This window comes from Prosopis cineraria, unplaced genomic scaffold, assembly GCF_029017545.1.
Source record: "Prosopis cineraria cultivar Desert tree isolate PC_DT_omini unplaced genomic scaffold, ASM2901754v1 PC14, whole genome shotgun sequence".
Taxonomy (NCBI): Eukaryota; Viridiplantae; Streptophyta; class Magnoliopsida; order Fabales; family Fabaceae; genus Prosopis; species Prosopis cineraria.
This window is the reverse complement of record NW_026555345.1, coordinates 2575806-2694314: the sequence shown is the minus strand read 5'-3', so window position 1 is coordinate 2694314 and position 118509 is coordinate 2575806. Positions and strand designations below refer to the sequence as shown.

At 33.0% G+C, this 118509-nt stretch overlaps 10 protein-coding genes, 2 long non-coding RNA genes and 1 pseudogene across 13 annotated transcripts; 8 read left to right on the top strand and 5 right to left on the bottom strand.

Annotated features, from left to right (window-relative positions):
* Positions 1 to 7331: 7331 nt before the first annotated feature.
* LOC129292687 (extra-large guanine nucleotide-binding protein 1-like) lies at positions 7332 to 16393 on the top strand. The gene is made up of 8 exons (XM_054930288.1): positions 7332 to 9060; positions 9202 to 9339; positions 9423 to 9527; positions 9618 to 9797; positions 10245 to 10419; positions 10907 to 11148; positions 14883 to 15046; positions 15409 to 16393. Exons 1-8 carry the CDS (start codon positions 7900 to 7902, stop codon positions 15998 to 16000), a joined length of 2757 nt encoding a protein of 918 aa, XP_054786263.1. The 5' UTR covers positions 7332 to 7899; the 3' UTR covers positions 16001 to 16393.
* LOC129292688 (uncharacterized) lies at positions 12278 to 15416 on the bottom strand. Its single transcript, XR_008588946.1, has 2 exons — positions 12839 to 15416; positions 12278 to 12530 (listed from the first exon to the last, which is right to left on the bottom strand). It is a non-coding gene; the product is annotated as an uncharacterized LOC129292688 (long non-coding RNA).
* Positions 16394 to 24043: 7650 nt separating the features above from the next.
* On the bottom strand, positions 24044 to 24662 carry LOC129293604 (uncharacterized). The gene has a single exon (XM_054931657.1). The coding sequence runs from the start codon at positions 24497 to 24499 to the stop codon at positions 24263 to 24265; it is 237 nt and encodes a 78-aa protein (XP_054787632.1). The 5' UTR covers positions 24500 to 24662; the 3' UTR covers positions 24044 to 24262.
* A 661-nt stretch (positions 24663 to 25323) lies between these two features.
* On the bottom strand, positions 25324 to 44154 carry LOC129293175 (uncharacterized). The gene is given in 18 exon segments (XM_054930982.1): positions 25324 to 26350; positions 26429 to 26504; positions 27015 to 27663; positions 27814 to 28083; positions 28197 to 28289; positions 29088 to 29218; positions 29779 to 29892; positions 29992 to 32821; positions 32931 to 32984; positions 33370 to 33817; positions 34766 to 35813; positions 36360 to 36474; positions 38036 to 38224; positions 38319 to 38473; positions 38524 to 41976; positions 41979 to 42755; positions 42758 to 43281; positions 43805 to 44154. Coding segments are annotated over 18 exon segments (11256 nt in total). The 5' UTR covers positions 44035 to 44154; the 3' UTR covers positions 25324 to 26250.
* A 13306-nt stretch (positions 44155 to 57460) lies between these two features.
* On the top strand, positions 57461 to 59793 carry LOC129292748 (uncharacterized). Its single transcript, XR_008588958.1, has 2 exons — positions 57461 to 58266; positions 59267 to 59793. It is a non-coding gene; the product is annotated as an uncharacterized LOC129292748 (long non-coding RNA).
* Positions 59794 to 62611: 2818 nt separating this feature from the next.
* LOC129292746 (uncharacterized) lies at positions 62612 to 63967 on the top strand. The gene has a single exon (XM_054930378.1). The coding sequence runs from the start codon at positions 62757 to 62759 to the stop codon at positions 63687 to 63689; it is 933 nt and encodes a 310-aa protein (XP_054786353.1). The 5' UTR covers positions 62612 to 62756; the 3' UTR covers positions 63690 to 63967.
* A 4572-nt stretch (positions 63968 to 68539) lies between these two features.
* On the top strand, positions 68540 to 71279 carry LOC129292744 (B3 domain-containing transcription factor VRN1-like). 2 transcript variants are annotated; one of them, XM_054930373.1, is made up of 3 exons: positions 68540 to 68663; positions 69203 to 70138; positions 70841 to 71279. In XM_054930373.1, the coding sequence occupies exons 1-3, from the start codon at positions 68559 to 68561 to the stop codon at positions 71111 to 71113; spliced, it is 1314 nt and encodes a 437-aa protein (XP_054786348.1). In that variant the 5' UTR covers positions 68540 to 68558; the 3' UTR covers positions 71114 to 71279. The 2 variants fall into 2 exon arrangements, with proteins under 2 accessions (XP_054786348.1, XP_054786349.1); XM_054930374.1 differs by having other exon boundaries at positions 70768 to 70983.
* Positions 71280 to 72834: 1555 nt separating this feature from the next.
* On the bottom strand, positions 72835 to 76845 carry LOC129292745 (B3 domain-containing transcription factor VRN1-like). The gene is made up of 4 exons (XM_054930377.1): positions 76620 to 76845; positions 74203 to 74875; positions 73917 to 74116; positions 72835 to 73553 (listed from the first exon to the last, which is right to left on the bottom strand). Exons 1-4 carry the CDS (start codon positions 76677 to 76679, stop codon positions 73191 to 73193), a joined length of 1296 nt encoding a protein of 431 aa, XP_054786352.1. The 5' UTR covers positions 76680 to 76845; the 3' UTR covers positions 72835 to 73190.
* Positions 76846 to 78170: 1325 nt separating this feature from the next.
* LOC129292747 (uncharacterized) lies at positions 78171 to 80115 on the top strand. The gene is made up of 3 exons (XM_054930379.1): positions 78171 to 78552; positions 79111 to 79218; positions 79734 to 80115. Exons 1-3 carry the CDS (start codon positions 78226 to 78228, stop codon positions 80019 to 80021), a joined length of 723 nt encoding a protein of 240 aa, XP_054786354.1. The 5' UTR covers positions 78171 to 78225; the 3' UTR covers positions 80022 to 80115.
* Positions 80116 to 83835: 3720 nt separating this feature from the next.
* Positions 83836 to 84329, top strand: LOC129293076 (uncharacterized mitochondrial protein AtMg00810-like). The gene is made up of 2 exons (XM_054930879.1): positions 83836 to 84133; positions 84256 to 84329. Exons 1-2 carry the CDS (start codon positions 83836 to 83838, stop codon positions 84327 to 84329), a joined length of 372 nt encoding a protein of 123 aa, XP_054786854.1.
* Positions 84330 to 85365: 1036 nt separating this feature from the next.
* Positions 85366 to 93450, bottom strand: LOC129293075 (uncharacterized; annotated as a pseudogene).
* Positions 93451 to 97768: 4318 nt separating this feature from the next.
* LOC129292147 (pollen-specific leucine-rich repeat extensin-like protein 3) lies at positions 97769 to 99656 on the top strand. The gene has a single exon (XM_054929680.1). The coding sequence runs from the start codon at positions 97790 to 97792 to the stop codon at positions 99593 to 99595; it is 1806 nt and encodes a 601-aa protein (XP_054785655.1). The 5' UTR covers positions 97769 to 97789; the 3' UTR covers positions 99596 to 99656.
* A 2100-nt stretch (positions 99657 to 101756) lies between these two features.
* LOC129292148 (protein DMR6-LIKE OXYGENASE 1-like) lies at positions 101757 to 103458 on the top strand. Its single transcript, XM_054929681.1, has 3 exons — positions 101757 to 102389; positions 102510 to 102840; positions 102958 to 103458. The coding sequence occupies exons 1-3, from the start codon at positions 101905 to 101907 to the stop codon at positions 103219 to 103221; spliced, it is 1080 nt and encodes a 359-aa protein (XP_054785656.1). The 5' UTR covers positions 101757 to 101904; the 3' UTR covers positions 103222 to 103458.
* The last annotated feature ends 15051 nt before the right edge of the window (positions 103459 to 118509 follow it).

The following is a 118509-nucleotide window of genomic DNA, read 5'->3' as shown; positions in this document are numbered from 1 at the left end:
TGGTGTTGGACAATTTGAATTATTAATTTTCTGTTCTTTATTTTTTTAAATATCTTGAGCTGTTCTTGAATTGTTGGATTCTTGAGTTGTGTTTTTTTATTTTCTTCCTTTTTGTTTCCCCATCTTTGATTGTTCTTTTTTATGTTAAAATTTGAGTTTGATTGTTTTTTAATATTTTTATGTTAAAAATCTAAGCTTGATTTTTTATCTTAGTGTTCTGAGTTATCTTGCATTTTTAGTGTTGTGGATGAAGAAAAAGAAGCTGACAAGGGATGAAGCATTGTTTTATTTTTTTTAGTTTTTAAAAAATGCCGCATGGCAAGTAAAATTAAACAAAATGGTCAATTCTAATAGTAGGGTAACATTGCTCCAAAAATAAATTTCAAAATACTAAGCGCCCTTTGAGGAAAAAGTTTTAAAATAATTTACACCTTTATCATTTTTTAATTTTAAAAAATTCCATATGGCAAGTCTAATCAAATAAAATGATCAACTCTAATGGCAGGGTAATATTGCACCATTTTTGAGAATTCCAAGGCAATATTACTCCCAACAAAAGTTTAAGATACCGGGGGCTTCTGGAGGAAAAGTTCAAGGATAAATTGCATCTTACCTTTTTTTAATTAGATTTTGAGTTCAAATTTTAAATAAATAGTAATAATTAAATTGAGATATGTCCTTTTAAAAAATAGGAGAAATTTCATTGAGTTTTGGTAGTTTTTTTTCTCAATATTTTCAGTTCTTAAAGAGACTAAAAACACTGAAAATTGAAAACTATAAGAACTTAAAAAAAATAAAAATCACCCAATTTTTAAAAACTATAGAGATTAAAAACATTGAAAAAAAAAGAAACTAAAACAAAACTCGATAAAATTATAGGGATCAATAATTGTATTTTTTCAAAAAAAAAAATCATATTAGTTTAGATTAAAGACATAAGTTGAGATATGTCCTTTTAAAAAATAGGAGAAATTTCATTAAGTTTTGGTAGTTTTTTTTAATATTTTCAGTTCTTAAAGAAACTAAAAACACTAAAAATTGAAAACTATAAGGACTTAAAAAAATAAAAATCACACATTTTTTTAAAACTATAGAGATTAAAAATACTGAAAAAAAATACAAAAATTAAAATAAAAATTTAATAAAATTATAAGGATCAATAATTGTGGTTTTTTTTTTTTTAATCATACTAGTTTAGATTAAAGACATAAAATCTTGACAGGAGGGAATCTTCTTGTATTTTCAACAATGTAAAAGTCAAACTTAGAACAACATGGAAGTGGGACTTGGCTTCTCTCCTTTGAGAAAAGCCTTCTCTGTCTTTTTGAGGCAGAGGAAAATTGTATCGTTCAGATTTAATAGTTTTATTTTTATTATATTTTTTAAATTAAAAAATATATAAAATTATAAATTTTCTTAAGAAATATATTATCAATCTGACGGTTCATATTTAATATAGAAGGTCTAAAATTAATATTAAATTTTTTTAATAAATTTACTATTATGTTCAGAATATATTTACATAATTCAGAATATATTTAAAAAATTAATTTAAATTTTTATATTAAATTTGAAATATTTATATTAAATATGGACTGTCAGATTAATTAATATTTTATTAAATATTTTTTATATTTTTATATATTTTTTAATTTAAAATAAAATAAAAATAGAACTATTAAATCTGAACGGTCTAAATTTTACTCTGCCTCAAAGGAGAGGTAGAGGAGGCTTTTCTCAAAGGAGAGAAGCTGACTCCAATGGAAGTGGGGTTGCCACTAATCAAACTAATTATTAAATTGATCAAAACATCAATATATGATTCATTGATTAGATCATGGTTGAGTTGTTGTTGAACCGAAACTAATTAAATTAAATATTTTAATAATATATTTAAAATAAGAATAAAAATAATAATAGCAAGAATAAAATTTCAGATAAGAAGACTTATTATATAAATTACATATAAGCCTTTTAAAAAAATTGTGGTTTGAAGAGCCAACGTTTGTGATTGGTATTCACCCAATAAAAAAATAGATTTTATTTTCTATTAAATCCTAACTAAGGTTTACTAAAAATAAAAAATCGATCTTAACTGATGAAATTACAATTCCCATGATTCTAGCATTAATGATTTTCAGTTTTACATATAGTATCCAAGGCGAACCTTTCCCTCTTTCCGGGCATTTTTCCAAATATCCCTCCAAAACGTCAGTTTCGTCGCTGTCTGCTCTTCAAAAATTTAAAATTCTAGAGATATTTTCCAGGCTCATGAACTCCCTTTCGTTTCCACTCTCCTCTCTCCATCATGTCATCTTCTTCATTCCATCTCTCACTATTGGTCCTTCTCCACGCCTTTTTTCCATCATTACCATTTGCTTGGATTGGATCTTGCCACTATCATAGTCAGGTCCATTGCCACCATCCTCATTATTGAAATATCATTCTCCATCCTGTAACTCATTTAAATTTTTAAAATTTTAAAAATATTTAACTCATTTGAATCCATTCTTTTAACATAGTTATGAAGAGCAAAGCATATTTATATGATAAAAGTTTGAGTAACAAGCTTGAAATTGATCATGTTTTACAATATTCTCCATCTTGCCTTGCAAATACCAAAAATTCTTTCAAAAACACTTCCTAAACTAGAATGATGAAATTAAATTTCATCACTTGATCTAAAGTTAGGAGTCATCCTAAAATGTGCAAGATGATACCTTGTATTCTTGTGTGATCTAGGAGACCTTTGAATGATGAGTATCTTGAGTCAATGAGATAAATTTACCTATGCATAAATAAAAAATATTAAACAATATTGCATAAATATTTATAAATCACTTAAATATTTCAAGTTATATAATACTAACCTTTAAGATGATAGGGAAATCGTAAATGTGGTTTATGAAGCGTGTCTATAAAAATCTGTGCATAATGTAAAATCCTAAATTTTCTAATCTAAAACCTATTTGCTAATTAAGGATAAAATTAGTAAATTAATTAAGTTAATCATGTTCTTGAGTTGTTAATTAACCTTGTGAATCATTTGGCAACTTCAAAGTTTGGCTAGGGAGGAACTTGGATTGGATCATGACTGAATGGCATGAGACAAGTGAGAGATTTCTCACCATGCCACATGTCGCGGCTTGTACATCATATGTTGTGGTGCAATGCACATTTTTAGCATTAAGAGGTCATGAATTAGTTGAAGAAATCAAAAGAAAGGTTGGGGGTTTTTGGGGAGCTCAAGGGAGAAGAAGTTAGGCTATGCTAGGGCATCAAAATTCAAGAACTCAATAGTTATTTTGGATGAACAATCTTCTGGGTAAACTTCCTAACCTTTTCTTTTACCTCCCTATCTTGTTTTCATGTGGAAGGGGTGTAGAGTTATTCTAAGTTGGAGAATCTAGGGATCCATGTCTAAGAGCTTGTATGTGGCCTTAAGAGTTTGATTTAGGTTCCTCAGTTTTAGAGTAAGTGATTTTATGAAGCTAAGTTATGGGGTTTGTTATTTGAATTGACCCTAATTGATTTTGTGGTTTTGAAGTTGTACAAGAAAATTAATGGTGATTAATTAAGTGGGGGGGTTAAAGAAGAGGGTGAGTTGGCTGTAGCTTTGAATTGCTCAACAATAAAAGATATGAGTTATGATTAGTTAAATTTAGTTAAAAACTACTTATGTTATGTTAGAAAACTGATATATAATGCTTGATGTTGTAGAGTTTGATAGTTGGAAGCTTTTTGAGGTTAAAAAGCCATATGAACTAATGTTGGCCATAAGTAATGTTTTTATGTCAAAAGGGTTGAGGTAAATAAATAATTGATATATTTATTACCTTGTGAAGTCATTTGCAAGTTATTTATGGAACCATATAAATAATATATCTATATATGAGTTTTTGAACTAATAAGGCAGGCAAGAAAATGAGTTTTGAAAAGATAGGAAATGCATGCCTAAATCATCTTTTAATTATAAGATAAGAGTGTTTTTAATTGCATGATCATTGCATTAGTACCAAAATATATTTGCCTAGGTAAGATGTAATTAAATGACTTGCATATGCATGATTATGAGATGATTAATGGCATGTTTAGTAACGATGGGAGTTTACTTTAGGTAGAATAATAATAAAATTCATATGGTATCGTTGACATCGCGAGACACTTAATGTAGCTAACACTTTCTTCTTAAGACATGACAGGGCACTGTGTTGGAGAAAAATACTCCTTAGCATCCATAGGGTGTAGTTTTTGAGTAACGATACCTCAATTACTTATAATAGGGAGAATTCATAGTTTAAAAATGAACTATAACACCTTTGGCTAGAAAATTTTTTCATGGAAGGAGAGCTTAGATCAAACTATAAGGTTTGGTCCAATAGTGTAGCCTATAGGTTTGGTCGAGAATATTAGAGGTTCGAATGGATATATAGTCATTCATGGTATTTATATTATGTAGTTATTTGTAGCATAAACATGTTTTAAATATCTTGCTCTATTACTTATTTATGATTTTTCTTGTTCATAAATATTATAAATTCTTTTAGTTACTGAGACTATCTCACTCATGATTACTATTTTACAGGTTCAAAGATGGATAAGGGACAACGGAAAGAGAAGGGTAAGGAGTAGCTATTCCACTAGTTGTAATGCCTTGTATACATTTTGAGTTTATATATATGAATGTAACTAAATAGCATTTTGTTGCCAACTAATAATGTACATGGTTTTTGGTTTGGACTTATATGATTTAATGATGACTTGTATTTTGGCCTAGGATTGTGAAATATTGTGATGCATGTGATAATGGGGCTGAAATGTTAGTACAAGTACAACTATAGTGTAAAAGTGATGTAATATTCAAAACTACACTTGTATGATGTGATTTTGTAGTATTTTAGCCTAAGGTGAATGTTTAATTAAACATTGTGTATCCAGGCTAAAATATGGTTATAAACGTATATTAATGTGAAATATATGTGGATGTATGATGGTTTGGCCAAGTAGTGATGATATATGAATATTATGTGAATGACCTTGTTTTATGAGAAACTAGGGTTAGGTGGCCAAATCTTAAGCTTGATGTATGATTGTGTAATTAATTGATCAATCAGGCACACAATGGCCTGTTGGACTTGATTTAAACTCGAAAAAGAATTGATGATATAAGTTTTGGATTTTGAACACTTGGATACATGAAATTTGCTCTTAAAATGGTTATTTGAGATTTGTATGTCACATTTTCAAATTTGATATTGGATTAGAATGAAACTTATGACATTAGCTAAATTATCAAATGAGCTTCATGTGAGTGCTATATTATTAGATGTTAGTTGCGAAAATGGCATACGTCTAAAGTTCGCCATAATAGACAATTTTTTATTATTATGAAATGGCATGTGCACTATGACATAATTACATAAGCTGTGGTGCATAACACAATGGCAAGATTGAACTCTTCATGCCATATATTGTGGCATATGTGCCAAAAAGTGCTGATTTGACTTTCTTGCCCTTGTTTTCATGTGTTTTGTTTCCTTATGTCCTTCCATGCTTCTTATACTTTTAAATCTTAATTAGTTGAAGCTCAAACTATTACTTTAAAGGGTTTATGAGATTTTAAAGGTTTTCAATTTTTTCTCAAAGTTTTTATAAGTTTATAACATTCATTCATTAAGGTACTTTGGGAGGGGCTCAATGACTCCTATTTACCATCGTGTCATTATGTGTTATGTTTGAGGTGATTATTGGTAATGTCAAAATGAACGTTATATATCATCTTTTATATGTTAAAAAGTAGCAATGTCCATTGAATTGATAGGTCTAATTACACAATTGCCTAACTTGTGTACAGCTGTTAAAACTCTTTTGAAATGGTTGTGAATGATTTGACTAGAGTGCTGAAATTGTTCTTGAACTTGTCTATATGTGAATAAAAAAAAGTCAAAATATAAACTAATTTTTAGATCTTCAAGCATTTGAGTTTTGGTTTCACATTAAATTCACTACACTAAGTTCAGCAAGCTGGGAACAGGGGATAAATCAATTAGAAATCTTATAGTTCAAGCTCAAGTGTAGTCAAAAGGAATTGTGGAAGTAATGGGTAAGTGGTGAAAGCAGGTGATTGAATGCTGATAGCATTACATTTAGAGTTGCATCAAATCAAAGGTTTAACAAGACATGAATTAGATGTTGACAATATATGAGACCTGCCAATGTCATACAGTGAAATTTAAATAATGGAAGGATCTAATTTGAAAAAAGTCTGATAGAAAGAGCTTATTACTTGAATTAAACACTCGATAAAATATAATTAAAGAAAAGAAAATCTCAACCTATATCCTCAAAAAGGCTAAACCTGTAGCTCCTAATTTGATTCTTATTTCAACTTTACTTGATAAAATAAGATGGAAGAAGAGAGCAAAAATACTACCCAGTAAACTTCAAAACACTCATAAACCCAATCAATTGCAAGGTTGAACATGAAAACATAAATGTTAAAAAAATCATATAACTCTAAAGTACTAAAATCTATCACCATACGAAACATAGTAGGCAGCCGAATAACAAATCAAACCTCTAAATAGATTTGGGAGATCGGGCTGATCCGATGTAAACAAACTAGAGTGAGGGAGAAGGTGAATAATGGCTACTTGAGTGGGAAAAGATGTTGAGAAAGAAGACACAAGGAAAATGCTTACTTTTGTCCTATGCAGTTTTGGCATAAAATCGCCGTGCCTTTTCTAATTTTCCCTCTCATCTATCGTAGGACTTATTCTAAGAAGCAATTTAGATTAATTTATCCAAATAATCAAATATTTGATTTTTTTTTTAGATTTTGATTATTTTTAAAATCTTAAACAAATATCTTAAATATTACTTAAAGTGATTTTTTTAAAAAAATGCTTTTTCTAAAAAAAAACCAAAACAAACGCCTATTTTCTCCTTTTTTTAATATGTTTTTAACTTGATTTATTTATTTATTTATTTTTTTGGGTTGATCATCGTCTTTCTCATTTTTTCTTTCTCCTCCTTCCATTTTCGAGTTCTGATTCTCAATAATAAAAAAAAAAATCTGACTCATACCATTTGTGTGAACCAACTCTGATTTCTGGCTCAACATCCGATTTCGGATGGCTCAATCCCAACAAATTATTCAAACAATCTAAATGTACAAGCCAAGCTGTTATACTAAATGGGTGCCGGCCGGACCGGACCAACTCCAGTTCGGTTTTGAAAATATCGTGTTTCACTACTATTATAGCCTCTGCAAATTTTGTTTTATTGGTGTACGATGACATTAACAGTAAGTCATTGATTGATTGATATAAAAGGTTAATTAAAAAATTATGTAAACCCTTCGTTGCGGACTTGCGGTACCGAGTCGGTCAAAAGCAAGCATTTGTCACGATCGCTGCAGGCGAGTGCGCTAGTGTGATCTGCTCGTATTTAAGTACACCACTGATTACTGATTACAGCTAATTTCTCCGAGTGTACGGAGGCCACCTATTTGGAAGAATTTATAATAGACGAGGTCGTTTGAATAATTCCGCGCCGTTGTTCTGTCATTTCCCAGCAATTTCCGTTGGACGTGTTCGTTTCAATTTCATAAACCCGTAGTCCAAGCCTTCCCCTACTGTTCCATTCCCTTCTCCTTTGTTTACTACTCATTCCTCACTCCTGCTGACTTCATTAGCTTCTTTTCCCATCCTCATCACTTCATTCCACAACTGATTGGAGCGCCAATTCTTCACCTGGGTTTCTGGTTGTTGAACTTGTGTGTATGTTTTTCGCGGATCTTCCCAAAAATCTGTACTTTTTTTCATGGGGTTTAGATGATAGTGACGATGAAGCGGTTTGGGTCTGTCATGTTTTAGTGTGATCTTAACTTGATCCTCCATGGCTTCGCTTCTAAGAAAATTGCGGCCTGCTGCGTCATCGTCGATTCACGATGATGGCAACGAGTTTAGCTATGAGTACTCGTTTGCAACAGAGTACAAGGGCCCTCCTCTCAATTTCTCCATCCCTCAAGTAACCCCTTTTAAAATTGAGCAAATCCCAGTTGCTTCCTTAGCTTCTTCTTCAGTTGATCAACTTTCCGTGCCAGTTATTCAACCTATTGTGAAATCTAACAAAAAGCTGAAACTTAATGGAGATGTTCTTGTTTCTTCAGATTCAAATTCTCCTGCTATTGAATTTGCTATCTCTGGCTCTGCTGAGTCAACGAAGACTGGCTCTTTGCGAGTTAGGGTGGATACAGTAGATAGGATAGATAAGTCAAGCTCGTTAAACAGAATTTATGATGCTTGTAAGTGTAGCACAGAAAATATATCACAGAAACTTCAGACTTCTGGGTCTTTTGGAGTTTCTGGCAGGGGTGAAATTGTTAGCGAGTCTCTTGAAAGTGAATTGAACCCCACAAATTCAGATACTGCAGAGTCAGGCTCAAGCTCGCGCTCAGCTTCTTCCGGCATTTTTTCATGCAGAGAAGATGACCGTAACAATAACGCACCGGTACATGTCAATCGGCCTTCAGTTGTGACTTTTCTTAGTTCAGAAGAGTCACTTGAGATGGCAGTTAACGAGAACTTTAGGGGTTCTGAGGTTGCGAGCATCCCTGTGAGGCCACATGCTGAGAGAACAGGGAAGAAAGGCACGTGCTATAGATGCAAAAGAGGAAATCGGTTCACTGAAAAGGAGATTTGCATTGTGTGTCGTGCCAAATATTGCCGATCCTGTGTTATAAGAGTCATGGGGTCTATGCCTGAAGGAAGGAAATGTATCACTTGTATTGGTTTCAGAATTGATGAAAATATGAGGATTACCCAGGGAAAGTGTTCTCGTATGCTCAAACGCATGTTGTCTGAGGTGCAAGTAAAACAGATAATGCAAGCTGAATTGAATTGTGAAACTAATCAAATGCCCCCAGAACTTTTTTTTGTGAATGAGGATCCTCTTGACCGAAGCCAGCTAAAGCTGTTACTGAGCTGTCACAAACCCCCAAAAAAGTTTAAACCAGGCTACTATTGGTATGATAAAGCATCTGGATTTTGGGGAAAGGTGAATATTATCCTTCTTAAGTTCTTATATTAATCTTGTTAATCTTCCTGGTGCTCAACCTTTATGAGGTTGAGTTCCTCAGATTTTACTGTTAATGCTTTAACAATTGAAACCCATATTTGTCGTACTGCAATCTAACAGGATGGTCATAGGCCTTGGCAAATTATTAGCCCGCAACTAGATGTTGGAGGTCACCTGCAAAAACATGCAAGCAAAGGAGACACAAAAGTGTCAATAAATGGCCGAGAAATTACGAAACGCGAGCTCACGATGCTGAAGGTTGTCGTACTGGGAATAACTATAATTTATTGAGGTTTACTGAGCATGTTGAATGAATCGAAGTATGTTCTGTTTGTTTGCAGCTAGCAGGAATCCCATGTGAAGGAACACCTAACTTTTGGGTTGGTGAAGATGGCTCCTACCTGGAAGAGGGGCAGAGGAATGTCAAAGGGCGTATATGGGATAAGGTGACTAGTGTGTTGATTGAACTTGCCTTTTCTTCCCATATTTTTCTTGCTATATCATTCGTCAATGATCGTGAGTATACTCTTTTACAGACAATAGTGAGGATAGCTTGTGTCTTTCTGCGTCTGCCAGTTCCTTCCAACCCCATAGCTCCCAGTGGTGAAAGCGAAGGAGGAGATAATAGAATCAAAGATAACCTTGTACAGAAAAACCTTTACAAATTTCTTCTCGTTGGTTCTATCAAATCTGGAACAAGTACTATAGTTAAACAGGTAGTAACAAGAACGCTGCTGGAGGGAACTCTTTTTCGTTGCACTGAGCACTGTTAATGGACCAAAGGAAAAATTTGATGTTGATAAGTTGAATAATTTAGCCTAATTCTTTTACTGCTTTCCGTTTCTCCTGCGATCATTTCTATATGATGTTGATCCCAAACAAAATGAAGTTAAAGGTATTGTACATTTATAACTGTTACAGACCTGAGCTCTTCAACATACTTGATTTTTATCGGTCACAGCTTACATTGCTAGTTGTCCTGGTCAGGTGATAGCTTTGTGCTTGACCCATATTTTCAGAATTTCTTCTGATATACATTCTATTTGGTTAAATTTTGGTATTTCTTGCCTTTTCCTTTGTATATTTGACGAATGGATAACACTTATGTTTGTTAAATAATCCTTGATTTGGAGTGATCCTAAAGACTGAATATTTGATCTCAGGCCAAGCGTCTGTACAACATTCCTTTCTCTGAAGAAGAGCGCCAAAATATCAAGTTGGTGATCCAAAGTAACTTGTATACATACCTTGGTATATTGCTGGAGGGGCGTGAGACTTTTGAAGAGAGCTTGTTGGAGAAGAGGAACGGACAGATTGCTGACGAATCCACTTCAGCTGGTAATTCTTTTTCCCTAAATGAAAATTAACCAGAAGGCTTGTTTGGATCAAATGATTGGCAGCATTCCCTTGACCCCTTCCCCTTTGCAAATCAGTGTGTGTGTGTATCATAAAGTAGGCTGGTTTTATAGATTCGACCACTCAGCATTATTGATAACTTGAGCGGGAGTTTTTTCAAATGTTCTATGATTTTCTTGCAGCCAGAGAAATTAATTAATGTTGTGTAGTCAATTGCAAACGGCAAAGCATATATGGCATTTCTTCTTTTTTAAGCTGAATGCTTTAGAATACTTCAATGCCATTATGATATCTTAATGCTTCAATACGTGCACACTCTGACTTACCTTTCAAAACAGTCCCGTGAAACTATTTACACGATGCTTCTGCGTAGTGATGGCTCTTTGTTAATTAGCCTAAAGAAAAAGTTCGTCTGCCATTAACTGATAGTTTATTATGGAAAGAATTTATTAACATCAGTTAGCAACAGGGAACACAGGCGAAACTACTTATACAACAATCTATTCCATTAGCCAAAGACTGAAAGCTTTCTCAGATTGGCTTATCAAATATATGGTTTCGGGCAACTTGGATGTGATATTTCCTGCCGCTACTCGTGAATATGCGCCTCTTATAGAAGAGCTATGGAGGGATGCAGCCATTCAAGCAACATACAACCGGAGAAATGAACTAGCTATGCTACCTAGAGGTGCAAGTTATTTTCTGGACCGGGTAAGATATTGTTTGGTTTTCAATCTGTTATTCATATTGTTTATGCCTGCTGAACATGAGTGATTCCTGCAACATCCTATTTTAGGAACCTTTATTCGGCAATGGAAGATATATTAGGTTCCATTAGGAGCAGTTAGAGACAAGAAGAACTTGAAAATTCAAACTCAATCTTGAATTGCTTTATCTAGATATTTCTAGAAATTTAGGCTGACTTTAAAAATTCATAACTTATTCTAGAAATCTTGGATAGAGCTGAGAGCTCATTCTTGTCTCTCTTTAAAGCTAAATGAGTCCTCTATATAAGACAAATACAAAACTTGACTTTGACTAAGCCGATCAATACAGTTTATTCGTTTAAATAGATTGCTCTGTTTTGCCCTTTCCAACATTCCAGAGTTTTTTCTTTGACTTTAAAAATTCATTTATTAAGTTATAGGACTCCAATTCATGTGTTCTTGAGCTTGTTAAAAAGCATAGAACCTTATCTATAAGGGAAAAATATACCACATGACTTTTGTGCATCCATTTAATACAGTTTAATAACTCTTTAAAACTGTTTAATTCTCAATCATACTAGAGTCAGATTTCTGCGTCCTACCTTGCAAAATTCATATCTAAAATTATAGAGCTCCAATCAAAGTGATCTTGGGCTTGTTTGAAAGATTGAGATGCCTTCTCCAAAAATAAAAACATGAAACAGAACTTAGATAAGCCCAGATTATATAGTTTACTCATAAATGTTGAACACTTAGTCTGTCCACAGAACTAACTCTAGAATTCATAGGTCTACTTTCAAAATTCATTGTAAATTCTACATCTTTCATATATATGTGATCCCTAGCTCATTTAAAAGCTTGTGAAGTCTGCCATATGATAAAAATAGTAAACAGAATTTTCTCTGGCGAATAAATACAGTGTTCTAAAAACATAATGTTTCGATTTACTTGCTTCACTACTTCCAATATCCGTTTCTCAACCTTGTAATCCCATGATACATACGTTTGATTACCCTCATATGAGATTTGTTATAAAGCTTAGAATGTCCTTTATCTAGGTTAACAATTTCAAGAATTATAAGTCATTAGATCCAGTTTTTGATCCAAACATGAAACTATAATGAAAACTCCCATTTCCAACATAGCACTTACTAGTTATTTTCCTTAAACTCCCATTCTAACTAGTTTATATACATAACTCATATAAACATCTTTTCAGGACATACAATTCAAAGAAACAGGACAGACTACAAATCTTCTAAAGTCACTTGATTTTACATATATTTTGTAAATCATGATACCAAACACGATATATGATTTAAACTTGACTTCTTGCTTTTTCTTCTCTTCAAAACTTTCTTGCTCTCTTTGATACAAAACTGGAACCTGTTTTAGTATATTATTTGGAGTGTGAGATTATAAAATGTCAGTAGCAACATATACTCTCATATCAAGTTATGACAATATTCAAGCAAAACCAGTTTATCAACAAGCTTGTAGATACGGCATGTTTCAAAATGCAATTCTCAACTTTGCTCATGTAAAGTCAATCATGTACTCCAAGGAATAGCCATGGAAATAAAAAGAATACATAAGAAGCATCAATAAACTTACTTGCAATAATTCACAGAACTAGTAACAGGCCTAACTACTAGAATTAAAGCCATAACTAAAAAGAGAGTATATATTGCTACCTTGTTTCCTAGCATGAGATAATCTTTTCCTTCATCCTAGCTTATTGTCACCCTTACTCCTGCATCTTTACACTCTCAAGAGCAGCCTCTTGTTTTCCTTTTGTTTCTATACCTCTTCTTCACTTTCTTTAAGTTTCTGATTGGCAGAGGAAAAATGAACGAGCAAAGACATGTAAAGCTGATGCGCCCACACACACACACACACACACATTGAAAAAGGGAGTGGTTCGGTATTTTAATTTATAGATTAAACTGATTATAATTTTTAGTTTAAAAAAATTCTCAAATGCTGCCACCTATTTTATCTTTCTTCATAGTAATTCTAGATTCTCGCCACCTAATATAATTTCTTCTTTAGCAGTCTCATCTATTGCCACATAAATCTCTGCTAATCTAAAGTGATGCCACATAAACCTTTTCTAATCTAAAGTGATGCCCCACACACACATATACTCAATTGATTATAAAACCGCTGTGTGTGTATTTAGAAGATAAAATTTGATCAGTGAAGAAATATCAATTTGCCACCCAATCCATTAGGGTAAATCTTAAATGTTGACGCACAATAAATTCCAAGCCTTGAAAATTTGTTTTAGAGCCACGTAATAGATTGAACATTCACTTCAATTCCCATATCATGACATAATCCATTTTGGCTAAATCAAGTCGCATAGCCAAGATGATAAGTTAGTGGGAGAGAGAATTGAGGTGCTTACCACTTACTCTTTCCATACATTTTGGTTCACACACACACACGCATTCTTCTCCTTTCATTTGTATCTTCTCCCTCCTTTTTCCTTGATTACATGCCGCATAACATTCCTTGAGCCATTGTAAACCTTGTTGGCTACCAATAATACATTGCTTTACTAATTCACATGTGTGATTGCAAGATACACACGCACACGCACACGCACACATTCTCACCACTAGTTTAATTCATAATTTGATTCCCAATTTCTCACTAATTCTTATCTTAATATCTTTAATTTCTCCCTTGAATCATAAGTAAACATGGTCTCTTTAATCTTATCTCATCTTGTGTTAATTCTTTTTTTCTCATATAAATGCATGGCAAATTCCAATTACCATGAAATAACCTAATTACATTTAAATAAAGATTAACACCTTTAATTTTTCACTTTCCTTCTTAAAATATTATTTTGATGCCATAAGAATATAATTTGGACTAATTTATTATGATTAAGGTTCTCCCTAATTCACTCGATAATTTAGGATGTCATTTAGTTTAAACCAAGAATCTTTATAATTTAATCCTTGCTTGCTTTGACTTTCTTTTCCTAAATTTTTCTGTATATTCTAGGCATCTTTAAACTTTTATGGATCATAACTTGTGTCCACACTCACTGTAATTTATAATCCAATAAATTATATATAATAAGTGGACATGGGGTAAATTTCCTAAAAATTCCTTAACTATAAGGATTTCTTTATTTTCTCTCTCTTACCTTGAGTACATCGCCTTTGAGTTCCTATCCAATTTGGAAAATAGCATACTAATCAAAACTTCTTGCCTACACCTACAAGCACTCAAGTCTAAATTTCAGGATGTTACAATTCCAAGAGTTGATATTAATGCAGATAGTTTGAATTTTGAACATGTTAAAATTTCTATATTGCTGCCTCTTTTTTCTTTTCAGTGAGAGTTTGGGTGATTGATTTGACACAAATGAGAAGATCAAATGAAAAAGAGAGATCAACAGAGCTAGTGTTGAAATAAGAGTTCATCACTGCATCAGTGTAGTTTATATTTTGGACTTCTGGATTATCAGTAAGACATGAGGCTATTTGAATCAATTAAGTATAAGTTGGTATTGAGACGATGTGAAACCAGATAGAGGGAAGACTATAAGTTTAATTTATAGTTCTTAAATGAATGATCTTAATTTTGCAACAAGTTGTGATAGTTTTTTTTTTTTTTGGTGGTTTAAATTATTTGGATATGAATGTATGAGGTTCATAACATCACTTTAGAAAAGAAGGCTAGCTTATCATCAATGTCTAAATAAATCTCTGGATGCAGGCTGTTGAGATTTCCAAGGTAGACTATGAACCCACCGACATGGATATCATGTATGCTGAAGGGATAGCATTATCTAACAGTCTCACTATGGTGGAATTTTCATTTCCCAAGACAAGTTCTGAGGAATCCTTGGACCCTGAGTATCAGCATGACCCTTCTCTCAGGTAGCTTCTCTTCTTTTATGCAATTTTAGTTGTGATCTATAAATGCTTCAACTTTATTTTGAGATCAAACCTTGTGATCATCTTAGCTTTTGGGTGATGTAGTGAGTCTTATTTTAGTTCAAACCAGGAGCTTTCAGACATCACCCAGGCATGATGATGGATGAAAATAACTTGTCTATAGACAAAAACCCCATTTTAATACTTGAAAGATTGCTGCCACTAATTTAATACTTCATTATACATAAGTAAAACTTCACTATATATGCCATGTTTTTGAGTGCAAAGTATCTGATCGAGATATGCTGTTAGTTAATTTTTTTTTTTTTGGGTGCCCCCTTGCCCTAATACAACTTCACCTGTAGGTACCAACTCATCAGAGTACATCCAAGAGGCCTTGGAGAAAATTGCAAGTGGCTGGAGATGTTTGAAGACATGGATGTTGTCTTGTTCTGTGTCGCCTTAACTGATTATGATGAGTATACTGTAGACAGGAATGGAGTTTCTACCAACAAAATGATGGCAGCCAAGCAACTATTTGAAAACATAATCACTTATCCTTCCTTCACTAACAAGAAATTCCTTTTGATTCTGAACAAATTTGATCTGCTTGAGGAAAAGATTGAACAAATACCTCTAACTCGATGCGAATGGTTTTATGACTTCAATCCAGTGATCAGCAAGAATCAGAACCGAGACAATAATTATACTAATAACCCTCCATTACCTCAGCGAGCCTTTCAATTCATTGCCACCAAGTTTAAGAGGCTTTTCCATTCTCATACAAACAGAAAGCTGTTTGTTTCATTGGTCACCGGGTTGGAACCCGATACTGTTGATGATGCTCTCAGGTATGCAAGAGAAGTTTTGTTATCGGAAAAATGGGATCCTTATATCACAGGTGAGAAGTTTGAGAACACTTCAACATCTTTTGATGAGATTGAGACAACCTCTTGAGGGTTCCTCCAATTCGTCAAGTCTGTATAGGGATGAGTAAAAGAAGAATCAAGAAAAAGATTCAGAAAGTTCTGACCTGCTGTCATGGTGCTACAAAATTCTTTGTACATATCAAGCCATAAAAGATGCAGAACATAAATAAGATCGTCTCTGAATTTGATATGAGGGGACAAAAGATTTTTTTTATAATTTTATTCTCTCTATTCTCACAAGATAAACTGCAACAAATATCCATAGAGAAGTGAACCCCCCCCCCTTTTTTAAAAACCTTTTTCTATTATTTTTCAGTCGTTGTCTGATGAAATTGGTATTTTTTTTTGTTTTTTTTGAAAAATATCTCGATGAGAAAATCCTGTACCACAAAGTAACAATTTCCAAACTTCTTTGAGTCGATGTACCATATCATTGTCAAGTTCTGGCCAATGGAAGAACAAAGTAAACTTCCTCAAAATGCTTGTCCATGTCCTCTCTTGCTCCTCTTTTACTCTGATATGAAGTTTCTGCTACTCATACTCTTAGCAATAAACTTGTGAGACTACGCTCACAGGGTTCAAAAGATATATAAATCTCGTATAACACTGATACGCAGAGTTTGAATTGTCAGCGGTTCAAAAAACATTATAAACTCTAGCTTGTGCTCCCAAATATTTAGCCTAGCCTATTTGCATTTGTCATGGTAAAATGAGGGTTAAATTATATTTTTTAAGAGATGCCTAAACTCTAAATTTTATATTTTTTTTCCTTAAAATATACAAACCAATTCAACACTTTTTTTTTTTTAATAAATGAGTATAACATAGTTTTTAATGTCAGAAGGAGAGTATAAATTGAACGATTTTGAAATGTGGTTGATGCAGCCAAATTTAACATACGGTTTTGCCAGATTCCACTTGTAAGGAAAGACATCAAACAGCCAATGTGGCTTTCTGTGTTAAGACGTGGCAATTTGTCTCTCACAAACAACGGAGGGTTTTTTTTTTTTTTTTTTTGGTTTGATTGTTTAATGGCAAACTTACTTATCCCAACCAAAAAAGTAACAAGGAAAGAAAGAAGGCCGGCCGGCCAAAACCTTATAGCATTTAGAATTTGGAATTTCTATTGTTAGATTTAGATGTTCCTATTGGAGAGTCTCCATCATGACTAGATTTTCTGTCTCATTAGAAGGCTCGGATTTTTCAGGCTCGAGCAAGAAATAGTTAAGCACAGTTTATGCATAATTTTTTTTAATTTTCCTTTTTTTTTTAGTAATTCGATCAATTAAGTTCAGACGAGACTCTGTGGCTTCTATTACCTTTCGCCACGGGAGCGACCGTGTTCTGTCAAATTGTTCTTGGATACTTAATCAAGATTATAAGAATTTGATCAAATTTTCCAAATGCTTACCCTGTTTCTGACAAAACACGACACACACAAACTTTCGTTTTCAAGGAATCAATCCCGCAACATCGAACTCCAAAAAAATTAAGAACCGTGTCAAGTTGGGATAAGCAAAAAGACACCCAAGTTTTCTGTTAATCGCCTGCAAAATTTCGAAGAGTCCAGAAACGAATCAGAGAGACAGAGATGACGCAGGTGATGAGGAACATATACCCAAGTGACTCTGACAGGACCATACAACTTACATTAATTTCACAGAAACTTGGTACTAATTACACTTTCCTGGATCTAACCAAATAAACTGATAGACATGCATACATATAAACACAGAATGTCTAGAAAGACACGAGTATATCAGCAAGGAGCAAAGCGATCCATGAGCAGGGAGACAGTGGATTCTGACATCTCGACGGGTGGCGTATTCTTGAGAATGGTTTGGTTTCGAGGAGATTGAGGAGATCGTGAAGATGATTCCTTGGATTTGGAGGAGGACGAGGTGGGGTTGGAGTTGGGAGAAAGCAGCTTGTCTCTGAGCTTTGAGAGCTCTCCCACACACATCTCAACCATAGCCGACATATTCAGATGCCCTAAAGCAACAAAAAGATGCCTTTTTTCTTCCTTTCACTGCACTTTCGAGTTTGGAGCTTGAAATGAGCCTCTGCGACGGGACACCTGCTTTATATAGACAAAGCCACCCCAAAAAAGCGCGTTCATTTGATTCCAGCGGCTCCAGTAATTATTCTTAATAAATTTGAGTCAGGGCTCCATTAACTGACATAACAGAAATTTTCATAAACAGAATTAGTTTGTTAATATTATAGAAATTGACATAAAATGAACATCTTTTCTTTGAATTTTAATTAGCGATGGTGTGACTGTGAGAGATCAATTTTTTTTTGGCTAGGCCCAGCTCTTGTTTGCTGTCATTTTTAATTTACAAGATTTATTCTTGAGAGAATGGCAACCAATTAACTCAAAGAAAGTTCAAAGTACTAAACTTTAAAAATTTATAATTTAAATTATTAATTTTATAATTTCATTACAATTAATTTATAATTTATATTTTAAATTTAAAAAAAAATTACTTATTTTTTATTCATGTTAAAATTTAAAATATGAGTTGTAAATTTATTACAATAAAATTATAAAAATGAGAATTAAATTTATAAATTTTTAAAATTTAACATTTTAAAATTTAATTTAAATTAATTAATCACTTTAAGATCTATTTGTCATTCTTTATTTTTTTAATAATACTTACATGAGTAAGTGGAAAAGGCAGGATTAGGAAAATTCCGCCGAGGGGAGAGAGGGAGTGGGGATAGAGGTGCCACATAAGGAAGAGGTATGCTCTCACACACAGTTTCGTGTATTCGTTGGGCAATTTCTATTGGCTGCTATATAATGTTGTCTCTTTTTTATATTGAAATCCGGAATTCCATCCTCTTCATACGGCACTCGATACATTTTAAAGTACATTAAAAAATCATTTTATTAACTCCTTTGTTAACAAGTTTATTAATTAAAAGAATATGAATATTAGAAATAATTACATTGCTTTACTCCTAGAAATTTGTTCTAGATGTCAATTTCATCTTTTAATTTAAATTTAATATTTATCAATAAGTTCTTAAAATGTTATACTCATGTATAATTACACCACATGTGTGTTTAGATTATATGTCTTTAACTTAACGTAAACGTTAAGAATCGAACATTTTGGTTACTTCCCTGACTTGAGCTTCTTCTTCTCTTCTTTTGGGTGGTTTTTTTTTTTTTACAACAATATACAATATATTAAAGGGAGGGAGTGTATAAGTTTTTTATTTATATTATTTTATTATCATATATTAATATTATATCTATTGAATATAGAAAGATCTAAATACTTTGTTATCGATTTGGTTAAAAAAAGAAGAACTTGTTTTTTTTTTCAATAAAAAAAAAGGAACTTGTTTCAGTGATTGAGAATTTGAGATGTATGAGTGTTTTGATAATCAAGGGAAAGGATAAGATAATCACACAGAAGTTTCTATCCATTTACTGTATTCTCTTATTATAGTTGGAGTTTATTTATTCTTTTACGTTACCAGTTTGAAGACTCAGAACATCACACTTAAGACTTTTGCAAGATAAATTAAAGTATTTAATTTTTACAACATCGTAGTTTTAAGAATGATCCAAAATATCAGCTAATCATTAGTTTTTTTCCTAATTGTATTATCTAGGGGTATATATGAATATTGTGAGAATACTTTAAATTGATCATTTTTAAAAATACTAACAGTAATTGAAAAATAAACATAAATAATTATTCTCAAAATACGAATATAATAACTTTAATCAATTACGCTTCCAGCTTGACATAAATTATATGGTATTTAAATGTCATTAATATTTTATTAGCATCTAGGTGTCATTTCTCATTGCAGATTTCACGGACACTTTAGTTGTTCCGCCGTTTTTCAGGTTTTAAGGAATTTTTTTCATGATTTTCTTTCACAATGAGATTTGTATATTATTAAGTTCATACACTTGAAAATTACATTCAGAGTGTATTCAAATCTGATCTGATGACAATGCCAAGAAACTTCACACAAAAAGAATTGTTAGCACATTGAATTAGTTAAAAATTATTGAAATGTTAAAAATTAATTTAAAATAACGCCTTTCGGTTTGTATTTAGCTTTAATTAGCAGCATGAATATAATTTAATTTATTTGATAAAAATAAAATATTGATTATGGATTATTATACAAGCATAGAACTCTGGAAGCAATTACTTTCAAATGTTTTAGCTTTTGGTGAGGTAATTAATTTCCTTTCATGCACCAAACAATGCGTATTGAAAAAGAAATATGTTTGCTTGGTATATATATATATATATATATATGTATATATTATAGAAATATAATTTTAATATCTTTTATATTGTAAAGTTTGTTATTTTCGTTATTATTCATTTACAGTGGAATGAAACAGCAACAAAAACCTTTTTCTTTTTCAAATTTTTTTTTGTTTAATTTAAAGATCATGTGGGACGTATAGTAAAAAAAAAAGTTTGTACATAGTGAATGTGAGATTCATGTTAAAAATGTTAGATAGAAAACAATATATGTTAGTATTTGTATTTTGCATATATATATATATATAGATAATAAATTGTAGACAACAATTAGAACTAATATCTTCAAATAATAAATTATCTTTATTTTCATATGCATAGAGTAAAAAATTATAATTATGAATTATCTATATACTCTATTAAACTTCATATATTGTAAAGTTTAATGGGATTTATTGTTCATCAAGGTTTTTTGAAGAGCAACCCCATTAAACTTTAATAATAATAATAATAAATGTTAGAGTTGCAAGAAAGAAAATGTGAGGGTTGATATGTAATAATGATATTATAAAATTTAAATTTACAGAATTATAAAAAATATGTGTGTATAATTTAATGGATATTTTTATTGGGATAAATAAGCATATTACCCCTTGACTTTAAATTCAGTAGTACCATAGACTCTAAACTCATCTATTGTGAAAATATGATTTTAACCAATTATTATTTTACAATCTTGTTCAATATTAATTTTTTTATATGATACTTATTTGTAATTTTATAAATCATTTTTTATAATTTTTATGTCATTTTTTATAATTTTTCAGTTAACTAATGATCAAAAATGATTGGGTGCTCAATGCTCCACTTTGAAAAGTTGAAAGAGAAAATTTTACTGTATAAAAATTTAGGATATCAAGTATTCTAAAGCAAATAGTTAAGGAATAAAAATACTTTTCAACTTTTATATAAATTAATAAAATATGATATTTTAAGTACACAAAAATAAATTATTTTTTAATTTATATATTTTGTTTTGTTTTTTTAAGTATTAAAATATCCCTGGAGATGGAATAAATCTAGTTCTTTAAAAAGCATAAACAAACACAAATATCTAAGAAAACCAGGGGCTGCTGCGAATTTTAGGCAAAACGAAAGAAATGTGCCTTCGGAATAATTTTGTAGGTTACGACAAGTCCATATATAAAGACAATTTCTTATAATGGAAGAGAGAGAGAGAGAGAGAGAGAGTGAATGAGAAAAGAAGAAGATGAAGGAAGAAAAGTGTATTTGTGTGGACTGTAATATCAACAATGGAGAATTACATTCAAAAATTATTTAAAAAATTTATTTATAAATAAAAATTAATAATAAGTTCTATTAAAAAAAGTAACGTTTTAATTTTAACAATGATCTATTTTATATTAATTTTTATTTATAAAATAATTTTTGAATGTGATTCTCTTTGTTAACAGTGTGAAATTGAAAGCTTGTCTCGAACTCAGCCACTAGATCATTTCAAGTAATTTCAGAGAAAGTTCAAAAAGAAAAAAAAATTGTAGACTGTCAATCAAATAGGGCTCTTGGAAAACTCAAAAACAAAATTAATTCTTTGAGGGTAAGTTAATCTAGTTAACAAGGATACAAATTTATAATTTTTAAATTTCGTTATTAATATATAATTTTTATTGATAAACTTTTTTTAAAAAAAAGTCAGTTAAATATCTCAAAAAATATATTTTATATTTTTTATAAAATAAAAATAATTAATTTTAAAGTAAAAATTGATTTAAAATTAATTTTAAAATTAAAAAATTTGAAAATTTGAATATTCGGTCAAGTTTTGGATTAGGTTTAACCATTAGAGCTATTCAAAAAGTTTGAGTCTATCGGGGTTGAATTACCGGCTTTAGATGTGAAGTTTGTTACAAATTTGATGAATTTATGAAACCCAACCCACATAGACTTTTCTTTCAATATTGACAATTTGAGATTATTTAGAACATTCAATCTTATATATGCGAGTTGTATTTTTGAACATTTCATGAGATGCATTGGTGACAAAAGTCCAGAACTGAATTTGTCCCCAAAGACAAATTGTGCGTTCCCAGCTGTTTCTTTGAGAACCCGGTTTTGCTTTCTCGTGAGCCACTGTTTGAAATTTCAAAGTCTGACGAAGGATAAGAATAATATCTGGAAGAATCAGCCAAAAAGATGTAGAATACAAAGTAAAGTTTAATTTCAAAGACGTAGAATAATTTTCAGTTCATGAATTTAAATTGTATTCTCAATGTGAGGAATACGTTAGTATTTTTATAAACACTTTTTAAATTTTAAAGTATGTTTGATTTTAGTGAGCTTTTGAGATTTAACTCATCTATTTTTTTATAAAAAATAATGTTTAAAGATAAAATTAGTATTATAAATTTTTATAAGCAAGTTCTTTAAATTTTAAAAGATAATGAAATGTAAATTTTAGCTTCTTGGAGTTGTAAATGTTCTTTTAAAACCAATCATACTTGAGTCAACTAGAAAGAATATCATTTTTCTCAAGCAAATGGGAGAGTTAAAAATCATGGTAAGCGAACTACCTTTAATTGGAGGTAAAATACTCCAAATTTGAATATTGGATATAAAAAATATTTTTTTTTAATTGTATGGTTTAAAAAGGTTTTTTTTTTGTTAAAGCTTTTTGGAATTTCATATTTTTATTGTAATAATACTTGAATTACTTTGTTAAGTTTTAAAGTTCGTGTTGATTTTGTAATATTTTCTTTTCTTTTCTATGGTGAACTTCTAGTTGTCTAACTCTATATAACATTTTAATTTAATCTTTTATTTTTATAAAATGTCTTTTAGTTTTCTAATTCTTGTAAAGTTAATTTTATTAATTAAAAATGTGAAATGTTGACAAAACTAGTCTCAAATGATATTTTAATTCAATCATTTTTTATTTTCTCAAATCAAAACTAGTATCTCAACATTTAAAGATGCTTTATTAGATTTTAAATTTTAATATCAACATTTTCTATCAATAAAGCTAATGATATGAATGGTTAGAATTGAAAATATATGAGAACCAACGTTAAAACTTTATAATTAAATGTACTTTTGCCTCTTTGATTTTGTTGAAGTTGTCTTAGTAATATATTAAACTTCAATTCAGAAGGAAAAATATTACTTTCTTGAAAAAAATCGCTCCAGCATGTATTTGCATCTTTTTGAGTATTCCTAATCCCGTGCCATAATTAAGATCATTTGAATTCCCCACAATTAATTATGCCGTAGTGACTAGTGATACAACATTTATCAACATTAGATCCAAAATCACTCCATACAAATATCTCAAATCACAATCACACCTTCTCAAATTAGCACTACCACAATGAATCCTTTAATTAGGGTGGTCAAGCTTAACAATGATAACTTAATTATTTAAGTTTAGCTTAAGAGAAGAGGAATTATATCGTATCAGAAAGAATTCCATCTAACCATACAATTTCAGCCAGCTAGATAGATGTAGACCAAAAAGTAGAGCTAATTACCTAATGAATAACACTCACCATTCGGGAATGGATTGATATTATGTTGAACACGTGTGACTTCTTAAGTGATCTTTATCTTCAAGGTCACCAGAAAAAAAATGGTGCGAATCAGCTGCAGAGTCCATGGTTTGGCGTTCTTATTTTAAAGCAAGAAACATACTTCAAAAAAGTAAAGGGAAAAATTGGATTGAGTTTATATGATAAACACGTCTGAATCTTTCCTTTTTGTTTTTAAGAAGACGTTTTTAAAAAATTAAACAAGCCAAGAGAACTCACTTGAGAAATCTATCCACAGTCCACACTACAACTTTAACCATATAGATATTTATATTTTATCATACAAAAATGCAGAACAATATCTGCACCTACACTCATTTTCATGTTCCAACCTTTGAAATCAAATTCAGAGAGAGAGAGAGAGAGATGTGAACATATGATACAGAAATCTGCAGTCAAGCAGACGTGACATGAAAGAGATTGTTGTTTTGGGCAAATTCAAGGGCTAAAACAAGAAACGAGCAGGGAAACAGCATCCTCAGAAAAGAGCAACCTAGGCTTGTTAAGGTGGCTGAATTCGCCAACAGCCACAGCCAAACCAATAGATCCCATCTTCTGCTTCTGTTGTTGTTGATCAGCCTCCACGTGGGCGGAGCCATGAGGAGCAGATATGGCCTCATCCTTCTCCTTCAGCTTCGATACCTCGTTGGTCCACCTATCAGTCAGACCAGACATGCTGGTATGGGATTATACACACTGCAGTTGAGGAAGATGCTTTCACTCTGTTCTCTCGTGCCACTATTGGGTTACAGTGAGCTGATCATTGTGGAGCAAAATATCCAGCGTTTAGGTTTTTATTATGGGAGATGATGGGGAGGTCGGTAATGTGGATAAGGGAAGAGTGGGGCCCCGCATGTCTGTGTGTTTTTGAAATCATGGCAGCGAACAGGAACTGATATAATCTTATGACAGGACTTTAGTGATCTCTATCTTCAAACTCAATACTCAAATGAGGTGTAAACCAGCTGCCGAGACCATGGTTTGGTTTGGTGTTCTTATCTTGTTAAATAAAAAAATGCATATAAGAATCCAAAATTTAAAAAGAAAGTGTTTAAAAAGTCTATGTGATGAAGACTTGATAACAAAAGATGCTAACACTTCATTTGAAGTATTTAAATGGATTGATTATTCCCTCTTATTCTTACTTAGGCATTCATCATCACACTTGCGCTTCTTTTTTGAGATAAAAGTCAAATTTTATTAAACATAAAACATAAAACATAAAAAAACCCTAGAAAATTAAATTGCAATTTACTATGAATTAATTTTAGCATTTTACAAATCGCAGGATCTGCATCAAATTACAAATTTAAATATATTTAATATAGATATAAATTTTTTCAATTAAGAATAATCATTATATTAAAAAAAATTCCCCCAATTTTTTATATTTGTTCATAGATCACTATACTAACAAAGTACAATCAAACAATACAACCGTTAAGTTTGAAGCAACTCGACAATAACAAGTTGATTGTTTAATTGTTATAAGTGAACACTGATATAGAATAGTTCCTTTTATTCATAAAAATCCCAACGATTGTCACTAGCACATACACTAATATAGTCTGGTACCATTAACCAAAGGACAAATTTCATATGCACGGGTGCAACGAGAAATTTCTAGTGTACATAGAAAACAGAGTGAGATTAACTTCCAGCAGCAATGAAACGAAAATAGAGGCAGAAAATCAGATATATGATTACATTTCTCAAAGGGAGATTAACTGCCAAATCCAGTCTTGACCAAGATTGGCGTCCGATTATAGAAATCAATGAACAGCTGATTTCTATAACCTCTCTCCCGATGAAGGTCATGTGAATATGCATCTGATGCTCAGCTGTAGATTTCCAAGATATACATTGATCCGGCAAGAAAAGGCGCACTGGATCACACCCAGGTCTTCTGAGAACTCAACCCTTCCCGTACCATAAGCATTTCATCAGGAACGTAATGTTCAAAACATGCCCCTTCAAATTGACATGGATGCAAGGAATGAGGGACAAATCAGTAGCATATAGATTGAACCTGTGACGGTGAGGGCATGCCAATCCTTTTTCATCTTCCACTAATTCAGCTTCAAGCTTTGGATTTTTCAGCAGCATGTCCTGAGATAATGCACGTCAAATCATATGCACTGTCTGTACTTACAAGTCTGCCTACGTAACATTGAAATTGAATGGATGGCAGAAGCTGGACATACAGTTAGGCTGTGGATAAAGCAGTGACTGTGATCATTGGCGGCAGGCTACTACTGGATATGGCCAGGCCAGAGGGGCCTGATAAGCCGTGGCTTCAATACCACACGCAAGAGACCAGACCAAAGGATCTATTCCCCGCCATAAACAAACCAAACAAAGCCTGAGGTCACTCCTTGCATGATATAGGGACGGTGCTTAAGCAAGATGCTCAAGTCACAGAGCGTTCAAATCCATGGTGTCCAGCCTTCGTACATGTTGCAAAGATTATCTACACTAGTAGCTTGCTTCAGCAGATAATCCACTTGCTCCGCAATACTAATTTCTCTGGAATAAAAAGAAGAATTACTCAGTATCAATGATAAATTCCAGGCAGATTTCTTCAAGTTCCAAAACTAAGAATACCTGTTTTCAGAAATATCTCGACCTTCTATCTTCATCTCAACTCGCTTCAACACTGACAATGCATATGCATTTTTACCTAGCAGTTTAGCACAAAAAACAAACAACAATGAAGCATCAATTGAATGCTGAACAGTAAATGGCCAAGATATAAGGAAGGACTTGTGAGTCTCAATTGTAAAGACGTCTTCTTGCTCCCATCTCAGTGAGGTGAGGGACGAATGACGAAACCTAAGAGTTGAGAATGTGTCAGCGGTGACACTGATCTACACAGCTGTGGCCTTTACAAATAAGAATCTGTACAAGATATACGACAGCTTTGCACACACTAGGATACCCATCATGTTCATGCCAAGAAATAACTGTCAAACTCAGTCATAACTTGTTTCCACACCCATCCTAGCACTGTAAAACATAAGCCACTATAATAACGTAAAATGTAGCTTTCAAATGTCAAAAGTGACATTAAAGTTCAGGAGAATTTGGAACCTCAAGGTAAATACATTTTCAGCTTACCATGAAGGCTAGATATGATAGTAGTTCAGGAGTTAGATGAAATAAAAGTAAAAATCATGGACTTGATATGTACCTCTTCCCACTCGAGTGCTGGTATTTGAGTTAGGATCCAAAGCTTCATGATGTTCAGTATCATTCTTATCTTTCTTTGAGGAGACTGGTTCGGCTTCACCCTCAGACTTTTCTACGTTCTCATATAGAGTATTCTGGGTATTAGCAGGGATGGACACAGATTTATCAAATGGCAAAGCAGAACCATCAGCGTGAAAAATGGAAGCAGAATTTGAGATTTCTTCATTGGCATTAGGCTCCATGGATTTGAATTCTGAAAGCTTAGAAGATGAGATTTCTTCACTGTCAGTGTGAGAAATTGGAGCAGAATGTATGTGATCAGTGTCATTTCTACTATTAGAGCTTTGGGAAAGCAGTTCTTCATTTTCTGTTGAATCATTTAAGCTATCTGGGAAACTAGCTTCAGTTGAAGGAACGCCAGATCCAGAGCTGCTACAGTAGATGCTATCAGGCGGAGATATCCATCCTTTATCTTCCAATGAAAGATGAGAAAATCCAATAACATCTTCATTAACCCCATCATCAGATTTGGAGAGACTCTCCCCTTCCTTGCCATCGAACTCAGCAGCATCACCACCAGCTGGATCTGATCTTGAGAGAGCAACATCCTGGGATTTTGCTTCCTGGCTCTCTCCTATTCCTTCAAGAGCCTGACAGGCAAAGCGTAAACAGGGGGAAAAAAAACCAACAAAGGCAATTGAGCAGGAGCATGTTTGTGCAGAAAATCCTGCATCCTAGTTAAAATTTTATATTAATACAAAATATATTAGGAAAACAAGATTTTGGAAATGTTGCATTACTTTATGAAGATTTCCAGCATGGAGACTTGCTGTTCTTGCTAGCCTAGTCAACATGGAACAGAGTCCCTTCACAGCTGATGTCAGAGATGGTACTAAGGGCTTAAAGGTCTGGTACGCCTCTCTGATTCTTAAGCAATAAGACTGGTATATAGCCTGTCCATGAATATGCGATATTTCCTTCTTGGTCTCTCTTTCCCTGGCAATAGCATCAGTCATAGCAGCTACATCCTTAGACAGCACGGAATCAAGTGGAAGGAGGATAGAATTTGCCTACCAAAACATGAAGCGACCACAATACAATTTTGATTTTAGGGAAGATAAATGTGTTAATGTAACCAATATACCATTATAGTTGAAAATATAAACTCAGAAACAAGAGAAACCTTCGATAGGTCTTCCATAAGAGACAGGTGAATAGCCGCAGCCTCCTTTCCCAGATTGTAAACATCATGTACGTCTTCAGTTATTGCTAGAACCTTAAAAACCAAAGTAACAAACTCATTTTTAGACCGGAGGTAAGCTATTGTAGAAAATTTTATACCTTTGTCAAAACTCAACAAATATACAATGACAATTACATAAAAATTCTCACTACTATGTCAGGTCTCCGGGTTCAACTTAGCCAAGCAAAGCACTTCACCTAGATGCATATTTTCAAAAGAGATTAACTTGGAAACCCCATAATAGTATCAATACTAACTCTCTTATGGCCTTATGAACCTAGAGACTGAAAACAACATAATTAAATATGAATCTTCTCCAACTATGCATGCATGCATGTACGAATGTATGCAAAGCAATCCACATGTATATCACATGTTTACTTTAGGGTGTCAACTTAGTACCGTTACATGTTTCAGCTGCATGAGCGTGAGTGACTTGAAAAAAAAGCAAATTGGGAAACCTCACCGTCAACAAAATAGTTCTTCATATGCTATACTTGATGAGAACAATTTGAATTAGATTTCAAATATAAATGATAATAAATTAATAATGGACAATTCTAAGTCATAGCTCTGGAATAATACAGAAGAACTTAAAATCAGACATCCTGGAAACCTAGGGACTGACTGACATTTGAAATCAAGCCAATACATTTAACATGAGATAACTTCTAAAATATTAATAGAGTCCCAAGTGTTCCAAAACCCCTGCCTCCATCAACAATATAGAGCCTTATTGTGACTTACCTCCATGAGTTTCTATAAATAATCTGGAATAAAGTTTGAAAGTATACTTCTCATTAATATATATAACATCTTTAACTACAATACCTCTTCAAGCATAGAACCACACTCTGAGGTCAAAGCTGTATGGATCCTTGAAATCCGAGCAAAAGCACTCAGTGCACCAATAGCCTCATAAGCACAATCCCGCATTAAAAGAACAGTGCTTTGTAGATCACCTTGAAAATAAAAAGAACAAATTAAAGCAACACATATAGCCACTATAATAACATTATCACTCGAAAAGAAAACTTGCATATGCATGTATGATTCATAATTAATGGAGTACGGTCATGTAAAAATAATTTTAAGAAGTTGTCCATATTTGACGTGAGTCGAACACTCATCAAATATGACATGTCTTTTCATGCTTAGGATTGATATTAGTGTCCGTGCCTCAAGGTTTTGACATATCAAGAAACAAAACTCCTCAAAAGACTTGAAAACGCCCAGAAATGGGTTTTACTATTGTCTCTAACATTCGAATGACACTGAAGCTCTTCGGACAAGAAGCACAGGACACATGCCTACAGTGCCTCATGCAAAAAATGTAATTTGAATTAGTATAACAAGGTCAATACAGCTCATGATCACTTGGTTGAGGAAACTCGGAAACTTAAACAATACTATTACTTCCCAAAAAAGCCTAAACTGCCAAGAAATGACCCAACTCTACTGGTTTCCCCCCTCTCAACTACTAATATAATGCAATGAATAGTTTGAAAAGAGGGCATCTTACCAGAAGCTGACTTCGCTTTCAGAGAAGCAATACAGAGTTCATTAGTTGCTGCATATAATCCATTGGAAGCAGCTTCAACAGTGCTTTGTGCAAGCTTCCATTCTTGCTCGGTACCTAGTACAGGAAAAAAAGCATAATTTCATTTTCCATATGGGTGTTTAACTGAAATTAAGAGACTCTAATTGTCAAGGAATATTGTAAGCGTAAACTCACGTGTATAAGAATGATAAGTTACATCCAATCTTGTTAGTGCATTCAAGTATGCTTGCTGCCATGTCTTGCCATCAACACTAGTCCTGAGAGGATAAGGCTGGCTGGGGATAAGCAAATATCCATCTCTTGATGCTTCAAACTCTAGCACTGACATGCAAAACTTCACAATGTCAGATGCCTTTTCTCTAAATTCCCATAATATATGCCTCCGCATCTTAATATGCTCATGGAATTCAGGAGGAATTCCTAAACTTTTGTTTGAAGCAGTTCCAGAAGTGCCAGAACTCGGACCTGCACAAGCCCAACTCATAGCTCTCTCAAGCTGCCCTTCAGCCACAAGAGAATTTCGCTCACAGGATTGAAGGCCATCCATTGACCTGGTGATTTTTGACACAGCAGATTGTATATTTTCCAATAATTTAGATCTGCTGAGGTTTAAAATAATCATATTTAAGCTGTCATTGCTATCAATGTGTTTCTCAAACCTGACTCTTCTGCTATATGATTGGCTCATGCTCACATCATGCATCCATTCAATCTGAACAATCTCAAGGGTTGTTTTCCTAAGAGCATCTTTCAACTCATTTACTTGTCTATTCATGAGGGAAGCAGCTGACTTTGCTGCTCTAGCAGTTTCATGAGCATTACAGTATTCTTCGAGCATAAGTAAAACTTTTCTCACAACCCCATCTCTTTTCAACTCATCTAAAACAATTTCCTTAGTTGCCTCCGTTAATTGCTTCAAGCTCTCAATTTCTTTATCCAAACAAGCCAAAAAGCTAGGAGCAACTCTTTCTTTTAAGTACTTATTGACATGTTTCTGTAGCTGGATCTCAAGCTTTTTCTTAACAAAATTGAGTGACTGGTCAAAGCCTAGGTTTTGCTCAACAGATGAAGCAACATCACGTATACATGCATCAAGAAAGGAATCTATCACACCTATTTTCCAAATAAAGAATGAATGACCATCCAACAAACCACTGACTTTCCAGACACATTCACATATTGGATTCCCAGAATTTATCAAATCTGCTAGAGCCTGAAATTCACTTGAGTTGATTGCAGAACCATCAGCTGAATACAACATACTATCACAGGATTCCAATTGCAAGAACGGCTTCACTAGTGTGGCCAATAGTGCTTTTCTTCTTAAAATATGTGGCTCTCTTTGTTCTTCAGGAAAGACAAGTGATTGGAAATGACTCTCCACAGAAAAAAGAGCATTTTTAATATCAGCTTCTCTCTTTATAAGCGAAGAAATCCTCAGATCCCTCTGATTCCATGTTTGATGGAGTTGATCAAGCTGTGCTCTACAAGCTTCCTCTTGGGATGCAAGTTCCTCTGCCTCTTCCCAAGAAAGATGATCTCTGCCCTTGACTGCAGCTTCTTCAAGAGCAAGCTGCTGCTCAGTAATAAGACCAACCTTAACAAAATAGTTCTGCTCAAGTTCAACCAGTGATACTCTCTCCATTTCAACCTCCACAAGCTGCTCCAGTGCAGTATCTATGGACCCTCGAACTTGTGAGATTAACCCAAATGCATCCATAACTTCTGAATGTAATGAAACAGCAGACCGTATTACATCAGGTAGAACAATTTCAGTCATTTGACTAACCAACCCATTACAGGAAGACAAAATGGTTTTGAAAATAGAAACCCAATTGCTTTCAGAAGGGAATTTAGATTTACTTTTATTGAACTGAACAGTATGAATGTCCTTCCCAATCATTTTCCATAGATCACTCACAAACTCTGTCACAAGATTACATTGTTCTACTTGCACTTCGAACTCTGTGAAAATAGCACTAGAATCATTTAGCAATACATTATGTTCGTTACTTATGTTAAGTACTCTATTCTTGACCTCATTATAAAGCAAGCTTACAGCAATGTTAAGAATTGATAATGCTTTTTCCTTCTTCTCTTCCAGGTCACCAGGCAGTCTAGTATTGTTTGTTTCATCTTGTCTAGATTGGACTGGCGATGTACCATCTTCCTTTCTTAAGAAACCACTTGACTGCATAAATTTCATAAAAGCTGACAAAATTCGATCTTTAGCCTTTACTTCTGAATCTAAGCCTATGGTACTCTCTAGTTCTGCACGCTCTTCTTCTAATTTCTCTATTTCTACAGCATGTTTATCCACTTTAAGACAAAGATCATCATGTCTGAATTTTATAGAACCGATGCTATCTCCATGAAATTTTGCTACAAGATCAGATGCCTGCCTCCTGGCAACAGAAAGAATTTCAGAGGACAGGGCATTGATTGATAGTTGCAGAATTTGAGCCCACCCATGAACTGCACTGGTTGTAAGGTAATTTAAGGGTAAGATTCTTTGCAGAGCCAAGGAATATGCTTGCAGCGCAGTGATGGCAGAAGCAAGTCCATTATCTAACTCAGACACAAGTTGAGAAATTTCCCTATCTATATCATTGCATTGTGTCTGTGTTGGCTCAGGAACAACAGTTAGAGGGACACCAGCCACAATGACTGCAGATGTAAGAGACAAAGCTTCTTCCATGTTATTCAGCTTATAAGAAGCATTTACTTCTGGGATTATATTGCATTGCAAAGCATCAAGAATCCTTCCATGTTGCTCAACCCAAGTTGTTGCCTCATGAGCTTTCTCTGTAACCATAGCCTTTGCTTGGGCAAATTCCCGAGCCTGTATTTCAAATGAAGCTCGGATTTTCTCTGATTTACTGGTTGCTTCGGCAACAATTGACTTAGCAGATGTCTCATGCAGAGTAAGGTTAGATCTGTCTTGGTCAGCTCGATGAAATTGAGTAGAGGCAAGCTCATATTGATTTAGAACATTGGTGAACCTCTGTACATAAATTTTCAAAGTCAAATTAACACAAAATACTTACTGATCGAGATCTACATAAAGTTAAGCTTCAAGTGTAGTTAAGAATGTAGTGAAACTTTATCAATACCTCAAGAGCAGATTCAACAGCTGGGAGGCTAGTCAATAATTGATCATGGTGTTCCTATTCAAAGATTAAGGGGAAAAAACCATATGTCAGGTGCATCTCAAGAAAGCATGGCTGGTTGTTTGAAAAGATGCAAGATAATCAGCTTCAGTCAATGTTTCATTTTCAAGCACAAAAGGATCGCATGAATAAATAGAATGAATCAAGCACCTCAGGATAGCACCTGAAAGAAATTCTAAATATCACATGTAAGATAGATACTAACTATCATCTACACATATACATTGATGCACACGTTTGTTGGTTATTCCAAAGCACCTCCAACCCAAGCATCAACTACTTGGACTAGAAAAGATTGGAATGGAGGGTAAAAGATATAACAAACATTTTCTTCCTAGACAAAAATGCATATGCAACTTTTATCTCTTAGTTGGATAAATACCTGTAAGGGAACACGAATTTCCTGCACTCGAGATGCAAATAGACTCAAGCTAACAGCTAATTCCATGCCTTTTCTTTCTTCACCACCAATAGCAGCGTCATCATGAAAATCACCCCGTGTCCACTCTACAAGTGGATCCCAAACAAACACTTCCAGCAACATCAAAAGTATGTCTTTGTTCTTCCTTAAAATGCCAATAACTGTCTCACAGTTTGCTCTGAAACTACCTTCTATTCCAGTCAGCCCTAAAGCTGTTTCAATCATCTGTGTAAGACGGAAAGGAACAATCTCTGGAACTTTTAATCTTTGTCCTTTATCAAAACAAACATTATAATCAATATGTACAATACTCCCACTGCCAAAATCAATAAGGATGTTATCCAAATGCCTGTCACCCAGACCCAGAATATGTCCAACCATGCTCATTGCAGCTACACTTCCAGAATACCTACAACTTAAAAAAAATATCTATAAGCGCAACTGTACATGATTTCCTTTATATGTCGCAAAATTTTATTGAAGGCACATGCCAGCCAAGGATGAGTTTGGAAACACATTGTAAGAGAATGGCCAATAAATAGAAATACCATTATTTATTTGATATCTAAAGAGAAACAAGATCACGGTCAACTCCAACTAAAGTCTGACTTAAAGCATCGACCCACTAATTTTCAGGTGTCAGACATGGACACTGGCATGACATGCATCTATCATGTGCTTTGTGAGGACATGTCACAACCAAAAAGTTACCTTTTTAGCTCGAACAAGTTGATCCCGGAAAAAAAAGGGTACACAGTTTTTTTAAAAGAAAGAAAAAGGATAGGATGAGATGCTTCAATACCCCATATTGATAAGATATAAAATGTCTTCCCAAATGGTTTGTGCTGTACATGAAAGTTCCACATATACATATATATATATATATATATGCATGCGAGCACTTGCAGGGCCTTAGCCCAGTGAAAGGTCTGCCTAAAATAATTTGGCATCTGTTTATAAAGTAGATTTTTAAAAACTGTGCAAAATGTTCAAAATAGGATAGTGCTGGTTGTGGTTGTTTCTTTGAAAATAGGTTGCTAAATGGAAAGGCTAAAAAAATAGGATTTGAATATGACCCATACATGGTGTATATATAATGTCTATTTTTTCTATGTTCAATGTCTCTGTCCATGTCACCACACTTCATAATTTACTGAACATTTGACATCCATCATAAGCAGAGATTGACATCTATGATTTTTGGATTAGAAGGTAATTTAAATCCCAAGTTTAAAAGTGGTGAAATCATGCGTTACAAAATCTAGATCCATAACAAAGGAAAGGACTCAGCTATTGTATGTATTGTGATGCAACCATAAAATTCATTGGTAAAGACTTCAAGATTACTTGAATCTACCTCTTCATTTTTGAGCTGAAGGCTTTATATCCTTCACTAGCGCACCATAATTCTTGGTGCAGAAGATGCTGCGGCACCTCCTTCATGAGATCAAGTAGAACTTTACGTTTGACTTCATGAGGCCAATCTCTTCGAGAAATTACCCTTTTGATGCCTTTCTCTTTAAGTGCTGGTATGATCTTCCCATAAAACATATCACTGGGCCGAGGAACAGGTGGAGGAGCAGAGGGTTTTGCATTCACAGTGCCCACTGTTGCAAGTTGTGCTAGCTGGACACGGCTTTGCCAAGATTTAAATACACTGTATATACTTATCACATTATCCACCCATTGGATAAGCCCTGCCCGGCCACTTATTGGAGTGACAGAATAATAGCGAATGCCAAGTGAGTTACCATGGGTAGAAGAAGAATGCAGAAAACCATTTATAGCCTGCAGCAATTGCATTATTCTAGCATCAAGGCGCAGATCTTCTCGCCCTTTAAGGAGATATGTGTATGTCTGACCATCTGAGCCCAATATAACAACTTTTTTAGGCTTAGTTTTTGTTGATAAGATAGTGACTTGTTCATGGAAAGAAGCAATTTTAACAACCCCTTGGAGATCAGTAGCTTTGTCAGATACTGGTATTTTGAGTTGTTTCTCAAGACCTGGCATTGGAACATCTGAAGATGATAACTGAGCCAGATGCGGCGCAACTTCTTGTAAAGAAATTGTAGACTTCCTCTGGTAAGAAGCCAAGGATGCAGCAATACCATCAAAAGGTCGCCACACATCTCCTAGACCTGCAGCAGATGTGGGGGGAGTTTTAAATGATAAAATTGCTGATTTTAATTGTTCTTGATACTCTTTCTGGAACCAAGCTTCATGAGGGGTCTCAGGTTTTCGAGCAGTTGAAGCTAAACGACGTTCCAAGGCCACAACTATTGGTGCCATCATTGCAGAATATCGAGCAGAATTTATCTTGTTCTTCTCATTCTGACTAAGACTGATGTTTTCTGCAATCCTTGCTGCTTCCTCTTTCAGCACATTTACACGCCTCATCACATCTGCAACAAGACTAACTAAGGCCCAATTCCATCATCAAAGAAGACAGAGACAAATATCCCATAAATAGGAAATTTCAGGCATGTTTGGTTTCTGTTTTTAAAATTGTTTTCTGTTATTAAAAATAAAAAAATTTGTTTCAGTTTATGGGTTTAAATGTTTTCAAAAATGTTCTCATATTTTTGTTTTTTAAAACAAAAAATGGAAACAAGTTAGAGCTATTTTCGTTTTCTTCTTTTATTTTTAAAGCACATTATATTTAATTATTGTAAATTACCTTCAATTATGGTCAACCACTATCATAGGTCATCAACATTAACCATTGGCAACCACCACTGTCGGCCTCTTTTAAACTCTCAAATTGTTTTCAAATTAAATTAATCAAACAGATTATCATTTTATTTTGTTTTGAAAAATAATTTTTATAAATTGGTTTACAAAATAGTTTTTGAAAACAAAAAATGAGAACAAAACCAAACAAGCCCTTCATCATTTATTCTGTCTTGTAGGCAAGGAAAAGAGGCATAATGATAAACCAAAAAAACAACCTGTGTGTAGATCCTGAAGAGTACTGAGCCACAATTCCTCCCAGAGAACAGTAACATTGCTGAGTTCATTTATCATTAGCTGAACATCCTGAACCAACCTAGGGTAAAGTTCCCTCTGCATGGTAAAAAGTGGGTTTTAGTAGTCTCATTCTCATACAGTAAGTTGAATGGGCAAGCTCACTAAAAATTATTCAAAGCAATAATTGCTCTTGAATACAGCCAAATTAACGAGCGTATATTATGATGAATATGTCTGGTCGAAACTAACAGGTTCATATCAAGAAACTTACTGAACAGAAAGCTGGATTACCCTCTTATTTGTCATTCAACGTTTGAAAACAAGCTATTGAGTGCATATCATGATGCCCCTTACTACAATCAGTCAATGCTCCAAACACATTTGAGAATAAAAAGCAAACTTCAGATAGGACTTCTACTTACGCTAGCAGGTCTTCAGTATTCTACAAAGCTGGGAACATATTTTAGCATGCCACCCAAGCCTTAGGTAAACGAACCCGCCAGAATAGAATGGCAATTTGGATTTTGGATTCACAAAGTTGAGGCCATGAGAACGGAAGAGGAATAAGGTGCATCAGGAACAAACCAGGATACACAGGTCTCATTTTATTTGCAGAATCAAAGGCCATGGAAATAGAAAAAGAATGATAAAAGATATGGATGGAAAGAATTATGTTTACTATAGTTAATAATGGAATAGGAATATGACAGGTACCTTAGCTACTAAGGCATGAAAACCAACCCACTTAAATACCCTATTGAGCATCCCATGCCACTCAATATGAGACTTGGTATCCCATATTACCAAGTCTCCATAAAATACCTTTCCAATAGTTTGTTGGGTAGGATAAAAATAATGAAGAAATCAGAACAAATGAGAGCAAGATGACAAAAATACCTCTAGCCGAGGAAAAAAAATATTTAGTTCAGAAATTTTTTAATTAAATTTAAATTTAATTTCCTATAATCCAAGAAATTATAATTAGATTTTATAAAATTTATGATATAATTTTTAATATTAAACTTTGTTAGTATTTCATAAAATTTATTAATATGACCACTTTTATATTATTATAATATTGCAAATATTTATTATTCATATTTACAAAATGGATAGAAATAGTACAATTGCAAAAAGGATGGCTTGTTATCTCCATCTCCTCCTTCGTGCCAATGGAAGGAAAAAATGAGCTCGAAGTTCAAACCCTTCAAAAAGCTTTTATACTATGTATCCAAGGGCATATCTGGTAATCAACTTTTTCCCTCAGATATTTTATTGTTGACACCAAAACACACAGTAATCCAATTTACCACTTCTTTCCCATTGATCGCAGAGCACGCAGTGAACCAAACATATTAAGGATAAGCTATTCACCGTTTCCATCTCCATCAAGCTACTAAATGGGGCCACACTTGGACTTTTTCAGGTTGAGAGGCAATCAAAGAATAGCCAATTTATGGTAAGTAAAGACACAACCAAGAACTACTGGTAATTATTATTATTATTATTATTATTATTATTATTGCCAATGAAATTTACTAGCAATTATTGAAACATTTGCCCTGCAGTAATTTAACACCCAATTATCAACATGACGTGAATGGAAAATAAAATTTTGAAAATAAAATACACCATATCAAAGAGAAATTTTCAGTACCAGACAACTCAGCACATGATGTAGCTCTTCTGAAGGCCTCTCTTCATAAGCATTAACATCAACTAGTGTTGGGTACACTATGGAACAAGGAGACTGCTTAGCCAGCATAATCAGTAAGCCCTCCAGATGCTTCCGGATCACTTGTTCATGGTGAGAACTTATGCGAGCAAATAATTGAGGGGTAACTTCCTACAAAAGACAACCATAGAATTCCATAAAAACTATCCTCTATTGAGAAAAATGAAGTAATTAGAAGTAAAAATGCCAAGATCCAGCATGCAACCTGCCATGGCAACAAAGGGACAACCATAAGAGCAGATTCAAGCGTATCTTTCAACTCCACACCATAATTGAGAAGTATATGCAATATGTACAATATAGCCCTCAGAGTGTAGCTTCCAGTCTTTTGCTTCAAAGACTCATCATTGAAACAGGCATCTGATTCTGGCAAAGCTGGGTAGATGAATAAGAAAGATATTGTATATAACCATAAGCTGCATGCCCAAACAGGGACACTCTTCTCCTCCTCAAAGACCACCAAATGTTGACTAAGTCATCCAAAGTAGATATTACATCAGATTCCCGGAGCCCAAGATTTGCATTTAACAAACAAATTTTTAACCGAGAAGATAGCATGACTGAAAGACTTTCCCCACCACAGTTTTCTGCACCTGGTGCCGCAGCCACTGTTTCAATAATATTCACTAACTGCAGCACTAATGTTGTTAGAGGGTTGTCGCTATTTGATTGCTCTTGTGAATCAAGCCAAAATTTCCAACCTTCTTGTTCATCTTTGAAACATTTCATATCACCCTTGTCCTGTAAAAGGTTCAAAATCAATGATTTAACCTGTTGTACCTCATCCTTAGTCAACTTAAATCTCTCAGGTGAAACTTCAGAAATAAGTATTGGAGAGAAGCACGAACGAAGGGCAGCTTCATTATTATTAAGTTGTGAGTCCTTGGCTTGCTTGAAACACCAAGAGGCATAAGAAATCCATGACTTGCCCATGGTGGGGCAAATGCAAGTAGACAACTTTGTGGATGTGCCAACAATCTCCTCAGTAACCTGACCCACACTATGCTTAAATCTCATATTCTCTTCATTGCCATCCTCATCAACTGAAGGGATTTCAGCCCTTTCAAAATCTGCAAGTATGTTAAGAACTACATTATTGGGAGTCCAATCAGAATAATTTTGCCTCAGCCACTTTGCAAGCTTCAAGCATGCTCTGGCCCTCAGAATCTTCTCATCAACGTCAGACATTCTATAATCTAAAGAAACCATACAAGGACGCAACAATGACCAGAGGTTTGTGAAAGCATCTTCAAACTTGTTTTCTGCATACAGTAGCAGAATGCTCTCATACTGTAAATTTAAAGAGAGAAGATCACGATGCCTCTCTTCAGGACAACTGGATATGCAATCTTTGAGACAGTTTTTCAAACGATTTGCCAACAATAGGTTTCTTTGTCTTCGGGCTAAATTCAGCAAATTCATGCAGAGCTCCATACAAACTGAAGAAGTTGAGAACATTGCTTGGTATACTCGAAGAACCTTCAACCATGGACTACAATCTTGACGGATTTTGCTAATAGAAGATGGCACCGACTTAATATAGGAATTTAATATTGACTGAGCATGTTTGGCCTCGTCATGTGTTGATTTAAGCTTGCAATCCTCTTCTAATAAGAAAATGCAGTGCAACTGAACAGCAAGAGGTGTTGCTTCAGCCAACCCTTCAAGTGGCAAAATAGATAGAGGCTCCTCCAACATTGATCTAGCCTTCTGCAAATCAAGAATCACTTTATCACTCTTTCCCCCCTTTTGGAAAAGCAATGATTGCAAAAGCATCTGCTCACTCCGTTGCAATGCTATTTTTGGATCAAGGGTGAGTTCACTGCTACTTTTAGGTGTCAAATCTAGGCAAGACCAAGCAGCCTGGTAATCACCCTCATCAAAGCGTGCCAACGCATAGATTGCATTAATTTCATTTCCAGCCATAGTTAGAGCCCCAGAATAGCTTTTTCCAGCATGCTTAGAACGAAGTAGTTGCAGCTCTAATAGCCAACTTTCAAGAGATTTCCAATCTGATACAGCAGTATAACTCTCAATTACTCGTGCAATGACAAATTGCACACCATCAGAACCAAGAGAACTAAGTGACTCCTCTGTTTGTAACAAGTGAGTAAAATGAGCAGCAGCACTTTCATATTCACCTCTTGCCTGATATACAAGCCCTGTTATCCATGAAAGAGGGCTGGCTGTGCCAGAGTCATTGAAGGATTGGTTATCATCCCCAAATAAGGAAGAGAATGTTATTGAAACCCAATTTTGCAAGCCAATCAAAGACTCTGGTTCAAAACTCCTGCAAAGAGATAGTGACATGTGCCTTAAAACTTTTAAGACATCTGCTTTATACCTTCCTCTGATACTATGTAAGTTCTCAGCTACTTGAGCTCTTGATTTTTCCTTCAAAGCTGACATGGAAAGATTTTTCAGCTCCTGCAAACGTAGAGTGCAGTATTGAATAATAGCATCATTGCAATGTAGAGCCAATCCAGCATGCATCATTGGTTCACATATACGAGAAAACCACTCTTCACAAACTTTTTTGTTAGCTCGAAAGAACAAAGAACTCTGGCGGGTAGCAGATGGTAAAATGACAGAACCCTCATATGCATTATATACATTTTTCTTTAGAGCCTCAACAAAATCCAGCAATAATCTCATTGGCAATAGATGAGCACCAGAAGATCCTATCATGCTTAAATTTCCATCATTTTGCTCGTTATCAAGATGTAGAAGGTGAGCAACATCCAAAAGCATGCGCTCTAGGGCAGCGAATGTTTGAGCAGGTCCACCAAGATTGGTCCTAAGACGCGTAGCAATACAATACCTAGCAGCTTCTTGTACAGCCCACCAGGCACCAGCTAATGAGTTGACAGAACATATTCTTTCAAGAATGTCTTCATCCACTTTTACATCCAACCATACAGCATTAGCACCAAAAGTTCCAGTATCTTCAGGCTGACTAAAAATAGAATCTCTTGAACTCTTGCAGCTGTGAATGAGCCTCTGAATCCAGGAAGAAAGAGGCACCTTCCATCTCTGTGAAATGAAACTTAAGATAGACACAAGTTGTTGTGAATGCAGTTGCAGGGGCAGCTGCTTCAGGGAAAATACTTGCTTCCAGTGCAAGTTGGAAGCATTGCCTAAGCTCAGGTTAACATGCCTAAATCTCCCATAATCATAAAGGCCACAAGCATATACAGTAGTAGGCAAAATATGGGCAAGTAACCTCACATATGCATCCCGTATCTCAACAACTGGATCACCAAGTTTCTCAAGTATCACTTCAGCTAGAGGATAAAAACAAACCGGATGTAAAAGTTTTGCTCGCAGAAACACCTCTAAAGTTATTGCAACATGTGATCTCACTTCAATTTCTCTGTCAAATGTAGCAGCTAAGAGTGAGAAAACTAATTTCACTACAATATTAGCATGTCCACATGGTTCATAGGAATAAGCACTTGCATTTGAGATCTCATTAATAGCCATAACAATCTCACAGAACTTTTGGCCCCAATGTAGGGCTGCCAGTTTAACTGCAAGAGGAGACGAAACCTGAAGGCCTTTAATCAGGAGCAAGCTATACTTGGCTAGATAGCCAGTAATCAAAGCTGAATGGCCATCACTTAAATGGTCAGCGCTACTCTCCTTTTTAGTTGGAAATTCTATAAAATCATTATCATAATTCCGGTCTCTCACAGAGCACTTGATCATGAGCTCAATTGTAGTCAGCCTCTCTAGTGACTTGAAAATGGCAACCTGCAACTCCAAGTAAGGTTGAATAGGGATTTCAAAAGGATTCAGCTTTTCCGTAATAAAAGACACCAACTTTTCTGACCTCCTAACATACATGGCAACAATTTCTGTTGGCCAGTCAAATTGCTATCCACAGCCAAGGGAACACATGCCAATAGAACTTTCAAATCAAACTTGATTAATGAAAATAATTCAAGCTTAGAAAATGTTCTTGAAGTTGTGACACTATTGAAATCATTTGTATGATGAATTTTTTTTCCTAGCATAGCCTTCAACACCTCCAGCTCTTTCATCATGGAGGTAACTGCTTCATTGACAACTTCTTCATTTCCATGTTGAAGCAGGAAAATATAAGTGGCAGCACAACTTCCTGTTACTAAATGATTTGGATGGAACCGCAGCTGAGAAATTGGTGCATCAAACTGCAATAACTTCTGCACAGATGATGCAAGGAGGCCAAGCTTTTGCAATGATAATAATTGAAGATTAGTTTTCAGAACCCCATGAACTTGAAAGGATGTAATTTTCCTATATCCAGCATGGTGAGTTGTAGCGTCCATGTTCAAGCTTTGAAATAAGATATCAACAGCAAGAGGATAAAAATTTGAAAATTGTTCACACAATATTTCTGCTAATAGGGTCAAACACTTCCAAAAGTCTTCAATCCATTCAGACCATCCAAATTTTTGCCCAACCACTGATAAGCATCTCAACAAGTGAGGTAGCATTGTGCTAAGGGGTTCACTTATTTGTTCAAGAAGATTCATTTCCAGCAACCCAGAAGCAGTAGATTGCAGAATTGTTGAGAAGCAAGAAAGTAATGCCAGAAGCCTTCGAAATTGAGGTGGGGTTCCAGGTGTTCCATCTTGAAGCAAGACCTCCATGTCACCCAAAACTTTGTCAGTAACCTTAGAGACATAGCCAAGCTACCAACCCAATGTTTCTGAAATTGCAAGAAGCTATCCATTATAACACGCCTTTCTGATTCAGCAAGGTCTGGTACCAATGCCCATCCAAGAAGGAGGTCAACAATGTCTGGAAAATGAGGTTGAAAGCTTCTTGAGAATTTCACCGAGATCAATGTTATAATTCCCAGAAGTCGATGCAATAAACTCAAGGAGGTTCTCTCATCCTCAAAGAGTAGCTGGCATGCTTTGAGAATCGGCAAAACATACCTCTCAGATCCAACAACATCTCCAACATTAAGAAACTCTCGCAGACCATCCAACGCCAATTCCTTAGTCCCATCAACTGCACCAACATTACTTAATAATGGCAACGCCCAACCAATAAACCTGTCAACTAAACTTGCAAGTATGACATGGTTCTGTCTTCCATTTGATGCAACAGGAATTGAACAAATGACAGCACAGAGAGCACCATAGGCTATAACTGCTGCCTGACGCACAGCATAAGATCTGTAGTGGGATTTCCCAAGAAGGGGGAAAATAATATTTCGGCAGAGTCATATTTGGACAATGAAATGAAGGTCTAGTTCAGGACAAAAGCCTCTCTATTTGCTCATATTAACCACTCAAAATAAAATCCCTGCTAAATAATAATGTAATATGCAGAGGGGCGAATTGATGGGACTAAAGCAGTATATTCATTAGCATAAAACGAAAAAAACAGAGGGAAGAAGCCTTAAAAAAATGCTTTGGAGTTCCCTTCTGCCTCTAACACAGTGTCTGTAAGACCTACAATTTGTAACATAAATTACTTTCCCACAGCCGATGGATTCTTCTCTTACAAACGGAATGAACCATACAAAAAGCAAACGACTATTTTCACTCAAACCAGTTCAGCGGTAAAGATTAAACAAAAATCGACTAATAAAAAGGAGAATAAAATAAGAAAACGATACGCATAGCCAACAAAAAAACTGGTCAGGCAGACTCAAAATTAACCAATAGCCACAGAAACGGAAGGGGGGGTACTTACTTATCAGACAGCAGTTGAGAAAAACCTTGGGTGAGGAAAGCGGCGGAGTGAGTGACAAGGAGCGAATTGTGCGGATATACAATTGCGCGGTGAAGTGAGTTAATGGCAGCGAGTCGAGGAGAGTCATCGTCGTCGGAAGGGGCGGTGGACGAGGATGAATCGTCCTTTGGAAGAGCAACGGAGAGAAGCGCTGCAAGTTGTTGCTGATGATGATGGAGTCCTTGCATCATTGTGTCGAAGATTATGGTTTTGCATCTCGTGCTTCTACTCTGACTTCCTCCATATCTTGCACTGCTTCCTGCATTTCTTTTGCCCAGAGCAAGTTAGCAAACACGAACGGATGGTCCATTCCATGAAATTGCAATGGCGTGCGAGGGAGATATATTGATTTTTTTTTTTTAATAATCCGGAGATATATTGATTTGATGATCTTTGTAAAAACTAAAAAGGTGTATTGTGTGAAAATTTTAATATCTCATAAATTTTTAATTAATAGCAGACGCTGGCTTTAGGGAATAGTAAAAATAGAAAATTGAAGTAGCATGTATGATAATATTGAGATGACTATGAGAAACATATTAAAAAAAAAATCTAACATAAACATATTTAAAAACAATAAGTGTAACATTTATTAAAGGAAAGTAATAAAAAATTATTTAAGATAATCTGTACATGCACATAAAATTAATAAGGAGAGAAAGGCTAATTTTGAACTTCATAAAGAGAAGTGGAAAAGGACCCAAAAAAAAAATTTTGTAAAAGTTATTAAATGAAATCTCTTAGTTGATAATAGAGTAAAGTATATATTTAGTTTTTTAAGTTTACGCAACGTTTCATTTTAATCTCTTAATTTTATAAAGTATATTTTTGATCTTTTAACCCTAACGTTGTTAGTTTTATTTTAACGAATGTTTACATTAAACTTTCAAATATTGATAAAATATTTTCAGATATTAACATGTTAAGTTTAATTTTTAAAAAATAACAATGACAAAAATAATCATTTGAAAGTAACAATGCTAGGGTTAAAAAATTAAAAAGATACTTTACAAAATTAAATAATTAAATTGAAACTTTATATAAAGTTAAAGGACTAAACATATACTTTAGCCTTCATAATATTGCTAGAAGGTTTCGTTCAACAATATTAATGATGATGTCTTAAGTTTTTCCTTTTCCTTGTTTGACCAGAAAGATCTTTTAGTTTGGACAAAGGCTAATAATGGAACTTACTTTGTGAAACAAGGTTTCTCTTTATTGAGAAATAATTCTTTGAGCTTTATGCAAGTTTAGGGAGTGGATTGGAAGAAATTATGGAAAATTGACTTACCTTTTAAGTTTTGCTTCTCTCTTGAAATATCATTCATGAAGCCATTTCTACTTCTGATATACTACAGAAACATCATCTTCAAATCTCGACTCCTTGCATTTTTCAACGATGATGAAGAAGAAACTCTAAATCATATTTTCCCCCACTGTAATTATGCAAGATTTGTATGGTTTTCATCAAACCTTGCTCTCAGATATAATGAAATGAATGATATTAAATTTTTCCTTATATCCTAAATTAATCAAGCTTTATTAGATAGGGAATGGCTACATCAGTTGAAAGAAATTCTTTTGCTAGTCTAGGCAATTTGGGATTTTAGGAACAAATTGAAATTTCAAGATGACAATATCAATCCCATATATGAACATAAGAAGGTTAATTGGTGCTTATCAAGCATTAACTTTTCCTCAACTGACTCAAACAATTCACCGCTTCGTGTAGTAAGCGATGAATGGAGCAGGTTCCAAGTGGATTGATGGATAACTGTTTTTTAAAACATGCAAGAGCTTGAGAAGGTTGGTTCATCTTTTTTTGATACTAGTGAGAAGAGGGACATGAGAAGACATAAGTGCATATTTAGTAAGTTTCTTATTTTTAAAGACTTTTGTTTATTAAATGGCAGAATTGGAAGGGCTAGTATGGAAGAAGATCAACTTCTTTTTTCCCCAAAGGAGTTGCACTCCATTTTAAAATAGATAACTAATCTTGATGATTTTGGTTTACCTAGTTTCTCTATTGTTACTATTGTTTTCATCAATGGTAAGAATTTGAAGAGTACTCTTATTCTAGTTGAAGGACACCCAGCTACTGGCATGATTTGGAAATATATTAACAAGCTACTTCATCTCTTTACATTCTCTTGGTTGGAATTATTGCCTAATCATTGGAAAAAATTGATGAATTCAAAATAGCAGTTCACCTATTTGTATGAATTTTCCTTTTCATAGTTAAACTTTTTGTAGTTGTTTGTAATTCCAAAAAAAATATTGTTAAAAAGCTTGGTTGATGATAAAGTACAATGATATCGTGTAATCTATATAACCAATTCCACTTAGGAAGATAAAGCTTGTTGTTATTGTTGAATGCATGCGTAATTTGTCTTTTTTATTAACACAAGATATTGATTTTATCAATTTTTGAAAAAATAGCTAATATAGAGTCACAAAAAATAGCATTTTAAATTTTGAGTTATTAACAAATAACTCACATTTAAAATAAAAGGTGTAAACACCTAAGTTTATACATTTAAGCTGTCATTTTTCACTTAAATTAGAATTAGAAAATATTCACACTTTTTTCATTTTTTGTTTGCTTGTGAGCATTATATGAGCATATATTTCCATGAGAAGCTCTTGCTCAATAGAACTAACTTATTGGGATAAGACTAGCTTCATATTTTAGAGGATCAAATGTTGAACAAAAAAATGATATAACATTTAAGTATTTAATCAATGGTTCGCTTGTTTTACCTTTTTTTTAATAAAAACTATCTTATCTTTTAGAAAAAAAATCTATTTGGTGAGAATTTATGATATTTGTTTTAAATTTGAAAATAATCAAAATAAAAAAAATAGATTTTTAAGTATTTTGAGAAGTTATTTTGAATAGCTTCTAAAAGTAATTATACAAGGAAGAATGTTAAGAAAATACGAAGACACATGAAAATGACATAAAATTTTAAAATATTAAATAATAAGTAATTTTTATAAAAAAAAAGAAATCCAAGAATATACCATAAATTCTAAAAATAACTCGTTATTTTTAAAAAGGCCATTATTTCAATAATAAGTTGCTATTGTTTTTGCAAATTCTAGTTTTTATACTTACTAAAAATATAAACACCTTATTTTGTCTCTAAACCTATTACCCTTTGGAAAAAAATTAAAAAGTAATTTGAAATATGTAAATATAAAATATGTTAATATAATGTCATAAAAAATACAATATAAAAATATTTTTTAGATATTAGTAGTCATGGTTAAGCATGCTTTAATTGTTTTTTAAGGGAAAACACAATCAATTGTCCTTATAATTTCATCGAGTTGTTTTTATTCTTATAGTTTTTAAGTGTTTTTAATGCCATATTTAATAAGATCGAGTGACTTTTGTTCCTCAAATCCCTATAATTTTAGTGTTTTCAACCTTATATGCAACATCTCAAAATTTAACACAAGGGTTAGATTAATTAATTAAGGCATTTAATGAGTTAATTTCTTTAACTAAAGGTTAACTTTAGAGTTGGGAAGGCTTTTTAGGCCCATTGAATCGAGGTTTAAAATAGGATTTAGAGAACTATTAAGTTGTTTTGGGCCCAAATTATTGGGCCTAAATTAAGGTTCCTAAAACATGCCATCCACTGTGTTGGAACTGTCAAATTTTAAATTATGTAGATGCATTTCGATCAATATAATTGAGGGAGATTTTCTGGAGTTTCAAACGAGAGAACATAAGGAAAGCTATGCTTGGGTTCATCTTAGAGGTCATTTAGAGGATATCTAAAGCTAGAAACACCTTGGGTAAGCTTCCTTCTTCCTTCTTCTCTTTTCTTACTTTTTCTTGGAGTTTTCTTGTGGCAATGAAGGCCATCCAAAATGGCAGCCAAGTTACGACATTTTAATGGCTCCAATGAAGTTCATAAGTGTTCTTAAATTCCTTTAATCATGGGTTTGAGTGGTTGATAGCATTTAATGCCATCAATGAGGGGTTTAAGATTAACCCTAACGCTAAATAGCTAGATTAAGTTAACGGGGTTAGTTATCAATTATTTTTAAGTTTAATGAAAGTTAAATAAATTAATGGAAGTGAGTTTTGTGGTTTGATTCTACTTAGTCATGTTTATTGAAAGTCTAAGACCTTAATTGTAATTAAGGTTAATTAATGACGATTAGTCATTAATACAATTTGTTAATTATTAACTGTAGATTGACTAATTAGAGCTTTTCATGCTTGTTGGGAAGCTTTCTTAGAATCCAAAACTATATTCTTAAGAGGGTAACCTAAAAGTTAAGGTAACTTGGAGCTAAATTTTTATAGATAATTGTTATTTGCAATTATGAGTTGTATATTATTGATTGTGTTGACTCCAATGATACCAATATATAATCTTGTTATTATTGAACATTAAGCATTATGTGATATGTGGCTATAAGTTTGTTGATAATGAACTATAGTGGTTGATTTGTTTTTGGTTGTGTGATTATTAAGCTTGATGGGAAGATGGCATTATGACTATTGAAATCTTAATGAGTATTGCTTATAGTATATGAATTAATATGTGTTATGTGTATAAGGATGTAGATAGTGGTTAAGTGATTGAATATTTATGGTACAATGCTAACAACGGAGTATGAATACATGTATTGATAGTGTAATCTTGTATAAGAAAAAAATTGTTAAAGGATATAGTGATGATATGTCATGAAGCAGGCCTTATAATATTGATATGAAATTTAAATATTAGTTTTTTCTCCTTAGCTTGATAATATGTGCATGATTATGAAATAAGTTAATTAAGTTTACATTTATGAAACATCATCAAGTAATATGAGCATGTTGCATGATCATGGATAGGTGGGATTCCACTCGAGTGAGTAAGGGCATTACAGAAGATCTACATGGTGTAGCCTTCACTGAGATTTGCGCACGATAGTTGACATATTTGATTACAGTGTATGCCCATTGTCAATTAGGGATATAATATGTGAGCACGCTTGCCAAAGATCACAGTATAGGTCATGGCAACTATGACACTCTAGTATTTGAGGTGAAGGAATCCATAGTCTGAGAGTTATGACCCCTCACAATTAGAGAGCAAGTCTAATCCATTCACACGAGTTGATCCTATATGATTTGATAGTTTTGTAGATTCAGTTGAAAGATATAATAAGAGAAATAAAGATGGAATGCATGTGATCATACATAATTATCAGAATTACATTTTATGCCTTGTGTTTAATGATAAATAGCCTATCAATACATGTTGAACATTGAAAATTATGTCAATTGTGATTCCTTGCCTTGTGTGCTTGTATTGCCACATTCTTATATACTTAAATTTATGTGCCTTGGTTATTGAGATTGTATAATCTCACTCCTATTATTTAATACTTTTCTAAGAAATAATAAGTACGAGGCTAAAGGGAAAAGCATCAAAAACTAAGGAAGTTTAACTTCACTCGTTATTGCTAATATTAAGGGTTTGTACTTGTTAGTAGGTTTATTGCATTTACACGAGTTTAAAAGTTAACTTAGACAATTCCTTGTCATGGCTTTACTATAGTTTTTTTTTAATGTGAAATGATTAGGCAACCGTGTGATTAAATTATAGTTGTTAAATAATTGGCATGTTGAAGAGTTAAGCATGTGTAGTATAATTGTGACTTACGTTGTTTTATGATTATGATGACTAGTGGCTAGTTTTGGAGGGGAGACACTTGGTTGATAAGTTGTGTGTATGACAAGCATGTTAGCTCCAAGTATTCCAAGATCTTTATTCGGTACCAAATTGAATTGTAACAGGAGCTATTAGTTAGGGTTCTTAATTATCTGTATGTGGGCACTTGAACCACTTTGATTAGAGGTTCGGGCGATTAATTAGGTACATTGAAAGTTTAAATTAAAGGCTATCATTACCATGTTGTACATAAGGTTGTGCTATGGCGAATGAGGCAATTGGCTGTGATAGAAATGGTCTCTATACTATTGAGCAAGGTAGATGTGCACTTAGCCATTGTGGATCTATGGTTTATGGTTGGCCGTGGTAGATAGCTTCTTTTAAGGTTAACCGCAGTAGAGGTACTTTAGTCATGATAAATTATATAAGACACCGAGATCTCCTATATTTATCAAACCTCTCAATTTTTGAATTCCTATATTTATATGTTTACAAAACTTGTAATCAAAGATCTCCCTTGATGAAATTTCTTAGACTTCTAAAGTAATTTTGACTTTTAAGATCAAGTGTGAAATATATAAGCCATCAAAATGCTTATTGTTGTGATATGCAATGTGTTTTATTTTCAACAGTTAGTATTTTTTATGAACTTGATAATTAGTATTTTACTTGCACAAGAAGTACATCATGGTGAAGAAAATAAATTATTTGTCAAAATATATGTGTGTGTATGTGTGTGGGCATATATTTTTTTGTATTATTGCAAAAGTATGTATATATTGCTACTACTACTGTTGTTACTGTACAAGCATAAATTTAGCAAAGAGATATTATATGATAATAAGAGTTGAAATTAGGTAAGGTAGAGAGATATTGAGGATATCCTTTGATTTTAATTAGATAATATTTTGACTATTTGTGCTTAACTAACACTTTGTTTAGATTTTAAAATATGACTTATTATATGATTTTTGTTTGTGTAGTAATGTTGTTTTATTTTTCTAAAATAGGTAGCACTTTCTTTTAAATGATAAGGTTTAATGGTTCATGCAATTTTTTTAAAAAATAAATTAGGGTAGATTTATTTGGGGTAAGTAATGATAATACATAAATTTAATGCTCTCTGTATCCTCTATTAGAAAGGTATACATAATTATTTTATTATATTCAAGTAATAAGAAGAAAGCAATTTAATTTTAATTTCATTTTGATCTAGTATTATATTCTCATAATAAAGAAGGTTGTTAGGAAAAAAAAAAGAGAAAGTTAGTTAATTTGTAAGAGTGAGATAGGAAATTAGATATCACTTTTCTTTCCCACCTCGACCAAACAATCAGACAAAAGTATTGTTAAAAACCTATTCTCTTCCTTGTCTTCCTTAAGACGACATGATATTATGTCAAAGATGTTGTCTTTAAAATTAGATTGGACTAGCCAATTGGATTGCTAAACCTACAACTTGACATGTGTCTAGTTTGATTTTGTGTTTTGATGTGGTTTAAGTTGACTTAGGTGACCTAAGTTAACCTAGATCAACCACAAGTCAAGCAGGTTGGATTTTTTAAATACTCATTGTTTTAAGGTAAAAAAAAGGCAAATTGGCAAAAATATCCAACAAGTTGTCAGTTAAAAGCATCCAATAGTCTAAAATGAAAAAAAAAAATAAGAATACCCATAACGTTATTTTAATGGGGGCAAGAGTGACCAAATTGTTAGCTATTACTAACCTTTGTTAATTTTCAACATTAAGCCTCTCTCTCCTTGCCACCTGTAAAAAATATGATGCAAATCTAAGTATGCTTGCCAGCTATGCATCTTCTTTGTCTCCTTCTTCCTTTCACCCCCTGCAATCACAAAGCCACTACCTATAGGGCTTAAACTTGCTTGGTGATTCCATCATATCTAAACAGTGAAGAATAATTCTAGTCATAATGAAGTAGTTTAAAGGTGGAATTAGTGGTACTTAACTAGTGAACGAGCTTGGAATTAGACGTTGAAATTTGAACCTTTTCACATCTTCATCCCACAAATACTTTAGAATTGAAAGGCTATGATGGATTAGATTCTAGTTCTTGGGCACAAAGTAGAGATCGACAATGATAAAAATAAAGGCTAACGACAAATCCTTGAAGTGGGTAGTCCTTCACTTTCAAGGCAGAAAAAATAGAGAAGGTAAAAGAACAAAGAACACAAGCAAAAGAAAACTATAGAGGCTGTAACGTTCTCACTCCACGAACTATAATTAATAAAAGAAACTCATGATAATTAGAGGATAGCTCAAAAAGTGATTAATAAGGTTTAATTCAAAAGTAAGGGATCCTAAGTTTTCTAAATAGAAACAAGTTAAAATCAATCAAAATCTTTCATATCAGAGTAAAAATAAGCTTCGGAAGCATAGGATACCTCAAAGGAGTGAAAGAAGTCGAAAACAATTGAAAAACAAAACATATGCTGTGATTCAGAGTAATGCGTCATGGCTCGTGCACGCTGCGCCGCGGCGTGTTGCATGAAATTTCATTGGTTTTGCTATTATTTGATAATAGAATCAGGGGAACTTTCAACTCGCCCCGATTCTCCATCCGGATGATGTGATCTAGGTGTCTACAGAAAACTCTTTATATAAACTAACTAATGACACGAGTTTTACTTCCAAAACATATCACACTAGAAAGTTAGACACCCAAACACAATTTGACCATTTTTCAATACTTTTACACAAAATGGGTGTCTAAAACCCTCAACAAGTACTAAAAGCTTTTTCTAATGCCTGGACTATGTCCGATAGACATAGGACTACTAATACAACACGTCACACACACCAAAACATCATTATAACTAAAATTCACTCCTTAACCCCGATTTGCCAAAAATTAAAGGGGAAGATAAATTAGCATTGTATTTAACTCAATCATCCAAAACATGCTTAAATATTTATTTCTACACTTACATTAGTATTTTGGCCTTATAAACACACACACACACACACATCAATATACATAAACGCTAAGGGCCTAAAATACAATTCTAACATTTTCAACAACCAAAATAATGCAAGTGAGATAATATGCATCCTAGAATTGGCAAGCCATATACTATTACACAATTAAAGCTAAACTAGAGGCATACAGTAGGAATATGCTAATTTCTCACCTCTTTAGTCTTCTCCCTCTCAACACCAAAGCTAGAGCTTGAAAATTATTAAATAAAGGGGTGAGTTTAGTCACTCAGTAACCAGGGTTAACTTTACCTTATACAGTTATATATCAATTATAAAACAAATACATGTACAAGGAGATCAATATGCAAATCAAACTCACGTGTATCATAATTTACCATTTATCACTATATAGCTCCTTTAACTCACGTAACTAGGTGCATTGTCACCATATTCTCAGATATATGATATGACCCATACTCTTACGACCTGCCACCACTTAGCACGTGTGACACGTCATATATTTACTTAGGCAATGATCATCTAATCTTATATCTTCTTTATTTTCTCAGACTGAAACTGTGGGCTATAACATTGATTAAGGCTCCATCGGTATGATTGGACTACCCAAGCTCACCAATTGTGAGATGTGACCTGGCCAAAGATCACAAAACTCACTCTTGGACTACGGCTTCCCTTATTCTCAAATTCCTGGGGTGTCTTATATCTTAGGTTATTCTCCTCATTGAATCAGTAGAGATAGCTAGGTTCTTGTCTCTCGATAAATTATGGGAAAGTCCCTCGACAAGCAATGGGACAAGGCTATAGCCCCTATGCACTGGAGGGCAGTCTAATTATCATATGGATTGTCTCTACTCCTAAATCTCTAGGTAAACTCCTGCTGTTGATTATGCCATAATTATTACTTACTTAACTTTACTTTTTCGCTTTCATTTACTCACTATTACAACAACCACATTGGGCTCATGATCTTGTGCTACCCAAATGTGTATTCTCATCATTTCTCAAATTCATTTCCTTACTAATACATAAATATCTCTACTCATTATCGCATTCATTTTTCAAAACATAAGCATTTTTATAGTAAAATCTTTTTAACCTTGCATTTTGCATTTCAAGCCAAAATAGCATTGTGCTCAGTCAAATTTTCATATACTCATTGAAAACTAATATATAGTTTTACATAAAAATCAATATGATACATGTAACATTCACCATTCACATTCAACAATCAATTAACACTTAATTAACATACAACCACCTCAAGTAGAGTTTCCCTCCAATTACCTCAAACTTTTGAGAGGTCAAAGGTTTACCCCTCAATCAATTAGCTTTCAAGTTTGAATTTCCACTCTAATAGATGACCAAGAGCCAAAACTATAATCAACCAAGTTGAATTCCATCAACATAACGAACTTAAACATTTGAACCCTCAATCTCTACTTCTAAATTGCCCAACCTTCACTTTACAAGAGATGGAGCCTAACCATTAGGTTTAATGGTTACCTTTAACCCCCAATAACATTAATGAGCCATTAAATCTCCATTAATGGCATCGCAAACTTTCAATCACCCACAATAAATGGGATTTTCAGACATTAATGGTGCCCAACAATCCAAAATACTAAAAATCATCATACCTAGGTTTAAATACTTTAATCTACCCCCATTAACTCCATTTGAGTCAATAAATTCGGACCCATAACCTATATGGATTGAAATCCCACTTCCACTATCAAACCCTAATTATAAACTCATAAATGTGGAAGAAAAGAGGAGATTAATGAGTATGATACTTACCTTGGGTATTTGTAGCCTTCAAAATACACTCAAAGTAGTCCCCAAGCAAATTCTAGCAGAGCTTTAACACGCCTCTTCTTTCTCTCTCTTCTCTTCTTTCTCTTTTTGTCTCATTTCGCGTCTGATAAAGTGCAGAAAATGGCCATGCGCCGTGGCGGACGCACAATGTGCCATGGTGTATGACACAAAGAGATCCTCCCTCGCTCAGAGATGGTTGTGCATCATGGTGGACAATCTACGCTCTGCAGCGTGTGGCACAGCAACTTTAACTCTTCCTTTTCTTCTCCTTTCGATGCCCGGGTGGTCTGCCTCAATACCAGACCTACAATTAGGGCTAAAATAGCATCAAACATGATTATTAGACCTATCTAGCCACACACTACTTCAATTTACTTAATTACCCTAATTAGGTTTAATTAATTAGGGAATTAAAAATCAGGATGTTACAGAGGCAATGACAAGAACCAAGGTAGCGATTCAAGTTGACTTGGTTCTTAATGTCAAACTGGACTCTCAAGGCTTCTAGACCTTAATCTCATCTTCGTCTTGCACAGTGAGGATAACATCCTTTTCGTTGATTGATGAGAGACTATGAATGGATGATTAGATTGTGCGTGACGAGCGAAGAAGCAAAGAATTGGTTCTAGTGCATTTAGTCTGGCTATTCTAACCTTCCATCGAAAAAGTAGGGTCTTATGGGAAGGTTCAAATCTTCGGCCATTGACCTCCTTAATATCGCAATATTCTCATCAAGAGAGTGGTTTCAAGTGTCGTTGGGTCAACATCTTAGGCGGGGCTCTGTGATTGCAAGTTTGACTCTTAGCTTAAGCGAGACAACAATGAAGAAGATGAGGATGATGATGTTGGTGGTGGTTTAATAAGAATGCTTCCTCTCACTCTCCGAATCTCTTCCTCTTTCAAGCTAAATCTTAAACATTGACAGGTGGCAGTTCAAATAGTTAATATTGACATGTGACACGCATACTCAGCATTTTACTTAAAAAATTAATGGATCTCATAGCAAATTAATGGTTTGGTTACTCTTGCCCTTACTAAAATGGTGTTATAAGTTTTCTCATCCTTTTTCTCACTTTATACTATTAAAGCCAATAACTTTGTAGGTATTGACCTTTTGTCCAAAAATAAAGAAAGGAAAAACATAGTTTTAGATCTTTGCACTTTACTTAAGTTTTATTGCAAGTCTTGAATCTATATCAAATCTCGAGAAAAGTGCGAGACCTAAAAAAAAACTCGAGCATAGTGCAGGAATAAAAGTTATGTTTTTTTAAATATATATTAATTATATTATTATAATATATATATATATATATATATATTGAAACTAGAGGTGAAAATAGGCAAGGTTGAGCTAGGCTTTGCCCAAATAGGCCTAAGCCTTTGAGATAAATTAGAGGTTTAAGCTTGACCTAAATATAAGGCTTTTTTTTTTCATAACTCATGTCTAAGCCTATTTAAAGCATAACCTAATCTAAAAGCCTATTTAAAAACATATTTAAAAGTAAGTTTTTTAAATATACTCGCATTTTAGTTTTAAATATTTCAAATATACTTTATGACTATTATAATACACAATATATAACCTACTTTCTTAATTACAATATATAATAATTGAAAAGACTTACTAATTACAATACAATATAACAATAAAGTAATAACATTAAGATTTAAGATTAATATATAAGTCTAATATAATTGTAAATATAATTAAAAATAAAAAAATAAATTAATTAAAAATTAAATGATAAAATTAATGTGTTTGTGATATATTACATAGTATATATAAATAAACTGGCTTAATAAGCTTATAGATTAGGCTTTAAAAAATAAATATGAGTTATTTAATTAGATTAGGCTTAACTTGATTTTAATTTATTTAGTAAATAGGTGATGTTAGATTTGAAGTAGGTTATGTTATGGGCTCACATGAAGGACTGGCCTATTCCCAACCTGAAACAAAGAACGCGAAAGCCTGAAGCCCTAAACTCCAGTTCCTCGATCTTCCTCCCCCCGCTCTCGCGTTCTCTCCTCTGTCCTACCGGTCTCTTCTCGCTCTCCCGGTCTCCGTTCGTCCGTCGTCCGTCATCCTGAGCAGTGAGCTCTCTTCGAGCTTCGTGGGTCTGTGGGTCTAGCTCGTCTTCGACCTCCGACAGAGGCTCTCCCTCCCGCCCCACCCGATTCAGGTGCAGCTTCTCTCTCTCTCTCCCCATCAGTCAACTCTGCTTCTGAAATACTTTATCTTGGCTGACGCCTGCTATTGAAATACATGTTCTGATGTCTGAAACGACTGGACTCTGGTGTTGCTTTTTTGTTCATCGAGTCTGTTGTTAAGTATGACTTTTGCCCTGTTCTCTACTCGTGCTACTGATTTGTGTGCTTGAGAAATTTAATTGTGAAATTAATTTTTGTCTACTGATTTGAACATATTATCAAGGATTGAAGTAAATTTGAGCTTGCTTTAATTATGAAATTAAGTTTCTGAATGGTTGTTGGAATTGTGCTAAGCTATTCTTTTTGTATTGTTTGTTTATTTGTGGCCAAATTATTGTAGCTTGCAGATTGGAGCTATCTTAGTCATTGAACATGGGTATTGGAAGAAATCCTATTAGTCATGGAACTGAGAGTTATATTAAGTTTTGGATAATGTGTTTTTACTTAAATTATATTATTTTATTATGACTAGTCTGATTTTGAGTTGACCCGTTCGACCTTGGTTGAAACCTGCCCCCTGAACTTGGCTGGTTCAATGGCCAGTTTAGTTTTCAGTATTTTGGTTAAAGAGGATGCAGTCTACGCCTTCGCAGAGGAATCTGAAACAGCATTGGTCTCTTCATGTCGAACTTCAACTTCTAACGGTCCTTTGTTGGTGCAGAGAAGAAAAGGAGCAATAAAAGATGTCATATGATGATGTGGAGATTGAGGACATGGAGTGGAACGGGGAGCTCCAGGCTTATACGTACCCTTGTCCATGTGGTGACCTCTTCCAGATCACAAAGGAAGACCTTAAGCTAGGCGAAGAGATTGCACGATGCCCTAGTTGCTCCCTGTATATCACTGTCATATATAACATTGAGGATTTTCTTGACGATCAAAATTCTAAGAATCATCTCGAGCCGCCAAAGCAACAAGCCATTACCATCGCCTAGATTGCAGGTTCTTAATAATTTTTACAACCCCTGCTATCTGTTGATTGATTCGGTTTTTTCCAACTTTTTTCCTTTTCAGTATCCAAGAGTTTAATTAATGTGCTTCTTTCGGGTCTTTGCAACCCCCCAAAATATATATATGCATATACATTATACATGTCATGTATCTGATTTCGAATTCAGCTGGTTTGATTGTCAAAACTTGATGATCCTCTTCTTTTATTGACATCCTGGGATTGCTTTCTGTTTTTTTTTTTTCTGGCTTGCCTATTCATGGAGCAATTATACTAACGTGTAATCTAGTTAACAGTACAAACTAGGTTTTGTTTAGGCCTGTAGAGTGTAGATGTAGAGTGTGGAACAAAAAGGTGCAATTGACTGCTTAATATGTTGCCTTTAAGGTCTGTCTGCTACCCCTTCCCCGCCAAAAAGAATCCCAAAAAAATCTCAATCTCTCTCTTTTTTTCTGGCCTGAATCTCTCCCTTCTTAATTATTCATTGGGCATGATATATGTGGAAAACAAGAGGGCAAAGATGGTAGTAAGAGTTTAAGTTTTCATTCACTCTGACTTTAAACGGATTATTGTGCTTGTTCTGTTAATTGAATTGTATAATAGCATCAGTAAGCTTTTCCTGGTTTTTATCCTTGAAATCGCTATGTACTTCCCGAAAAGAGAGAAAAAAAAAAAGAGCACTCGTGTGTTATAGATGACAGTGATGTACAGGGATTTGTACTCTCTAAGAACCAGGACAGCACCATTAGTCTTGATTTTCCTGAATCATCGTGCATGCGGATGGTTTAAGAAAGAAACATGAGAGGTTGTGTCTAAATTTCAAGTTATTGCTATGGCTCATTGGTAAATAAATAAATATATATATATATATATATATTTATATTGGTGGAGATAACAAGGATTAAAGTAGGTCATAAACTTACTATTCAATAATCATCAAATTATTGGTAATGACCTTGTAGTCTAAGAGTTTCTTATCAAGTTGACAGGGCAAGTTTGTTGACTCTAGTGTCAATTGATCATGGTGACACACTCATTTCATGTTGTGCTTTATTTGATGTATGGTGGAGAAGGTCTCAAAATATAATTGTTTGTATAATGGATAACTAACTTGTCTGAAGATATTCAGGTGGAGATTAAAATCTTGCATGTTCACTGCCAATTCCTTTTTATATGTTTTTGGCGTTTGCTGATTTGCCATATCAGTTTTTCCTATTTTGGCATTTCTCATCAGCATTTCCCACTCACTTTTGTTTGTGAGATCAAAACCTTGTAACATAAAACTCTACTGCCAAGCTCTAAACGGATGTGGAATCATTTTTTTTTTTTGGGGCGTTGCTGGTGCTTTATGTTGATGTCAATTATCTGATCTGTGTCTTCAACCCCGTTGCCAAGTGAATCACCTAATTTTTGCAAGTGGCTTATCTGGAATTCCCAATTGATTCTATGTGTTTTCACAGTTGATTCTGTTAGTATTTCTATTGTAAGGGAAAAAAAAAAGTTCAAATTAATTCTACAAATTGTGAATGAGACTACTAAATCACATATAACAGTTGTGAATTCCAAGTAAACCACTTGGGAAAATCAGTTAGCCTACTCGGAAATGGGGTTGTCTCCCAATGGTCCTTCAATGAAATTTTGATAATTGGAGGTCTGTAATTGGAATCAATGGCTTAACATGGCTTATCAAGGTCCTTAGTTTGCCATTGTTCCTTCTTGGTGATAGCTGTAGTGTTTCATTGAATCTGAATTTTTTCCTTTATTTTTTTCTCCTCATATTTTGTTCACATAACCACATTATGTAGGTTTCAAGGTGGTGAAAGCCGAAAGATAGGTTGATATATTGCAATTACAAAACTTGGTACTGCATGTTGATTGGTAAAGAATAGTAAATGGTTACGCTTCTTCCGGGTATAGGACTGAATGCTTTGGCTTGCAGATGTTCTGAAACGGAGGCAGCTATAGATTTTTTGGTGTGGCATCATTGATCATAGCATACACAAACCATTTCTTGCAGACAGGAATTTTTTATTTGAGACTTGAGATGAAAAAGGAGAGAGAACTATTATAATATAATGTGGTTTAACAAGAATACTGTTTTTTTATTAGAATTATTCATTATCCATACTCTTTAGTAGTGAAAAGTGAGCCCTGTGGGGTAGCCTTAAGAATTTTGTTGCATTATTCCTTTAGCCCGAGGTTATTTAAACGACAAATTGTGTACTAGCTTGTAATGGAGGACGCCAATGGAAATGGCCAAGCCTTCTATGCTTTATGAACAAGTCCTTCCTTTTCCTGTATATTTATGACTACGTGGAGAACTGTTTTTGAATTTGAACTGCTAAAATTAATGTTTTTAAAGTTTTTTTTTTTAAGAATGTAAATTTTGAAGTGAAGATGATCTTTCGGTTTGTCATTTTTTTTAAAAAAACTTCAAGTGTAAACTGTTGAAATTAGATTTGGATAGAACGATTACAATAGTGGCCAGCACTAAATGGGGATTTAATTTGTCACTACATCTCTTGTAGCTTGCAGAGATTCTATACGAACTGTCTGGAGTCACGTAAACTTTGGTGTCTGCATTAAATGATCCTTAGTTCTACAATTAATGGGGAAAAAAGATCGCAAGTCTTTGTGGATTTGGGGGTAATTTTCACAGGGCACTTCAAAAGAGATTTGTTCATATCAAATATTTTATATTTTAGGAAGTTGTGATTATAAACTTTAGTACTTTAAATTGGATATAAATAATATAAAAGATTTATGCAAATGTGGGGGGTGCGGCTATAGTATGTGTTCAACACGCCAATCCGACAAAGTTTGTGAAAGTAAAGGAAATCACTTTATAAATTGTACGGTCAACTTTTTCTGTAGTGGTCAAGCGTGAGCTCTGAGCTTCGTTTAGCAACTAAAATAAACATCTTATTTGAAAAAAAAAAAGAAGAAGAAGAATAAGCTTCATCCGCCGTCCGTCATTATAGTTTAAGTTAACATGATGAGGATCTGGCTTGGCCACTTTTGATGTGATTTACATGTTAACTTTAAATTGACCAGATGGAGAACGTTACACCATTAATTTGATGGACAAGTGGAAACACGTTGTTGGTCACTGAATTTATTGGGCACATTTCAGTTCCACTATATTGCAGATAGGGTTACCTTTAGGGGTCACAATTACATAAACAGAAAGAAAGTAATAATGAAGAGCCCTTTTTATCATGTAACCAGGATCGAGTGGTAATTTTGGGCACGGAAGGGCAAGTTAAATTTGGCATTTTATAGATAGTGGTAGTGGGAGTTATGTCATAACGATCCCCCACTCTGATGCGGATTTCCAATTACAGATCATAAGTGGTCACTCCCTTGCACCATCACCCATCGCAAGTTTGAATATTCATTCGTACAAGACTCATGGACCGTGGAAATCTGACATTAACTTTGACAATCAAATTAACGTCTGAGATGAACAAAATATATTGCTTGATCAAAGTACGTGCACTATAAGTGTGTTTAGGGACGTCGTTGAATAAGAGAGATGAGTGAAATATGCATATTGGGAACCACGTCATACGTTGTTTAGGTAATTCCATGATTGACCTCATAAAACAGAATTGCGCAAATGCTTGATAAATTGAAGAGCTTTAAAGACATTAGTATTTCTTTACTTTTGGGTAATAAGACCTGCGAAATCCAATTCTACCAATTAATCTATGCTCAAGTCCAATTACTTAAAAAAAAAAAATCACTCTTAAAATAATTTTTTATTTCATAAATTTAAATGAGACTTCATTTTAAGGATATTGAAGAGGACGCTTCAGGCTTGCAGTCTTTTTCAGACTTCACACTAGTGATTGTCAAAGACAGAAGGGAAAATGAGAATTAAGAACCCTATAAGAATATTAATCTCAATTAAGGGTTATAACATTTTGAAATTTCAGTTAAGGATCATGGTCCTTAATTAAAATAAAAAAATATAGTTTGTAAGGTGAAATTCACTAATACCACTTGGGGATTCACTAACCCAACTTAAAAAAATTACTAACATATATTGTGAAAACATAAAACCTCATTTGAGAATAGATTGTTTAATAAAAAGTGTCATTTAAGAATTCACTAACTCGATTTAAAAAAATTTTTAATGTATATTGTGAAAATATGAAACTCTAATTGAAATTTGATTGTTTAACAAAAAGCGTCACTTAAAAATTCACTAATCAGACTTGAAAAAATTTCTAACATATATTGTGAAAAAATGAAACCCTACTTGAGAATTGATTATTTAACAAAAAGTGACTGATCAAAATTGAGGTTTTTTTTGGTTAAACAATCGATTTCTAAGTGGGGTTTCATTTTTTATAATATACGTTAGAAATTTTTTCAACTTTGGTTAGTGAATTCTCAAGTGTCATTTTTATTAAACAATCGATTTTCAAGTGAGGTTTCATGTTTTTATAAGATATATTAGTAATTTTCTCAAATTGAATTAGTAAATTTTTAAGTGACATTAGTGAATCTCACCTTCTAAACTATATTTTTTATTTGAATTAAGGACCACGATTTTTAACTGAGATTTTAAAATATGATGATCCTTAATTAAAATTAATATTCTTAAAGGGTCTTTAATTATTATTTTTTTAAGAAAGAAGTTGCGTGCTCGTCTATTTGTATTTTTTGAAAAGTTGTTTATATGATAAAGTAATGTACTCCATTTAGTTGATTTAAACTTTCCATCTTCTATATTTATATATTTGTTTGATTTAAAAAATATATAAAATAATATGATTATATATGCATTAAAATATATACTATATTTATACCTTTAATTCTTTTTGTGTGTTTTTCTCCAAATGCAAATATGAAATATTTGAATTGATGTTTGTAAATATGCTTCCAATTTTATGAATATAAAATAACAGAATAGATCTAATTAAGAAGCAAATACATTGCTTCTACTTCCAAAGGGCGTCAGGATTCATACTTTCATACAAACTTTATAAACTACCAAAAAGAAACAAAACCCAAATATGTTGAGGAAAGTTACAGGTACCTAAAGCTTTCTGATAAAGTGGCACGCCCATTCATTTTGATTTTCTTTAACTTTGCTCTTAAACTGTCTTCTTGTGCATTATGTGGAAACACATGCAAAAAGCACCAAGATCCAAACGTGAGGACTAAAATCATAGATTTACTTTTCTCGGCTTGTGGCTCTTTATAAGTTGCAGGCAAGGTGTTTGTAAAAATGCCTCTTCTTTGGAAACGCCTAAATTCTGAAGCAAAGAACAAAATACCGTTCACATGGGCACGTTAATAGGACACATAGTGCCTGGATTGGCACTCTTCCTTCTTGGACTGTGGCACACCATCAACACCATCAAAGCTTATTTTGGGAGAGGCCCTTCCAATTTCACCGTGAGATTCTGGTACCAATTCAATGTCTTTCATTGTAGACTCAAACACTTGGAGCTCATTTCCATTCTATCTTTCTCCATCCTTGCAATTTCCCTTCAAGTTCTGGATTTTCCTTCCTTTCACTTCACTCTCGAGCTTGACAGTTTTGAGCATGTAACCATGTTCATACAGCTTGCTGTGTTTGCAAGCTTCATCCTTTTTGCAGAGTTTTTGACTGATTCATTTGAGCTCTTGTCTGGGTTTGTTGGGATCCTTGCATCCTCAGTATTTACTCAAGAGTTCTTTTTGCTTCATTTTCACTCCACCGACCACGTTGGAATTGAAGGACACTACCACTGGTTGCTTCAACTCATAGTGTTCATCTCACTTTTAGCAGCTATTGCTGCAACTTTTTTCCCCAAGAGTTTTCAAGCAGCACTTGTTCTTTCCATTTCTGTCATGTTCCAAGGTTGTTGGTTTCTCAACATGGGATTCATGCTGTGGGTTCCTGCTTTTGTCCCTCAAGGGTGTTCTATGAATGATCTAGGCAAGACCAGAATGGGTCATAATCATAGCATGCTTGGAGCAATTTCTTGTAGCTCTGATGAGGCTGATTTTAGGGCCAGAGCTCTTGCTAATTTACAGTTCAGTTGGATCTTTTGTGCTATTCTGATAGTTTCAGGAATAGTTGGTCTCAGAATGGCAAGAACTATAAGACCCACCATTTCAGACAGATTGGTTGAGTACCAGAGACTTCACAGCAAAGTTGCAGATTCCACCATAACCACTGAAGGTTTGAAGCTGGTTAATTCACAATTTGTTAAGCAGGAAGAGGCTTGAAAATGTGATATAAAATAACCTTTATATGGTAATTATAATTACACAAGACAAGGCTGATATTATGCTTTATCCAACTATCTGTTGGATTTTTTAGATACTTGTGTCAACATGTATAAATGCAAATCCTATGGATACTAGATTGCAACTTAAATGTTACTATGTTTTTCTTCCGGAATACATACATAAACTGTAAAATATAGTATGTTTTTACATAAACTGTAAAATATAGTATGTTTTTACTTGTAATGTTACCGAAGTCTGAATCCTGTTGAACAAAATTTTGCTGGCCAATCCGCCAGGCTCCAAACCCCCCCCCCTCCCCGGCGGCGGGAGAATATGTCTGTAAATTTTGTAATCTCAACTTTGACCACTTGTGTTGGTTGAAATAGGAAAGGATGTTAGTTAAAGCATACACAATTTTTCCCCGGAGCAAGAGTATAAATGAAAAGCTTCTCTGAGAGATAAAGGTAAAAAAAATTATCTTTTTTAAAAATATTATATCTATATAAGGATATGTGATACTGAGATGAAGAAAGCTTTTAAAAAAAATAACAAATGGTAGAATCAATGGACCTGATTGAATCCTTAGTGAAGTGTGAAAATATTTAGGTTAAGAAGGGGTGTGGTGGTTAACTAAATTATTTATTGAGATATTACGATCTAAGAAAATGTCTAACAATTGGAGGAGAAGCATCTTAACTCCCATTTACAAAAATAAAGAGAATATTTAGAATTATGCTAACTATAGAGGGATTCAACTTATGAGTCATACAATGAAATTGTGAGAAAGAGTGATTAAGTATAGGTTGAGATTGAAGATTGGTATTTTTAAGAATCAATTTGGCTTCATACTAGGTAGGGCAATTACAGAAGCGATTTATCTACTAAAGGGATTAATGGAGAAGTATTAATACAAAAGTAAAGATTTATGCATGATTTTCATTGATTTAAAAAAAGTTTATGACTATATACTGAAAGAAGTACTTTAAAAAGTCTTAGAAAAAAAAAAGAGTTCGGATTGCCTATATTAGAGCTATCCAAGATATGTATGAGGGGGTAACAACTAATATGAGAACGTTTGGCTGTAAAATAAAGGACTTTCTTATAAGGATTGGACTACATCAAAGATAATCTTTGAGTTCTTATTTATTTGACTTGATCCTAAATGTTTTGACTAAACATATTCAAGAGAAAATCTCTAAATACATGTTTTTTTGTGGATGGTATAGGTCTTATTGTGGAGGCAAGAAAAAATATTAATCATAAACTTGAATTATGGAGGAGGACATTGAAGTCAAAATGTTTCTCCTTGAGCAGGAGTAAAACAAAATATTTACATTATAATTTTGATAAAAAGTCAGTCAATAGTAATTTGAAAGTAAATTGGAAGATCAAATTATATTTCAACTAAAAAAGTTTAGATATTTGAGAGTTATTATTCAACATGATGGGAAAATTGATAGGAATATTGCATATATGATACAAGTTGGGTGGTTTAATTGGAGAAATGTTAAATGAGTTATTTGCGATTATAAGGTACATAATAAACTTAAAGAAAATTTTTATTTCACTATTATAAAACCAACTATGTTATATGGTAGTAAGTGTTGGGCTTTAATAGGATAATAAGAGCATAAATTTAAAGTATTAGAGATAAGAATGTTGAGATGAATGTGTGAGCATACATGTAAAGATAAAATTTAAAATGAACATAAATGAGAAAAAGTGAACATAGCATCTATTGGGAGAAAAATAATAGAAAATCATTTGAAATAATTTGAACATGTACAAAAAAAATTGTGGGAGACATTAGTGAGGAGAGTGTAATAAATAATTTTGAGTTTTGTTAAGAAGGGTCATAGAAGGCTAAAAAGTACACTTACAGAAGTTGCTGGCTGAGAATTTCTAGTTAACAACATTCCTAAAATTTTAGTAAATGATAGAGTACAATAATACTATACAATTCATGTAACCAACCTCACCTAATAGGATAAGGTTTATTGTTGTTGTGTTGTCGTCCTTACTCTATCATGAGTCGTTGCTAGTCATGAATGTGGATGGAGACATTGCTATACACCATAAAGTTATATCATTATTTTTTGCATTAAAAAATGTTGGGTTAAGTCTAATAGAAAGGGTTAATTTCTCGTAAAGTGACTAACTAATGTTAAAATTTATATTGTAAAAGGTTCTCACATTTAATATCTTACTAAGTGTGGAATATGATTGTCTCAAATAGAAGAGTACATGTATATAATAAAAAAGGATTAAAGGAAAAAAATATTCTAAAAGTTTTCTCAAAGGAACACCCAATTTCCTATTAGGAAAAGCAATAATACCTTGGAAGTGTTAAAATTGGAGCAATCTCGCTCTTTTCTAACATTTGACTAATGTTTGATTAACGAGGTGTTGAAAAGTTTGATGTGGCAAGCCACATAATAGAGCCCTTTTGAATTTACTCATATTCTCGAATTCTTTTTAATTCTTCAAAAAAGCATTAAACCAAAAACATTCCCCTCATCTTATTACTATTGCCGATCATGCTCCAAACCTTCAAGTCACTCAAGGAATATGCAAAAGCTTTGAGATGATGATGGAGAAATAAGTGTGAGAGAACTTGATAAAGACAGTGAAACCAACCCAATGGCAATTTTATTACTCTCTCTCTAGTCAGATCACTAGTGGACTTGAGAAGTTTAGAATGAGTACAACTTGCTTCATGAACACCCTTCAAGTTTAAACAAAGCAATTAAACCCAACAAAAAAAAACATCATGTTTATTTTAATCAAACACAAAAGATCAAACGATATCAAAACCATATGTCATTAAAATTGAACCAAAACCTAGAAATTGAAACCTATAAAACCCAAAAGCATGACACTTGTGCACCTTTAAAGCTAAAGAACTAGCCTCACACTCTAACCACCTTCCCTAGCTATACAAGATAGGCAAGATCAGGGGAAGTTAATCAAAGTTGATGGATATGGCCTCACATTCTAGTCATCTCCATCATCATCATCAATCTTAGAACCCATAAACCATTTTTTGATTTTTGGTTCTTTCATATCTTTGAGATTGGATGACAAGGGAAGTAAATCGGAGTCGATGACCAGCGACAATTGTAAGATCGGACAGAGTCAATGCAATGGTTGTGAGATCGAATGGAGTCAATCATAGTGGCTATTAATATTAGAAAATAAAATTCAAACAAGAATAGAAAATCAGAATTAGAGGTACCTAGGTTCATGAAAGTGACTTTACACCTAACACTACCCTTGCCTCTCTATTGTTTGAAGATTGACGATCTCCAGGGTTAAGCCTTGAGAACTCAATGATAAATCTAAGGTTGATCAGGAGGACAGCAAAAGGAGCTTATTTAGTTGCAAATGAGAGAAGGAACATAGGAGATGATAGAGATTGGGGCAAGTGAGATGTTCTTTGTTAGTCCACGTGTGGTCTCATCTAGTGCAAAAGACTTCCCAATTGTATATTCATTAGTCAAACTTGGTCAAAGGTTAGAAAAGGATGAGATTGCTCCACTTTTAACACTTTAGGAATACCATTGCTTCTTCTAAAAAATAAGGATACTGAGTACTACTTTAAGAAAACTTTTAAGATATTTTTGCCCCTTAATCTTAAAAAATTTTCTTGTTTTATGTGTTCCTAGTTAAAACTAATGAAATTTTTGTTTCTCATTTTTAAAGTATTTTATCTTCAATATTCTTATATGTTTCTCATTTTAACTTGATTAAGGGTAGTTTTAAAAAATTGTTTTTTATATTTAAATACATCTAACACATTTTCTTAATATTTGTGAAACTGTCAATAGATTCTTATAATAAGAATTGGTGTGAGTAATTTATAGTATGAACTTGATTACTAGTTATTTTTTTCCAAGCAACACTATAGAATATTTAAATTATTTTTCATAATCTTTGGTTGAAAAAATATTTTTCTTAATCTAAATAATCTTGTTTATTAAAAAAAATAGTCATGGAATGAACTTTTCTTCATACCAACTTAGTCAAGTAATATACCTCGTTGACTTGCAACATAGTATCTCGAAGGAAATTATGAATTCAATGAGGAATTTATTTGTTTAAATCATGACCTAAATCTTTGATTGATTCAATAAGAATTCTAGTTAGTTTTCTCAATCTAAATAACCCGTGTGAATACTCATAGGAAGCGCGAGAAGGTGCGGAACACGAGGCAATTTATTATTAGTTTCCAGAAAATAGTCCACTGCAATTATCGAATTCTTTCCCGTCGGGAAAAAAAAAAAAATTCCTGTATACTATCTTACTTTTCAACACAATTGCAAGATATTTTTTTTAATCAACAATATCTCTTAAAAAGATATCTAGTTAAAAGTTACTATCCTTTAAATTTAAATGTTTCATCAATTTTAGATGTATTTTTAAAATTTATAATTTTTTAAATAAAATTTAAAATGAAGTTAAAATATGTGATTATTTTTTTATTTTATGAAAATTTATATCAAAATTCAGGGGGAAAAAGAAAAATTACACTAATTAGATTTTAAAAATAAAAAATATCATAATTTTGCCACTGTAAAACGTGATTCAGCGAATCATAGGAAAAATCAAATCATCGTTTTGGAAACTAGAATATTAAATTTAAATGACGATAAAAAAGCGTATGAATGAAAATTATTGTTTATTTTAACATAAAACAGATAATAAAACAATTGATATGATGAATAATTAACAAATTAATGCCTCAATGCGTTTTCGTTTATTTTTGTATGTTCAAATTCAATACTGTAAAACCTGCATTAAATTTTGCAAAATAGCTGAGAGGGACATTTCTCTTTTGGAACAATAATCGAAGAAAATTTGAAGAGAATGGACGAGGAAGCAAATCCCCGGTGGCGATCAAGCTTGCCGGACGGCAAACCGGCCCACTTTTTCAAGATAATACTTCCTACTGCGATTCTTGACAAAAAATTGGTAATGTTCAGTCTGCTTTCTTGCTTCTTTCCCCACTCTCTAAAATTATGAATGTTCTGTTTGGTTTCTGAGAAAATTGGAGTCTCGTGATGATGCTATAGGAGTTTCGCTTGCTCGCTAGATTGTGCTCTGTTTTGTTCCCAAGATAACCAAACAGAAGCGGATGAGATGCTTCCATTGCAAATTCCAAATTTGTGGGAATTAAAGATACTTACTTTGTTATACCGATTGAGATAGACATAGTTCAATATCTAGCCAAATAAAAAGACCTTAATCTATTTGTTTTTTTTTTCCAGCGAAAAAAATCCTTTTGTTTTCTGGGAAAACAGAGACAGACTTCAATGCTGCTGGAGCTCTGAAAACAAAGTGTAGATTTTCATTTTAAATTTGAATAATGCATATGTAAATCGCTGTGAGAAGAAGATTCTTTTGTTTACGCGATAGAGTTGGATACAATTTAATCCTTGAGCCAAAAAATGATTTGTTTACTGAGGAAACAGAGATTCACTTAAATGTGCTTTGTTTGTTGATATTTGCAGAGAGTTCCTAAGGCGTTTGTGAATCAGCATGGGGATGATTTCTCTCCAATCATTACCTTACATGATCCTAATGCTCGAGAATGGAAAATTGGCTTGGAGAAGAGTGAAGATGATGATGTTTGGTTCTCAGAAGGCTGGGACAAGTTTCTGGAATACTATTCCATCACCAACGAACACTTTCTGGTTTTCAGATACGAAGGAGATTCAAGATTCCATGTTCTAATATTCGACATGACTGGATCAGAAATTCAATATCCTTCCCAAAATCTAAGTCCTGAGAGAAACCAGGTTGCCTCATCGGAATCATCAAAGAGCAACCACCATGATTATCATCGGAGTCAAAATGACAATGACAACCACAATGATATTGATAATGATAGTGATAGTAATAATGATAATGATATTGGTATTGACCATCACTTTACTGAAGAATATTTTCCTGATGACGAGGATGATTCTACTCATGCATATGAAGAAGATGATCCCTACTATAGCACTTCTTCATCTAAATCTACTTCTACTTCTCCATCTGAATCCACTTCTCCAACAAAAAGACGAGGCTTCACCAAATTCATCGATAAATCATCAAAAAGAGAGAGAAGAAAAGAGTATTCTTCTCCTTCTTCAAGATCTGCATTTCGAAGAAAAAGAAAGAGGCATCAACGCGGTGCCAGTGAACGTGGTGATGAACAAAGTGACGGAGGTTCAAATCATAAAAGAAGAAGATCCAAAGAAGGAAGGCATGGAGGGAGAGCGAAGAAAATAGACCACGTGGAATATGTTGGTAAACAAACAGTGAAGTCAAAATCATACGAAAAGAGGCACATATCAGATAGAGTGAGAACCAAGGTTATCCAAGCTGCTGACAACTACAGATCTCGCTTTCCTTATTTCAGGGCTGTCTTGAGACCTCACAACTTATACAACAGTTTTATGGTAAGTGCAACATGTTTATTAATTATATTATTATTGTTATTCAATATGAAATTCTTACTATATATATTTATATATATATAGACACCTTGTTAATGCAATACCAGATCCTGACGTACAATTGCTAATAGGAGAGTTATTGAAAATTTGATACTCATTAGGAGTGACCTATATGACTTAAATACCTGATTTGCAGTTGAGGTTTTCATATTTGCTGATGCTTAATCAATATTTGCAACTTATTCCCTTTGTTCCAAAATATAAGTAGCTTAATCCGCATGCTAATATAATTCTTATTCTCATAAAAAATATATTATTTTTCCTTTTTGCTCTTAGTTATAATTTATGATGAGTAAGAAGAATATTATAAATTAAATACAAGAATCTAGGTTAATAAATATAATGGTTAAAATGAGAAAAAAATTTCTACAAATATTAAGTTGTTTATATTTTAGATTAAGATTAGGAGGGAAAAAGGGCTTAAATTTTGGACAAAGGGGAGTATGTTTTATAGAAAACTTTCTAGACTTAACTGTTTGTTATCAAATTGATCTTCTGGAACTGAAGTGTTAGTCCACTTTACCTATTCCCAATAGCATAACTTCGTCCAATACTTGATATGTTCCCAATAGCTTCTCCAAACCTAGTTGTGTTACAAGTACTAATATGATGACGACGACAACGATGATTGTGGTGGTGGAGCAGTATGTGCCAGCACGTTTTGCAGTGAAGTATTTGGGAGGAGGGTCATCAGACAAGAAGATAAGACTGGAGAACGGGAGGGGGAAGCAGTGGGAAGCTCGATGCTTTCCCAGGAATGGGGCTGGAAATGGGATGAACATAGGAGAAGGCTGGGCCAAGTTTAAGGAGGACAATCAGATCAAGGAAGGGGACGTCTGTGTCTTTGAGTTGCTCCACAGTATTAACTTTGTGTTGAGAGTTCAAATATTTCGCGTCAGACATTATGCAGATCGCTGAATGAACATGAACATGTGACTGTACATACATTCACGCATGCATGCCACTTTCATGTCTTTCTGCAAGGCTTTGTCGTTTCGGTTTTTGCTTGCTGCTGCTGTTGCGCTTGTTTGTATTCCATCAGTTAGCTTGTAATTCTTTTGCATCAAATTAATAATATACTTAATCTTTTATGAGGTCATGTCTTGTGTCTCCATTTATTCTCTGAGAAATAATTTTTTTGTAAGTTTTAAGTTATATATATGCTTTTTATGCGTAAAACTTGGATTAGCTTTTCTTTAGTAGCAAGCTAGTTGCATGTTATCATCTTAACATATTTCTCTCTCTTTTTTCAATCCTCTTTTTCTTTGGTTTCTTCTCCTGATGCAAGAAAAAAATGTCTTTGGCAGAGACAGATGACATTATCATAGAAAGGAAAAGAGGTATTAAATCATTTATATTATCTACAAAAAATTTAATTTACTTTTAATAAATGCATCATTTTTAAAAACTTGTTTTCTTATGCAATCTCTTATCCTATTTATAAAAAAATTATAAAAAGATAAAATTAGAAGAAAACAATTAATAGTTTTTTTTATGTAAAATGATTTATAAAAAACATCTATCAATTTCTTTTATGCCTGAAAAAAAAAGTATCATCTTTTACCAAAAAATAAATTAAAGGCAAGGTTTTGGCTACAGCCCTCGCACTTTTTTTTTTTTTTAAATTGCCCATCTGATATTCAAAGCTTCACCTTGATTAATTCAAATTCGATCCACATTACATACTTGGTTATGGTGGGTGAGTTTTCCAACAAAAATTTTCTGTGAACACAAACCTCAAACTTAAGACCTTATTTAAGTAAAACCAAACCGTTTACTACTCGGATCAACCTGTACGTCAGCCCTCGCACATTTCAATTGAGGCGATCTACTTCAGAGCCACGGACAGGACAGTTAAGTCCAATCGTGGGTCCCTAAAAAGTGCAGAATCCATTGGAGGCTGCATTGCCATCCAGGAAGGGCGGCCCCACTTGATACACTAGTCATAGCTTCAACCGTAAAATCAAGCCCGCATTTGTATGGAATTAACCACTAATTGTTCTGTTCTGTTCTAATATAAACTTATTGGACGTCCATGATATTTAACTTCAAAGACTCCGCACTTTATCCTGATTAATTCCACAGACAATTACCAACGTGGTCACATTCATCTGGACACATGCAAGAACATAGTCTAGGAATCTGTAACTTTGGTGTTGCCTTCGCTTTTAGGTAAAACCAGTTACCAAGATATGAAAGTGTGTTGCGTGTGAACAACAACGTAGGAAAAAACAGAAAAGAATTAAATATCATTTTTATCCCTCAATTTTACTTAAAAAATCACTAAAAATTTTAAAATTAATTATGTGTTAATTCTATCACTCAACATTAAAAATTTTTCCTTTCATCATCTTGACCCCATTATTTAATGTCCATTAATTATTAATGAATCCAACTATTTTTTAAAATATTTTTTTCAAGTTAAGGGTCATTCTTTTTCTCAACTCAAATATTTTATAATAAAAAATATTAAAAAAATATAATGTAAGGTTCATTAATAGTTAACTAATGAGGGAAGGAATCTATAAAATTTAAAAACAGAATTAACCCAGAGTTAATTTTAGTGCCTCCAATGACTTTTCAGATAAAATTAAAAAACAAAAATGATCATTAACCTAAAAGAAAAAGCCAGCACAACATCAGGGGAAGCTATAAACATTAAGGCTAGGGCACAAGATGCCCCCGAAAATAAGAAAAAGGTGCGAAACTGCAGAAGTACCAACGTTTCGACTCAAGTTTCCTATCAGAAGCTAGACCAGACAATCTATTTACAAGCCATAATCAAAATAAAGTCTCAAAAAAAAAAAGAAAAAACGTATATCCGTAACAAGACTACAATAGCTTAGTTCCACTTAAAGTCAACCTGAAATGTATATGGACAAGGAAAAAGCATCTAAGTTCCACATTAAGAAATTAGATGAGTGATAAACTGATCACACAGAAGCAAGAGCTACATGATAATACACTTGAGGCGTCAGCAATTAATCTGCAGCTGCTAATTTCTAATCATTTTAATAGGGCTCACATTTTGCTGCATGGGATTGTTCAACAGTTTTGGGGTTGGGCTCATGCTGGGGTTTTGCTGCATGGGAGGGTTCAACAATCCCACGTCTTCTTCGAGGACTTGGAATATAGTAACTTTCAGCACTACTTCCCTCATTCTAAGAAGCTCAAAAACGCAGACATCGCCTTCTCCGAGGTTGTTATCCTGGGCGAATTCGAACCACCCCTGGCTTAACTTCGCTCTACCTCCTCTATAAAGGCAGCGAACTGGCCACTGTCTCCCCTCGGGAATCTGGAGTTTGATGAAACCTGAAACCCCATTCAAATGCTTTTCTGCAAAGCATGAGGGCAAATACTGGAAAACAAACACAAGAAAGTTCACGTGAGAAAAAATAGTGATGAAAAAAAAAAAAAAAAGGTCTAACCGAACCTCCATATTGACCTTCTAAAGATCAATCCAGTATTATTAGTTCCCTTAGTAATTGCTTCTATCACTTTGGTATTTATAGATGTAACCTGGTTTCAACTTCATTGGAAATGTACTAAAATGATACTGTGCAATCTTTCAAGGATCAAGCATTCTATGAAGATGAAACACAATCAACAATCAAACTGACTAAAATGATACAAAAAAGTCCAATGGAGGACTAAAGTCGTTTTTGGAGGACCAAAATAGAGATTTTGTCAAAATGTTGTCACATTAAATCCAATGGCTCACCATTATGCATCCCCTATACAGATAGGAGGGCCGCAGGACAACCCTACAGAAAGGATTAGGCGGTTCATATGCTTTTGCAGCATTAACTGCCCTTTCTCTTTCTTCTGCTGTCACGGTTCTTTTTCTTGCAGAAGCACTTTCATAAAATCTAAAACGCATTTCTACCTCCTCTTCATTATGAGGAGCGGATTCCTCACCATCTGCATAACCAAAAACTGAGTTCATAAGAAAATTCAATATTTTGACCAACAATTACAAGAGATAATGAAGTCCTGTTAGAGCTTACTAGGATCAGTTTTCCGCCTTTTTCTTACAGTTTTTTTAACTCTCTGCATTTCATTATTGGAAGCACGTAATTTCAACTCTTCAGTAGACCTCTTAAACTCAGCTGCATTGAACTGAACACCTTTATCTCTCATCAATTGATTGTTTTGTGAATTGGCACCCTTTGAAGAAATGGTGTCTCCCCAGTTTATGCTATTAAGTTTAGACCCATTAAACAAATTCTGCAATGGTGAAGGAGTATAATTCTTGCCAGGTGTCAATTGATCCGCAGATCCAGTAATGACCTTGTTATTAAATGCACCAGGGTTTAAATGCAAAGGTGTTGAGTCAGAGTATTCATTGTAATCTTCATCTTCCATGTCATCAAAAATACGTTGGTTGGTAAAGTAAGGCCGTTCATCACAGTTTCGATTGGCTAATTGATAGTTTATCTCGGAAGCAGCCAAATTGAAAATATGAACGTTGAAAGAAGAATTCCCTTCATATCTGAACACCAAAAAGCATCCAACACCTATGGAATAACGTTGAACAAACTCCTTCCAACCATCATGGAGCCAAAATTTGTTGTCTGCTTTTTTAAAACCAATACGCCAGACACTGCCATCAGGAACACTGAGGGTAGCACTTGTAGACAGCTCCCCACCAAACCTCCTCAAAAAATAATCTGGAACCCTCTGCAGTTCACAATTTAGGTCTTGACTATTAGTTAATACTCACAATCCAAGATTACAGATTGAAACTTCTACAACTATTATAAAATTAACTGCAGAAAATTAATTAGAGAATCAAGCTGGTCATGCCTATCCTCACATCAAAGAGACAGAGCCTGGAAAATAAGATAACAGAGGGTGCTATATAATGTAAACACGATTATGGGATGCGTGTAAAACTTAAACATTGACGATCATAGCATTAATCCAAGGAAAATCCAAAACTATGCTATTCACATAAAAGGACCAAATCAACAAGGACTGAGGTTGAGACTGCAACCAATGATTAAGATTCCCAGTTACTACTACTAGTCAGAAAAGTGAGGGTAGGAGAGAAAAAAGGGAGAGATGTAGCTGCAAATCAACTTACAAGAAATGTCAAAATGGTCACAAAATAAACAATACAAAAACAAAAACAATATAACAAGAAGCATTCCCCCAGCAAGTGAGGCCAGATACATGGATTGTATGACACCACTAGGCTCTAGCAACAACTAACTGTTTAGATATATAATCTATCATCAGATCCCGTTTTATAAATTTCTTGATTGCAATAAACAAAAAGACAGCAAAAAGATTTGATTTCTTTCAAGGTAGTCAACATGTAATTCAGAAACCAAAGTTGCAAAGAACTTAATCATCCAAAAATCACCTCTAAAGACTAGGGATTTCATCTTTTCCCCCAGTTTCCTCCTAATCCCCCCGATGAACTTTTAAAGGAAAGCTTTTAAGCCAATCTTAGAATAATAGCTCGTTTCAAACACTGCTATACCAGTTGAACTTCTGTAACTAATTAAACTCAGATGCTATTGGGAAGGGATGGAACTCCAGACTAACTCCATTGCTATATACTTTTGATATAAGTTTCTTACATTAATTTCTTAGAATTATTGAAAGTCCTACCTGCCTAAATTCAAGTGCATGGTAAAGAACTCAGGTTCCTCAAACAGAGCGGTTAGTCTAATTTTATTGAAATCAAATCCTTATTTTTTTTGCACCGAATAATTCGAAGTTTCTCAGTTGCCATGTAGCCTAGACTGTTAAGTTTTTTAATACACATCCACTACTAAAAAAATGATGAATCAGAAAGTTTTCCCGGAGATTTTCAATCAGAAGTACGATGCCCAAGAAATCTCAGGCTGTCATTGGAAAGCACTACTGACAAAGAAACGGTTATGAACTAAATCTACTTAAGTCTAGCATTAGTATTCAGCTCAAGAAGGCATAAATTCAAAATCATAGCAACTTCACCCACAAGGAAAAAAAAAAATCTATTTCCACTAAATTAGGCTTCCTTGGCGTAGCAAAAGCCAAAACAAATGAAATAAAAGCCTCATATCAGAAACCGACTATCTCAGTGATGGAGCTCCACCAGCAAGGAGTTCTTCTATGTGCAAAATCCTTTGAAAATACTGTGCTTTATAAAAATATAGATTGACAACCCATGAACATCCCTAATACCCCACCATATCCTAGAAGACAAGAAGTGCGAAAGGAATTGGCTTTTAAAGGGGATAAAAATCTTAAGTTACCGAAGCAGAATCAAAACGAAGGCATACTATTCTGCCAATTTTTTCACTCGCTCAAATTTATCATGAAAAGAAGAATACGGCCAGTCCAAGTATCAATTAAAAAAACTTGCGAAGAAAACAGAGGACGGAACTCCAAGAAGAAGCTAGAAAGAGCGACAGAAGGGGAATTTGGGTACCAATTGGCCGGCTTGGACGGTGGATGGAAGGACAAGCTTGTGAAAACAAGGACGCGGCATTTTCTGACTATTTGGGAAGCCAGAAAAACAGGGCTCAAAGCATTTGATTAATTCCCTTTTTTTAGGTTTGACAGAAAGCCTCTTAGCTTGCAGATTTCCTTAGCTTTCAGATCTGCTTCTTCTCCATCCTTTCACTCATAATTCACTCTGCTTTGCAGTCAAACAGCGATTTTTAAACCTTATAAAAACCCCAACTTGACCTAATTAAAATGCCTGCCGAGTCAAGCGAGTCCGTGACTCGGAAACTCACCCCTCCCCGTTATTTCCTTACCCTTGTCAGAATTTCTAATTTCGATTCCTTTTTCGGGTATTTAATTGTTTACGCATTTTACCTTTTTTAACATGTGCTTTATACAGAATTCAATATTTTATATTTTTATGAAACTGTTAATGTTAATTAAAATATATGATAATTGATAAATATATATATATATATATATAATTTTTTATTAAAATGTACCTACCACATTACTGTTAAATGGTTATGTATAAAAATATAAATAATTAACATAAAATAAATTCAGCAAAAAATAATGTTAAAAAATAATATATTTATTTAGAAAAAATATAATATTTATCAATAAAAATTGCATATACTTATTATAAGACGATTAATTAAAAAAAAGAAAGTGAGGAATAGAAGGGAGCATCCAACTAATTAAGTAATTGGCAAAAATGAATGAAAAGATCCAAAATTATCAAAAGGAAGATCCCTTGCGACTTTATTCCACTCTCTCTGTCACCTCCTTTTTATTTCTTTTCCTAAGCAAAAACCAAACAGCTCACAAATTAAGCTTTTTGACACTTGTCAATACGAGGTAACATTTTTAGGACCACCAAAAAAAAAAATGATAAAGCTGATATCCGTACCATTTTTTCTTTCTTTCTTTCTTTCTTTCTTTCTTTCTTTTTTTTTTTTGCCAACAGATATCCATACCATATTCCATAGCTAATCTTCAAATTTCATATTTTACATGATATGTGGCATTAGTAAATTTAAACCACACAAGGGAATGGTGTTAAATCAATAGATTTATTTAGGCGCAAACAAGGCAAGAATGAACGAGTAGACAGAACTGAACAGACAAACTATTTGATTTTTTATTAGAAGTTAGCAATTTTGTTAGCTCACTTGGAGAAAAATATATCATTTCATCGATAACAAGAGAATCGCATAAGAATGTTGGAGTCATTCAATCTTGATATTCTTTTCTACACCTAAAGTATTTTTATATTATGAGTTTGATAAATTTAAATGTAACATATATTAAAAAAAAAATCGTGGTCATGGCATGATAGAGCATGGAGAATGGTAGGTTCTTCATTGGGGCTTCGATAACATTCCTAAGATTCCGGTTTTTTACCTTAGAAGCTAATAAATATAATGAATTTTTCGTTCTTATAAAGAAATACTCAATATTCAACCTCACTTTGTTTTTATCACCACAAAGCTTGTCCTCTTAATATAATAGAACTGATATTGTACAACTATCTGATTGTTCTTCCTATAGTAGTTTTCTGTACAGAAAACATTCTCTTGAAGAAGATGATGAGATTGAGAACAATGGAAGAAGAAGGCTTTGCCATGTTGAAGATGGTTATTGTGATATTGATGGTCATGCTTGGTGCAGATGCTGCAGATAGAAATGATGTTTATAGTCCATGTTCTGATGCTAAAGTTCAGAAAGGTGATGGCTTTAGCTTTGGTGTTGCATTCTCAAATAAGGAGTCCTTCTTTCTGAATCAAGGTCCACAGCTCTCACCGTGTGATAGCCGCCTCAACCTTTCCGGCAAAGCTGCTCAACTTGCCGTGTTCCGGCCACATGTTGATCAGATCTCTTTTCTTACCATCAATGGAAGCTCTTTTGATCCGGTATGAAATGTTCTTGCATACCTGTTTTGACTTTTTTTTATTCCATAATATAAAGATAAGTCTAAATGGCTTGACTAAAGGTGATTTGAATGTATTTGTGACTCATTGGATTCAGAATTCAATCTAGTTTGTTAAATGGAAGCTAATAAAGTATGTAGCTGTATTATCTAATAATCATCAGTGTAATATTTAAAAGTAGAATGGTTTAGTGCCATTACTTAATTGTTCACTTGTGCATGTGTTGTCATCTCTTTATTTCTCTACATATTTGATAAAATATGAATGAACTAATAAGGATTTGGTTCAAATCATGATAACCAAAGAACTGGTCTGATTGTGATTCTTCAAGTTTCCCTTTGAACTCTTCATTCATGGTCTGATTCATGTATGCCTGGATATGCATTGCTTGAACTAATATTAGTATAAGCATGATTTGAAGAGAGATGGTATGCAAGTGCTTCTGGTTTAGAAGGTCAGATATATAATCTCTATGTTAAGAAGTTGACATGATGAGCATGACCCAGCTTGAGCAGTTTTTTGAGACTTGCTATTGACCAGGCCAAGTCTGGTGGATTCATGGTAGCATTTGCCGGACATCAGTATGCAGCAATATCTGCTCCAGTCATGTTTTCAGACAACTCTCACACCATTACTAGTTTCACTCTGGTAAACATCATTTCACTTGCTTAGAACTTGTCGGGACAGATCTAGGTTCATTTATTAATCAAAGTTTCAGTCAAGCTATCATATGTGAACAAATTGGTCTAAATGAATGATTAAGTGCTTGGATGGATAACTTTCATAATCAATTTTAGATCTCAAAACTATGATTTTATGAAAATATATCTAAACAATTCTATCACGTGCTAAAATAATTTATAAACCTAAAACCATGATTTTTTAAAAAATATCCAAACACCTTTAAAATATCTTATACAACATTATATACTATGTGTCTCTTTTTGCACAGGACCATCATCCTAACTCACAAAAGAATCCAATCCATCCTATTATTGAAAGAATTGAGATCTGAAGTTTTTTTTTTTCAAGAGCATAATATATTGCATTCATAATAGAACTATTTGACAGTGACAGTAGGTGGATTATTCAAGATCAATGCTTGAAGAAGCAAAGTGTTTATTGCCATAACTTGTAAATCTGAAATGGGATAGATTGAGCAGATTCTGGAGTTTAAGGAGGGAACTCTTCAGAATCTGATATGGAAGAGCTTTGGGTGTGAAGGCTGTTCTGGGGAAAGCGTGTGCCTCAACAACCAAGACTGTGCAGTGACAGCTTCAAAGTGTCAAAACAACGGAGTGGGTGGCTGCAACATTGGGATTCAATTGGCATTCACAGGGACAGACAAGAACCTAAATGTCCTCAATTCTTGGTATCAAGTCAGAAAACTCAGGCTCTATTCTCTCCCTTCTCTCTTCTCTGATCTTCCTGATTCCATCATTTCCCCTTGACAAGTTTGTTCTGATTTCTCATCCTGTTTTTGTCCACACTTGTTGATGTATATGAACTTGGAACAAATTATAACTCTTACTATTCAATCACGTACTCTATGCATCTCTATACATAAAGTAATTTTAATTAAATCTCGTGTACCAACAAAAGTTTATTATTTAGTTGAAATCTCATTCAAACATAATGATTTTTCAATTTTGCTCTTAATAATGTCACAATTAATATGGTGGTGGTGGGGGATAAAACACACAATTAATATCTTTTCCATTTTCAAGACAAGGGCAAAATTTTTTAATTGCTCAAAAGTATTATGATTACCCTTATATTTAGGTATGAAATAAACTTCTAGAAAACGTCTTATATATAGAGAAGGATGAAGTAATTAGGAAGACAGTGATACCCAAAAAAAAAAACCTTATTATGAGACATACGTCACCAAAACTATTTGTCTTCATTTTCCCTATGCATATGGAGACTAGATCCTTTAAAGTAGAAAGGGAAAAAGAGAAGATTGAATTTCACTTCATTTTCCCTATACATATGGGTTCCACATATGTGAAGTCTCCATGGGATATTAGACTTTATTATAAATATTATGTTATTGGCTTATTTCTGTTTTAAATATTCTTAGGCTTTATTAGCAGTTATTATTTATTATTATTATTATTTTCCCATCCTAGTATATAAATACCTAGTTGTATTTCAGTATTCTATATCAATGAGAAATATTTTCACTCAAATTTTGCATGGTATTAGAGCTAGTGCATTTAGGGTCTCTGGTTGTGTACGTTTAGGGATTTTTAGGTGATACCTCATCAAATGTACCCCTTGAAATGTCTCTAGCCATTGCTATTCATGGTGGTAGTAGGAGCTCTAAATCTCACCGCTAGCCTAAGAAGGTGCCCAAGGGTTTGATTGGTGAAACCTTAGAGTTTGACCACGACTGGTGACAAGTAGCACTCCCACTCACTAACTCAAGATTCTGCTCAGAAAGTGCCAAGTGGCGAATGGGAGTGCATGAAGGATTTGGGTGGCTCGCGATGCTTTCCTCTATCGTCGACATTTTCAGTACGATCCTAATGTGCCCCAGATTTGGGCAACTTGTCTTCTATATTCCTTTGTCTCAAGTTCTTCTATTTATGTGACTGCTAGCTGTTTATGGGGATGTGGTGTTTTTTCTTTCTCTGTTATGTGGAAATTGTTGCATTCATCAAAGTAATCTTATGGGTACTCTCAAATATCCAACTTACCCAATTCAAATCTTTACATATAGCAATAGTAGCAAAATAGGAGACTTTCCTTTAAGATCTAACAACGTCACGAGATAAAACAGTATGGATAGTTGACTTTGGAGCCTTCGACCATATAACTAATTGTCATGAATTGTTTACCACTTATACCCCATGTATTGGGAATATTAAAGTCAAGATTGTAGATGGCTCATTAGCACTTGTAGCAGGAAAAGAGATTATTCAAATTTTAGATTCTATAATGTTGGAATCTATACTCATGTGCCTAAGTTTGATTACAATTTACTTTCCATTAGTCAACTGACAAAGCAGTCAAATTGTTATGCTAAGTTTCTCCTATCCCATTATGTGTTTTAGGATTTATCATCTGGAGTGACAATTGAAAGTGTTAAAGAGTATGAAGGGCTTTACCATTTTGAAGTCACCACTTGAGTGGGTAACTCACCAATTATTGGTAATTCTACATCTACCTTTAAAGTTGATAATTTTATGTTATGGTATAAGAGGCTAGGTCACCTTAATTTTCAACGCTTTCAACAATTATTTCCAACCCTATGTCCCAATTTGAATACTGATAACATTCGTTGTGAAGTGTGTGAACTTTCCAAACACTATAGACCTTCTTTTTCGAGAGCCAAATATACACCCACCAAACCTCTCACAACCATTCATGATGACTTGTGGGGGCCATCTCGTACTCCTAATCGTATTAAAAAAACATGGTTCATTTCCTTTATTGATGACAATACTCGTGTCTGTTAGGTTTACCTTTTAAGAAACAACTCATAGGTTGCTCCCACATTCATGAACTTCTTCAACATAATTCAAACCCAATTTAATATCACAATCAAAGTCTTACACACTAACAATGGCACTGAGTACTTTAACCAGTTTTGAGTACTTTCCTCCAAATGCACAATATTATTCATACTAGTTCTTGTGCTGATACACCCCAACAAAATGGGGGAATGCTATTTTGACTGCCACCTACATAACCAACCGAATGCCCAGTCATATCTTATCCTTCAACACTCCTCTCCACAAATTGTGAAGTACTTTCTCCACATCTCATATTGAAACCAATCTTCTGCTTTGGGTGTTTGGCAACACAACCTTTGTCCATAACCATCAAAGCTCTAAACTTGAACCTTGAACTATCAAATGCATATTTCTTAGGCACTGTGCTACTCAGAAAGGATATAGATGCTTTAGCCCCATCTCTAACTACACATTTGTCAATCTTGATGTCACCTTTCGTGAAGCTACTCCATTTTATCCTTATTCTTCGATTTAGGGGGAGAACATAAGAGAATCACAAACTTGGGAACAAGAACCTAATAGAGAATTGGTACATACTAAGCCATTACTACTACCATACCCTGAACCATTACCTTCACTGTCACTACCAGCACTTATAGTTCCTCTTATGTCATAGCCTAAAGAACACAGGCAGGCAAGGGGAGATGCAAAAAGACCACAAAAGGGAAAATTGTTAGTTTACACTCATAAAGAGAAATCAAAAGATAATTAGCAACTTGTATCTGAAGCACTAAGAGAGTCAGAACCAGAGGTAGCTCTTGAAGCATGACCTCATAAAGACTTAGAAATTAGGGCAACTCCTAAAAGCACAAAGCTAGATAGTACAGAACGCGTAAGCTCATCTACTAATCTTGATCTTCCTATTGCTTCAAGGAAGCAACCTTGCTTATGTACTTTCCATTCAATAAAGAGGTTTGTCTCATACAATGCACTTTCTCCTCAATATCGGGCTATTGTTATTAATCTTGATAATGTGAAGGTACCTGAGACTATACATGGAGCTCTAAGCATCCCTAAATGGCAGTGTTATTATGGAAGAAATGAGGGCCTTAGAAAAGAATGTGATATGGGAACTTGTTCAACTTCCAAAAGGAAAGAAAATAGTGAGTTGTAAGTGGATATTCACCCTAAAATACAAGGCTGATGGAGCCCTCAAAAATTGAAAGCATGCTTGGTTGCAAGAGAGTTTAACCAAACATATGGCTTAGACTATGAAGAAACATTTATTCCAGTGGCAAAATTGAACACTATCAGAGTCTTATTGTCTGTAGCAACTAATTTTGAGTGGCCTCTCCTTTAACTTGACATCAAAAATGCATTTCTAAATGGAGGGTTGAAGGAAGAAATGTATATGACACTACCTTCTGGTTTTGATAAAAGTAGAGAAAATCAAGTCTATAAGTTGAAAAATTCAATATATGATTTGAAACAATCACCAAGAGCTTAGTCTAACAGGTTCTCAAAAGTTCTAACTTCTAAAGGCTACAAGCAACCCCTATTAGATCATACAATATTTGTTAAGGTTGAAGGGAGTAAGAAATGTATCCTTCTTGTCTATGTTGATGACATAATACTTACCGAAGATCACCTTGAGGAGATAGAGAGAGTGAAGGATTCCCTTAGAAAGGAATTTGAAGTCAAGGATTTTAGGAAGCTAAAATACTTTCTTAGGATGAAAGTTGTCAGGTCAAGAAGAGGAATCTACATTTCTCAGAGAAAATATACACTTGATCTCTTGACAAAGATGGGTATGTTAGGCTATAGACCTGTTGAAACATCTATTGAGGTTAAGAAACCAAAGAAGAAGCTTAAGGTAAATGAGGAAGGTGAAGAAGAGAAGGAGGAAGTCAAAGAAAAGGAAGAAGCAGCTGACAAAGAAAGATATCAGAAGCTCGTTAGAAAATTGATATATCTCTCTTATACGAGGCCAAATATAGCCTTCATTGTCAGTGTAGCCAGTCAATATATGACTTTTCCAATGAAGAGTCATATGGAGGCAGTGTACAAGATCTTGAGATATTTAAAAGGTACTCCTGGTAGAGGTTTGTTCTTCAGAAAACATGAGCAAAGATCCATTGAAAATTACATCGATGCAAGTTAGGGTGGAACCTATAAAGATCAAAGATCAATCTCTAGCTACTATTCATTTGTGTGGGAAATTTAGTGACATGGAGAAGCCAGAAGCAAAGAGTTGTTTCCAGAAGCAGTGCTGAATTTGAATTGAGAGCTTTGGCTTAAGGAATTACTGAGGAATTATGGCTTAAACAAGTCTTGAATGAGATACAAGCTGGAGTAAGCTCACCATTGAAACTCTACAGTAATAATAAAGCTGCCATAAACATGGCCTTAAATCTAGTGCAACATGACATGTTAAACATGCTAAGATTGACCAACACTTTATCAGAGAAAAAAATAGAAGAAGAAATTATATGTTTGATATATTTGCTTACAAAGTTGCAAGCTGCTAATATTTTGACTAAAGGGTTACTTGCACTTGCATTTGAGAATTACACAAACAAATTGAACATGATCAGTATCTATGATCCAACTTGAGGGCGAATATAAAAATATTAGACATTTATTGTAGATATTATATTATTGCTATTGTAAATATTCTTAGGTTTTATTAGTAGTTATTAGCCATTATAATTATTTTCTCATCTTAATGTATAAATAACTAGTTGTATTTCACTATTCTATATCAATAAGAAATATGTTCTCTCAAATTCCACAAGTCTACCCCGTTAATTAGATGCTTTAAACTTGTGGACCCATAGTCAGGGAAAAAAAATGACATGAAAAGATTTAGGCTACGTTTAAAATTCACATCCATTATTGTTTATCTCTTCTGAATACATTATACACGGTCAATCTGATGATAATATGCTAATTATACTAGGTCTGTCTAAAATGACGTATCATCTCTCTTTTACTGGATTCATCACTAAAACTAAAATTTATTATTCAACAAGGTGAATATGGTCTCAATAACAGCAAGTCACGGGACAAATATGTATAATATCCCGAAAATGTATTAATTTGGGTTCGAAGTTTATCATAGATGATAGAACACACGTTAGATATGGTTTTGAACTCAAGGCTTTGTAGTCGCATTCTTGACAACACCTGCGTTGGCAATGTTTTCATCATTTAAAGCAAGGATTTTTGAAAGCGGATTCTCCTAAATTGTGGACGTTCGAGTAAAAAGTTCTAACTGAATTAAATTCGACCCACATAAAATAAAAGTTCAGAAAATGAACGAGACAGATCCCAATGCGAACGAATAAAGAATATTCATTAAATTAAATCATCAATACAAAAACCCTATGGCATGGTTATGCCTAGAGTGCAGAATGAATCCACCAAAAAAGGTGTTTCCTGTACATGAACCTAAATCTAACCTTTGTACAGTGAGGTGAGAGTTTAAAAGAAAGCCACAAGCATAAAACAACCCATTAAACATTGCTCCTGATACCTTGTAAAAGAGAAAGCCAACAGGCAGAGCCATGAAGAAAAACCTACGTCACCAGACAAACAAAAACTTGGCCTTCCCAAGTCCAATGATCTCAACTAGAACATAAGCAGCGACTCCGACAGGACTATACGGGTTGGTGACCATGCATGTTCTCATGAACACTCATGACTAGATTCCGCATCTCGGGGAATATAGATATGAGTAGAAGTTCGAGAATCGCATAAGCAAGTTGCTTGACGCATGTGGTAGACTAAAATGCAGACAAGTTATCCAAATGTTAGTTTGGAAGAAAATTTCTCGGGTTAAAGAAAATTAAAACTAGACAAATGCAAGAACAAGGAGTCCCCATAAAGCGGATAACACAGTGGGAAAGAGATATTTAACCTGACTAAAATAGTATATATCTCTGGCACATTGTCTGTACTGCTTTTGCCCAATTAAGCTGACCAAGGTGGTGGGAGCTCCATCTGAGAAGATTAAAAGTAAATTAAAATACAATGGTCAGGATTGAGAAGTCTCTGATAGAGCTGTACAGTTTAGATTGAAGTCAAGACTAATCTTTAGAAGATTGAATGTAAAGGGAAGAAGCTAAATATAAGTTTAAAAATGCAAGAATAGTAAACAAAAGTTGACACATGTTAGACTCGAGAAGAAAGAACTAACCAAAGAGCAGTTTCTTGACAGCACTAGCCCTACGAGCAGCCTCAAGCTGTTCCTCAAAGGAACCTGACCCAGATCTAGTGATCTTGCTTCCACTAAATTCACTCATTGTTTGAAAAGGATTTTTAAGGATGTCACCGTCAGTAGTTAACATCTGAGGAGTCCCCACTCTAGTTAGAAATATACCACCAGGCCAGAGCACCTGAGAGCATAAATATTTGAACGAAGTTGCCAATCTACATCTATATATATTATATCATCTAAAATTTACACGAAGTTATCCAAGCAAATCAAAAGCCCCACACAATCTAGTTATTTACAAAAGTCAGAATTTTATTATTCGCAAATCCACAATTCTATTAAATATTTTGGAAAAAGTTCAGCCATCAAGATTTAAATTTATCAACATTTTATGACTTCCAGCAGGGCAAATAGATTGCGTTATAAGTTACATGACTAAGGAAAAGGAAATCAAGATATACAAGCATGATGAACACACAAATAAAACAAAAAATATGGTTATTCATACTGTTAGGAACTAGGGCCGTCACATAATATTCAATCTTTTAGTTGGCAAGCTACATAAAGAATTAAAGATGAGGTTCAAAATTTGATTCAGTCCTTACATCTTGAAGCCACCGAATTCCGTGGGCAATAGTTTCCTCCTGCCTGAGCAAATTAATCTGCCTCAGGAGCCAATCATCAATTGCATCTTCCATCACCAAATGTAATATCTGCTTTGATATCCAAAAGACCTGTCTTCTGCATGAACATAAATTAGTTAATGTAGAAACTCATATAGTCATAGAGTGAAACAAATCAACAGAACTATAAAGACCTAATATTGTTGTATTCACTAAAGTTCACAAACATCGAAAGTAGCACAATTTCCAGCATTTTAGACATAGTAGAAAATACTGATTGAATCTATTAATCATAAATTATGTTTTTCCAAACCAGATGAAAAAGAAATCAAGATGATACCATGCCAGCAAATGGACTTTATCTATAATGCATCTCCTCACAAAAAAAACCCTTTAGGCTTGAAGCATGGACATATCATAGAGCCACAACCACCACTCTCGTGTTAAAAACTCAAAATATTACTCGATCTTTAGACTGAGAAGATCAAATATCAAATAGAAGACTTAGCCAAGAAAATTCATGTATCATGTCAGGAAATCAATCATTCTAAAATTATTATCTCTAACAACAGCATGTAAAATCAAACAACACATCAGAATAACTTCGCATCTTCCGAAAAAAAAAAAAAACACAATGAGAATACCAGAAGAAGATTTAGTAGCATATTGGATTTAAACATTATTTCTTGCACTAACATGAAAATTACTGAACGTTTCAATAGAGTAGCATACCGTAGCCAGCCTCTTTTCTTCAGCTGAAAAATATTGTCAACCAAATTTAAAATAGGGACACTCACATTAGGCGGGGTCCACTGCAAAAAAGAAAGATATGGATGTTTAAGAGTATCTTTTAAACAAAAGAGAAATATAGAAAACGTCCTGCTGACGTCCTGCAAGGGAAGTCTCAAGTAAAACTTCAGTCTTCTTTTGATCTGGTCATATATCATCATTCTTTCATTTAGAAGGGAAAGTACAACAAAAAGAGGCCATAACATACCAAAAAACAAGCTTTTACGACAGTTTAAATCATGGTTCTTAGTTTTCACGCAATATCTACCTTCACATTCAAAGACAAGTGTCCAACAAATTTTCAAAAAAGTTTGTAACTATATCGAGAAAGAGGGTTTTGAACACCTGAAAAGGTCTACCAACTAAGAAGTTAGGATGTGTATGATAACTCAACTTCCTTGATTGGGAGGGGATCAGTTATAAATTCTATTTACCTAGTGGCAGCATGCTAGAAAGTAGCCTAGTCTGTAACAATAACAAGCTACTAAACAATCCATAAAAAACAGTAAGCACCACAGGATCAAGCATCCCAATCAACAAAGGCAGCATATAAAACAGGACAAATACAGTTAGCTGACAACACAGACCTCAGGTGGCACAGCTACTGGATCCTCCAAATTATTAGGAATCATAGTGAAATTTGTAGCCGGTACATCCCTGCCAAACCTGGCTTCAACCACCAAATCGTGCTTTCTGTCTTGATCCAATTTACCAGACTCTCCAGCTTGGTTTATTACCCGTGGTGGAAAACCCTTTGAGCCCAATTCATTGTCAGAATGCCACACATGAGATTGTGCTACTTCTCTATTGACACTCTCATGTCCAATATCAGCACTCTTCTCGGCTTCATCATTATCAGAGCTCAAAACAGCATCTTCCATATTTAGCCTAGGAATACTTTGATTGATTTCATCTGAATTCCCAGACAAATTCCATAGGACAGATGTTGAAGAACTTTCACTGTTGGAGATGTTGAACCAACCACTTTTCTCATTAAACCATCTGAAACCCCTTTAAATTGGCGTACAATATCATCCACAGCATCATCCACATTGACTGTTAATATTAAAAATTCAAACATTAAATCCTGAGTTAAAAAACATATTAAAGGGTTGTGCATTCAGAAACCTTTCCATATTGATTTGAAATTAGATTCCAAGGGGAAAAAAAATTCAACATAAACCACTTGAGACTGCTTTCTTTTTTTAATTAAAACTAGTCTCTATTAAGTATGAACTGTAGGAATTTTCTGCAAGAAAACAGTTTCAGTCGCCAAAGTGAAGCCTTCCAGCTTCATCCATTAAAGAGATAGAAGAGGCTAACTCAAATATCAACTGAAAGGTTTTGCCAGCCTAAACAATACAATGTGCTGTCTCGCTATATCATTCTTCCCCACTACCGTCAACAATAACAGAGAACTTTCTGCTTTATGGGCTGAAACCTTCAAATAAAAGAGAAAGGCATACAAGAAAGCCAATTGTAAAAATTCTCTGACAAATATTTATCCCTTTTCCCCATTTTTTAATGGTGCATTTGAATGAACAGAACACAAGAGTTAGAAGACTTTCAAGTTAGAAAACAAAACTGCCCATACAATTTTTTTTTTAACTACATAGCAGATTAATAAGTGACAACAGAATGCTAATTGCAGGTCAATACATACAGAAAAGTTAATAGCTGAGCTAATAAACAGCAAGCATGAAGAACTCAGGTTAGAGTTATATACCTGCGAGGGTCTTCATCATTGAAGAAGATTTCCCAAATGAGTAGTTCTTCAAGAGGGGGGGAAGGCAATAACAATAGTTTTGTTAGATTATACTTATCATTATCTTTCCAGAAAGTATCAAGAGAAATGATATAAAGGTCATATGAAGTTATAATAAGAAAAGAAAAATAGAGAAGCACACCTTTGAGGAAACACTCAAAAAATCCCATACTTCATGCTGTTCAGCAACATTAGCTATTGACAGGAGATCCTGAAGCAAGACAGCACATAGAGGTCAAGAAAGAGCAAGTATAGAGTACAAAAGAAATATAGAGGACAAGGATTACAGATACCTGAAGGTATTTATTAAGCTGAATGCAACGTTGATGGACAAAAGTATCCTCTGTACTTGAGGAAAATATCCTTTTAGGAGGCAAATGTAGAGTGTAATTGGGAATATCTTTTAGCTGCCGATGCAATCGCTCAAAATTCCTGTACCTGTATATCACCAAGATAAACAAATAGTCATAACACAGAAGTTGGAACAGAACAATTTCCAAACTAAAACATATTTTTTTTATGTAAAAAGGGCAGTTTAAGCTCAAAAGTTGGGGGCAGAGAACCATTTGAAAAAAATTGCATTTCAGAAATCTAGTCCTTTTATTTTATAGATAGAATTAGCACAATACCATACTTTATTATCCCAGTTATAATGAACTTATCCGTAATTTTCAAAATTCAAATATAAACTATGGGCTCCAATTACAATTATAATAAAATCCGTAAGAAGCAAACCTTCTCTTCACAAACCAAGTCCTGTTTTGTGCATCTGTCACTGCAATTGAATAAACAGCAAAAGATTTGGACGCCAGTTTCTCAAAATATGCCCCCATAACCTGCGAAGTACAAGTAGGCAAGGATAAACAATTCATTAGTTTTAAGCTTTTAGTAAAGGGTTGGTCTTATACCCTTGTCTTGTACAGTGTATAACACATCCACTTCTACAACGTCGTTCCACATGTTGTACATTCCTACGAACTTTAGTAATAAATATAAGGAGGTTGATCATAACAAGCAAAAACCTCTATAATAAAATAATCTTCATCATTCTTTCTCTCCTCCTATTCACTCTGATATACAACTGCACTAGAAGTAAATACCCACAGTGACAATTCATTCTGCTTTTAGATAGTGTCTATTATAAAGATCTGGGCCACATTAATTTCCAAAATAATATATCTCATGATTGTCACAGCCAAGGTGCATACCCGACACTGGAGCTTGGGAAATAGTTGCCCCTCTTTCCTAACAACCATGTCAGAAGCACTCTTTCCCCGAAATCCTTCACTACACCTCTCAAAATCAGGGGTGTAGAACTCTGAAATTATGGGCCCTCCCTCTTTCTGCAGTTGAATTGACAAGTCTGAAGTACTGTTGGATTTCTTGAACCGACTTTTAGAAGCAACAGCCTCAGTATCCTTAACTTCACCAACTTGATGCCCTCCCCCAAATAACTCATTGACAGGGTTCTGAGAAGAAGATGACTCATGTGTGCTCCCAAAATTTACCAGGGGATCTGAACTCAAGGTGCTCGTTGGCTGCAGCGAGGACTTCACTTCTGGAACTGCATACTTAACAGGATTGCTTGCTGACATTTCTGCAGTCAAATTTCTACCAGGCTCCACACTGTCTGTAACAGGACTCTTTGCAGGAAGATCATGAATGCCTGCTTTCATTTTTTTGATCTCTTTCTTTTTGTAGTTCCTTCCTTTTGTCCACATGTTGTCAAGATTCTCAGGCATAAGAACTTCAGTTCTTCTCTGAGTTGCAGCATCTAACACTCGTCCCCAATCAGCATGTCTGACCCGCAAACGATCTTGCTGATAGTGTATTTTAGCTAATGTCTTGTCAGCCCCTTGGTTTGAAGATGGGGGCTTTTTCAAGGCTGTGTTATCATCACGACCAACCCCAGCAACAACAGAATGCCCATGATGATGACTAGCTGCATTAGAAGATTGATCATTGGCAACCCCAAGTATGCCCCCATCATTAAAGATAAGAACTAGGGTTTCGATCAGTTCATTAATATACCTGATCATAATTTATAGAAAAAAATAATCACATATTTATGAACATAAATTTGGATAAACATGAAAAAATATAGTCATAAGTTTTCTGCAAAACTCAAACTTATAAACGTTCTACATGAAAGGTTTATTCCAGACATCAAAAGGCAAATGGAGTCTCACAAGCGTTTGCACATTATCCAATCACAACAATAAGACATGTTTTAAGCATGTATTTTCCCCCTTTTGGTTTTATTTTGCAATCAGATATTACTTACATATCATAGTCCAAAATAAAAACTAAAGCTTCAATAGCCCAAATCCACAGAAGAAATTTATAATAATCAGTATCAGATTCTCTAAATTTGTACCACACAAAGACCAATCAGCAAAACCTCCACCGCAACCCCAAAAAAATAGCAACTGAGAAAATTATTATCTAAAATACCAGTTGTGCAAACTGTTCATCAGAGTAAAAACAACTAAAAACCATTCACATCTTCCTACCTGAAAGAAAAACTTAAAATAATAAACTAAATAATATAATCAAGGACATACCCAGGGCTTGCAAATCCATGATGGGTTGTATTACCAAGCAAGTTAATAGTTCCCTAGCAATAGACCGAATCACAGGGCATTGAGCTTCTCGCTGTCTAAGTACTATAGCAATCACCCCACCCATCAGTCTCTGAAGAACCTACAAGAAGGTGAAACCATTGGTCAAGATGCAAGCCATAATGCCCAAAAGAAAAAATGGATAATGTCAGAACACTCCACTCACACCTTGTACTCACTCTCAGGAGATACAAGTGCAGGATGAAGCTCCTTAGAATTCAACAGATGGTACTTCAATCATAACATCAACACCTATGACAGCTTGATTTCTTCTGAAAGATCTAAGTGATGACGTACTAGATCAACTATATCCCTGTCACATGAGAGAAATTTAAGAACAATCAGTAATTATAATAGTACTAGATAATATTTCAAAATCACATTTAAAATCCTAACCAAGAACTCGCCATATTCCCAATCCTATCTTCTTTCAAAGAGGGAAAAAACACACACATACACACAGAGGATGGGGGAATCTGATACCTTGTGAGTATGTCAACAAGGTTTATCAGATGGTACTTCAATCGTTCATTCCTCTCCTCAGAGATAATGTTAACATAACATCAACACCTATGACAGCTTGATTTCTTCTGAAAAGATCTAAGTGATGACGTAACTAGATCAACTATATCCCTGTTCACATGAGAGAAATTTAAGAACAATCAGTAAATATTAATAGTACTAGATACTCTATTCAAATCACATTTAAAATCCTAACCAAGAACTCGCCATATTCCCAATCCTATCTTTTTCAAGAGAGGAAAAAACACACACATACACACAGAGGATGGGGGAATCTGATACCTTGTGAGTATGTCAACAAGGTTTATCTCTTTAAGCATTCCGATATTTCACCAAGAGCATCCATTATAATTGCATGAATGTGCTGAGGAAACTCTCGATCTGGAGTAATATCTGAGTACCACAAATCTATGACAAAATCCTTCAATATCTTGTCAATGAAATCATTGGCGCAGCCTCCACGACAGGAGAATCAATTTTCCTCTTCCATTTTGCAGGGGGAGGTGGAGTAGAGAGGCGTGGATCATTCAGAGATAATGTTTCTTCTCCAAATGAGATAAGTATGTCTGTGACCGAGGCGGTTTAACCTTCCAACGGAACTCCACATTATTCAAAAGAATGCGCAGTGCAGAAACAAATAGAATTGAGATGGGTACATTCATCCACATCGACTTACTTGTATCTGTGACACAATAAGAATGTCAATACGAAATAGGGGTTCAACTTGAATGCCAATGTTAGTCCGTTTCCCTTCTTCGTTTATTAATAAGGATATGAATTACTACATTGGAAGTCATGCTTATGACCAGAATGAGAACAAACTGAAGTACGGTCATTAATTAGGGGGATATGGCCCCAAAATAGGGAAGCACAAGCCACCAAGTAATTTAAAGAGCGGGGTTGTGCCTAGCTGAGACTAGGAATGAAAACCAAGCAAATAGCATGGGGACGTACGACACTTAAACTCTTGTAAATCATAATTATATCAAACAGGTTATATATGTGAACTTTAAGCAATCGACTGAGCTTAAAGCAGGCATGGTGATGAAGCAAGCAAAATTTATCAACTTTTAATTTTCTTAGCATATAAGGAGAGTTCAGCTACTGACGGCCAAGCTAAAGCTCAAACTTTTTGCTATAAACGATAGCAATTAATAGTTTTCATAGCAAAACCCAGATCATCTGAAGATACGCAGATACAAAGTCATTCCGTTCATTCTGAAAACATCAGATTTAACAATAAATTAACAAAAATTACACTATCCCAACCAAACCCAATTTGAATCACTTACGAGTGTTAAGAAATAGGTAATGGCGAATATAGAAAGGGCCCACCATACAGTTCGGACCTTAGCCTCTTCAATCAGATCATATACAGTATTCATGGGCTTCATTGTTCGAAAAGCCCCCAATTTTTCAGTGTGATCACCTACAAAAGCGAATCCCCAGCTTCAAATTCAAACACGAGGCCAAAACATCAGAACTCCGAATCGGAAATAACGATGCTAATCGTGGTGCATCTAGGTTCGGTTCGATTTTCCACAGGCTGGGGATTTCCAGAAACAATTTTAAATTCCCAAAAAAAGATACAACTGGAATTTGATTTGTCCAGCCTTTTCCAATAATGTTGTTTGTCACTTTGGTCTTTATTTAGAGGAAGAAGGTGCCCTCTGAAGAAATATGGGGAACACAAAAAGAAAATGATACAAGTCTCGCGAGTGTTGCTTCCACGTACGTTTCTTCCGTTCCTCCCCTCTCCTTCCAATTGCCCATCCCCGATTCAATTTTTGAAACTTTTAATTTGTTATGTTGTAAAAAATTAACACTTTTTGCTAAATCCAATTTTAGGTAGTGAAAATATCCATATTTTAAAATAAAATAAACTTTTTTGATATGTAATTGATACAGTACATATATTACATTTTATCTAGGATATGTATTGCATATTTTAATATTTGTATCACAATTTTTTTTAAAAAAAATATTTATTAACACTTAAAAACTTTTAAAATTTTAATATTTTAATTAATTGTTACAAATATTCTTATATTATTTTTAAAATATCTTCGGAAAACTTAAGATATTGCACTTATATCTAAAAATAGTGAAATATATTTATTATGCTTGTTTTCTAAATCTTAAAAAATAATGCATCTATTGTATCATACTTTTTTTAAATGTGGACTACACAAGGGCACCTTCATTCATTTAACTTTTTTAAAAAAAATTAGTCCTTCTATGTAATTTTAAAAATTCACGGTCCTTTAATTAATTTCTTTCCGTAGTCCTAATGTGTCACTCTCACGTTTTACAATTTGTGAATTGTAGAAATTTATTTATTTTCATTTATGCTAATTGTATATAAGGGTAAGCAAAACCGAATCGAAACTGAAAATCAAACCAAATTGAATCGAATTTTGTCTATTTGATTTAGTCCATTTAGTTTTCAGTTCGATTCGGTTTTTTTAATGAAAATTTTGATTGATCGGTTCGATTTGATCTGAGAATTCAAAAATTAAATAAATTAAACCGACCAAATTATCTATATTCTTTTCTTTCATATTTTTGAAAATGTGAATAAATTCTCATCTAGGTGAGTAGAAATATCTTATACTGCTTACAGTAATAGTATTTTTTTTGTTTAATGTGATTGTTTTAATTTTTAATTTCTATAATTTAGTTTTTAGTACAATAGTGTTGAATCTTATTAATTTTCTCATAAATTATGTATAAGATGTATTCTTTTGTTGGGCCTCAATGTCAAGAAAAAAAAATTAGATAGAAAAATATATAAATAATTAAATTTATAGATCCAAATTAAAGCTCATAAATCGAATACATCGATCGAACTGAATTATTAAAATTCAGTTCGGTTATGTATTTCGATTCGATTTGATCTAAATTTTTTATATTAATTTAATCGATTAATTTTAACAAAATTAAAATCGAGCCGACCGAATTGACCAAATGCTTATCCTAATTATATATTGATATATTCATTATCAAGTATTGGCATTACTTTTGAATGATATTAAAAAAACGTAATCCACCTACTATATATCGAAAATGGCACATGAATATTATTTATCCCACCACCAGGCTCGAAACTTTTTTTAAAATGTTTGAAAGACATCGCCGTTCGCAATAAATGCCTCCTGCAAATAGTGCCCTCTAAAAGGAAATACGTTACGTTATCACATTATATCCAAAGGTCTTTTGCTGGCTTTTAAATTTTTTATCTGCTTTTTTATGAAATTATTTTTCCTTGTCAATTACAATCTGTCTATGGGTCTTTTTTGGGATTTCAGTGGGTATAATAAATTATAAAAATAATTGATTAAGTGGTAGATTTTAAATCATAATTGATTATGTTATAACGTAATCTGTTTGGATACTGTTTTTTTTTAAATTGTTTTAACAGAATTGAAGATATTTGGATAATTTAATCAAAATTAATTTTTAACTAATAATTTAATTTTTAAATATCAAATATTAATTTTTAAATATATAAAGTTTAAATTTTATTAAGGAAAAAAAAAGAAAAAGAAGAGAGTTTAATTTTTATTTTATTAAATTATGTTGCTTTTTATAATTTTTTCCTGGGCCTGTTTTTTTTTTTTTTTCCCAACGTTTTGACAACTTTTGGCAAAAAGCAGTCGAAGGGAGCTCGGAAAAAACGCGCATTTTGGCCCATAATTGACCTTTGATCATTTTCGACTGTTTGGATAGATTGACAGAAAAAATTGATTTTGGGTCCAAACGCGCGTTTTCTCCTTATCCAAACGGGCACTATATGGCTCTAAGAAACCTAGCTACATGACCCTTTCGACTCTAGCTGGAAAAGACGAAATTACATAAATTAAATTAAAATTGTTTGACGCCTAATGTATATTAATTGTTCATATACGAGGCTATGTCGATCTCTAATGGGCTTTTGGACTTTTCCCCTCATAGATTGGTCGTTCGAATAGTCATTTATTTCAATGGAAGAATGACAAAAGAATTATAATTTCAATTGTCAAATTTTAAAAATTTATAATTCAATCTCTCAATTTTATAATTATATTGTGATAAATTTATAAATTATTTTTAAATTTTAACATGGTTGAAAAATAAAAAAATTTCTATTAAAATTTAGAATACAAATTAAAAATTCATCGTGACAGAAATGCAAAATTAAAAAATTAAGTTAAAAGTTTCTAAAATTTAACACTTAAAACTTAATTTAAATTAATTAATCTTTTTAAAACCTCTTTATCATTCTCCCTTTCAATATTGGTGGCTTCACTCTGCCTTTAAATCTTATGAAGTATTAGCATTTAACAATTGAACAAGGTGAAAAGTCCTCTAGCTGCTGTCATGTTTATTATGGGTTGAAGGATCTACGTGTGATCACTTGTTAATTAGCACAGTATATGGTATTATGCCCTGCTAAGTATTGCCCTTATATATAAGGACCTCTAACTACTGTATCTAGAATCTAGATGAAGGGGACTAACTTAAATTAGTTAAGGGAAAAAACCTTTGATAATTTTCACATGAGCCCACGTTAACGTAGTACTACTCTTGTAGGTTCATGTGGCTTGTTGCATAGGCATGAATTAGGGTGCACTAGCCCACGTTTAATTGTGTAATTTCTTTTTGTGTGGTTTTTTGCTTCGATAGTTTACCAAAATAAATAATCAACATAAAGTGAGTGGAATACACTACAAATATTAAATACGAGTGGTAAAAATACACACACGTTGCTAAAATTAAAAAAAAAATCAAGCATTTAAATATAAAACGTAACTCATATTGACAGCATGTTCTCACAACGCGTTACATAATTTAACATTTTCCATAGCCTTGTTTCCGTTCATTTTGCAACCATTTTTGGAATGAGAAAGTTGTTCACAGATGTATACCTTCTCGGAATCACTGTTAAAGAAAGACCAAGTCAAAGTCAATTTATTGGCTTTGGTTGTATTGTTCGCCACTAGATTCTAAAATCATTATAATCATAACCAATCCTCCGTAGATCTGCATGAAAAGAAAACTAAAGGCATGCCAAAGATAGAAGTACCTAAGAGAGAACCCATCTTGTAGGGTCTAAAATTGGTTTTCAATTTCCACCGTTATTCAAATGTTGTCATCCACCTTCTCTCAAGTATATAAGCTGAATGTCGAGTTTATTTCCTTAGCTTACTAATTATAAGCAGCTTAATGCCTGTTAAGATATCATGGCTAAACCATATTCGAAACAAGCTTTAGGCTGCTTTATCTTTAGCTCCTTCATTTTATCTTCTCTCTCTCATTTACTTCCATCAATAACAGGGGATAGCAATTTTTCATTAGATTTTAATATTCAACTGGATGCTAATTTGACTTTTGACCATGGAAGGCTTAAAAATGCTTATGTTGCTCTTCAAGCATGGAAAAGTGCCATATACTCCGATCCATTGAACACACTTGACAATTGGGTGGGTTCTGATGTATGTTCTTATAATGGCGTGTTCTGTGCTCAAGCTCTTGATGACCCTAAATTAACTGTTGTTGCTGGAATTGATCTCAACCATGCAGACATTGCTGGGAGTCTTGTACCAGAGTTAGGCCTTTTAACAGACATGGCTCTTTTCCATATAAACTCTAACAGGTTTTGTGGGGTTGTTCCAGATAGCTTTAAGAATCTCACCCTCATGTACGAGTTTGATATCAGTAACAATAGATTTGTTGGTGTTTTTCCTCTCGTAGTCCTTACATGGCCAAATATAAAGTACTTGGATCTCAGGTATAATGATTTTGAAGGACCTTTGCCTCCACAGCTATTTGAGAAAGATATTGATGCATTGTTCTTGAACAATAATCGTTTTGTTTCAACCATCCCAGAAAACCTAGGAAACTCCACAATCTCTGTGGTAACATTTGCTAACAACAATTTCACAGGTTGCATACCAAAATCAATTGGGAACATGAGGAACTTGAATGAAATCATTTTCTTAGGCAATAGCCTTAGAGGTTGCTTCCCAACAGAGATTGGATTATTAGGAAATGTGACAGTTTTTGATGCAAGTCATAATGGGTTTATTGGGACTTTGCCAAACCTATCAGGTGTGAAGAGCATGGAGGTAATAGACATTTCACATAATAAGATATCTGGGTATGTGTCGGACACCATTTGCAAGCTACCGAGGTTGACCAAATTCACATTCTCTGACAATTACTTTAACGGAGAAGCTCAATCTTGTGCACCTTCTGCAAGAGAAAATGTTGTTTTTGATGATAACAATAATTGTTTGCCATTAAGGTCAAATCAAAAGACAAGCAAGCAATGTCTCCCGGTGGTGACTCGCCCCGTAGATTGCAGTAAGAGTTGTAGGAGTGGTGACAACAACCATACCCCATTAACACCAAAATCACCAAAGGTAAAGCCACTGGTTCACTCTCCTCCACCGCCACTCATGTTCTCTCCTCCTTTGCCAGTTCGCTCTCCTCCACCGCCAGTCCAATCTCCACCACCACCAGTGTTCTCTCCTCTGCCTCCCATCCATTCTCCGCCACCACCGCCAGTTCACTCTCCACCACCACCAGTGTTCTCTCCTCCTCCGCCACCAGTTCACGCTCCTCCACCACCCGTGTTCTCTCCTCCACCTCCCGTCCAATCTCCGCCACCGCCGCCAATTCACTCTCCACCACCACCAGTGTTCTCTCCTCCTCTGCCACGAGTTCACCCTCCTCCACCACCCGTGTTCTCTCCTCCACCTCCTATCCAATCTTCGCCGCCGCTACCAGTTCAGTCTCCACCACCACCAGTGTTCTCTCCTCCTCCTCCAGTCCACTCTCCACCACCACCAATTCACTCTCCTCCTCCTCCAATCCAATCTTCGCCACCGCCGTCGCCAGTTCACTCTCGTCCACCACCAACTAGTTCTCCTCCTCTAACTTCTATATTTTCTCCACCTCCACCGGCATGGAATGATGTCATCATACCCCCAACCTTTGGGGCCCAATATAGCTCCCCACCTCCACCGGCTATTGTTGGATATTAAAATAATTAATATATGCTGATTGTAATTTTAGTATTTCTTAATTTTATTATCTCTTCTTGAATTTTCTTAGTTTTTATTTTCATACTAATTATTTGTGTTTGATTGGACTGCTAATTAATATACCAATATTGTCATTCAAGATAACAAGAACAAGTAAAATGAGTGGACACTATTATTTTCGAAGGTATCATTAAGGTCGTTGGTTGCGTTTTAAGCCATCTTTTTTACCATTGTCGAAGGCGTTCTCAAATGCGAACCCAATCTTTCTAGGAAGGAATGCCCTATACATTAATGGAATCACATGAGAAAAGTCCAAAAAGCCCAAATGAAAGCCCAAACAACTCACCTCTCTTTTCAAACCTGCTAAGAAAACTTTAATTTTCTTTTTGATGATATTTTGGTCATTTTCCTATGAATATGTGCTTTACATAAAATTTAACTCATTGTTCATAATTTATAAATAATACAACTGCTTAGAGTATATCATATAGATATAGATTTATATGTTATTAAAGAAGGGAAAACATCAGTAAAGGATCTTAAAAGTAATTTAATTTTATAAAAGGACATTTAACAAGTAAATATTAATAATTAACAAATGAAGTTATTATTGTAACAAGTATTCATTTTGTTAAGAGCCTTGTCGGACGTTAAATTCTTTCAGGGTCCTCCATTAATATTCTCTATATAAAAAAGCCAAACTCATGATAAAGAAACAATTAATGATGTTATATTCATTTTTAACCAAATCTCATTTCTAATAAATTAGTTAATTTTTTTAAATTAACACCATATTCTATATTTACCGTTATTTAATATGGTATTTACTTTAAAAATTAATATAAAATAATTTATTTACTAAGAACATTAAAAAAATATATTAATTATACTTTAAAATATTAAAAATGCCTACATTTTTTAACATATGATTCCTACATTTTTTAGGGGAGGGATGAGTACAAATTAAACTTCGTAACACTCCATCTTTATCTAAATGGAAGAAAATGCTGAAACACTAGAAAATCGCTGGACTTCACGGCCTTCCTTTGCCCTGTTTGACAAATTATTTTGAAATATCCACGCTCCCGCCATAGGTTTATCCATGTTATCTATCTGCTTTATATATAATAATAACAATAATTTTAATTGATACAAATTGTGGACTGGATTATTTTGAATTGATGCCATGCCATAGCTTCAAACCAACTAATTATTAACAAACTAGTAGTATTTGCAATTTGAGGGTTGTTCTATAGTTATATAAAAAAAAAATTAACAGTAAAAGAAATAAATTATTTGGTTATATTTGGTAAACTCCATCTATTACCATATGTTTGTTGAACAAAAAACAATAAATTGGGTGTGAACTGTGAAGTTGATGGAGAGCACTTGAAAGATCAAACCAGTAACATACGAGTGTGTCCATTCCTTGAATTTTTTTCTGGGAATAGGTCACCAGAATTTTAGAAACCTAAACATTATTAAAGGGTTTGTAGGGCATGGCAATATGCCTCTAATTTAGGAGAGAATTGCTTCAATAAAGAATGTTTCCTTTGTACATTTAAAATAATTTATGTATATATAATTTTAACTCGATTATAATTTAATAATAAATTTTGATTCGATACAATGAGCTTTTAAAATTTTAACCATATAAAATATTAAAATTTAAAAAAATATTTTAAATGACTAAAATTATATAAGTTAAGTTTTATTATTTAAAATTCATGAATAAAGTTTCAACCAAGTTCAAAATAATAGTAATTGAATTGCACTAAATTAAAACCTCTAAAGAGCAGTGAATTACATAACTAAGCCTGTAGCAATATGACCCAATGATTTTTTTTTTTTTCCTTTTTTATAATAAAAAAATTAGGTAAATTAAATTTCAGAAACTTATCAAGGCCAAAATATATTTTTAAATTCAAAAAACTTTTGCAAATCACCCATAAATAAAGTTTTCTTGTTGATCCCATAATTTTGTGGATTATGAGCTAAGTTTTTATTAATTCAACCGGCCTAATTTGGTACTATTATTATTTTTTCCCTCTCTTACAAATTACAACCATTGATTATAGATATTTTAATAGCTAAAATATAGACAATAGTCCAGCACAAGAAAAACGACAGGGTACCTGAACTGATGAACCACCCCCAAGCAACCGATCGATGAACCATTTGTTCGTCACTATATTACAAACCCGTCCAGGTTCAGTGAATAATATTTATGGTCCTTCTTCTTCCCCTCTCTTAACCAGTCCAAGCATCACTCAGAACAGAACCATCCACCCCAACTTGAAGCAGAAGCCATGGGAGAGGTAGACCCAGCTTTCATTCAAGCACCAGAACACAGGCCTAATCTCTCCCTCGTCGCCGAAACTCAAGGCATTCCCGTCATCGACCTGTCTTCAATCCATCGGCACTTGCAAAACGACACCGTTTCAGACCCGCCCGCCATTGAAGGCGTCGTGAAAGAGATCGGCAGAGCATGCAGGGAGTGGGGATTCTTCCAAGTCACCAATCATGGGGTTCCTCTGAATCTCAGACACAGAATCGAGGACGTTTCGAGAAAGTTTTTTTCGCAGAGTTTGGAGGAGAAGAGGAAGGTGGCCAGAGACCACACAAGTTTGCCTGGTTATTACGATTCAGAGCACACCAAAAATGTCAGAGACTGGAAGGAGGGTATTGATTTTCTGGCTAAAGAACCAACCCTGGTCCCTATTTCCGGTGATGAAGACGATGATCGAACTACTCAGTGGACTAATCGGTACCCTCAATCCCCTCCGGACCTAAGGTATCTATCTCAACACTACAACTCAATCGGTACTGCAGTTTCAACGTAATTTAGCAAATTGATAACGATGATGTTGTGGCCCGTGGGATACTAATTTCTTAATCTTGTTATTTATTGAAGAGAAACAGTTGTAGAGTATGTGGATGAGATGGAAAAGCTAGCGTTTAAGTTGTTGGAGCTGATAGCTCTGAGCTTGGGGTTGGAAACAAAGAAGTTTCATGGCTATTACCTGAAAGATCAGAGCAGCTTTATTCGATTCAATCACTATCCTCCATGCCCTTCCCCTGACCTGGCTCTTGGAGTTGGACGACACAAGGATCCTGGTGCCCTAACCATTCTCGCTCCAGATGAAGTTGAAGGGTTGGAAGTAAGACGCAAATCAGATCAACAATGGATCAGGGTCAAACACATCCCACAAGCTTTTATCATCAACATTGGCGATGTCTTTCAGGTACCACTTCAACATCTTCATTAATTTCATCAGATGTTCGTGCTGTATGAGCATGAATCCGTCGTATTTTTGAGTTTAGTTGTTTTGGTTTGTACTGTGATGAGTTTTGATGTGTAGGTTTGGAGCAATGATGAGTACGAGAGTGTGGAGCACAGGGTGATTGTGAACACTGAGAAGGAAAGGTTTTCGATTCCCTTCTTCTTCAACCCTGCGCATTACACCATAGTTGAGCCAATGAAGGAGCTGATTAACGAACAAAACCCTCCAAAATACAAGCCCTATAATTTTGGCAAGTATCTTGTGAACAGAAAGGACAGCAATTTCCAGAAACGGGACGGGGAAAACCTTCAAATTTCCCATTTCAGGCTGCCTTCAATATAATATCATGCCAGTAGGCTTCTCTATGGCTTGACCAATAATGTGAGACCAAGTGAGTGCATTTTCTTTTCTTTCTTTTTTTCTTTAAAAAAAAATTGCGCTTATTTGTATGTGTTATATGGGGAATGTAAATTGGACTAAATAAAAACGTCCAAGAATAATACAGTTTGTAATGTTTCTTGCCATAAATTTAAATTGTGTTTAAAAGAAGAAGAAGAAGAAGAAGAACTTGATCCTTTACTAGTGTTTTCTAGTAATTAAGTTCGCGTTTGACTCTTGGACAAATTATCCTTCACTTCATCTGTGGCTGCAAATTATTTATATCACTTTCGAAGAGTTACTTTACAAAATGAAACAACTAACTGTTAATTTACCATATAGCAATAAAAAAATTGGATTCTTGAACAAGACACGATCATCTAAAATGAAAAAGAAGCATACCGGAAGGGCAGAAACACACGTAGCCTTTAAACAGATGAACTGCCGAATACATATAAATCCATTTCAGGTTAAATGTTATGTACATAATGCCATAGCCACTATATATATATATATATATATATCAACAATACAACCAGATGCTCTGTTTATGATTTCCTTCCACAGAGCGGCCATGGGAGAGGTGGATTTCTCGCTCAAGCTCTAGAACAAAGGGCAAAGCCCTTAGTTATGCATGATAGCTGAGGGATTAATCCCTTTGATCGATCTCTCGCCTTTAAACTACAACAACGAACGAGAACAAGATGGCATGTGAGAAGACCCAATCCCCATGAAAGAGCCGGCTGTAGAAGAGGAAGGGAGGATATTTACAACTTTGTACTCTTTCACGAACGAAAAAATAAAAAAATAAAAAATTCAACGCTTGTTGCGTTTACTACAACATTGAAAATTGGATCAACTCATTAGGGGACATTCGGATCTGGTAAGGGTGTGGGAGATATGCCACAAGGAGGTGCTCTCAAGTGCCAAGAGTCTAAGTCAAATACTTAGAATACTGGAGCACATAAAACAAAAAAAAAAATTGAGTCAACTTAATCAGTTAAATCAATTAATTCTTAAATTAGTGTCTTGATTAATTCAATATGAATCTCATCATATATATAATTTAGATTATTAATCAACCAATATCTTGATTGATTTAATAACTCGTCCAATTATTAGTATACCAGTCCTTTCACTCAGAATTAAGAATTTTATGCAAAGGGATTTTGGAGACTTCCCTTAATTAATTTATAAATTCATTTTTATCCAAGTCATTTTAGTGTTAGGAACCAAAAAAAAAAAAAGAGGTCAAATTGCGTGTTAGTTGATCTGCGATCCCTTCTAGACTTTCCTTAATTAACTTATAAATTCATTTTTATCCGAGTCATTTTCGTGTTAGGACCCAAAAAAGGGTCAAATTTCGTGTTTGTTGACTTTGTTTAGAGTCATGAATGTTTGTTCGTCCACGTTAGTTGAGTACGGTGTTTCAATTATTGTCAGGAGTTTCAATTATCGTCAGGAGTAGTTGAAGCTTCAATAAAAAAATGGGACAAGTGACTATTTCTTACCTGACGTGAAAGATAAGAATGCATCCATATCTCTCTACCTCTCCCTAAAGTTTGATATTTTTTGAAAAAATAAATGACCAAATTATTTTACTAAAATAACAATAAAAGTTTTTTAAATTATATAAATAATAATTTAATTTTTTAAAATATTGCAATTCTATCAAAATCTCTAAAAAATTTATGTCATTAATAAATTTATATAAATAATTAAATTATCTTTGTTAAAAATAAAAATCATGATATTGTTATAAGTGTTAAAAATAACAAATAATAATAATAAATTTTATTTAAATAATTAAAATTTTTTTTATATTCACAACGATGTAACAATAACTATAACTTCGCATGTCTAGTTCCTAATATTACTACCGGTATTAAAAATAATAAGTTTTGTTTAAATAATCATAATTTTTCTTCTTATATTCGCAACAATGCAACAGTAAATCACAACTTTATATGTAAAGTTCATGATATTACTACAAATGTTAGAAATAACAAATAATAATCAGAAGTTTTGTTGAAATAATCACAATTTTTCTTCTTATATTTGCAATAATACAACAAGAAATCACAACTTCGCATGTCAAATTATTAATATTGCTACAAGTGTTGAAAATAATAATTAATGGTCCAAAGTTTTTTAAACAATCATAATTTTTTTATATTTACAACAACACAATAGCAAATCACAACTAAATTCTTGATATTACTACAGGGACAATTTGACCATTTATATAAATTTATTAATGACAAAAAAAATTCATAAAAATTTCAATAAAATTATAGCATTTCAAGATATCGGATTGTCATTTATATAATTTAAAAAAATTTTATTATTATTTTTTTAATTATTTTTTAAAATTTAAATCTAATAGCACCATAAATTCTGATAGAGTTTATAATTCAAGCTAAACCTAATAAGCTAGCCCAAATAAGCTCAAAAAAATTTGGAGTTGAGTTTGATAAAATTCTACTTTTTAAATTTCTGTGCAAAAAAAAAAATTCAGGCAAGCCCAAACAAGTTTGGACTTGATCCAAATATCCGAATTTAAAAAATTACATTTTAAAAAATATATATAGGTATTAATTAATTCTTAAGTTTTAGATCAGTTTTTATTAAGATATCATATATTTTAGTATACTATTATAGATGTTTTTAAAATATTAAAAATATTTATATTATCATATTTTTTATTATTTTTAATTTACAAAATATCTCAAAAAATATTTTAAATGTATTTTAATATTGATTTTTAAATGTTAAGACCCGCATATTCCTTTTAAAAAATTGATCTTCTACATCATTTAATTATCCCTAGAAATATATTTTATATTTTTTATAAATTAAAAAAATTAATTTGAGAACAAAAAATTAAATTAAAAGTAATTTTAATAAATAAAAAATGATTATTTAGGTATGGGCTAGACTAAAGAGGTTCGAGCCAAGCTTGGCTGTTCATCCTTTTCTGTAAGTTCAAACTTGCCCAACCCGAATATACCTAGCCTACCTGAATTGCTAGCTTTAGAACCTGAATTTATTTATTATGTAAATTATTCTATCAACTTTCAAAAATAGTGCAATATAACTCTAATTATTAATAATAATTAATTTTGATCGTTAATTAAAAAATGATAGAAAAAACATCAAAATTATAGAAAAGTTAATTTTTTGGTCCTTGTCAATAATTTTTGGGCCCTTTATTATTTTTTAGCCCTTTTTTATAATTTTTTAAATTTTTTTTATTTTTTAATCAACTAATAGTTAAAATTAACTTTTGTTAATGGCAGAAATCATATTACACTGTTTTTTAAAAGTTAAAAAATAATTTATATAATGAATAAGTTCATAATTTATAGTTCTATTGGATCTAAAATTTAGGAGATAATTTGCTTATTTACTTTTTTAAATTGGCCATTATGGTTTAAGAATTTAAATTATATATATTCATATTAAAATAGTTTAATTTTTACCATTTTATTATTTTCATAAACTTTATGTTTTTTATTGCAACAAGTTTCAATATATATATATATATATATTTAACTAGCCTTTACTCCCAGCATTATATTATACTAATTTAATCTTATTCAACCACAGAATGTTTAATCTAAATTATCTTTAAATAGATAAATAAATGAAACATATGTTACACTAAATTTCTAAAAATATCTCTATAAATAATTTTTGTTGTAATAAATGTTCCATGGGGCAAGAGAATTTTCAACCCTTCCTTACTTTTAACTCTTGATAGTACTACATATAATTAATTGTGTGAAGACAGGCTTCAGTAAATACAATCCAACATTTCACAATGACTGTCTTTGACTCATATTGATTGTCTTTACAAATGAAATAATAATAAAAAATTGCCTTCTTTGCAAATGGAAGGGCCATTTATTTTATGAAAGATTTATGTCCATTTGATAAAATTAACACTTTCTCATTTTGCTTCAAACCATTTAAGGTGATGACTTTCATGACATTTCTTTCAACATGAGTGGTACGTAACATTGTACCATTATATAGGTAATTGCCTTCCTATGTTCCTAACAAATTTATGCAAAAAATATCTTTTTTTTTCTTTATATGCTAGAATCTATATATATATAATAGAAGAATAACAAGTACTTCTCTGAGCTTGACACGTAAGCATTTTTCAAAATAATGCAATTTTAAGTTACCTACCTCATTAGTAATTTCAAAAAATATTTTTTAAAAAAGTTATCAACATCATTTCTGAAACTAACAAAAATTATTTTCCTTATTTCAAAATACTCTCTCCCATGATATCAATTTTCAACCATGACTTCTAACTAATTTGCAGTTTTTAATGTTAATTTTAAACATTTTTGAAAAATTTTAGTATCATAACTTCCTCACTCCATATCCTATTTGTAAAATTAACTTAAATTTTTAATTATAATTTAAAAGTTCAATTTGAATATATTATTTATAATTTAGATATACTGATGTCTTAGTTTTTAAATTTATAATATGGAAGCTACCATGATCAACTTTACCTTATCCCTAAGTATTCTCACTTCTTTTTTCAAAAAAATTAATATTCTCACCATTTTTTGTGATCTTATCCATTAACATACCTTCTCAATTAATTCAAAATTTAATTTTAAATTTTAAAAATCTTAAAAAATTTTAAACATAAAAGCCTCCCCACACCTTAATCCCGTTTAGAAAATTAATTTTAATTATGAAACATGGGTTCCACCCACACATCCCCATATAAGAATTTCAAACATAATAACCTCCCCACTTTTCAACTATCTTTGTTTTATTTTATACATGTATTTTATGCGGAACGTGGAGACAGTTGGTCTAATTTGTGCCTTTGTAACTCCTCCTTGCCAAGGAGTTGAGTGAATAATTGTCAGTTATACCTCTAAACACAGAAATCCATGAACAAAGGTGATGGGCAGTTACAAGCATTTGTGTACTTTTTTGTCAATGCATATTTGAGAAGGAAGTCCATGTTTATTGAGAATCCAAAGGGAAAAGCAATGAACAAATCATAGAAGAAGAGGTAATATTTTATAAGTGGGTCACTTTCAATAGGTAACTTGCTAGAAGGAACCTACTTTATGATTTAGAAACCTGTTGCTTTGAATATTTTGATCTCAATTGTAATTAAAAACTAATACATATGTTTAAACTTCTCAAATGTCAAGGACTTAGTTTCTTCCTTTTTTTTTGTTCTTCTATGAAAGAATGCAAGCTAGTGAAGTCTTTTATCATATAAATGTTACATATATAGGTCAATCCAAGACATGCTTATAATGCTCCAAGATGGTTTCTCCCATAACTTGGACACCTCAAGTGTTTTCTCAAAGAGGTTTTTGTGTTATCATTTGAACATTTAGGTTTAAGTTTCTTATCTTATATTGTCATTGTTGTTTTTAATTCCAATTACTTATTATAAATTATAAGCCTTGTCCAAATCTCATCTCTCTCTTTTTATGCTATAATGTATAATTTATAATGTTTTTTAGCATATATATTCGATGGCAAAAAGACAACAAATAAGAGTATGTGATTCAAGATCTCTAATTTCAAAACTAATGATAGATAGTCTTTACATTTGATTTGTCTTTATAGTATTATTTGCTTGTGTTCAATATTAGAATCATGAAATGTGTCTGAGGGTAAGATACTATTATTAATTTTTACTTTAGACTTTTGGTGTCTTCCTTTGGAAATTAAAATACTATTGCTAGCATTGCATGATTGCAATACTTCATATTACATTGGGAAGTTGTCTCAAGCATGAAAGGTAAATTTAGATATGAATTTAACTTAATTTTTAGGTGCATATTCTCTTGCACATTGTTTTGATTTAATTCTCATAAGTTTTGAAGTATTCTTTTTCATCTCCTAACATTATTTTAAGGGATTATAGAAAATTTTAGATGGTCATTTTTCATTGTTTAGCACAGGAATATATTATCATCTTCCATGGTTTAGCTTGTATGTGAAGTCGTATAGGATTCAATTTACAAAATTATTGGTAATTGATGAATATAATTGATGTTTATTTTTTCATTCTGGTAACTTCATACCTCATGATCTAATAACTTCTTAACTCCATAATCCCTTTTTAGATGAAGTTAGTTATTTAAAGTATTCTACCATATCTATATCTAACTGCTTATATATACACGGGATACACACACAAATATATATATATATATATTAAAGTATTCTATCATATCTATATCTAACTGCCTATATATACACGGGATACACACACAAATATATATATATATATATATTATCTAATTAACTAATATTATTTTATTAATTAACTTATCACCCGTGCATAGCACGGGCATATGTTAGTTTTAATAAATAATAAGAGATGACATTTCAAGAGTAGCAAAATACCACTTCTTTTTTTTACTAAATTAATATTTTATTCATATCAAAAGTAAAAAAGTGACGTTTTTAATTAAAAATGTCACATTTCTACTTTATTAATGATTTAAATTTTTACTTTATTAGATTAAATAATTATTTTATTATTAATTTTAATTAGTATAACTATTATTTAATAGGTAAATAAAGAGAGGTGGTATTTTTAAATTTTTTATTATTTAATTATTTTTTATAAGATAAATATTATTTTATTATAATTTATTTAATGAGTATTAATTATTAATATATATTATTATTTAATAATTAAAAGTAGAGATGTGGCATTTTTTAAGCTTGAAAATTCCACATTTCTTTTATGTTTTTGATTTAGTTTTTTTATTAAATTAAATAATTATTTTATTATAATTTATTTAATTAATAATTTTAATTAGTATATCATATTATTTAATAAATAAAAGTAGAGAACTGACATTTGCTAAACTTCAAAACACCACTTCTATACTCTGTTATTAATTTAGTATTTTATTTTATCATATTAAATAATTATTTTATTATAATGTATTTAATTAAAATTTATAATTAATATATAATGATATTTAACAAAATACATGAAGAGATGTGGCCTTTCCAAATCTTATCAAATGTCACCTCTCTTCTTTTTTTCATACTTAATTATTTGTTTATAAAATAAAATATTATTTTATTATAATTCATTTACTTAATATTAATTATTAATATATATTTATTTAATAATTAAAAAGCAGAGAGGTGGAGTTTCTTGAGTTTGAAAATGTTACCTCTCTATCCTATTATTAATTTAGCATTCTTATTAGATTAAGTAATTATTTTATCAAAAATTATTTACTTGATAATTTTAATTAGTATATTATATTATTTAATAAATAAAATCAAAGAGGTTATGCTAGAATTCAATCTAATAACTGACGAAATGCCTCTATTAAAATAGTTGAATCACCCAAAAAATGAAACTAAAATCAATATATTATAATAAAATAAATATATTACTATCTAAAGTTTTAAAAACTTTACTATTCATGAAACTACATAGTAATTTTTTCTTAAAATTTGATCAATTTATTAAAAATATATTGTAAGTTCTATGGCTGACACGATGAGAAATTCACAAAAGTGTAGCACCGGAAAGGGGAGAAAAATTTTCTATATTGTGAGTTAAATAATTTGAGTCATTTATAACTTATGAATACTACAGTTTTTATAAATTTTATATTATATTTTTATATAAATAAATATAGCTTTATTATTAAACTATGTGTGTTTTATAATTTTTCAATATATAAACTTTCCATTTAAATTTTTCACCACAATTTTTAATTTTGACTTGTTTATATGCCAAAAATATAAAACAACAGAGGTTATTATAACACTTTTTTTATATTTTTTTTAAAAAATATAACTTTAAATTCTCTCACTATACTCGAGCTTTGTTATAGATTTATACACTTTTTTTATTGTTTTAAGTCTTTATATTTTTTTGTCCAACATTCTAAATCCCTATAACACCTCTTATGAAAGGATATAGAATATAAAAAAAATATAGAAACTTGAAATATTAAAAAAATATAAAAATTTATATCAAAACTTAAATAAAGTATAGGGATTAAAAATTATGCTTTTACATTTTTGTTTGTCGGAACTTTTCTTGTATTTGAAGAAAGAACAGGAGGATATCAAGAATCTAAAGTAGTATTATATTTGAAAGGAATTTTAAAATATTGATAGATCATACTACAAGCTTTGATCTTAATTTATGCTACATATAAATTACTTTTATTATTATATCTGGTTTTCGCATGTAATTTTTTTGTTTTAGCTTTGCTTGTTAATTGTTTTACCTTAACCCCAAGAGGTATCCTTTTCTATTTTTTTTCTTTCAATAATTAATTATTAATACTTTGACAGGAGAATAATTTTTTTATTGACACGCTTCTTTCCAATAAATTGCACGAAATATAAAATGAGTTATACAGGTACAAATGAAAATTGGTTTAAATGATTAGCATAAACTCATTCTTTAAAAAAAAAAAAGGTGAGTTTTAGAAACTAAGTTGGTGCGCTGTGCATAGGTTTTGAAAGAAAAGTGATTATCAACAAAAAAAGAAAGAAAGAAAGAAAGAATTTGAAAGAAAAGTGAAAGTAAATTTAAATATTAAAGAAATAATTAACATTTAAAATGGGTGAATAACACATTTAAGGACGATTAACACATGTTTCTGAGTAAAAAAAAAAAAACAAAATCTCCCACGCCGCCTTTTTTTTTGGGGGGTGGGGAGCTTGATCTATAACACTTTTGCCAATAGTTTTTGAATCCTAAAACATATCTTAACCTAACTTACAAAAACATTTTTTATTTGAAAATTTGTAAAATGTACTCCTTCTATTAAAAAAATATAAAATATTTTTAATTAAATCTCACTCTCAATAAAATTATTACCTATATTTAAACTAACAATATTTTTTTATATTTATTCTTAATAAATACTCTAGAATAAATATAAAGTTATTTATTAATAGAGACACTTTTAAAAAAAAATAATAATTATATCTTGAAAGACTACAAATATCTTATATTTTTTAACATTTAATTTTTTTAAAAATATCTTACATTTTTTACCGGAAGAAGTGTGATTTATGAATAACGTAGCTTGCAATAAGTTTCATTTTATATTTGTGTATTCTATGACATATTCACACAAGAAAAGAAGAAATATGGAATTTTATTTTTTTTAAAATAAATGAATTATAAATATTTGTTATCAAAAATAAAAAATAAATTCATTATAAACAAAAAAAAACTTTATACAAAATAAATTTGGATGTTTTGAAATTTAAAATTTTGTGAAGTATTTTCGCATTAAAGAAACGAATTTTCACTCTTAATATCAAGTTTCTTTTAAAAAAAAGTATTTTAAAATTATTAATATCTAAATGATACGTACACTTCCATGGCGGCCCTCTTTCTTTGCTTGAAACCAACGTTATATTGCTTCATTGAGATTAATATTGGCAAAATATATACTTAAACATGACAACTTGAAGGGGGGAAAAACAAAAAGTTTGTAAGGAAATATAAAAAATTAAAATTGTTCCTTTATGAAAAAGAAGCAGCAGCAACAAGCATGAGTTTTTCCGTTATCATGCGTTTGTCTTTGTTTGTCTCAGTTGGACTTGAATTAGCCTGGATTCAGTTAAAATTCAGCTTGACCTGAAACATGTTCAGAATCCCGGCAAATGTAGAAAATAATACAGTTTTTGTAATTTTAATAATTATAATTTAATCTTTAATTTTTGACTTGTTATAACTTAATCTATAAAGTTTTGATTAAATTTAAAATATTTTTATTTTTTATAATTTTATTTTTTAAAATATAAAAATTAATATTTAAGAGGTTGAAATTTTAAAAACTAAATTACATGAGATAAAATTTAGGGATTGATCTACAATCAAGTCAAAATTTTAAGGACTGATTTACAATCAAATTAAAATTTTAAAAAATTAATTATAATGAGTCAAAGTTTAAAAATTAAATTATAATTGAATTAAAATTATAAAATTAAATAATTAATTTTCCTTAACAACAACAACGTGTATTTGTCTCCCTTGGTTCGAAAGACCCAGAAAAGAATACACTGAAACAGAGTATTCTGAGGTTCAAACCACGGAAGGAGACGAAACTGCTGAATAAATAGATAAATAAATGAAGAAATTTGAAGAAACCTATCTCCTCCATATTTACCTATTCGAAGTAAATCAAGAACGCATCACCCAAAATATCATTATCGTGTGTGTGTGTGTGTGTGGGAGAAGATCTTTGTGTCTTTGCACGAGTTCAGAAGTCAAAATGAAACAGAGATCCAATCTATCACCACAAGAGGAGAAAAAGAAAAAGGCTAAAGATTGATCAAATCCACAGAATATGAATCCAGAAACATCTCTATATCCTCACACAAATTCACCAAAAGCATGGAAACAGATTTCCCTACAGCTCAGAAAAAAGGAAAATCTATACAAACAGGGAAACATGAGAAACAGAGGAATCGGAAACTTAAAAGGGGGGAAAAAAAGAGTTAGGGAAGAAAACCAGAGAAAGGAACAGGACGGGTGATTGAACGATTCAGATTACCAAGAGACTGAGAGGCTTCTTCTTGGGCGACCATCACTGTTTCTGCCACGTTCATGACGAGATCGATGGCCATTCTCAACAGAGTTATGCACAGTTCTATTCTCTGGATCACCATTTTGCTCTGTTTTTCTCTCTGTTCTGATCTGCTGTGCTCTGCTCTCAACCCTTAATTAGGCAGATGTTTTTTTTTTTTTTTGGTTTCTTCCACTTTACTCATTCTCAACGTACTTTTATACCACGTTGCTTTTCTCCCACTAAAGAATTAAATTTAGTTTTTTTTTTAAATTTTGCTACTTGATAAAACCTGAAAATACTAACACCACTGAGAATACTAACACCAGCAGCCTAGACTAACATTTCAAATATAAACTCTTGCGTAGTCTATGAATAGTCATTACAAATGTAAGTTGAGAGTTATATTTAAAATTTATTTTATTTTTAGTTAAAAATTATCTTATGTATAATTTTTATAATTAAAACTCGTAAATATAAAATTATTTATCAAAAACTTAACTTGTTATTAATTTATCTTCACGAACATAACAGTCTATCTCTCAAATGAGGAAGTTAATAACGTCTCAAAGACTTTTGTCAAACCCCTGAATTTTAAAGCTTATTTATTGGGATTTAAAAGTAGAGGAGGTTGTGGTCCCGTTTGAGTTTTGCGTATCGTTTTAAAATGATTAGATGATATGGGGGACGTTTAAAATATTTATATTAAATATTTTAATGAACGCAAATAGTAAATTATTGACATCTAAACTAAATTATAATCAACCGACACGCATTTAAGTGGAGGTCATGTTTCTTAATTCAAATGCTTCACCCCACTTATTTTAGGTACAAATTACATCATATTATTTAGCATTATTAATTGCTTTAAAAAAATCATTTTTTTAGAAGTTGGGTCCCTAGACTTTGAATGATTTGTATACATGGCGATGAAGACTTTCATGTACGAAGGATGCTTACAACATGCAAACAAATAAAATTGAACAAATTTGGAAAAACCAAATAAAATGTATAAAACTGGTAAGTACAGAGCATAGGTTCCCCTTTATCATGGATCGTGTGGCTCAGAGACGGACCCACGTTCGCCTCAATACTTTTAAAATGAAAAAGTAGTAGTGTAGATTAAAAAAAATTGTTCATGAAAATTTTTTCACAAAAAATTCTCAGGGATGCAATTTTCTTGGAGGCAAAATGATAATAAAGAAATGGAAAGGTTTTTGTGTACAAAATTCTCTACTGTACAAAATAGGTATACTCCTTTCATTAAAAAGTTTAAAATATTTTTTAGGTTGTTGGATGTTAAAAAATAAAAAGTATTTTTAGCATTTCAATATGTAATTAATGTATTTTTTTAAAGTGCTCTTAGTAAATAAATCACTTTATATTTATTTTAAAGTAAAATATTATATTAAATAAGAATAAATATGAAAAAAATGATGTTAGTTTAAAAACAACAAACTATTTTATTGAGGTGAGTTTCAATTAAAAATGTCTGTAAGCAAGGAGTTATATATTTTATTTAATGAAAATTAAAAAATATGATTCTAATATATATATATATATATATACTTCTTCTATTTAAAAATATAAGGTATTTTTAACTGAATCTTACCCCCTAATGAAGTAGTTACCTATTTTTCAACTAACTCTATCTTTTCATATTTATCCCTGTTAAACACCCTACAATAAATATAAAGTCATTATCAATAGGGACACTTTTGAAAAAAGATAATGATTACACCTCAAAAGATTAAAAATATCTTATATTTTTAAACATACAACTCTTCAACAAATACCTTATATCTTTGCACGGAGGGAGTATATAAATTGCTTATACAAGAGAGTTTTTTATGTCATTATAATTGTAACATCCTAAAAATTTTAAAACTCAAATTTATTTAAAAATAAAATAAAATATCTATAATTAAACTAAAATTTAAAACAATTTGATAGAGGTCTAGTTAGTTTTATTTGATTTTTAACTATAAAAAAAATTACCAAAGTTGACCCAGGCTTTTGTGCAATAATAAAAAATATTGGGCCATTTCTTGTAATTTTTTCCAAACTTTTAGATCAGCAATTTAAAGACCAGAATGATTGCAGAAAACGTAGAAAATGAACAAGAAAAGAAACGCACAAATGGGAGAGAGAGAGAGAGGAAGAAGAGAGGAGAAAGAGAGAGAGTTAGGCTTGGATCTAGGAGTCTTTGCGACCGTTGCAAGCTCGGCTACATAATAGGTAAACTCTCTACTTCAATCCTCTTCTCTTTCTCTTGATTTTCTTCAATTTTTGGAAGAAAAATTTTTTTAATTTTGATCCCAAAGGCTTTATTCTTGTAAGCTTTTGTTTCTTTGAATCCTATGAAGCATGTTTTGAGTTTCTATATAGTGATCTAATGTTTTGAGTGGATAATTGGATGAAAAGAGGTGTTTTGGGTACAAAATAAACCCTGAGAAATTGGGTTTTTGCTCTTCAATGGTTTAAGCTTATTGATTTAGTTATAATTTTACTATTTGAGCCTAATAAGATTTAAATTAAGGTTTGGTTTTCATTATAAGGGCTAATGGTGAAAGTTGGTGACACTAGGTGGAGGTTTTTAATTGATAAAAAATTATATAAATTGAAAATTAGCCTAGTGATGGCTAATAAATGGTTTTAGTGGTTAAGTGATACTATGTGAATGGTTGGTTTAATATATGAACCATTGGGATGGATTATGGCTCATAGACCCAAGTTGTGTGGTATGAGTTATAGTCTTCATTAATGCTATTTGACATGATAAATGATGTGGATCACTTATATGTTGTAGGGATTGTTGGTGGAATTTGTTCGGAAATTAAGGAACAAGCCAAGTTCTATTTTATACAAAAGGAACCCTTTTGGTACCAAAGGGTTGAGGTAACAGGAGAAATTTATATTTTTTATTACTTTATTTTAGCTATTTTTGAATAAATATTACTAGCTATCATACATTACATGTTTTAAAAGATTAAATGTGTTTTATAAGGGATTATGGGGTATTAATTTGATTATAGTGCAAATATGTTTTCTAATTGTTTAACAACAATGTTTTTATGGAAACGAAATTTGTTTACATGTATTTTAATCATAAAGAATAGAAGTTGCACTTAAGAAAGTGTAACTAAGTAAGGTACATTAGATAAGCTAAGGAACCGTTTAAGGGAGATTTATAAATGTTATATTACCTTAGAGTGTTGAAGTGGTCAATACTCGGGAAAGGTAAACAAGAGTAAAAGGCATGATCTCGGTGGGAGTTTACCAATGAGAAGGTGTGGATTTTTGATATTCTATGGCACACTGTCAGTACTCAGTATTGTCTTACGTATTGTGGGCTCAGTGCACTAAAGTGGTTAGTGTATTGAGTGTTCGACACCTCTCAGTAGGGGAGGGAATCCGACATATGAAGTGTGAGAATGAGTGCCTAATCCAAGGTAGCCCTCACATGGAGAGTAAGTCGGGCTAGCTCTGGGAGGGAGTTAGCTTTGACTGCTTAGGATTCACGTCGAAGGGGTATAGGCGGTTCAGTGGATTAGATCATGCCTTAGATTATGTTTTGTGCCTGTGGAGGTACAAGTAGGTATAAGATTTACCTGCGAGTTAAAGAGTGCCAGGGGGTATTTTATTGGTCATGAAAGGCCATATCGGCCTAGGTCATGCATTCATGCATTTTTTAATGGCTAAATTATATACTATGTTGAATTTATTATTTATTTATTTGATTATGGCTTACTTTGTAATAGCCCTCACCCCTTTCTTTTCAATATTCTAGGTCCAGGCGAAGGATCCAGTGGTGGACGGGGAAAGGAGCAAAGTTAGGGGTTTGCTTGTGATTTGTAAAGAACTGCAACCCCTTTCTTTTGAGTAAATATATTGTAACATATTTAGGATTAAGGTGCCAGTAGGATATGATTATGTATGTGTGTGTGGATTGTGTGCTTGTGTATGAATTTTTATCTGTTTGTAGACTTGTGGCTAGGAAACTTGGTTATGGTGTGTGGTTTTGATGAATTTACTTAATAGACCAAGTTTCTATTACAAGCAGATATTTATTTTGATGTGTGTGTGTGTGTGTGTGTGTGTGTGATTCTATAAGCAAATGCAAAGTGGTTGTATTGCAAATGGTGTGCTATGGGCAAACATACACCTTAGATAGAGAGAGTGGGTGCGTAGGCCCCACAAGGAGCTCTGAGCCAAATAAAAATGTTTAGCATATGTATTTATATAAATACATGGTATTTGAATTGATTTGTGACCATTCTTGTATGATTTGTGCATTTTGAGGGTTTAAGGTCCATTTTGAGAAATGACACCCGGATGGTCAAATTTTGATGTATAGGAGTTTTCCATCATTTGAATATTCTATCATGTGTTTTTAGTCTTATTTGACGTGTCCAAAGTGTTCCCACAGGTTTGTGACCATTAGGATGAGATTTGGATAATTTTAAAAATGGTTTTTACCAAAAAGCTGCACTTTTGCATCCGGGTGTCCAAATCTTAATCCGACCGTTGGATTTCTTTAAAATTTGGGTCACAAATAAAACCTTTTATAATCTTCGTGTGGGATTTAGAATCATGTCGATCGGATATTGGATGGAGAAACGGCGCACTCCAAAATTTGGTCTGGAGGTGCTGTTATGACAGCATTTCATTGCTGTCA

Coding starts and splice junctions, on each gene's coding strand:
- LOC129292747 (XM_054930379.1), top strand. CDS start 78,226: ATGATGAGATTGAGAACAATGGAAGAAGAAGGCTTTGCCATGTTGAAG. Junction 78,553..79,110: donor ATGGAAGCTCTTTTGATCCG/GTATGAAATGTT, acceptor GCTATTGACCAG/GCCAAGTCTGGTGGATTCAT. Junction 79,219..79,733: donor CCATTACTAGTTTCACTCTG/GTAAACATCATT, acceptor TAGATTGAGCAG/ATTCTGGAGTTTAAGGAGGG.
- LOC129292147 (XM_054929680.1), top strand. CDS start 97,790: ATGGCTAAACCATATTCGAAACAAGCTTTAGGCTGCTTTATCTTTAGC.
- LOC129292746 (XM_054930378.1), top strand. CDS start 62,757: ATGGGCACGTTAATAGGACACATAGTGCCTGGATTGGCACTCTTCCTT.
- LOC129292745 (XM_054930377.1), bottom strand. CDS start 76,679: ATGCCGCGTCCTTGTTTTCACAAGCTTGTCCTTCCATCCACCGTCCAA. Junction 74,117..74,202: donor AAGGCGGAAAACTGATCCTA/GTAAGCTCTAAC, acceptor TTGGTTATGCAG/ATGGTGAGGAATCCGCTCCT. Junction 73,554..73,916: donor TGTATAGGGGATGCATAATG/GTGAGCCATTGG, acceptor TTTGTTTTCCAG/TATTTGCCCTCATGCTTTGC.
- LOC129293076 (XM_054930879.1), top strand. CDS start 83,836: ATGGGTATGTTAGGCTATAGACCTGTTGAAACATCTATTGAGGTTAAG. Junction 84,134..84,255: donor AAAAGGTACTCCTGGTAGAG/GTTTGTTCTTCA, acceptor TGGGAAATTTAG/TGACATGGAGAAGCCAGAAG.
- LOC129293604 (XM_054931657.1), bottom strand. CDS start 24,499: ATGTCTGGTCTGACTGATAGGTGGACCAACGAGGTATCGAAGCTGAAG.
- LOC129292148 (XM_054929681.1), top strand. CDS start 101,905: ATGGGAGAGGTAGACCCAGCTTTCATTCAAGCACCAGAACACAGGCCT. Junction 102,390..102,509: donor CAATCCCCTCCGGACCTAAG/GTATCTATCTCA, acceptor TATTTATTGAAG/AGAAACAGTTGTAGAGTATG. Junction 102,841..102,957: donor ACATTGGCGATGTCTTTCAG/GTACCACTTCAA, acceptor TTTGATGTGTAG/GTTTGGAGCAATGATGAGTA.
- LOC129292744 (XM_054930373.1), top strand. CDS start 68,559: ATGGACGAGGAAGCAAATCCCCGGTGGCGATCAAGCTTGCCGGACGGC. Junction 68,664..69,202: donor CGATTCTTGACAAAAAATTG/GTAATGTTCAGT, acceptor TGATATTTGCAG/AGAGTTCCTAAGGCGTTTGT. Junction 70,139..70,840: donor ACTTATACAACAGTTTTATG/GTAAGTGCAACA, acceptor GTGGTGGAGCAG/TATGTGCCAGCACGTTTTGC.
- LOC129292687 (XM_054930288.1), top strand. CDS start 7,900: ATGGCTTCGCTTCTAAGAAAATTGCGGCCTGCTGCGTCATCGTCGATT. Junction 9,528..9,617: donor AAGGGCGTATATGGGATAAG/GTGACTAGTGTG, acceptor ACTCTTTTACAG/ACAATAGTGAGGATAGCTTG. Junction 15,047..15,408: donor CAGCATGACCCTTCTCTCAG/GTAGCTTCTCTT, acceptor CTTCACCTGTAG/GTACCAACTCATCAGAGTAC.